At 50.2% G+C, this 140,546-nt stretch overlaps 5 protein-coding genes across 10 annotated transcripts; 3 read left to right on the plus strand and 2 right to left on the minus strand.

Moving 5' to 3' along the window:
- Positions 1 to 28,304: 28,304 nt before the first annotated feature.
- On the plus strand, positions 28,305 to 39,289 carry ATP4A (ATPase H+/K+ transporting subunit alpha). Its single transcript, XM_056136459.1, has 22 exons — positions 28,305 to 28,316; positions 28,409 to 28,531; positions 28,623 to 28,682; positions 28,941 to 29,144; positions 30,083 to 30,196; positions 30,407 to 30,659; positions 30,860 to 31,128; positions 31,905 to 32,103; positions 32,501 to 32,610; positions 32,690 to 32,824; positions 33,403 to 33,595; positions 34,185 to 34,360; positions 35,359 to 35,495; positions 35,579 to 35,729; positions 35,822 to 35,990; positions 36,096 to 36,250; positions 36,550 to 36,673; positions 37,114 to 37,259; positions 38,313 to 38,446; positions 38,770 to 38,871; positions 38,959 to 39,050; positions 39,224 to 39,289. Exons 1-22 carry the CDS (start codon positions 28,305 to 28,307, stop codon positions 39,250 to 39,252), a joined length of 3,087 nt encoding a protein of 1,028 aa, XP_055992434.1. The 3' UTR covers positions 39,253 to 39,289.
- A 2,433-nt stretch (positions 39,290 to 41,722) lies between these two features.
- TMEM147 (transmembrane protein 147) lies at positions 41,723 to 43,637 on the minus strand. Of its 2 annotated transcripts, XM_056136553.1 has the most exons (7): positions 43,418 to 43,637; positions 43,278 to 43,347; positions 42,652 to 42,711; positions 42,432 to 42,568; positions 42,199 to 42,283; positions 41,999 to 42,120; positions 41,723 to 41,908 (listed from the first exon to the last, which is right to left on the minus strand). In XM_056136553.1, the coding sequence occupies exons 1-7, from the start codon at positions 43,492 to 43,494 to the stop codon at positions 41,785 to 41,787; spliced, it is 675 nt and encodes a 224-aa protein (XP_055992528.1). In that variant the 5' UTR covers positions 43,495 to 43,637; the 3' UTR covers positions 41,723 to 41,784. The 2 variants fall into 2 exon arrangements, with proteins under 2 accessions (XP_055992528.1, XP_055992530.1); XM_056136555.1 differs by lacking the exons at positions 43,278 to 43,347; positions 43,418 to 43,637 and adding an exon at positions 43,109 to 43,271.
- A 357-nt stretch (positions 43,638 to 43,994) lies between these two features.
- GAPDHS (glyceraldehyde-3-phosphate dehydrogenase, spermatogenic) lies at positions 43,995 to 56,043 on the minus strand. 2 transcript variants are annotated; one of them, XM_056136530.1, is made up of 11 exons: positions 55,977 to 56,043; positions 52,600 to 52,729; positions 51,222 to 51,318; positions 50,940 to 51,046; positions 46,818 to 46,908; positions 46,598 to 46,716; positions 46,175 to 46,256; positions 45,724 to 45,875; positions 45,408 to 45,570; positions 44,167 to 44,264; positions 43,995 to 44,067 (listed from the first exon to the last, which is right to left on the minus strand). In XM_056136530.1, the coding sequence occupies exons 1-11, from the start codon at positions 56,041 to 56,043 to the stop codon at positions 43,995 to 43,997; spliced, it is 1,179 nt and encodes a 392-aa protein (XP_055992505.1). The 2 variants fall into 2 exon arrangements, with proteins under 2 accessions (XP_055992505.1, XP_055992504.1); XM_056136529.1 differs by having other exon boundaries at positions 52,600 to 52,804.
- A 4,749-nt stretch (positions 56,044 to 60,792) lies between these two features.
- On the plus strand, positions 60,793 to 65,415 carry SBSN (suprabasin). 4 transcript variants are annotated; one of them, XM_056136486.1, is made up of 7 exons: positions 60,793 to 61,222; positions 61,439 to 62,003; positions 62,151 to 62,503; positions 62,654 to 62,953; positions 64,149 to 64,211; positions 64,301 to 64,345; positions 65,324 to 65,415. In XM_056136486.1, exons 1-7 carry the CDS (start codon positions 60,794 to 60,796, stop codon positions 65,345 to 65,347), a joined length of 1,779 nt encoding a protein of 592 aa, XP_055992461.1. In that variant the 5' UTR covers position 60,793; the 3' UTR covers positions 65,348 to 65,415. The 4 variants fall into 4 exon arrangements, with proteins under 4 accessions (XP_055992461.1, XP_055992462.1, XP_055992463.1 ...); XM_056136487.1 differs by lacking the exons at positions 61,439 to 62,003; positions 62,151 to 62,503 and having other exon boundaries at positions 62,708 to 62,953; XM_056136488.1 differs by lacking the exons at positions 61,439 to 62,003; positions 62,151 to 62,503; positions 62,654 to 62,953 and having other exon boundaries at positions 60,793 to 61,168.
- A 15,338-nt stretch (positions 65,416 to 80,753) lies between these two features.
- Positions 80,754 to 98,099, plus strand: DMKN (dermokine). The gene is made up of 13 exons (XM_056136091.1): positions 80,754 to 80,762; positions 81,301 to 81,368; positions 83,109 to 83,159; positions 83,283 to 83,330; positions 83,519 to 83,566; positions 86,131 to 86,187; positions 86,568 to 86,615; positions 87,873 to 87,920; positions 88,121 to 88,207; positions 97,597 to 97,635; positions 97,726 to 97,767; positions 97,943 to 97,987; positions 98,073 to 98,099. Exons 3-13 carry the CDS (start codon positions 83,157 to 83,159, stop codon positions 98,097 to 98,099), a joined length of 492 nt encoding a protein of 163 aa, XP_055992066.1. The 5' UTR covers positions 80,754 to 80,762; positions 81,301 to 81,368; positions 83,109 to 83,156.
- The last annotated feature ends 42,447 nt before the right edge of the window (positions 98,100 to 140,546 follow it).

Genomic DNA, 140,546 nt, shown 5'->3' on the forward strand with positions numbered 1-140,546 from the left:
ATAGCCTGTTCAGTGGCTGGAGAGGTAGTACAGCATGAAGGACACTTGTGATGTATATGGCCAAACCAGATTTGATCCCAGCATCCCTTAAGTTCCCCTGAGCCCCACCAAGAGTGATCCCTGAACACAGAGCCAGGAGTAAGCCCTGGTCACAACTGGGTGTAGCCAAAACAAAACAAAACAAAACAAAGATAAACGACCAGTTTATCCTCTTGTTCAGGCTATGGAGCCTAGCTTGCAGCTGGGACATACCAGAGTCTCTTTCATTCTTTGTACTGACCTTGCTGAACAGAGGCTAAAGGTGCTTATCCTATTAGTTTTAATTGTGATAAATTCTCCCATCATCTAGTAAGCTAGGAGGGTTGAAAAATCTCTTTGCATATAAGGAAACACGCACCAAGTGTTTCCATTAACAATGGCTAACATCAGAGCCTGACCAGTGGTCCCAGCATTACAGGGCCTGAGCAGCACTGTATCCTCAGGCCCTAGCACTAAACTATCAGGCCCAGTAGGGTTTACTGAGCACTTCTTGGGAAAACTCCTAACACATTAATATATGACATTTATGTTAAGTCAAGACAAAATGGAATAAGACATTCTGTCCATTCTGTTTCTTCCCCTAAATGTAGCTACAAAGGATGGATATCATGCTTAGCTTTTAAAACTGTTGAGCTGTTTTTCATAGCAATTGCATCAATCATAGTTCTAGCATTCATTAGTTTTTATTATATAACTACAGAGCATGTAAAGTATTAGGCTGAGTAAAGTATTAGGCCGAGTAGATGCTGAGTAGATGCTGAGCACATGCGAAATATTTTTCCCAATGGAAGCAAAGTCATGTGTTCCGCATATAGAGAGAAAAGGATTTTTTGTTTGTTTTTGGGGCCACTGCTCTGCATGATGCTCAGGAGTTACTCCTTAGGCACTGAGGAGGATCATGCAGTACCAAGGATTAAATTTTGACCTTAAGGCAAAGAAATGTGCTCTAGACCACTGAATCCTCTCTTCGGTCCTAGAACCACCTGTAAAAGCAAATTTTACAGATTACCAATTCTAAAAGATAAAAAGGTAAAGGTAAAGGCCCTCCCGTTGATCATTGATTTGCTCGAGCGGGCCCCGTAACGTCTCCATTGGAGACTTTGTTGTTACTGTGTCTGGCATATCGAATACTCTCGGTAGCTTGCCGGGCTCTCTGAGAGGGGCGGAGGAATCGAACTCGGGTCGGCCATGTTGGCCGCGTGCAAGGCAAACGCCCTACCCACTGTGCTATCGCTCCAGACCAATTCTAAAAGATAAATATGAAAATAACCACCTGACCTAGCAATTCTACTCCAACAAACATAACAACAACAAATTAGAACACTGTATATATTTCTATAGTTGAACAGATCAAAACATGAGATGCACACTTTCACCCATATAAGACATTTACCATATGTAATAGGCGATCACTGAGTAATAAATAGCAGTAAAATTCCGATATATGAGACAACATGGATGAACCTTGAAAATGTACTAAATGAAATAAACCGGATCAAAAAACGGCAAATGTTATGTGATATCATTTCTAGGAAATATCTAAAGCAGGCAAATTCATGGAGACAGGAAGTAGATTGAAAGTTACCAGGGACCCCGGCCAGCAAGAGCTTCCACAAGCAAGGCCCAGGTATGCAGGTTCCAGGACTAAATCTCCCGGTCACATGGGGGCAGAGAAGCTGGGTTGTTCCTCCCAGCCTCCCGTCCGCTCAGTCAGTGGCCAGACTGTCACGCCCACAATCTTAGCGCACCAACAGCCCTGGTCCAGAGACTCCCAATTAAATCCCTAAATGGATTAATGTCCTACAGAGATGTCTCTGGAACCCAACCATTTACAATCTAGAATTTCAGAAGCTTGAAGCTGCTTTTGCGGCTGTGCAAGCTCTCATGATATTCAAAATGAACAATGGAAAATTAATTATCTAGCGTCTGCCCCTAGCAGGTAGGCTTGAATGGTAATGGGAAAATTCGGGCAAAGCATAATGCCCAAAAGTAGAGAGAGAGTATTGGGGAAATTGTCTGCCATAGAGGCAGGCATCAAAAATCAGATGGGCTGGTCATGTAATGAGATTTAGAGACGACTGCTGGACTAGAGTCATTACCAACTGGATTCCACAGGATGTCAAAAGACCACGTGGCCGCCCACCTACCAGATGGTCAGACTTCTTCATCAAGATCATGATTGATCGGTTTGAGGCTCTTCGTGTTCCTAGAACGAACAGACGCCTTTGGGCTACACTAGCAAGCGACAGGGACAAATGGAGACGTTACTGGTGCCCTCTCGAGCGAATCGACGATTAACAGGAAGTCAAGTGATCAAGTGATCAAGAGGCAGAGTGAGGACTGGGATGGGGTGTGGGGGATACTGGGGACATTGGTGGTGGAAATTGTGCACTGGTGGAGGGATGGGTGTTTGATCATTATATGGCTGAATCTCAAACATGAAAGGTTTGTAACTCTGTCTCATGGTGATTCAATAAAAATTTTTTTTAAAAAAGAAAGTTACCAGGGACAAAGGGGAGGGGACAATGGAGAGGTATTGCTTAATGATTGCAGTTTCTGTTTGTGGTGGTGAAAATTTTGCGAATAGTGATGAAGGTTGCACAACAATGTAAATATTATTAATGCTCATAAGCTATACACCTAAAGTTGTTAAAATGCCAATTTTTTGTTATATGTTTATTTACAACTTAATAGTGCAATATACACGGAAACAGATTGTATATTTTATGCGAGTAAATAGATAGTATATGAATTATATAAAGAAAATTATTATAAAATTTTAAAAAATGGATATCAGCTTATCACAGGGGTGCAGAAGAGACACAATGGGACAATAGTGGAGGGAAGTAGACACTGGTTGAGCATATGATGCTGGAATGTTATATGTTTGAAACCCTGCCATTAATAGTTTTATAAATCATGGTACCTAAAAAAACGAAAGCATTGGAGATAAGAAAGTTGGCACTCTTGTAACCATAAAATGACAATTATCCCAGGCAGATCCGTCTCTAGCTGACAACTCTTTGGCCTTCTGGGAAAGAGCAGCAGGCAGATTCCCCTCCCTGCTGAATATGCCTGACAGCCAGCAGCCAAACCAATATCCTCCAGCTTGTAAATGGCCCAGCTTCACAGCTACTGGAGAACCTCCAAGTCCCACAGTATTTACAGCCCAGTAGGAGCACAGCAGATTTGATGGGAAAGTCACATAGAAGCCCACCAATCTCAGTGAGTGAAAAACAATAAGACAGAAGACTCAACCAGTACCAACAAGCTCAGCAAATCATCAATTAATTTAAATCCTCAATTGACTTTAGTAACTCTATTGTGAGATAACAAAGATCACAAATTGACTTTTGTTGATCTGTTTTCTGATAATTCCATTTACCATTTTGCTGTAATAAGCAATGTAAGTAAATTTGTTTGTGCATGCTAAGGGAGCAAACGTGGGGATGGGTGGGAAACTGGGGACATTGGTGGAGGGAAAGTCACACTGATGGTGGGATTGGTCTTGGAACAGTTAATGCCCAAAACTGGTGTATTCTGAACAGTTGTCTAAATCACAGTGTTTAAATTTAAAAAAATAGGAGACTATACTTTGGAAAAAAGAGATCCTGTAATTCTCCAAAGACACAATGTGTTGCATCTTCCTGTTGTCTACATGCAAGACAAACAAACATCTTAACCGTTTACTCTCTCTCTGGACCGGTAATGACAGAGTTTATTCCATTTTTGTGTGCCTAGCTTTCTCCCTCAACATTATAGTTTTAAGACTGCTATGTTATTTTGCATAATCAGAAAATATCATAAATGGACCACAATGTCTAGCATTTGCCAGAGGGTGGACTATGGGAATCACTGTCTATGGAGTGAAATAAGAAATCACGCCCCCTCCCCCCCCGAATGTCTCAGATTTACTTATTAGAAGGACTATCTTTTCCTTCAGTTGTGTACAACTTTACTGTAAATTATATCCAAATATGAACAGAACTGTGTATTTATTTTTTACTACAGCCATAATAAATTGCCACAAACCTGATGGCATGAAGCAGCATGTTATCTCAAAGTTTTTCGGTTTTTTAGAAGTGTCAGGTTTCATCAGACTAAATTCAAGTCACCCACCATGCTGTGCCCTTATTCATAGGAGGTCTCTGTCAGTTTCAGTTTTTAGAGACCATTCACAAACCTTGTCTTATTTTTTCCTTTTTGGGTCACACCTGGCAATGCACTCAGGACTTACTCCTGGCAGTGCTTGGGGGACCATATGGGATGCTGGGAATAGAAACCGGGTTGGCTGAGTGCAAGGCAAACGCCTTACCCTCTGTGCTGTCGCGCCAGCCCCTCATAAACCTTGTCTTGAGGCCTCTTCTTCCTTTGTCAAAGTTAGCAAAAGGGATTTAATGCTTTTCCAGGTAAAAATAACATAGATATATAGGTTCCAAGGATTCAGATGTGGGCATTTTTACAGAGGACTACATTTGCCTACCACCACCGTTTGGCTCTGATTTTCCCAAATGATGAATTTTTTCTGTTTGTTTCTAATTATACACACAAGTGTGTTGTCTCTATTACTATAACTTTAAAAGGTAACTTTATATCTTACAGAGCAACTTCAACTAGCAAATTCAACTAGATTGCCATATAATACACTGTATATATACACACAAACACAAGGAATTTGAGTAGGATGCCATTGATTCTAGATAAAATTAAAGGTAATTGTCGTTTTTGCAGCATCATACCTTCTCTTCTAAAAGTATGACACATCACCCCATTTACTTCGGTTGTCATTTCTCTCTATAGGGTTTTGCTGTTTTCTATGCAATGATTATACATATCTTTTGTTAAATGGTCTATATAGTAGATGTTTTTGATATTGTTATAAATGGCAATGCCTGTTATTAGTATATTGAGTTGTGAATGTCTTAATAACAATTAGTTATCAAACCATTTTACCAAATTATTTCAATTATATTGTTTCTATTGTTTTTATTTTCTATGCATATGATCACTATGTATATAAGCGCTATATTTTCTATAACTTTCATTTTTTCCCTTAATTTCTTTTTTATTTTCTAATTGTACTGACTCTAAAATAAAATGTTTAATAGAAGTACTGATAGTGGCCAAAATTGTTTGCTTTCTGATCTCAGAAATGTTATTCTAAATTCCCATCAATAAGCATAATTATTGTTCTATACGTTATGGTGATATTAAGTTTAGATTAAGAAAATTTTACTTTCAGAGTGTTCTAGTTTTTTTTTAGTCATCTTTTGCTGTTAAATTTTATTAGGTAAATTCTGTGCATTTAATAAAAAGAACTTATTTCTTCTTTGATATCTGTGGGGGGAATTTCTTATCTGATTTTCAAACGTAAAACTAATCTTATATTCCTGGAATAAATCCCAGTTTGGTCATATTTATCATATTTTAAAATTACCACTGGATTAAATGTCTTTGTATTTTAAAAGATTAAAACAATTTTTCCCCCATGATTGGCCTATTTTGTTTCTTTTCTGTAATGTCCTTGTGAGATTTTTTTTTTTTTTGTGGCCATATGCAGCGCTTCTCAGGATTTACTCCTGACTCTGCACTCAGGACTCACTCCTGACAGGCTCAGGAGGAAAATATTGGTGCTATATGGGGATCAAACCTGGGTTGGCCATGTGCAAGGAAAGTGCTTTACCTGCTATACTATCTCTCTGGCACCCCTTGTGAGATTTTAAAATCAAATCTGTGACTCCTAGTTGAGAAATGTTTCCTTTCCTTTTCCTAGGAAGATGTTTGTGTAAATGGGTGAAATTCTTTGTTAGAGAAATTAGAATAAGAAATCAGAGGTTAAGCAGTCTAGATCCAAAGTATTCTTTGGGGTCAAATTATACAGTAGAAATTTAATCTATTTTAATACAACTATTCCAAATTTATCTTCTTGCTGTTTCATTTTTCTAGAAAATTGCCATCACCAAATTGAAAATAATTGGTATAAATTTTCTGGTAATAATAATTTGCATATTTCAATGAAAATTCCACTGGATGATAATTCTCCTTTTAAAATAACTTTTATTGGCAAAACCCTCCATGATATTGAAGCTAATGGTATCTTCAAAGATGTCACGCCACTGGCCAAGCAAGTGAAAACAGAGATAGAAAAAACAGAGATAGACAAATCTTAAACTAAGAAGCTTCTGCACCTCAAAAGAAACAGTGACCAAAATACAAAGACAGTCTACAGAAATGGGAAAGGATATTCGCCGAATACACATTCGACAGGGGTTGATATCAAGGATATACAAGGTACTGGTTGAACTCCACAAGAAGAAAACATCCAACCCCATCAAAAAATGGGGCAAGGAAATTTCTTCTTTCTCAAAGAAGAAATCTGAATGGCTAAAAGGCACATAAGAAAATGCTCCACATCATTAATCATCAGGGAGATGCAGATCAAAACAACAATGAGATATCATTTCACACCACAGAGTCTGGCCCACATCCAAAAGAACAAAAGCAACCGGTGCTGGTGTGGATGTGGTGAGAAAGGGACCCTCCTTCACCGCTGGTGGGAATGCCAACTGGTCCGACCCTTTTGGAAAACAGTATGGACGATTCTCAAAAAATTAGAATAGGAGCTCCCATTTGACCCAGCAATACTGATGTCGGTGGGCCCCACGGGTGACTTATGTGAAGTGGGGAGGAAAAAGACAGCCACTTTCTCCTCCCCCCCCCCCTCTGCCACCCGGAACCCTGGGTAGGCTAGGACCGGTAAAGTCTGCAGTGAGCACCTGCTCGGCACGGGCCTGAGCCCTGCCAGCCCCACGAGGTGGCCGTCAAGCCACACCTGAAGTCCGCTTGATCTTCTCGGCACGGGAGTTAATCCCCGCCACCCGATTGCTCGGGGAGCCACGGACTCAAGCTGGGGCGAGAATTTGCTCTTCGCAGGAAAGGAGAGACCAGTCCCAAGCCGTACCCGAGGTTTCTGGGGTTCTTGTCTCGCTCGCAGAAAAGAATTTCAGGAGTAGACGAGCAGTGAAGTAACAGGTTTTATTTGGAGGCTTTTGGAGAGGGAGAGAAAGGGATAAGCAGAGAGAGAGAGAGAGAGAGAGAGAGAGAGAGAGAGAGAGAGAGAGAGAGAGAGAGAGTAACGCGTCCAGAGGGAACGCGGGCTTCTCCGAGGGTGGAGAGAGCACCAAGTGGGCTCTCGAGCTGGCTCCTATAGATCCTTCTGACTCAGAATGTTCTGGAATCTCCTTGGGGCTGAGTCGCTGGAGTCAACCGGATTGAAAGGGGGTTCGAGAATCATCTGACTTGGAATGTCCTGGAATCTCCTTGGGGCTGGGTCGCTGGAGTCAACCGGATTGAAGGGGGTTCGAGAATCATTTGACTTGGAATGTCCTGGAATCACCTTGGGGCTGGGTCGCTGGAGTCAACTGGATTGAAAGGGGGGTTCTCAGAAAGGAGGAATTTCATGGGGAGGAGGCCCATATCTTCAGGCCCATATCACTTATTGGCTCCCACTGATTTAGTTTTTGATCATTCCATTTGCCAGTTCTTAAAGTTTTGTTGGAAGTCCTTATTCTCTGTCTCCACAGGGTGGGTTGGTCCTAGAATTCTTCTATGAGACTTTGTTTCATTGCAGAGAGCCTTTCCCTATCTACCTGCCTACATCAATACCACTTCTGGGAATATATCCCAGAGAGGCAAAAAAGTATAGTTGAAGTGACGTCTGCACTTGTTTGTTCATTGCAGCACTCTTTACAATAGCCAGAATCTGGAAAAAACCTGAGTGCCCGAGAACAGTTGACTGGTTAAAGAAACTTTGGTACATTTACACAATGGAGTACTATGCAGTTGTTAGAAAAGATGAAGTCATGAAATTTACATACAAGTGGTACTACATGGAAAGTATGTTAAGCGAAATGAGTCAGAAAGGGAGGGATAGACATAGAAAGATTGCATTCATCTGGGGAACATAAAGTAACAAAATAGGAGACTAACACCCAAGAGTGGCCGAGATTAGTACCAGGAGGTTTGCTCCATGGCTTGGAGGCGAGCCACACACGCTAGGGGAAAAGGGAGCTCAGATAGAGAAGGGAGCACCAAATAAAGGGTGTTGGGAGGATCCTCCCAGGATGGGAGAAGCATGCTGAAAGTAGACTATAGATCAAACATGATTGCCACTCAATGCCTCTTTTGCAAACCACAACACCCAAAAGGAGAGAGAAAACAAAAGGGAATGCCCTGCCACAGAGGCAGGGTGGCATGGGGGGGATGGGGAGGAGGAGGGATACTGGGATCCGTAGTGGTGGGAAATGGGCACTGGTGGAGGAATGGGTATTTGATCATTGTATAATTGAAACCCAAGCACAAAAATTTGTGAGTCTACAACTGTACCTCATGGTGTTTCACCTTTTAATAAAAATTAAAAAATAAAAAAAATTTAAAAAAGAAGCTAATACCTAATTACTTAATAGATTATCTAATGCTATTAGCTAATAAAATCAATGATGAACAACTGAAAAAATAAAATAAAATAACTTTAATTAATTTAAACTGGTAAGGCTCTTTAGGCTCTTTACTGGGGCCTGCTCGAGGCAATCAACGAATAACAGGATGATCTGTGATCTGTGTGAAACTGGTAAATTTTTATTTTTTTGAGGTACTACACATAGCAGTTCTTGGCTGGCCTTTCTAGGGGGTCATGTTGTGCCAAGAAGTGAACCCAGATCCCTGCACATATAAGGTCTAGTTTCACTTGAGCCAAATCCCTGGTCTTAGTTTTTATCTTAAAGAAATTAGCTGTTTAAAAATCAGCATCAGGGGCTGGAGTGATAGCACAGCGGGTAGGGTGTTTGCCTTGCACACTGCCGACCCGAGTTCGATTCCCAGCATCCCATATGGTCCCCTGAGCACCGCCATGAGTAATTCCTGAGTGCAGAGTCAACAGTAACCCCTGTGCATTACTGGGTGTGACACAAAAAGAAAAAAAAATTAAAAAATAAAAATCAGCATCAGTAGCAAATTATAGACAGCAAGCAATATAAAATTACTGGGGACCTGCTATGGGGGCAGGCTTAAGGGGTGGTTAGGAAAAATTGGAGATAATGGTGGAGGGAGGGTGTAATGGTGGTGGCACTAATATTGGAATATTGGATTCCTGTAACAAATCATCATGAAAAACTTTGTAAACCATAGAGTTTATATAAAGTATAAGGAGAAAATTTGCATATGTAGGTTTACCTATTCCACGTAAACTCCAAAATACATTAATACAGAATTGCTTTAAAAGTGTTATTAATGACAGGTGAGACATGGTTATTACCATAATGAGACCCAAGCATAAAATAAAATTTAATGTAATATGTTTTAGATTCTAGAGTTGAAAACACCTATATGTAACTGAGAACAGGCATTTTATTATATCATATATGGTTTTGACCTATATAAATAAAAAAATAAATTTTTATTGAATTTTTCTTAAGTTTTTAATTTAAATTTCTTGTTTAAATTTTCTTATTTATGTAGGTCAAAATCATAGAGTAATCACTTATTGGCTCCCACTGATTTAGTTTTTGATCATTCCATTTGCCAGTTCTTAAAGTTTTGTTGGAAAAAAGCAAAATAAAGTACATTTGTTATGTGCTAAATGGGGCAGATTGGGATTGAGAGAGAAACTGGGGATATCGGAGGGAAAGTTACACTGGTGGTATTGGAACTCAAAATGCTTGAAACAATTGCATAAGGAACAACTTTGTAAATCACAGTGTTTTTAATAAAAATTAATTTAAAAAATGAGCATCGGGGCAGGAGTGATACAGTGGGTAGGATGTTGCCTTGCATGAGGCCAGCCCAGATTGGATCTCCAACATTCCATATGTTCCCACATGCCAAGCACCACCAGGAGTGATTCCTGAGTACAGAGCCAGAAATCATCTTGAGCATTGCCAGGTGTGATCCTAAAACAAACAAACAAACAAACAAACAAAAACAAACAAAATAAAAATAAAAAATTAGCCTCATTAAAGAATTATTAAAGGCTTACAGTATTATGTGACTACTTCAAGTTTAAGGTTACAGAAACATTTATAGATATAGTTGTGTTACGATCACCACAGTGGAAAAATACAGAATAGTGAATCTTTGAACAAGACCGGTTTGAAATGCACAGGTCTACGTATCACTGTCATCCTGTTGGTCATCGATCGCCTTGAGCACGCCCCAGTAATGTCTCCTTTGTCCTAGCCCTGAGATTTTTTTTTTTTTTGCTTTTTGGGTCACACCCAGCGATGCTTCCAGCGATGCTCAGGGGTTACTCCTGGCTCATACACTCAGGAATTACTCCTGGCGGTGCTCAGGGGACCATATGGGGTGCTGGGAATCAAACCTGTGTCGGTCATGTTGGCTGCGTGCAAGGCAAACGCCCTACCCGCTGTGCTATCGCTCCAGCCTCCGTAGCCCTGAGATTTTAAAAGTGCCACATTCGAGGCTCTTTCAGGGTCAGGAGAATGAGACTCATCATTGTCACTGGTTTTTGGCATATTGAATACGCCATGGGGAGTTTGCCAGACTCTGCCGTGTGGGCAGGATACTTTTGGTAGCCTGTCAGGTTCTCCAGAGTAAGACCTAGATAATAAGATGTCACGTGGCCTATAGTAGCAAGGAATTTTCCTCCCCAAGAAATGTGGTTGGTCCTCCATAGTTGCAGATTCTACATTCTACATTCATGGATTTGTCAAATGTGGGTGTCAGACATAGATAGCCAAAGAGAAGGAACTTGAACATTCACTGATTTGACATCTGTGGAGTTTCTTAACACAGTCCATCATGGATGTACAGGAGAAGACTGATGTTAAGGATGGGAGGAGTCAAAGTTTTATTGGAATTTTGGAGTAGAGCATGGAAGTTGTCACTCTTAATATCCCTCTGTTGTTCTAGGATCAACTGCATATTCATAATCACTGAAGATTCCCTTGTCCACCTTCCTGATAATTTGCTTTTCTAGTTCACAGTTCAACTAATCACTATCCATCCTGTGGTTGTAGATTAAATTTGGATATTAGCATTTAATATTTTTTCAAGTAACAAGTATTAAAATTTTGTTACACACATAATTCCAATTTTAAGATTTTCAATGAAATAGCTCTAAAATCAAAAACTGTTTGGTCAGTTAATTTTATAATGAAATGAAACAAAATCAAAAAATTTTTGGGCAAAACTCAACAATATTTATTAAATAATTATTTTTTAAAATTCTAGCCTATTTGTCTAATATTAATTTGTTGTAGTCCAGAATAACTTCTAGAATTTTTAACGTAATCAGTTTAGGCCACTGGATTATACTAAAATTAATTGAATATAATACAAAGAAAATTTGTATGTTTCTCTGGCTTTTCCAATGTCTTTGATGTTGAATGGCTAGTAAATGAAACACTAGAACCATGAAATAAAAACCACATGTTTAAGATCTAGGTACTTCAATTGAGGCAGTAGCTTAAACAAAGGAAGTTCTCTGAGGCTTTTCTTCTATGAATAAAGAGGCATGGCTTATCAAATAAAAGGACAGAGTCAAATTAAAACAAAAATCACATTTTAGAGGAGACTACTTTAAAAATGTCACCATTGAAAAGCAGATATTTAACAACCTACTCAATTTTTTCTCCAGAGGAATAAAATGGAATACAGAGACAATAGAATATATAAAATATCTAGATACAGTCCAAAGCTATTTAACAAAGAAGAACTAGGACAATATAGTCATGATTTTAAAAAAAGTCAATAAAGATCAGCCCTGGTTTGAGTCAAATATTGAATTGAACAAATGATGTAATGTTAAATGTGCTGATAATAAATTACTATTGTGAAATAAATAAGTTCTATTTTAAAAGTGCTAAATATAGATTTTACAACTGAAAAATACAATATCTGACACTCTTTAAATTTAACAGAATGGAGATAACAATGAGTCAGTAAACTTGAAGGTGAAGTCCCATTATTATTACGATTATGATTATTCTCTCCCACAGTGACTGTTCTTTAGGTATCTTACTATATCCAGGGCTTTTTTTCCTCTTCTTTTATAAAAGTCTATTGAGTACTTCTTGGAGGGCTTGTTTACTGAATGATGAATTCTTTTTCACTGTTTGAAAAACTCATCATTCCTCCCACAGATATTAGTGATAAGACCAGAGGCTGGCGTTCCCTGTGGACCAACCAATCAAAAGATAGGGGAGGGCCAGGAACTAGCTTTTCTATTCATTGAACCAATCAGAAGTCACGCTCAAAGCCCCTCCCCCATAGGAGAAGAGCCAATCACAATACCCAAGGAAAAGCAGCTTCAGAGGCAGAATGAACAAAGAGAGGCCATGCCTTGGTGAGGTCACTCCCCTAGTAACCCAGAGGAAAGGTTTAAACCCAAATAAGTCGGATGACTACCCAGCGAAAATGGGGGAGGATGACTTAAAAGGGGTGAAAAGAGATTAATAGTAGGATTGGATGATGTTTAGAATAAACACAACTTCATAAAACCAGGGAGAGCTGTGAGGGGTTGGGAGGGGAGTATGGACAGGAAAAGGGTATGGTGGAAAGGATGGGAATGGTAGTGGGCCAAGAGAGACTTAAGGGCATGAGGAGACTGAGGGAATTCTAAGGGTGTGATGGGCAGGCTGAGAAGGCTTAGTAGGCATCCTGGATGAGGCTCTAGGGATGGGGAGGATGTTAGCAGGAAAGGGAGAGATTATGGGAACAGGGAGATGTATTTGAAAAACTAGGATGTGATGGGGAATGCTAGGCAATTTTGTGGATAGGGAGAGGACTGAGGGACAGGGATGGAGACTATGGAGCTCCACAGAGAATGCTACAGAACTGGGAGATGGTGAATAAAAATGACTTGCCAAGGACCTATGAGAAAGTCAGTAAGGCATTCAAGGCGATGAGGCTTTCAGGAGAGCTAAATATTACAAAAAGAGGTGATGGAACTGCAAAGGTTTTGTGGAGACTGTGGCACACCATGGAGTCTCTTTAGCTCACCCTCAGCCATTGGCTGTCACCTCTCTCTGGTTGCTATTCGCAGACCCTGCCTCTGACTGTCTCCGGTGCTGACCTGAAGCCGATAGCTGCAGCTTCCTAGACTCCACTGGTCTCCAGCTGTCCTGTGATGCCTGCTGAATCCCTGGCAGATTCTCCTGTGGAGGACTTCCTGTCTCTGTCCATCATATCCCTCCTCTGCTGTTTCCCCTTTGGGATTCCTGCCCTCATTTTCTCTGTCAGGGTGAGGTACAGTCCCTTGTTCTCTGACCAGGTCCCTTCTCCAGGGTTGGAGTCACCTCAGGGGCACCCCTTTCCCCCCTAGTTATTCCCCCCTTTTCATTTTCTTGGATGAGCTCCAGTTTTCTCCCCAGGGACCACCTTTTCCTTCCCCATTGCTTTCCTAATTTCTCAGGGGAACCTCCCCATTTGTCACCCTTTCCCTTAGACATCATAGCTCTCCTCATGTCCCACCACTCCTCTGCTTCTCTGGGAGCCCATATTTTTAGTTATTTTTCCTTATATTATTTTTATTGATTGAGGCTCTGTGATTTACAATACTGTTATAGTATTTATGTGCAGGTTTGCCATGCACATAATTCCAATACCACATCACACCCACTGTATACCTCCCCTAAAGACCCTAGTGACTGGCCCCCACCTTTCAACCTCCCCCTAACTCAGTTGTGTGGATTAATACTTCCATTGTGTTGCCTTTGGCCCTTTGTTGCTATCTTGCCGAGTATCTTGATGTATGAGAGAGGTCATTCTGTATCTCTTCATTTCTTTATGAATATCTTCACTCAACATGATTACTCATTCCATCCATTTACAACCACTTGCATTTTTTTTTTCTTTCTCAGAGCTGCATAATATTTGATTGTGGATATATATACTACAATTTCTTTTTTGTTGTTTGGGGTTTTTTGGCCACACCTGGTGATGCTTAAATGTTACTACTAGCTCTGGGCTCAGGAATTACTCTTGGCAGTTCTCAGAGAACCACAATAAGGTGTCAGGGATCAAATCCAGGTTGGCTGCATGCAAGACAAGTTCCCTACGGCTGTTACTATTGCTCTCTCTCTCTCTCTCTCTCTCTCTCTCTCTCTCTCTCTTCTCTCTCTCCATATATATATCACTTGATCACTTGATACCCTGTTATTCATCGATTTACTCGAGCGGGTGCCAGTAACGTCTCCATTCATCCCTGTTGCGCGCTAGCGTAGCCCAATGGCATCTGCTCATTCTAGGAACATGCAGAGCCTCAAACCGATCATTCAGGGTCTTGACGAAGAAGTCTGACCATCTTGTAGGTGGGCGTCCACGCGATCTTTTGACGTCCTGTGGAATCCAGTCAGTAATGGCTCTAGTCCAGCGGTTGTCTGTAAACCTCATTACGTGTCCAGCCCATCTGATTTTTGATGCCTTGGCAAATGAGACAGCGTTGAGCGTTGATGGAGATCAGAACTCCGGATTCTATCTCTCATTTGAGTGAAGTGTGATACTCCAAGCATAGCTCTTTCGATTCCTCTTTGAGAGACCCGAATAGCGTTCTCATCCTGTTTTTGTAGGGCCCAGGTCTCTGAGGCATATGTTAATGCAGGAAGAACAGTGGAATTAAAGAGATGTGCTCGGAGCTGGAGTTTCCTTGTCCTCTTAGTTATTTCTTCAACGCTCTTGAAGGCATTCCAAGCCGCTCTCTTCCCCCTGCTTAACTCAGGTGCCAGGTTATTCATCATGTTGATTTCTCAACCTAGGAATATATAACTGTTGCATTCGGAGGTATATATAACTGTTGCATTCGGAGATGGTTTTGTTGAGAGTGAATGGAGCATCAGGAACAAAACTGTTTCTCACGAACATTGTCTTTTCAAGATTCAGTTGTAATCTGACCTTTCCACACTCACGGTGGAAGTCGGTCAGCATTTGTACCGCTTGGCTGATGTTTTGGTGTTATTAGAACGATGTCATCAGCAAAGCGGAGGTGGTGTATTTGCCGACCATCTATCTTCACTCCCATTCCTTCCCATTCCAGTCATCACATGATGTTCTCGAGAGTGGCACCGAAGAGTTTTGGTGAAACCCTGCCAAACCCCTCTCTTGACATGGATGATTACTTCTTTGTAGAATGGTGAGCCTGGTAGTGAATCCGTAATAGAGCTCACAGAGGATCCTGATATATATATATATATATATATACACATACATATATATACATACATATATATAAGGGCTTTGGCTTTTTTGGATCACACCAGTGATGCTCAGGGGTTAGTTACTCCTGGACTTTCACTCAGGAATTACTCCTTATGGTCTCCTTATGGTGGTTGGGAGACCATCTGGGATGCCAGGGATTGAACCCAGGTTGGCTGCATGCAAGGCAAATGCCCTACCCGCTGTAGTATTGCCCTGGTACCAAGTTTTTCCCATATTTGAGTATTATACAAAGTGTGGTAATGAATGCAGGTGTGCTTATTCAAATGAATGTTTTTTCTGTTTGGGGTATTGATGATGCCTAGAAGTAGTATCTCTGGGTCATATGTGACTTCTATTCCTATGGCTTGAAGAGAGCTACATATTTCTTTTTATAGAGGATGAACCAGACGACATTCCCAGGAACTCCTGTTTTTATTACACTGATCCTTTGTCCTCTCCTCCTCTTCCTGATCTCCCTTCCTCTTGATTGGAAGGTCCAACCTTCTGGCCGACCTAGGGCCTAGTTTCTCCTTAAAGGGAACACCCTGGCTTCCCTTTACCCCTTTAAGGACTTTAGCTTCCCTTGATCACCTCCTCCATTTACACCCCTTTCCAGAGGACACTCCCACCAATTTGTCTTCCCACTCCACAGACCCGGGATGCCAACAACTATGGAGACAGAATCAGGGCACAGAGGAATTCCAATATGGCCTTGGCCATGTGCATCACGAGTATCATCCTGGGATTGCTGTTCATGTTATTCACCTTTTCAGTCCACTTGACCTGGTAAAGATGCTTTCTCACCCAGAAGACCTTGAGGATGACGTGGGTCCATTTCCTCTCTCCATCAACTTCCTTTGTCATTCCAGGATGGAGGGGCAATGATGGAGAGCGCTTCTTGCTCCTTGCAGGCCTTTGAACTCCAATTCTATTGCCTAGGCAAAAATCTCTCCTGCTTAGGCACATTGAGGATAATAAATCATATGTGGAGAGTTTTGCCTTCTCTGTGATTATTCTTTTTCTCTCTGTGTGAGTTCCCTTAGTGTTCATCTGTTTATTCAGTCAACATCTCTGGAACACCAGCCGTGGGTCAGGTGCTATGCTCAACCCAGGAACACTGCAGTTGAACAAGACAGAACAGATTCCTTCCTCACATCATTCCTGAGAAAAGAAGAAACTATACAAGTCAAAAGCAAATAAGATAATTCCAGGTAAGCGTGAGGAAGAAAATTGGGGGGCCATAAAAGTCATTGATGGGTACTACTGGAATTGGGGTTTTGCTAAGAGTTGTGAGGATTTCAGCAGATGAAACAGCAAGGCCAAAGGATCTGGAAGGGTAGCAGAAAGAGAGGGGAGGGAGGGAGGGAAAGAGGAAGAAAGGGAGAGAGGAAGAGTGGGAGAGAGATAGGGTGGGAGGGTAGCAGAAAGAGGGGGGAGGGAGACAGAGAGAGAGAGAGGAAAAAGGGAAAAATAAAAAAGAGAAAGGGAAACATAGAGGGACATGAGGCTGGAGTGATAGCACAGTGGGTAAGGCATTTGCCGTGCACGCAGCCGACCTGGGTTCGATTCCCAGAATTCCATATGGTCCCCTGAGCACCGCCAGGAGTAATTCCTGAGTGCAGAGCCAGGAGTGACCCCTGTGCATTGCCAGGTATGACCCAAAGAGCAAAGAGAGAGAGAGAGAGAGAGAGAGAGAGAGAGAGAGAGAGAGAGTCAGGGACAGGGAGGGAGAGAGGGAGAGAGGATGAGTGCTGGGGGGCAGGAGGTCAGGGGGAGAGGACAGTGGCCACCATAGGGAAGTGCTTGGGTTTTCACTTTGAAGGTTTACCCAAGGGGTCCACTGGTGATTCTTAGTCATCTGAGCCAGAGGTTCAATATAAGGATCCTAGGATGAGATGCTCTTTGGATTCTGCAGTGCCAGGGACTACCTGGGCGACCCTAGGGCATTCTAGGGCCTCATAACCACACCCAGAAGTGCTAAGGCGAGCTTTCAGAGCTGCATCCAGAAAGACTGGGAGGAGCATGTGGTTCTGAGACTCAAACTGGGTCAGTTGCATGCGAGGCCTGTGCCCTATCTATTCTCTCCCCTTGCCCCAGGGGTCTGGACTTTTTAGTGTGACAGGAAGGCATAAGAAGATTGAGCCAAAGGAGTGAAATGATGCAATCTGTATCTTTGAAAGTCTCTTGGAGCGGAGGGGAAGTTTGGGAATTGACTGAGCACCTGTGAGAGCTGTTCAGGGATGGCCCACATCTGCAGCATCAGATCCAGCGGAGGAAATATTTTGTTTCTGTTTTGAGGTTTAAAGATCAGGAATGACTTCTCTTTCAACTCTGCAGAGGAACTGATACCATCTTTCTGACTCTACCACATCCCCAGAGATGGAAGCCGATTCAGGCTGACCCAGCTCTATCCTCCTTATGACTTGGTTATTGGGCTGTTGTTTTTTTTAATTTTTATTAGTGAAACACCATGAGGTACAGTTGTAGACTTACAAATTTTTGTGCTTGGGTTTCAATTGTACAATGACCCAGTACCCATCCCTCCACCAGTGCCCATTCTCCATCATTTACTTTTTTTTTTTAATTTTTGTTAGTGAAACACCATGAGGTACAGTTGTAGATTTACAAATTTTTGTGCTTGGGTTTCAATTGTACAATGATCAAACACCCATCCCTCCACCAGTGCCCATTTTCCACCACCATGGGTCCCAGTATCCCTCCCACTTCCCATTCCTCCCATCCCACCCTGCCTCTGTGGCAGGGTATTCCCTTTTGTTCTCTCTCTTCTTTTGGGTCTTGTGGTTTGCAAAAGAGGCATTGAGTGGCAATCATGTTTGGTCTATAGTCTACATTCAGCATGCTTTTCCCATCCTGAGAAAGGATCCTCCCAACACCCTTTATTTGGTGTTCCCTTTTTTATCTGAGCTCCCTTTTCTCCTAGAGTGTGTGGCTGGCCGCCAAGCCATGGAGCAAACCTCGTCCACTCTTGGGTGTTAGTCTCCTATTTTGTTACTTTATGTTCCCCAGATGAATGCAATCTTTCTATGTCTATCCCTCTCTTTTTGACTCATTTCACTTAACATGATACTTTCCATGTAATACCACTTGTATGTAAATTTCATGACTTCGTCTTCTCTAACAGCTACGTAGTACTCCATTGTGTAGATGTCCCAAAGTTTCTTTAACCAGTCATCTGTTCTCGGGCACTCAGGTTTTTTCCAGATTCTGGCTATTGTAAAGAGTGCTGCAATGAACAAACAAGTGCAGATGTCACTTTGACTATACTTTTTTGCCTCTCTGGGATATATTCCCAGGAGTGGTATTGCTGGGTCAAATGGGAGCTCAATTTCTAATTTTTTGAGAATCGTTATTGGGCTGTTTTTTTTTTTTTAGTTTTTTGCTTTTGCTTTTGGGGTCACACCTGGCGATATACAGAGGTTACTCCTGGCTCTATACTCAGAAATTACTCATGGCAGTGCTCCCGGGACCATATGGGATGCTGGGAATTGAACCTGGGTGAGCCATGTGCAAGGCAAATGCCCTACTCACTGTGCTATCGCTCCAGCCCCTGGGCTGGTTTGTTTTGACACCATTTCGTCTCCTCTCTCTGTGCTTTACTCTGCAAAGATAGATTCTCAGTCTGACTTTCCAACTCAGTAGTGTCCATACACTCTTTTCCCCATCATTTTTGTCTGTTTTCCAGCTCCACTTTGCTGCTATGTATTAGAAAGGTTTCTAAGGATCTCTTATTTGATATTTGATGTTGCTAAGATATTCTTTCGTCTCTTTAAGTGCACTAAACACAATTACTTCAAATTCTTGTCCATCCTATCACACTAACTTGTCTTCAGAGAATATACATGTTAAATTCTAAGTTTGGGAAATATTAGTTGGAGTTTCTAGATTTATGGCAGAGAAGGATCAAGGTGAGGTTGAAGTCTGCAAGACCAGGTGAATTTTAGAATCTGGGGGACAAATGAGCATCAACAAGGAGCACAGAACTTTAGTTCTGGCTTTACAAAAGCTGTGACATAGCAACAACACATGTGTCCATTGGTGAATCGGTGAATCCCTCTCTCCCTTTCTCTCTCTTTCTCTCCCCGCTGGAATATGATTCTGGCATTAAAAGTAAAATCATCCTACTTGGGATAACATAGATAGAACTTGAAGGCATTATTTTAAGTGAAATAAGTAAGATAAAGGCATTTATACTGCATGAGCTCACCTATATGTAGAATCTCAAAGCAATAAAAACAAACTCAGAAAAGGGCTGGAGAGCTAGTGGGCAGGATGCTTGCCTTGCATGAAGCAGACCTGATTCTGATCCTGGCACTCCATATGATCCCCAGAGCATCACCAGAAGTAATTTCTGAGTGTAGAGCCAAGAGTGTACTCTGAGCACCTGAAAGTGGGTAAAGGACCAAACATGATGGCCTCTCAGTATCTGTATTGCAAGCCATAATGCCAAAAAGGAGGGGGAGAAAGAGAGAGAAAGAGAGAGAGAGACAGAGAGAGGGAGAGGAAAAGTGTCTGCTATAGAGGCAGGCTGGGGTTGGTGGCAGGAAGGATTGGGGGGATATTGATGGCAGGCAGTGTACACTGGTGGAGGGATGGGTGTTGGAACATTGTATGACTGAAACTTGATTATGTAACTGGGTCTCATGCTGATAAATTTTTAAAAAATCACACAAAAATAAAGAAGAGGCTATGAAGTATTGTTTTAAAATGTCTTTTTTGCAACTTCTTCATGTTACCAATTAAATCAAGCATAAAATTTTAAAAATTTTAGTCTCCTGCCCCTGTGCCTGGCTGTCCTCGCCAGGGCCCCTTGGAAGGGAGCCGGTTGAGCTTTCCTCCCCGCCCCGACCAGGGCTCCAGCAGCTGAAGACCTCCAGGACCAGCCACCATCATGCTGAGACCACTCTCCGAACACCTGAAGGTACCGGCAGAGGAACAAAGGCAAGCGGGTCCCGCCCGGGGCTGAGATCTCCAAGCCTACTCGGATCGGGGCTGAGCATCCTCCACCCAGATCCTCCAAATTCCAGTAGGCGGGGGTCACACCCACCAACTGGCCCCCTGGCGCCGCGTAATCCCATCAACGGCCAAGACTCAGATACTATAAAAACCAGCTCCCGGAACCTCCTATTATGACATCTTATTATCTCATTCCTACTTTGTACAAACTGGAAGGCTACTGAATGTAGCCTGCCCACACGGCAGAGTCTGGCAAACTCCCCGTGGCGTACCCAATATGCCAAATACCAGTAACAATGATGGGTCTCATTCTCCTAAAGAGCCTTGAATATAATCTCAGGGCTAGGATGAAGGAGACGTTACTGGGGCCTGCTCGAGGCAATCGATGATTAACAGGATGATTTGTGATTTGTGAATGTTCCCATTAAATTATCCTCCATTCTAAAAAATTCCACATTTATCATGCCCTATATACATCCCAGTACTTGGAACATATTCAAAAACTTGTTTTTAATTATAAAACATTTGCTTATAATATTATGATTAGAAGCATAAACAGTGAAATCTTCATTTTAAAATTACTTACTACATATATATTTAATCTTCCAGTACTGATACAACTTTCCATCATCTTTCTCTCTTTAAATGGGTTAATTTGGGAACAAAAAACCACAAATAAACAAGAAAAAAACCCCTGAGCACTGACCAGTGTGGCCCCAAAATAAAACAAATAAAGAACAGAAAAACAAACTCAGAAAGAGATTCAGACTTTTTCTGAGTTTAACATAGGAGACCAAAAGGCAGAGGAGGTTGGAATTGGAGGAAGGCAACTAACAGGTACAAACACGCATATATAAAGTAAATCAGAACTCGGATTTAATGCATATCACGATCACGATCACGATCCTCCTGTTGTTCATCGATTGCTTCAAGCAGGCACCAGTATCGTCTCCTTCGTCCTAGCCCTGAGATTTTAAAAAGTGCCATATTCAAGGCTCTTTCAGGGTTAGGAGAATGAGACCCATGATTGTTACTGGTATTTGGCATATTGGGTACGCCACAGGGAATTTGCCAGACTCTGTCGTGTGGGCAGGTTACATCATGAATGGCAATTCTGCGCGAGGGAGGAAATCCCGAGAGTTTTCAACCACTGGAATAGTTTCCCCATTTTTTGGTATTTATTTTTATTGTATCTATATTTGCTCGAGCGGGCCCAGTAACGTCTCCATTGGAGACTTTGTTGTTACTGTGTCTGGCATATCGAATACTCTCGGTAGCTTGCCGGGCTCTCCGAGAGGGGCGGAGGAATCGAACTCGTGTCAGCCATGTTGGCTGCGTGCAAGGCAAATGCCCTACCGCTGTGCTATCGCTCCAGCCAAGATGGATCATAGTTGAACCTATTCTGGTAATCATTTTACAATGTACAAAAACCAAACCTTAGTCATGTGTACCTTACTGGATAAAACAGGGAGGGGGTGGGAGGGAATTTAAGGCAGATTGGGTGGATTTGCTTCATTGTTCTGCTTTTGGGATTTAGAAAAACTTCTCTGCAATTCTGGGGTCCTCTTCAGCCTCAATGACAGGGAACTCTGCTGCTGTTTTCTCTATCCCAGGCAGTAGATTGAAAGAAGAGGCTGCTCTTAGGCATTTAGAATGGGGCCTCAGGACCAGCGGCATGAACACAGGAACCATTGCACACTTAGGAGTTACTTGGCAAAGCAAATTCATTGGCTCTTCCTCAGAGGCACTAATTTTGCTTTTTGGGGGGGGGGGGTGGGTGGGAGAGAGAGACCATATAATTTCTGCAGTGGTAGAGTGTCTGCCTTGTAGACATAAGGCTCCATAATTGATTCCCTGCACCATCCCATATGTAAAATGCAATTCAGAGGAACTTTTTTTTGTTTGGTTTTGGGGCACACTTGGAGATTCTCAGGGATCACTCCTGGTGGGATCCAGGGGACCACATGGGGTGCCTGGGATCAAACCCAGGTGGGCCATGTGCAAGGTCCTTCACCTTTCCTGAGATACAATTGCTCCAGCTGGCAGTGCTTGGGGGACACCATATGGGGTGTTGGCCGAGTACAAGAAAAGCCTAATCCCCTGTACTATCTCTCTGGTGCAAAGCCATTAATTTTTTTTGTAGGAATGTAACTCAAGGAACAAGGCTTCTGGCCAGAGAGAGGGCATACCCTGCGTGCAGCCACCCCAGATCCCATCCCTGGCACCCCATATGGTCCCCTGAGCCCCCTGGGAGTGATTCCTGGACACAGAGCCAGGAGTACACCCTGAGAACCTCCAGTTGTGGTTCCCCCTCAAAAAAAAACAAACCCCAGACCCCAGCACAGGCTGTTAGTGAGAAGGTATGAAAGTGCCCTCTATAGCCTTCCTGACTCCCTTGTAGTGAAAATTTCCCTTGATTTTCGCACCTGGCTTTGTGTCCCTGTGCATCTATCTGGTTCTGTGTGCGTTGTTGGCATCCTATGTTTTTGGTGAGCAAAGAACCTCATTACAGGTTCTGAGAGAGCTCACAGAGCATGCAGCCCTGACACTGCATGTCCCTCCAAGCACCACCAGGTGGAGCCCTGGAGCCCCCTCCTCTAGTACTACTAGGGTGGCTAGTAGTGCCCCATTGACTAACATTAAACTGGCTGGAGAGTCACTGGGAGTGATTCCAGACCCCCTATTAGCACTGCTTCAGTGGCCCCAGTGCCTTTAAATCATTTTTTTGTGTAGGACACTGGTTCATCGCAGTATTTGTGATTATCATGGATGCTGCAGAGTGCCCTGGGTTTAGATTGAGCCATTCAATGAAAGCTGACTGTCTATTTGCACCTCTAAGTATTAAGGATACATCAATTAAAACCAATCAGGAAACAACATCTACACACATGCACACATACACACACACACACACGCAGGGAGAGAGAGACACCAGAGCTCGTGTTCTATCTAAGGGGATTCAGAAAGCACACAAAACCCCCAGTAAATAAGAAAGAACTGTAATACAGTCTATAAGAAGATTGATCATTACTCTGAGAAAAACATGGAGGTTTCAGTGGAGAGGGAGGGGCCGGAGGAGATTCGGGTGCCCCACGCCCCAGGCCAGCTGGAGGAACAGGGACAGGCCAGCTCCCTGCCTACCCAGCTCCTGGCTTCAGTCTTCCCTGGGGTCATTGTGGGGCCAGGGGGTGACCTGCTCAAGAGGCAAAGGACATTGCTGAATCCACTATCTTATCAGAGGGACCTAACACGAAAGTCACGGTTACAAAGAGTTCTTTCACTCAGCAAACACTCCCTGAGGCCAGCCTGGGCCGGACCTGGACTGGGCGCCACAGGGCACACGGTGACAGACAGCCTGGTTCCTGCCCTCGTGGGCTCAGTGGGGGAGAGAGAATGTCCCCAGATAGTGACACCCAGGAGAGGTCGGGCCTGTGATGAAGGGATTATGGTTCAGGGGGTGAGAACTGAGGGTTCAGGGTTGGAGACAGGAAAACATAGGAACTCACAGGAGCCCTGGAGTTCCCTAACCCAGCCAGCTGGTGGTCTGGGAAAGCTTCCTGGAGGAAGGGACATGTGTACTAAAGCAAGAAAGGGGAACAGTTGGAAAATGGAAGAGATAGGGTAAGAGATTGAATCCAAGGCAAGTGCAGGGACACATCAAGCAGAGGAGGCTGAAACATCAGGGGTGACCCCCAAGTTCCTGGTAGGGCATTAGGCATTTTGGGTGTTCAAATTCCCGTCACATCCACTGCCTACCAGCCATCATGGTCAGGGCTGAGCACATTCTTCCAGAAAAGTTGAACTATGGGTGATACTGCAAAATCCCCAGGGATCCTGCCCTCAGAGAAAGCTTGTGTCAAGAGGGAAAGGGGTCATGTGGCATTCTGACATTCGTGTGAGAAGTCTTGGCTCCCAGAAGCTCCAGGTGCATTACTCAGCCTGCAATGCCATTGTCCAGTCCACCAACTCCGTGCCAGGCTGCTGGAGAGGTTGCTTCCTCCAGAGCCTGCCAGGTTCGGGAGTGGGGGTGGGGCTGAGGTCCATGTCCACTCCCCAGAGATGGGGTTAGAATTGCTTGGACGCACCTGACAACACTCCCCCCTAATGAACTAGAACTTGGGGCTGGAGCGATAGCACAGCAGGTAGGATGTTTGCTTTGCATGCGTTCGACCTGGGTTCGATTCCCAGCATCCCACATGGTCTGGTCCCCCGAGCAGTGCCAGAAGTAATTCCTGAGTGCATGAGCCAGGAGTAACCCATGTGCATCGCCAGGTGTGACCCCAAAAGGCCCCCCGCCCCCCACACAAAGAAGAACTAGAACTTGAAAAGATTTAAAGGTTGTTTGTCACTGGGGCAGAGGTTAAAAATATTCACCCATCAATGCATGGGGCACTCTGCAGTCAGCAAGGGCACGGCTGAAGGCTGGGGCAGGAGTGGTGGAGTCAGCCCCGTCAAGTGGTTGCATTTGGGGGTGCTGTTCTGACTCTAATCACTGCACAGGTGAGTGCTGGTCATGGCTGCATCAGCAAAGACATCTCCATGTAGCCCCTGGGTCATCCCTATGCCTCCTGGCAGTTCCCCAATGTCCACTTGTTCCAGTCTGCTTAAAGCCTCAGAAACAAGGCACTTTCCTTTCCCGCCCTGCTCTTCTCTCGACCTCTCTGCTCTGTTTCTGCCCGGAGCCCACCTCTCAAACCTCATCCTGAGGGACCATCGGCAAATCCCAACTGCAGGAAATCTTGCAAAGAAATGGGCCAGGGTGACAATACAGCAGGTGGAGTGCTTGCCTTGCACGTTGCTGACCAGGGTTCAATCCCTGGTAACCCGCATGTTCTCCTGAGCACTGCCAAGAGTAATTCCTGAATGCAGAGCCAGGAGTAACTACTGAGCATTGCCGGGAGTGGCCCAAAACCACAAAAAGAGGAGAGGAAAGGCAGATGGAGGCTCTTCCAAAAGGGTGGGGGGTGTCAAAAAAGACCAGGAATGCATGAGGCAATGCCAAGGGGCCAGGGACACTCAGGAGACAGGACAACTAAATGCAGACTCTGCTCCTGGATTGGATGCTGGGCCAAAGGAAAGGACAGGAGGGGACACTGGGAAATCTAAAACATATCACAATTGGGTTTCTGATTTGGGCCACTGGAAGAGAGTGGCCTTACGTTCGATGGTGGCCTTCTTTGTAGGAGAAATGTGCCGCATGCTCAGAGATCAGGAAGCATCCAGCCTCCCACATCTTCTCAGCAATTGAGGCCAATGTTGAAAACACTTTGTCTAGTTGGGTAGCTCTCCTTGCAAAGGTAGTATAATTGTGAGGTTTAAGTGACAGGGAAGCCAGGGCCCATTTCACCCTTCCTGTGATTTGTAGGGTTGAGATACTGAATATAAACTGTTGAGCATGAACGTGAAGTAATGAAACTGTTGGGCCTGGCTCAGGGGCAGAGCATCTGCTGGGGGAGCAGAGGCCAAGAGTTCGATCCCCAGCACCGTGCTAGTGCTCCAGGCTTGCTGCTGAGTATCCCCAAACTCAGTTTGTCTGAGTTTTCAGTTCCAGAAACAGTTGTGCTCACTGAGCCAGGTCTGAAGTCCTGGGTGCTGTACCCACAGCAGCAAACACAACCTCTATAGCACGGCAAGACTATCTCCAAACAGACAAAAATAGAATGCAAGTCAGGTTGAGGGAAGCAGAATAAAGTCAGGTGAGCAGAGGGAGCCCAAAGAGGGGGGTTAGTAAAAGTGAGGCCTTTAAGGGAGCCAGGGCACTTGTCTTGCCATTGCTGGGTTTGGTCTCCAGCACCCCATATGGACCATAGCCCTCCAGGAGTGATTCATGAGCACCAACTCAGGGGTAAGCTACGAGCACTCTTGGGGGTGGCCCAACCCCACATCCCCCCCCCAAATTGAGATCTTTATGAAGAGCTGCCATTGAAAAATATATTTTTGATTCTAACCCTATGATTTACCAAGTTGTTCATAACACAGTCGTTTCAGGTATTAAGTGTTTCAACACTAATCCCACCACCAGTGGAACCTGCCCTTCACCATTGTTCCCAGTTTCCCACCCACCACCCCAGCCTGCCCCTTTGCAGGCACAGATTTACTTCATATTGTTTGTTACAACACAACAGCAAATGGAATTATCAAAACTTATCAACATGGGTCAGTTGGTGATAGTTGTCATGTCTCACAGTGGTGTTGCTAAAGTCATTGTCTGTGGTTCTTCTGCATTGGTTAGCGCTAGTCGAGCCTCCTGTGTTATGTTCAGCCTCGCGGAGCTTGGTGGGCTTCTGTGCAATGTTCCCATCAGATCTGCTGTGATCCTACTGGGCTGACAGAAGCACTGTAGCACTGTGCTCCCGTTGTTACTGGAGCGGGCACCAGCAACGTCTCCCTTGTGAGACTTGTTACTGTTTTTGGCAGATTGAATACGCCACGAGCAGCTTGCCAGGCTCTGCCGTGTGGGCGGGATACTCTCGGTAACTTACCAGGCTCTTCGAGAGACAGTACTGGGTTGACAGTACATGAAATTTTCAGGCTCTGTAGATGTGGAACAATTTGGTGGCTTACCAGTTTGATGAGGTTCAGCTGTGCAGCTGGGCTGTTTCTCTGTCAGAGGGTTTTGGGATGGGCTACTATGCTTCAGGCAGAAAGAGGAATTGGCCCACCCCCATTCTGAGAAGGCCCTGGAGTTCTCAGCCCAGACCAGTCTACCTGGGAAGATTCAGTGGCGTTGGGTTCTTTTGGAAATGTCGCCGGGCCATTTTTCTGCCAGCAAGATGGCAGGAGTGAGTGGGGGCTGCTGGATTTTCCTAAGAGTTGTCATTTGAACACCTGAAGAAGGGAAGAAAACCTATCTCAAGGAATGAACCAGGAGCTGGCAGCACAAGTGCAAAGGCCCTGGGGCAAGATTTCAGAAGTTGAGAGGTGAGAAGGGTGTCAGCAGCTCTTGCATGCTGGAAAGTGAATTTTATTCTGCTCTGTGGGGGACACCCTTGGAAACAGAAGAGTAATACCAGCTGCTGTGTTACTTTTTGTTTTGGTTGTTACTTTTTGTTACTTTTTTGTTTTGGGTGTGGGAATGGAAGCCAGGACCCCACTCTACTGCTGACTCAGTCCTGACACCAGGTGGAGAAAAGCCCCTGAATGGATCCATTGTAGGCTGGGGGTGGGCAGCAGGGTGGGTGCAGGGAGGAGCTCAGGATTCAACCTTCCCAGGTGACCTGCTCTAAGAAGGACATCGCCATGGCAATGACACATCTGCAGGGGCCACACACGATGCATCTACTCCAGTGGCCCCAGCATGAGAGAGCAGGACCCCCCCTTCCACCACCCACCCTTTCCTACTGTCTGCAGAGGTCTCTGACCAGGGGGCGTGGAAAGGGTCCCCAGACTTCAGACTTGGAATGAATCGCCAAGCTCCAACCACAGACCTTGGACATGGCCTTTCACCAGCTGGCCCGATGTACCCACCTGGGCAGTTCAAGTCGGGACAGAGAGCTTTCTTGAGACCATTGTTCGCTCTAGGTGGACACAGGGTCCACCGGGCCTCAGATGCTCTCTCTATACAATGGGAGTGTCAGGATGTCCTTTCTGGCTGAAAGTTGGGTTTCAAGGACCCAAGAGCTCACACGTGTAGTGACCCCAGCATCCATGTGGCACCCCTGCTGTGAAATGTGGTGTTTCCATAGACGGTTTCCTGAGAGCCTGGCTCCCGGCCTGGCTCCCTGGCCCAGACACTCCCTGACCACACACACACCGCCCTCCTGGGCCCTTGGTGTCCTCTGTCGGGGGAGCCAAGGAGATGTGCAACCACAGCCTTCTGTGAGGAGTCATCTGTCCATGTGTTTGCTCCATCTGTTGGACTTTCCCGTGGTTTCCTGAGCTCAGTGACAGGTAGAGAGGGGGTCTTGGGTAACCCAGAGGGGAATACCTGAGCTACCCAGGCCTGAAGGTCACCCCAAGGAGCCCCATAATCAGTTGTAATCAGGTCAAGCCTGCTCCACCTCCTTCCTCTCTGATATATTAGGGCTGGCCCAGGCCCCAGGCCCTGTCTCGGCCAAGGAGGGGTAGTGGCACCTGGCACCATGGGGAAGGCCGTGAGTGGGGCTGAGAGTCCCGGGGGAGGCGCCTGGGGCTGGAGGTTGGAAGCAGGGGTCCCGGGGCGCTCTAATGCCTCCCCCTTTCCCAGGACAATTACGAGCTGTCCTCAGTGGAGGTGGGTGGTAACAAGACAGGCAAGATGAACAAGAAGAGCGGCGGTGGGGGCAAGAGGAAGGATAAACTGGAGAACATGAAGAAGGAAATGGAAATCGTGAGCACGGCCTGGGGGGGCTCTGGGCAGAGGTGGGGAGCTTGGGCGAGAGCCTGACAGTGACAGCCCGTGTCCTGCCCCTGACATACAGAATGATCACCAGCTGTCAGTGACCGAGCTGGAACAGAAATATAAGACCAGTGCCACCAAGGTGAGCTGGAATGGGAGTTGGGGGCAGAGAGGGGCGGAGGAGAGGCAGGAGGAGGGAGGTGAAAGAGGAAGGGCAAGACACAGAGAAGGAGAGGACGAGATAGAAGCAGAGAGAGAAAGGGGCTGGAAAGACCAAGAGGAGGGGACAGATGAGAGGAAGGAGGGGACGGGGAGGGGCCAGAGGGAAGCATCCTCCCCCACCAGCTGCAGGGTAGGGGAGAGGAGGGCCCTGCAGCTTCCTCTATGACCCCCTCCACAGGGCCTGTCTGCGCGCCTGGCGGCCGAGCTGCTGCTGCGAGATGGACCCAATGCCCTGCGGCCACCCAAGGGCACCCCAGAGTATGTCAAGTTTGCGCGACAGCTGGCTGGTGGCCTGCAGTGCCTCATGTGGGTGGCCGCTGCCATCTGCCTCATTGCCTTTGCCATTCAGGCCAGTGAGGGTGACCTCACGACTGATGACAATGTGAGTGGAATGGGGGGGGGGTGGATGGAGCGGTGGCGGTGGGGGGAGGGCAGACCCATGGGACCCAAGGGACCAAGGACACTGAATGAACTTCAGAACATGGGGGGCAGCAGCAGCATCAGGGGACTGGATCACCAGAGGAGGAAGGGCACTGGGCTCCAGGTCACCAGGGCACAGGGGACAGAAAGGAGGACATAGGCGGGGCTCCAGATAGAGACTAGAGAAACAAGGGCGAGAGGACAAGGGACAGACCAAGGGCACCGGGGACACTGGAACTCAAACATGGGACACAAGGGCATGGAGGGCTATAGAGATGTCACACGAAATGAAAGGACAAGCGAGACGTAGGATGGGAGAACCCTGGTGTCAATACAAGGGTGTGGGGGAAGTAATGGACAGGGGACAGGGGTTTAGAAAGTCTTAGGGCTGGGTGGTGTGAGCTGGAGACTGAAATGTACACTTGGGGGACACTGGGTGTGGGGCCTTGGAATGTGGAACTGGGTCATGAGGGCAGAATCCAAAGCAACAAATCTACAGCACAAATGCACAAGGACATGGGAACTTGAGGGCACAGACACTTCTGGGCATGGGGAGCCAGAGGGTAACACAGACTATGCAACTCGGGATCTGGAATATGAAATTTGGGGGACACACACAAAGGGGATCCAGATGACCACAGTCAAAGGTGACAGGGGGCACGGAACAGAGCATAAGGGGACAAGGAGGATGAAGGATTCAGGGGTCAGGGAGCAGGGGCTCTGGAGACCAGGCACCAGGAAAGTGAGGACACAGGCCACTGGCTGGGGATTGGGGTCCCAGGGAATTGTGCATGAAGTTTCCTAGCTGAGTGGGACAAATGACAGAAGTGACCTCACGACCATGATGGGCACAGGGAGCTGGAGTCCCAGTCCTCAGTGCAGTCCTGCCACTCTCTGTAGCTCTATCTAGCCCTGGCCCTGATCGCTGTGGTTGTGGTCACCGGCTGCTTCGGCTACTACCAGGAGTTCAAGAGCACCAACATCATCGCCAGCTTCAAGAACCTTGTGCCCCAGGTGGGTCCCCCCCAGCCACACCAAGTTCCAGAGACTCCACGGTCCCCAGGCAGGGCCCTGGCAGTTCTTTGGGGATCCTCCCATCACCCATAGTCTCCGTCCCTCCCTGGAGGTCCTCAACTTTCCCCAGCTCCTCCTCCCCAGTCTTCTGCCCCTTTTCACTCACTGACTCCACCCAATCCCACCTTGATTCTACTACCCCACCCACAGCAAGCAACGGTGATCAGAGATGGGGACAAGTTCCAGATCAACGCTGATCAGCTTGTGGTTGGTGACCTGGTGGAGATGAAGGGTGGGGACCGCGTTCCCGCCGACATCCGCATCCTGCAGGCCCAGGGCTGCAAGGTGGACAACTCCTCGCTGACCGGCGAGTCCGAGCCGCAGACCCGCTCCCCTGAATGCACCCACGAGAGCCCCCTGGAGACCCGCAATATCGCCTTCTTCTCCACTATGTGCCTCGAGGGTTGGTGTCCTTCACACGCCCTCCCCACCCCCGCAGCACCCTAGCTGCCTTCCTGCTTTCCTCCTGCCCCTTCCAGAGACACATTCCCCACCCCCACTTCCCAAGTCTGCCACCCCTTGCAGTCCTGCAGGCTCCCCGCCTCCCCTCTGCCTCCTTCCCCTCTGCACCATCCCCCAAGCCACTCTCTTGGTCTACTGCAGGCACAGCACAGGGCCTGGTGGTGAATACGGGGGACCGCACCATCATTGGGCGCATCGCCTCGTTGGCATCTGGGGTGGAAAATGAAAAGACGCCCATTGCCATCGAGATCGAACACTTTGTGGACATCATCGCGGGCCTGGCCATCCTCTTCGGGGCCACGTTTTTTGTGGTGGCCATGTGCATCGGCTATACCTTCCTGCGGGCTATGGTCTTCTTCATGGCCATTGTGGTCGCCTATGTGCCTGAGGGGCTGCTGGCCACTGTCACAGTGAGTGGAGGATGTGGGGGAGGGCTATAAACTGAGGGTCTACCTGGATGTGGGTCCCTCCAGGCCACCTCCGGTCATCTCTTAACTGATCATCTCAGTCCCCTCCCATCTCTCCACCCCCCTTTCCCACCAGCTATTCTCCCCTCTTCTCCCCATCTCCCTGTTTCTCCCACCATTACAAGATGACTCTGGGGCCAGAGCGATAGCACTGTGGGTAAGGTGTTTGCCTTGCATGCGGCAGACCCGGGTTTGATCCCTGGCATCCCATACGGTCCCCCAAGCACCCGACAGGAGTAATTCCTGAGTGCAGAGCCAGGAGTAAACCCTGAGCATTGCTGGGTGTGACCCAAAAAGCAAATAAATAAACAAACGAACAAATAAATAAATAAACAAGGTGACTCTGGATCCTGCCTGGCCACACCCCCAGGATCCAGCGCTGAGTCTAAGTTTGGTGTGGACGGCCTTTAGCTGTCCAACCCAGGACCCGCCCCAGAGGAGGCTCGGAGACTGCATGGCCTCTGAGGGGTCACGCTGATCACAGAACGTCAGCTGGTACTGCTGGGGAAGGGTCTATGTATAGCCGGGCGGTTTGGGGAGACATGGCAGGACAAAAGCTGGGAGGAAGGAACTAGCTGGACTACTGAGTCCACACTGGGGTACCGCTGTGAAGAAGGCCCTGTGCTGGGAGAGGAGGGAAGTGAGGCAGAAGCAAGGACGGACGGGTCTCCACGGCTGTCTCTGTGTCCCTCCCCTCCCCTCCCCCCCCACTTGTCCAGGTCTGCCTGTCCCTGACAGCCAAGCGACTGGCCAGCAAGAACTGTGTGGTCAAAAACCTGGAAGCGGTGGAGACACTGGGCTCCACATCGGTGATCTGCTCTGATAAGACAGGGACCCTCACTCAGAACCGCATGACTGTGTCACATCTGTGGTTCGACAACCACATCCACACAGCCGACACGACAGAGGACCAATCAGGTAGGGAGTCAAGGGAGCTGAACAATCAGGAGGAGAGTGGGCGGAGATAGAGGCGACCTGACCAATCAAGTGCAGAGTGGGCGGAGAAGGGAGCTCCCAGGACACACAAAGGAATTCCCAACCGCTTTTTCCCCTGGGAAAAGTGAGGGGTCCTGGGTCCTGGGGGGGGGGGGGGGGGAGGCTAAGCCCATGGGATCTGTTCTCACAGGGGGCCAGAGGCTGATCCTGGAGAGAAGGTTCCGCCCCCGGGCATGAGGGGGCAGTAGGGTCCCACTCAGCGGAGGGAACCTGTCCCGAGTCTAAGGGGAGGGGTAGGTTCTGCCAATGGGAGAGCCGCTCGGATCTGGGGCCCACGAGGAGGCCCCTCGCGGCCCCAACCTGAACACTTGGTCTCCAGGTCAGACCTTTGACCAGTCCTCGGAGACGTGGCGGGCGCTGTGCCGCGTGCTCACCCTGTGCAACCGCGCTGCCTTCAAGTCGGGTCAGGACTCGGTGCCCGTGCCCAAGGTGAGGGCTGGGGGGCCGCGACGGAGCCTGGGAATCTGGTGCAGCCGTGCGCGCCCCTAACGCCGAGCCCCACCTCCAGCGCATAGTGATCGGGGACGCGTCCGAGACAGCTTTGCTCAAGTTCTCCGAACTGACTCTGGGCAACGCCATGGGCTACCGCGACCGCTTTCCCAAAGTCTGCGAGATCCCCTTCAACTCCACCAACAAGTTTCAGGTCTGCAGCCCCGGAGGGCCCTCCCCAGAGGCCAGCCCCGCCCAATGCAAGCTGGGCTCACAGAGCGGCTCGGCCCGCGCAGGGCTTCGCTGCCCCTCAGTAGCCCAACCCGGTCCCTCATGTCCCATGTGCCTTGATTGTGGTCTCTAGTGCCCGTGCTCTCCGAGAGTCCTTACAGACCAGGCCTTCCTTGGGGGAAGTAATTAGGAATTCAGAGCCCACCGCCAGCTCAACTCCAGACCCTTCCTCCATGGCTTTCCCGGGCCCAGACCCTGACCCCGCCCCAACCCTCAACCTCTACCAAGCGGTCCCTCTCCTCAACGAAGGTCCAGTTTCAAGCCCAGCCCAGCCCGTCAGCCCCGCCCGCCACAGTCCCACCCCTCCCCTAGTGGCCACGCCCACAGAGCGGTGCCCTCCCCGGCAGCCCCGCCCCGCCCCGCCCGTTGGCCACGCCCACTACTCGGTGTCCTGCCCTGTGAGCCCCGCCCCTCCCCTAGTGGCCACGCCCACAGCGCGGTGCCCTGTCCCGCCCCACCCCAAACGCCACGCCCACGGTGCTCTGTCCTCTTGGCCCGCAGCTGTCTATCCACACCCTGGAGGACCCCCGGGACCAGCGGCACCTGCTAGTGATGAAGGGCGCCCCGGAGCGTGTTCTGGAGCGCTGTAGCTCCATCCTCATCAAGGGCCAGGAGCTGCCGCTGGACGAACAATGGCGTGAAGCCTTCCAGACTGCCTACCTCAGCCTGGGGGGCCTGGGCGAACGCGTCCTGGGTGAGACCCCCCAAGACTCCGACACAGCTGTGCCAGGAGGAGCTCGAGCTCTGCCCAGCTTTCCTGGCCCAATCCTGACCCTGATTGGGTCACATTCCTGCTTGGCAGCTGACACGGTCCTGACCCCTGGCTCCTGAATTCCCACAATTACTCTAGCTCCCACCCCCACACACATATTTTCTCCTTCAGACGTCCCCATCTTCACCTGGTGGGTGTACCCTCTACTTTTCCTGGCCCTTGCCCCCACTGATGACTTGTTCTTGCTTTCGTTCCACCTTTCAGCAGTCACCTCTTGACCCTTTTGCTTTCCCTGTCCCTGCTTCAGTATGAGACATCCCAATCCTTGCCTCACCTCTCACCCAACTTTTGTTCTGATAACTCTTGCCTCAATCCTAGAAGCTTCTTTCACTTTATTTGCTGAGGTCCCTTCTCTGGGGAGGCTGGTTCTGAGATGCATTTGACAATGGGACCTAGAGCTCCGCTCAGAGTCAGGCACTCATTGTACTGGGGCCTGGGCATTTCACTAACCTCCTGGCCTTACTTGGGGAGGGTCCCCAGGACCCCTCTCAGACTGTACTGTCCTCTGCAGGCTTCTGTCAGCTCTACCTGAATGAGAAGGACTACCCACCTGGCTTTTCCTTCGATGTGGATGCCATGAACTTTCCAACTAGTGACCTGTGCTTTGCGGGACTCGTATCCATGATTGACCCACCCCGGGCCACCGTCCCTGATGCTGTGCTCAAATGCCGCACAGCAGGCATCCGGGTATGACCCTGGGAGAGGAAACAGGCAGGGACAGGAGCAGGAAGGGCAGTCTTGGGGGTGAAGAATTGGGACAGAAACCCGTCTACCAGTGTCTTGAACTAAAACGAACCATTCTGGTTTGGAGAGTGAAATACATCTGGAGGATGATATAGTTGTTCCTTGTCATCAAGAACTCTCTCTTCTCCATGCCTCAGTTCTGCTTTTCTCCCTGGTGGTTTTATTCTCAGGATGTCCTTTCATTTTGAGGGGCAAAAGTCACCCCCCACACCCCATAGCTTTAACTTACACCCCACCCCTCACTAGCCCCTTTTGCAATTGCAGGAGATTGGATCATGTGTTCTCCCCTGAACGATTACAGTGGCAGGGGAATGGAACACCTTGATTTAGTTGTTCTAGGTTGACTTTTTCAATCTGGGCTAAGGACCTAATGCCAATGTTGGCGGAGGGGTGGGTCTGCAAGCCACAGTGATGGGGAAGCCAATGCTGAGCAAACAACACCAGGACACTAGCACATTCTCTAAGGCCCTAGCAGGATCCAGTCTGGGTCCTGTTACCTTCCTGAGTTCAGTCTTTAGCTTCCTTTTCGCTCCTCTCTGGTCATGCCGGCTGCCCTGCTCTTCTCCCACGTTTCAGGCTCATTTGCAGCTCAGGTCCTTGCAGTGGCTATTCTCTCTGGTGGGAACACTCTTCTCTCAGACTTCCACAGGGCCTGTGCTCTCTGCACACACTTAAAATTGCCTTTTCCCCCAACCGACACTTTCCCTACTAAATCCCTCCTGGAATGATGTAGCGTTCATTTCTTTATTCCATTTATTCGGTTTAGAATGTCAGCTCTACTAAAGAGTCTTATGTTTTTTTTCCTTGCAATGGCCCAGGCCCATAGTTAGCGGGCATGACTGGAGAATAAATGAAAGCGCTTATCAGCTCATAGCGAGGAAGGGAAGAGTGGGCTGATTTGATGAGTCAAGGGTCTGTTGGTCCTCTGACTCCCCCTACAGGTGATTATGGTGACAGGTGACCACCCCATCACCGCCAAGGCCATTGCAGCCAGTGTGGGTATCATCTCTGAAGGCAGCGAGACCGTGGAGGACATTGCTGCTCGCCTCCGTGTGCCCGTGGACCAAGTCAACCGGAAGTAAGCCCCCCTCAGCCAGCCCTACAGTTCTGCCCGCAGCCCAGGCAGACTAAGGCTCCAGCAATGTCCACCTCCTATTTTAGGGATGCTCGCGCCTGTGTAATCAATGGCATGCAGCTGAAGGATATGGACCCATCGGAGCTGGTGGAGGCCCTACGCACGCACCCGGAGATGGTGTTCGCGCGCACCAGTCCCCAGCAGAAGCTGGTGATTGTGGAGAGCTGCCAGCGACTGGTGCGGGCCTGCCCAGGATGGTGGGCAAATGGGCGGGGCAGGCCCTGGCTGGTCTCCAGTTGCCCATCAGTCTCCGCACCCTCTCCCTGCAGGGGGCAATTGTGGCTGTGACGGGGGATGGTGTGAATGACTCCCCAGCCCTGAAGAAGGCAGACATTGGCGTGGCCATGGGCATTGCCGGCTCGGATGCTGCAAAGAACGCAGCTGATATGATCTTGCTGGATGACAACTTCGCTTCCATTGTGACTGGCGTGGAGCAGGGTCCGGGCTAGATCAGCGATGGGCGGGGATGCAGGGGCTGTGCTGGCACAGGGGGAGGAAGGAAGTGGGCTGTGTGGAGGCTGAAGTGCCTGCTGTGTCTTGTAGGCCGACTGATCTTTGACAACCTGAAAAAGTCCATTGCCTACACCCTGACCAAGAACATCCCTGAGCTGACACCCTACCTCATTTACATCACCGTCAGCGTGCCCCTGCCCCTCGGCTGCATCACCATCCTCTTCATTGAGCTTTGCACAGACATTGTGAGTCCACACTCGCGACACTTGCAGGGACAGGGACTCAGAGGGGAGGGAGTGGGCGAGGGAGCCAGCAGGCAGTTGGGGCCCCTCTCTGAGACAGAGGCAGGAAATCTGACAGAGAGGGACACAGTGGCCATGTGGACTGGACTGGACAATACTGTTGGCAGAGGCCAGTCAGACTGACGGGTCCTGGCTGTGGTCACTGCTGGTGTTTCCCCCAATGTTATTCCTGCCCTGCCTATGGACTAGGAGAGGAGGGGACTCAGGTAAATTCAGACTCAGTTCCTCCTATCCCTGGCCAGTTCCCATCCGTGTCCCTGGCATATGAGAGGGCTGAGAGCGACATCATGCACCTGCGTCCACGGAACCCTCGGCGTGACCGACTGGTCAACGAGCCCCTGGCAGCCTACTCATACTTCCAGATCGGTGGGTGTGCGCTGTCGGCTGCTCTCTGCAGGATGCTGATCTGCTGCAAGGGTCTCTTGCATGGGCTGGCTCTGCATTGCTGTGTTTGCGTGTGACCCAGTGGCTCTATCACACCAGGTCCCTGTCTGCACACGATGGTCTCTGTGTCCTTTCTTCTGTCCCTGTTGTCCAGGACCTCCTCTTTCTCTGGGTGACTGTGCCCTTCTTTGTTCTCTCTCTCTCTCTCTCTCTCTCTCTCTCTCTCTCTCTCTCTCTCTCTCTCTCTCTCTCTCTGTGCCTCTTCTGTCCCTGTCTATCTTTTAGATTCTTGTCTTGGTATCTGTCTCTGTGCCCTAGTCTCTTCCCCAGGGCCCTGGCTTTCCTGCAGCATTGTGCCTTTATCTATTCCGTTGTCTGTCTATCAATCATCTATCTTGGTGTCTCCTTGCCTGTACCCCCAGGCGCCATCCAGTCCTTTGCTGGCTTCACCGACTACTTCACGGCCATGGCCCAGGAGGGCTGGTTCCCGTTGCTGTGTGTGGGGCTGCGGCCACAGTGGGAGGATCATCACCTACAAGATCTGCAGGACAGCTATGGCCAGGAGTGGGTGAGTCTGACCTGACGGGTCCCCATCACTCACTCAGTTCCAGGGCCACCTTCCTAGCACGTGGTCCCCACATTCTCCCCCATGGGTGACTCAGCTCTCAGTCAGGGTCTTCCAGGCCTGGAGTCCTGGAGCCTGCAGCCTTTCCCACCAAACTCCTGTACACGGTTCCAACTAGAGAAGGCGCCTCCCAGTCTTTGGGCGGTGACAGCCCGTTCACAGGGACCAGGCTCGCACCTGTTATCTGCCCTGCAGCACCCATCACAGAGTAGAGGCCTTTGTGGGCACTTTGAATGCTTGGAGCACAGAGAGGCTGATTGGCCCACTGGAGTGTTTCATTTGTTCCCTACAGATCAGGATTCCCCCACACCCTGTCCCCTTAAGCATGGACTGTGAGGTTAAGCAAGTTGATCTTAAAGCCAGACTGCCTGGTCTCATGGTCTGCGTTCTTGCCTGGCCAGTGCTCATCACTGAGTGAACCTGGGCATGTTGCTTGGCTTCTCTGCCTCCCCACCTAAAGTGCTCTGAATTAATGTCAGCTTCAGTGGTTTTCAGTGGCCCCAGAATAGTAGCAGCAACACCTGGGAACCTGAGGCCCCGACCCTTCTAATAATCAGTCCTCTGGGGATTCTGATGCCCACCCAAGCTGGGAATTAGCGGATCTTGTGGGATTATGGGGAGGGTTTATGAGATGAGATGGGAGCACAGGGCACCTGGATGGTTATCTCCCCGCTGCCCCCCATTCCTGGCTGTGGTTGAAGACATGGGCTGAATGGGGTCGTACACGAGGACTGCCTGGTGTCCTTCACTGTGTTGACCGTCTGCCCCCATCTCGGAGTTGCTAGACTCGGGCTTCGTTCCTTTGCCCAGACACCCTCCTCCTCCTTTCACTGTGGAATTAACAGGCCTGCCTGGATTGCTCAGCCACTGACACCTCTGAACCCCAGGGTCTGCAGCCCCCCAGACCAATGCAAGGGAAAGCACTGCGGGGCTCATGGGCCCAGTCCGCGCTGGCTGTGCTGGCTGAGGCTGCTTCTGTTCCCTCCTGGCCCTCAGACGTTCGGGCAGCGCCTGTACCAGCAGTACACCTGCTACACCGTGTTCTTCATCAGCATCGAGATGTGCCAGATAGCTGATGTCCTCATCCGCAAGACCCGCCGCCTCTCGGCCTTCCAGCAAGGCTTCTTCAGGTATCCAGGGCCGCCACCCACTGGGCCTTGCTCCCATATCCCATCAGATCCTGACAGCTAACCGGGATGTGCGGGAGCAGGTGCTAACTCTCCTCTTGGTGCCTACAGTAGCTCTCAGCAGGCACCTCAGCTGGGGCCTCCAGAGTCATCTGCTAAGGGCAGAAAACTCCCCATTTCTGTGGGAGAGGGCGTAGACTTTAGAACCTCTTCATGCTGCTCACTCCTAACCTCCTCTGCCCCAGTACCCCGATTTCCATCTGGTCTCCAACTCAGTGGCCTCTCTTGGCTCGAGTGCCAGCCTGTCCATCCTGTCCCACCTGCAGGAACAAGATCCTGGTGATCGCCATCGTGTTCCAGGTCTGCATCGGCTGCTTCCTCTGCTACTGCCCCGGAATGCCCAACATCTTCAACTTCATGCCCATCCGGTGAGAGACAAAGGGTGTGAGCTGGGGGCTGGGCTCGAGGGGCACAGCCTTTGAGGATGGTCTTCATCTTGCCACCTCTGCCCTCAGGTACCAGTGGTGGCTAGTCCCCATGCCCTTCGGTCTCCTCATCTTCGTCTATGATGAAATCCGGAAACTTGGAGTTCGCTGCTGCCCAGGGAGTGAGTGTGGATCCTGGGGTGGGGTGGGGGGCGCGGGCGCGCTGAGATGTTCTCAGGGTGACTGTCCCCACCTTCAAAATTTGACCCTCCTTAACAAACCACCACTAACCTCTGAGGGCCTGGCCCCTACCCTGACTGCACCTCCCTAGCACTGAGCTGCCTCTCTTCCCTAGGCTGGTGGGACCAGGAACTCTACTACTAGAAGGACCGCGGCCGGGCCGGACACCTGGGCCCCTCTGGACAATCTCTGAAACATCTGAATCAAGAGGCCTGTTTGCACCCGTCTGCCCCTGCAGCCCACGCACATCAGCTTCCAGGGTCCCCACCCGCTCCCCTCCCACATGCACAGGGCCCAGACCCTGAGGATCAGTTCCTAGACCCTCCTCTGAGCTGGCCTTAGGGGAGCAAGTGGTGGGGGTGGGGGTGGGGCTGCTGATGCGGGTCTTTCCTTTGGGTGCCTTTAAAGCCAACTGTGTCCTGATGATAGCAATAAAGCAGCTCAAGGCACGGTCTTCAGCTCTTTCCTAGTCGCTTTAATGCCACAAGCTACAGTTTCTTTCAGGGATGTAGCCCCAGATTGTAGAACACTGTCTGGTGCATAATGGGGTCTCTGTAGATGTTGGGGGGGATGGACAGTGAATGTTTTTCCCAGGGCTGCAGCATTTAAAGGCAGGGGGTGCCTTTAGCCAGAATCACCTGTTTTCTTCTTAAGAGGCTGAGACACAGGGTACCAGAACCCCTTTTGCACTGAGCCCCCAGGTACCTTATGGCAGCTTGCTCATGGATTCCCCTTCCTGGGCCCCTGGAACCTCATGACAGTTCTCAGCGTTTCCCTGAACCCCCAGTTACCTCATGACAGCTCACAGGGTGTCTCCCTGAGCCCCCAGGTACTTCATGGCAACTCTCAGGGTGTCCCCAAGCCCTCAGTACCTCACGACAATCCTCACAGGGCGTCCCCCTAGCTCCCAGGTACCTCACAGAAGCTCTTAGGGTGTCCCCACCAAGCCCTCAGGTACCTCATGACAATTCACAGGGCATCCCCCTAGCCCCCAGGTACCGCATGGCAGCTCTCAGGGCACCCACCATCCCAGTTCACTACTTAGTTCCTAGCCAACCTAGAGGCTGCTCACAGGTTCTTCTTCCCTTCAACTGGTTACTCAACTCTCCAGCCTTGGTCCTCCACCAGTGGCCTCTCAGGCCCCAGGCTTTTCCTGGGGTCCCAGCTCCTCGGCCCATACTTTCTGAGATTCATACCTGTCTTGGGTCTCATAGCATGCTTCCCAAAACCTGCTCCCATCCAGGAGCAGTTCATCAGTGTGGTTCCTTCTCCCGAGGAGATGGGCAAGCCCTCTAGACACAAGTCACAAACCTGTCCCCCAGGCCTGGTTTCCTTCCCTGTCACCCCCTACTGGTAAAACAGTCTCTGCCATCCCATGGCCCTGCTGTCCCTGTTTCCACACCCAGTTGCCAAGATCTTCCTAAAGCCCAGTCTGAGACTATTCTCTCCCACCCCAGCCCTCCATGGCACCCCACCTCGCCGATCTTGTCCCCATGACACGCCCTCCAGGTATCAGCTCTTACACTGTTCAGTTCCCCCATACCCCCACCCCCGTTTCCCATCAGACCCCCCAACCCCACTATCCCGAGGGTAGTTGCTCTGCCAGTTCAACTCCAACCCACCACTGGTATTTCTGAAGCTCAGGAAAGCCAAGGTTATTTCCCAGACAGCTGCCTGGCAGCAGGGAGCTGGAATCGGCAAACTGCTTAAGTCACGAGCGCAGACCTCACTGGTCCTGAGTGGTAAGCACTGAGGACCCTCGGGGTGCAGGAGAGCCAAGGCCACTCAAGGGTGCCCCATGTCCTCCTTTCTCACATCCAAGTCAGGGTGACTAGTCAGCCACTCGCTTACCCACTCCACTTCTGCAACAACCCTGTAAGGGCAGCAGGCAGGGCTGGATGGCACCACCCAGGACAGGTTTCTTGTACAGCAGGGCTGTGCTTGGTGCCTTCCTAGAGCACAGGCAATCCTGTGGCAAGACCTTGATAGCACGAAGGGGAGTGGGCTAATGTCCTACCCTCTGGGGCTTCCCCTGTGAATGCCAAAGCTGGGGTGCACCCTCCTGGGGAGCCAGGCTGTGCCTTCAGGGCCCTGCTTCTGACACACATCCACACTGCTGGACACAATTTCTCTGCATTTGGTGCAGGTGACTGTGTGCTCTGCTGCTTTGACTGATCCGAGGGTCACAGACTGAGTCAGGGCACCAAGGAGCTCAGAGTCGCACAAGTCAGAGCCCCAATGCCAGTAGTGACTTCAGCCACTGCTGGGTTGCCGAGATTCTAGATCAGTCCCTTTGGCTGCCACACGAAGGGAAAACTGGAGGGTAAGGCTGAGGTGAGGAAGCTGGAGGTGACCAGTCAGGAAGGGTTTATAAGGATGAGGGTGAGCTTGAGCCTCTGAGCAGAGCCCCAAGAACCCTCTGCTGGATCTCAGTTCTCCATTCCCGGAGTCACCACTACAAAGGCAACACAAGTTCTTGGTAGGCGCCAGGGGAGAAACAAGAAACAGGCACGGCTTCTAGAATGAAGGACAGATGGGTACTGGCTAACTGGCCCGTATGTCTACCAGGCTCCAAAGTCTGAACAAGAGCCGACAGAGAAAGGGAGGCAGAAACAACTTTCCAAATACTGTTTACTTCACAGAAACCTGCAAACGTGACTACCTGGGAGATCACGTCTAGGAGTGCACATTGACGACGGCAACATACAGGGCCAGAGTGCTAAGGGCCAGCAGCCCTGTCACCACTGCGCGGGCGAGAAGAGCCGTCCAGCTGCCCAGGGAAAAGATGTGGACAAAAGTCCTGCGGGGGCGGGAATACCACAGTGAGGGAGGCGAACAGTTAAGCGGCTCCCACTCACACCCTTCCAGCCTCAAACCCCACCCAGCTTACTCCATGACAAAGGCTTTGTAGACACTGAGGAACATAAGGACGACGACTGCCGGCCGGAAAGTGTGGTACAGGTCATAGCGGGTGATCATCCAGACCTGGGCTGATGCCACAATGTAATGAACCTGGAGGGAAGCAAGCCGTCAGGGCCAAGCCCTGGGAGGAGCCCAGACAGGGGAATAAGGCATGCTGGGAGCACGTACCAGACTGATGTTGGAGTCAATGCTCATTTGGATATACTTCCAGTCAAACTCAATGCCCCGGGCGCCAACCCACAGGGGGATGCAGCTGAGGAAGACAAAGGGAGGAACTTTGAGCCTCCCTCCCACCCAACCCCCTGCCCCAGATCCCTGATATTGCGCCCCTGCCCTCCAGCACCCCTCTGGAATCCTGGAGTCCTGGCTCAGGAATCTGGGCTCCAGGTTGCTGCACACACCGGGACATAATGAGCTCAGCAGTGGCCCAGCCCAGGGCAGCAACCATGATCTTGTACTCTCCTTTGCCGGCATTCCGGGACATGACAAGGTTGAGGCCTATCAGGTCTGCCACATCCACACTGGCCTTCATAAACTCCTGTGGGTCAGATTGAAACCTGAGTCAGCCCGGTGCTGGGAGCCCCGCTCCATTCATTCACTTTCCCTGCCTGACACACTCACCCCAATAAAGTCATAAATGCCGCCTTCCCAGGTGGGAAAGAAAGTGGCCAGGAACAGCATCTGTAAGACAGACAGCACAGAGGTCAGCTCAAGGTCAGGGGATCAACCACGTGGGTTTTGTGGGAGTAAGCACCTACTTAAGGAAAAGATCTTGGCGTTCCTGGGCCCCTTGGGGGTGGGGAGCACCAGACAGGGGCTTGGGGAGTTAGAGAGGGTAGGACCCTGGGTCCCAATGACTTGGGGGAGATAAGAGGGTAGGAGCCTGGTACCCGTGGGGGCGTGGGCTGTGGCGATCGCAGGGGTGGGGGGGTTGGGGTCGGGGATCAATCAGGTCTAGGCTGTGGCCGCAGCTCCCGTGCTGGCTCTCGGGAACTCCTGAACCACACCCAAACCCCTCTTAACAGTGTTACGTTTCCTGAATTTCACTAAAAGAGCTATGCAAAAGTGGCTTCAAGACCTCTCCTCCGGAGGTGGCACTCCTTCCAAAGCCGTCTTCTCTGGGCCTTCGGGAGCGTCCCTACGCCGAGTCCCGAGGGCAGGGCGGCCCAGGGGGGATCCGGGCGGGGCCGGAGCCCTGGGTCTGGCGAGCGCGGGGGCCGGTCGCATGGCGTCCGGGCGGCCCTCACCTTGCACAGCTGCACGAAGAGGTAGGTGACCCCGGCCTGGACGCATTTCCAGAAGGCGTTGTACTCGGACCTGCAGGAGCGGGGCGGTGAGGCGACGGCCCGGGCCCCCCTCCCCCGCCCCGCGGCCGCCCCGCACTCACAGGCCGCTGCACTTGTAGGTGATGAAGTAGGGGAAGTAGGCCAGGGCGAAGCAATTCCCGAAGTGGAACAGCGTCATGGCGCCGGCCTCCCGGGCCACCGGCGCGGCGGCGTCTCGGAGCTCGGGTCTCTGCGTCCGCCGGGCTTCGGCGCCCCAGCCCGGGCCTGGAGCCCACCTGCCTCCGCCGCGACGCGCGCGGCCTTCTGGGAGCCGGAGTCCCGGCGCCGAGAGATGACGTCTTGGACCGGGGCGGGGCTCGCCGGCCGCTCGAGGCCCCGCCCCCAGGACCACGTGGGTCCCTAGGTGCCACAGAGGGGCGCGGCTTCGAGTCTCGGCGCAGGTGCTTGCAGGTGCCGGCTATGGATTTAGGTCAAGTGGCCCGTGAGCCTGGATCGGACCCAGTTGTGGCCGGCGCAGAGAGATGGGGGCGCAGGAGTGGTACTCTGGGTTTTTATTTCACCGTTGGCTAGCGGCGCAGACCCCTCACAGTGGGGACCTTATCCTAACCCAGGCGGGCTGTCTGAGAAACTACGGGACATACCGCCTGAGGACATGGGGAAGCGAAAGACGGTCGGGTGTCACTTGTCTTTTCTGAACATGTACTTGATGAGGTCCACCACCCGGTGACTGTAACCATATTCGTTATCGTACCTAGGGGAGTGTAGGAGAGGGAACGATTAGAAATTCCCCTGCCACCACCCTCAGTGTCTCTGCAATTCTTCCTCCCTCTCGCTCCCCTTTCCCCTTTACCAGGAAATGAGCTTTACGAAATTGTCGTTGAGGGCCATGCTAGCCTTAGCATCGAAGATGGAAGAGTGGGTATCGCCGAGGAAGTCCGTGGACACTACCTGGGCATCAGAATGGCAGAGCTCAGTGTAGGGTCAGAGCTAGGAGGACCCTGGGAGCTTGGGCTCTAATTTTTTTAAAATATGATTTTCATTTTATTATTTATTTATTTATTTATTGGCTTTTTGGGTCACACCCGGCGATGCACAGGGGTTACTCTTGGGTCTGCACTCAGGAATTATCCCTGGTGGTGCTCAGGGGACCATATGGGATGCTGGGAATTGAACTCGGGTCGACTGCATGCAAGGCAAATGCCCTACCCGCTGTGCTATCACCCCAGCCCCTTGGGCTCTAATTTTTAGAAACAGTTGACTGTTCGTTTGTCCATGATATAGAGTAGAGCCCTTCTTTGCCCATGCTTAGGGGTCAAGATTTGGAAAAGCCGATGGCAGCTGGGTTCCAAGGACACAGATCACATACACCCTCCTAAAGGTGCACAGATAGCCCTGGGACTATTGTGGGCCCTGGGAGTGGGTTGCCATAGAGGGCCGCTGGGAGGGGGATGAGCTAAATCTCGGGATGGAAGTCTAGGAGGATCTGGTCAAGTCAGGCCCTCACACAGAGTCTAAGGTCCAAGGGACGGCAGACGGAGGCCCCTAGGGTGTGGGAATGAAGGCCATGGGAGGGTTTTCAGAAGTGGAGGCGATTTCACTGAGGCAGAGAGCCTGGTAGCTGTGTGAGGGCCAGCCATAAGGGTATTTAGGGGGCAAGAGAAGGATGACACCCATCTCTCATGCTTTGCCCTGAGTGTTACAGAGCAGCCACCAGCCTTTGACTACTAAGCACGACTGCACAGAGGCTGTGTGCCAGACCTGGAAGGCAGCTGGTGCTCTAGAAGTGAGAAGAGCTTCCAAGTCTAACTATCCTGGAGTACAGCGACTGGCAGGGTCATAGGTAGCTTTGAAGTAAGGGTGTGAGTGAGGAAAGGGGCCCCAAAAACAAAAAACACCCCCCCTCCCATCCCCATCTTGCTGAGGAGGTGGATCTGTAGAGAACTTGGGGAGGAACAGCCCTCCCATCTAGTGAACAGCTTCCTGATGGCAGGACAGGACAGAAACTCTACACTCCCATTTGGGCTATTGCCTGCCATGCCTTGGTTAACAGAAGTCTTGCTCCTTCCCTGGCACTCACTCCTCAGTGCCTACCTCATCCTCTGTATAGTCAAGGATGCCATTCAAGGACCCGTTGGCTGCTGCGCGTATGGTGTCCTTGATGGTGGACAACGAGGCAGGCTGGGCCAGGCGGCAGGTCAGGTCCACAACTGACACATCTGGAGTTGGCACCCGGAATGCCATTCCCGTCAGCTTACTAGAGGACCGTACATGAGGCTGAGTGTCAGAACCAGGAACTTGGTCCACTTGACCCTCCCTCTGCGTTCCCCTCAGTAGACACCCTGAAAAGGACAGGGGGCCAGTCTGGCCCTCCTGTGGCATGCCCATCTTGCAGCTTCTGCGCTCATACCCTTTGAGGTCAGGGATGACTTTGCCCACAGCTTTGGCAGCCCCTGTGGAGGCAGGTATGATGTTCTGGTGGGCACCCCGGCCATCTCGCCAGGCCTTTTTCGATGGCCCATCCACAGTCTTCTGTGTAGCCGTGTAGGAATGAATTGTGGTCTTGGGAAGAAGAGGTCTGAGTGAGGCTTTCCTGTGCTTCATTTTTAAGTCCGGGGGGTGGGGGAGGTGACCCAGGTATGGAAGCTTATAGGGCAGCCATCATGGGCCACCCAACCAGAAGGTACTGGCTAGGGGCCAGCCTTGGCTGTGTCAAACAGTGTCTTAAAAAAGCAGGCCTCCCTCCACCCCCTGAAAACCATCTCTGGTAATGCCACACACTTCACAAGTTCCGGGGAGAAAGTGGGGTTCTGGTCATCCCACTTTTGCCCCAGTTCACCATCAGCCTCCCGGCAACTTACCATCAGGCCTTCCACGATCCCAAATCTGTCATGGATGACCTTGCTGAGGGGAGCCAGGCAGTTGGTGGTACAGGAGGCATTGCTGAAACAGCCCAGGAATGCAAGGGTAGCTGAGGTGAGTCACCCGGGGCCCTGCCACCCTTCTCTCTTGGGGTATGCAACCAGGCTTGATTTGGTAGAAAGTCAAGTTCAAGGGGTTCTGGGGGGATACCTTCTAAGTCAAAGAGGTGCCAGAGATGTTTCTGGGTGAAGTCCTCCCAGTGGGGGCTCTAGAAGTCAAGTATTTCTAAAGGCTAGTTTTGGGGGACACATGCTCCATGGGGGTAAAGCCCAGGGTGGGTTGTGGAGGGATTCCTGAAGCTGACCCCCCACAGACAGGCTGTGAGTTCTCTGGGCACCACCCCCTTCTCCACTGCCCCTTACCTGACAATTCTCATGGATTCTGGGTCATATTCCTCTTCATTCACCCCCATGACAAATGTGGGTGCATCTGGGGAGGGAGCGCTGATGACCACCCTCTGGGCACCTCCGTTGAGGTGTTCCTAGGGAGACGGCACAGATATCAGAGAGTGCTTCCAGTGACCCTGGACCCACCCCCACTAGTTACGGCACTCCCGCCCGCCGCCAACACACACACACTCACGGAAGCGTCTTTTAAGCTCAGGTACACGCCTGTGGACTCCACCACATAGGGGCTTCCCACCGATTTCCAGGGGATGTCGATGGGCTTCATGCTGTGGGTGGGATTGCAGGTCTGTTTCACTGTCGGCCTTGCCTTCAGAGTCCCGTCTTCATAGTATGTGGCCTTCACCCTGTCCATCTTCTCTGAATCCCTAACATTGCCCAGATGGGCTCGGCCCTCCTCTTCCTGCCTCATTTCAGGAACCTGCCCACAGGCTGACTCTCTCAAACACCTTGGCCTTAAGATGCCTTGACATACGCCTCAGTTTTCATGACTGGGGCCTCGGTCCTTTGGGACCATCCCTGGATGTAAAGCCAGGGGGAGCTTTTCTATAGCAGCTGCCTTGAATGGAGGCAGTCCAAGGAGGGTGAGGCCTGCCCAAGGTTTCTGGCCCCGAACCCTGTCACCCTGGCATAGCCCTTCTGCTCCTCTTGTCTCTCTCCCACCCAGTGGTTGGGGCCAGAAAAGTCCCCAAGGGGTCCTTGGAGGGCTGGTCTGAGGCCAGTGTGGCACCAGTGGCTGTTGGTTGTATTTGGAAGAGAAGAGAGGTTATTTCCCATTTGATCGAGATTTCATTTCACTCGGCACTTTTAGCAAATGCATGTATTAGAAAACCATCAGGGGTCAGAGTGAGAGCACTGAGGGTAGGTGCTTGCCTTGCACGTGGCCAACCCAGGTTCTATTCTCATATGATCCCCTGAGCTTGTCAGGAGTGATCCCTGAGTGCAGAGCCAGGAGTAAGTCCTGAGCATGACCAGGTGTGCCTCCCCCAACCAAAAACAACAACAACAAATAACATATTAAATACCAAGTAATGGGGCTGGAGAGTACAATGGGTAAGCCACTGATCTTGTATGTGGCCAATCTGGGTTCAATCCCTGGCATCCCTTATGCTCCACCAAGCCTGCAGGGATGATCCCTGAGTGCAGAGCCAGAAGAATGCCCTGAGACTGCCAGGTGTGCCCCCCCAAACCAAATCAAACAAAAAACCCCAAACAAAAATACCCCTCAAACATCAAGTACTGCTGTTTTCTGCTGGGATTTCAAACAAGCACTGATAAATGGCTGGGCTGTGTTCTAGTCTTTTCTCTCAGAGGTCGAACACAGGTGTAGTATGTGTTTCTGTGATTCATATCTGCTGTGTCTTATAGAGGAGTGTTTCTCAGCGATATTCTGACCTTGGGACCCCTTTCATCCTTGCTTCTTTCTGTAATCCCCCCACCCTATTTATACATTTTTAACCCATTTTTAAAAACTTTTCATCATCAGGCCCTTGGAATATCCTGTGGGTTCAGAGGGGCCCTGCTGTCCTTGGTTGAGAAATTCTATTGTTAGAGCCTGATTTTCTTGTTTATTTTTGGGCCGCACCTGGCAGGGGGAACCATATGGGGTACTGGGGACCGAACCCAGGTTCTCTGTGTGCAAGGCAAACACCTTCCTATCTCTCTTGCCTGAAGTTAACTTCTTAAACTCGGAGTCAAAAAGCCAGATGGGAGAGAAAAATCTGGCAATACTAAAAAGTTTCTGAATGTGAAGTGATCAAAAATTAATACAAAGTAAACCACATCCTGAAGCCGAGGTGTTTCTGGAATCCTCAGGAGGAAAGGTATCCCAAAGTGAAAAAAAGGGTTAAGGGGCGCTATTCTAGAATGTCCCATGGCAAAAGGGCTGGCCCTGCTTCCTTTGCCACTGATCTGCTGTTCCCCAGAGGGGCTCAGCCCATGTGTGTGGGCTATTCTTCCTGCCCCACATTTAGTGAACACAGACCCTGGTCCAGGCTCTAAGTTCTCTGCCTCCATCATTACTGCCCTTTTTCAGAGGAGCCAGTCAGGGCGGAAGTGAAGGCAATAGGGGACAGAGCAGTGGGGATTCCTGCAGGATCTGAGCCTCACTGCCTGCCTGAATGAATAAATGTGCTGGGGAACAGCGAGCACTTGCTGGGGCTTCCCTGACCCTGGGCATCTGCTTGCCGCATCTTACTTCTCATCATCAGGTCCAATAAGCCTTCCTCCGGTGCTTCCCCAGACTGGGGTACTTCAACAATTTCTTTAGTTGACTTGGCATAGAGCTGGAGACCAAGGTCCCTTCCCCTGAGCTGCCATGGGTCCTGCCCTACTGCTCAGAGGACTCTTTTGAGCATCCATTCATTTGTTCATTCATTCATTCATTCTTTAAGGACATATGATTCCACCAAGGGCCAGGGACTGCATCTGGGTGCCATCTGAGCAGGCCTCTAGGCGCCAGGGCCTGCATCTGCGGGTACCACAGCAGTGAAGGCAATGCTAGCTGCCAGGGCCCTTCCTGCAGAGAGGCTGAGAGTCCTCAGAGTGCCCTCAACACCTCTTAACTCCTGCCATGCTCCCCCCACCACTGTGTCATACGTGGTCATCATCCCCATAATGGACCCTCACGGAATTGGAGGCTGGAGAAGGTCAGTTCTGTGTCCAAGATCACCCAACTGGAGTGGGTGAAGCAGCCAAGTATAGCCGCGCCACATACATGCACACGTAGACTGTTGCCTGCACCAACACGGTACTTGTACACTGTCACAAGAAGGACAGGTAGGAGGAGGACGTGCTGCAGGCACCAGACAAGGCAGTGCCTGGTGGGAAGTAACACATATGGGGGCAGGGAAGTGGGGAGGAGAATGTCCTGGATTAGGAACAAGTGTGCCCAAAGCTGAGGCAGGAAGGGACACGGGGATCCAAACACGGTTCAAAAACAGCGTCTCCCGTGATCACTGTCCCCAGTCCCCACCTGCCACTCCCTGTCCCATCACACACAGGGCCTGGGAGGTCAGGGAGCAGCTGTGAGGAGTGTGGAAGGCCCCAGGTCTTGTCTGGGGCTGCAGGAGGCCAGCCAGCTAATGAAAGTAGGGGTAGGTGCTCGGTGGTTGGCAGTGGGCAAAGTGTTCCTTGTGTTCCTTGTAAATATCTTCACTGCTATTTCTGTTTATACATTTGTGACTTTGGGTGGGTGGGGAGTAAGAATATGGGAAGATAAAAGGAGAGAGAGACAGGGAGACAGACAGAGACAGAGAGAAGAAAAGTGCCTGCCATAGAGGTAGGCTGGGGGATGTGGAATGGGGGTGATGGGAGGGAAACTGGGGACACTGGTGGTGAGAAATGTACACTGGTGGAGGGATGGGTTGGAACACTGAATGACTGAAACCTAATCATGAACAGCTTTGTAAGGATCTATCTCACAGTCATTCAATAAAAATAATTTGAAAAATGTGAAGAATGTCACTGTTTTCTCGAAAGATAAAACCTGAATAATAAATCATTATTTGCTCTTATGTTGAAAATATGCCTCAGGCAATCCGCTCCTCAAAGTTATTTCCTGTTCTCTTTTCCTATACAACTTCTTATAGCTGTGCAGACAAGATGGTTGTTTGGGTCTTGAGTTTGCCATTACACAGGATACTAGCCCATGAATAAACATATTTTCCCTCATCAAAAAAATATGGCGAAGTGAATATGGAGTATGTTAAACAGCTGGTGCTACTGCTTGATTTCAAGATTCTGAACTTGTTCAAGTGCAAGAGTGCGGCTCTTGGTTAGATGTTTTCATGGTCCCATGTAAGCAGAGCTGACTCAGGACCCCAAGCTCAGCTGCCTTGTGTGGCCCAACAACTAGCAAGGCCAAGGTGCATGGTGTGTGTGTGTGTGTGTGTGTGTGTGTGTGTGTGTGTGTGCAGAATGCTGAGGGGGTGGACATCAGGTGGAAGCCATCAGGAGACTGAGGAAGGGGAACAACCAAATCCACTTGATGTTTTTAAGGGGCTGCTGGCCTGGAATCTAGTGTCTGTTGCTGTTTTGATGGCAAAGCTATTTCTTGGGAAAGGAGATGAGGTGGTTTAGGGGTGGGAGGGGAATTGAGCTGGGGTTTAGATGTGTTGAGTGTCCGGCCTGTGAGAAGGCGTGCCAGTATGAGTGCAAGGGGCCATCCTTCCACATGCATGCTTCCCCATCCTCAGAGACCCCCTCCAGAGCAGTGAACCCTACCTGGGACTGATGAACCCCAGATGATCAGCCAGGACCCTGTGCTCCACATCTCCCCGGCACATCCAGCTGCCCTTACCTCTGGAAGACGCTGATCTCCATGTCATCCACCATCAGATACCCGTTCTTGTACTGCACATTCCCCTGGTACCGGCGGTGGGTGGAGTCGTACTTGAACATGTACACCTGAGAGACACAGGGGCTTCTGGGCCTTCTGGGGGCCAGGTATGGGGCAACAAGCACTCCGTGCACAATCCCCAGCTTGGTGAAGGCTCCCCCCATCCCTGATGGGACCCTTTCCTAGAGCTCCCCTGAACTCCTCTCTGGTCCCGGCAGATCCTGCCCCTTCTCTGCCACTTACCATGTATTCAGGGTCAATGAAGGGGTCATTCACGGCCACCACCTTCACGCCCTTCTCTATGCAAGCACGCAGGACCAGGCGGCCGATGCGTCCAAATCTGTGTGGGGACAAGGGACCATGAGGTTTGTTTTCACAGTCCTCCCGGCCGTGGGCAAAGGATGGGACAGGAGAGAAGAGGGGGAGCCATGGGGAGATCACTCGAGGGGGAGAAGGCAAGGCCACTACCTGCTGCCACCCACAGCGGCTTCTGCTTCCCAGCCCAGCTGCCCAGCCCCGAGCCTCACCATTAGAACTGGAGGGACCTTGGCAGAATCTCCCGACCCTGCACCAGGTTGTCTTCACGGGGGCACCTCGGAGGGGGGCAGGTTGATTTTCCCTCCCTGCCCCAAGAAGAACCCCAGCAGCCAAAAACCTCCAGAACCCAGCCACAGCCATGCTCAGAGCCACTCTCAACACACTCGGACGAGCCTCACCCATAAAGGAACTGACAGAGGAACCCAGGACTGCTTGGATCAGGATTGGGCCTCCTCCACCCAGGTCCCCAGTTTTCCAGTAGCTTGGCAGTCACACCCACAAACTGCCCTTCCCCCCGCCCCCCTGAGCGTGCCATGTAATCTCATCAATGGCCAAGATCCAGAGACTGTAAAATGCAGCTCCCAGAAGAAAGTGACGCAGTATTTCCTGGAGCGCGCAGCCACATTCATGGCTGTGTGACCTCTTATATTCTAGCCCACTGATGTACATAAATTAGCACACGTGTGTTTGGTTTTAACATACTTGCTTGTATTCTTGTATATACGGGCTTAAATGGCTCCAGAATGAAATACAACAACCTTCACACACTTCCTTCTTATTGTGGTGGGAAGATGCTTGCTGGTTGGGTAGGTGTTTGAATATTATCTGTAATGAACTAATGTAAACTACTTTATGAAAATAAAATGTATAAAAATCATAAAATAAAAGAACTGGAGGAACCTTCAAGAACACAGGTCAGAGGATGTCCTCTGACCTCGACCATCTCTGTTCATCAGGAAAAGCTAATCCAAGCCCCTTTCCATGACCTAACAGGCTCCAAAGCTTCCGTCTCCTTCCAACTGGCTCCACTCCAGACTGGGTGACCACCTGCCTGTCCTCAGAATACTCAACGGCCCCCTCCCGTGCAGTGTTGTAGTAGCTACTCAGGACTTCCCTTCCCAGAAGCCTCCACAACTTCCCTGGCTAACATGGTCCTCTACAGTCTTACCACTCTCCCCAAGTCCCACATTGTTCCTTGGTTTATCTTCCCTTCCAGACTAGCAGCTCTCTGACAGCAGACCCCCTCACTTCCCACCCCACCCCCTGCCTCACCTGGAATATCCTAAGACAACGGTCCACTCACCCATTGATGCCGACAGTGAGTTTCTTGGAAGGAGGTGGTGGAGGAGGGGGAGGTGGTGGTGGGGGCGGCGGTGGTGGTGGTGGAGGAGGAGGAGGAGGTGGCGACTCATCCTCTTTGAAGGGTTCCGGCTCTGACTCCGGGGAAGGTGGAGACTCGATCTTGGGCTCCGGAGGGGGCGGTCGGGGCAGGGGTGGTGATCTGGTTACTGTGGGGAAGGGGAATAATGGGAGGTAAAGAACTGTACCATCCTTGAGACTGAACCCTTGAACCTGCAAGGGCTGCTAGTGGCCAACCACCTTGAGCTCCGGGTTTGCAGAATAAGCAGGGTGTGGGCCCTGCCTCCAGCCAGCATCTCCACCTGCATGTCCAGGGATCAGTTCACAGGCATATAAGGGTCTACCACATTGGTTACTACTGCCCTTCCACAGACCTGCGCTCCAGCAGTGCCCCTCCTTGGCTGTGCAAAGGCTGAAGACCACCTGCTTCCAATCAGCAGCACCTTGTAATCACCCGAACAGAATTTAACACCCTGGCAGCCCGAGTCCTGCCCTTGAGGATTAGTATGATGTCATTGTCAGGGTTGAGGCCTGACCTTCTATCAGGTTATTAGGAGTATTTGACAGACACGAGGAATTGGAGGCACTCTCCAAGGGATTCCAATTAGGAGATCCTGGGAACCTCTGCTTTAAGTTCAGTACCAGCACCCCATCCCCAAGAGCCTATGGCAGTGGGTTTGCATTTTTAGTAATTGCTTGGTGGGGTGATAGCACAGCGGGTAGGGCATTTGCCTTGCATGTGGCCGACCTGGGTTCGATTCCTCCGTCCCTCTCGGAGAGCCCAGCAAGCTACCAAGAGTATCCTGCCCTCATGGCAGAGCCTGGCAAGCTCCCCGTGGAGTACTCGATATATCAAAAACAAAAACAGTAACAAGAAGTCTCACAATGGAGATATTACTGGTGCCCACTCAAGCAAACCGGTGAACAACAGGAGGACAGTGCTACATTGCTACAGTGCTTGGTGGAGGGCACCCTCTCCCCCCTCCTCCTGATGGTAGAGGTGGCACTGCTGCTCTCAGCTGTGAGAATCAAATGAGTAATGCCTAGGTAGCGTTCATCAAGGTAGAAAGAAAAATAGTCCACCCATGTTCATATTTCAAAGACTATTTCCCAAAGATGTCTGGTAATCAATCTAGCTCAGTGGTCCCCAAACTGTTCTGATCAGAATCCCTGGCGGGAGACTCTTCCCCGTAGATCTGGCTCCAGAGGTCTGAACGGAGGCCCAGGGATCTTGTTTTGAACAGCTCTGCAGATGAGTCTTATCTGCCAAGTAGTTTAGGAAGCAGAGGTGGATCACAAGCAGGAAACTCTCAGCAGACTCTGCTGCTCCAACAAAAGCAACTCTGGTTATTTTGGGGTGCTGAGGATTGGAAACCCAGGGGTCTATTCCCGTGCTACCCCAAGCCCGAGGTTCTACCTCTCCAACATCCCACTGGCAGTGTACTTCAGCCTGAATGACATGAGGACAGGGAGAGAGGAGGGGAAATACAGTGGAAACAGTAGTCAGGGGGCTTCGCGTTGGAGTTCAGGTCTGGATGTCAGCCCTGATTTGGCCACCTGCTAGCTGTGTGGTCCCGGCTAAGTTGATGAAATTCTCTGGTCTCTTTTCAGGTATCAAATCTGAGTGACTGAAGGACTCAGGTGAGACGGAAATACAGGCTCACCAGAAGTGGATCGAATGAGGGAAAAGCTGGCTGAATTCTAAGAGTGTGACAGTGGAGAGAGATGGGAGAGACAGGCGTAGGAGAGAGGCAGAAAGACGTGGGAGCTGCTTTTGGTGCCAAAATCACTGGCACTAGGTGTTGAAGAGCTAAATTAACTTGGGTTTTGATGCCAAGGGGAGAGGGGCTAGGGAGCTTTGGCGGAGCTGGGATGATCAGGCTACTGACACCTCGTAGACTCTACCTGCCGGGTCACTTACCTTCCCTCACCCATCCTTCGTACGCCTAGCTTGCCTTTGCATCCTGACTTAGATATTTCGTGTGCAAGAAAACCGTGTTAAACTCTAATTTTATTTCTGTTACCAAGAGCAAGTGGCCAGTGGGTCCATCTCCCCAGCCATTCTTGGCTGCCACAGGACATGTGTCCTGAAGGGGGCAGTGGATATTGTCGGCAACCGCAGATGCTTGGAAAGGTGTTAGCATTTATGAGTGGCAGTCACCCTGTGGTTATCAATAGAACCTTAACAGGGTGGTTCTTGTTCCTGGGGGGGTTCTTTCTGTTATTACTAAAGGGGGAGATCTGTCTGTCTGGGTTGGAAGGGGAGATCTGAGCTAGGTTAGGACCACCTTTCAAAACAAATTGTGTGTGGGAATGGGGTCTGAGTGCTGGAATAAAGTTTTGTCGGGAAGGAACTCGTGATGAAGCAAGAGCAGCTGGGAGGTGAAACAAGGGCATGAGTGCCCTCTCTCCCAATTACAGTGCCACTCCCATTTCCTGAGTGCCACCAAGGACTCGGGGCCTGTTGAGTGCTTCACGTGCACCAGCTCATGGCATCCCCAGGGGCAGGTTCTGTAAATCCTGTGAGGGGCAACTCAGACTTCAGGTCAGCAGAGGATGACCTCAGGCAACGGGTTCGAGTTTCAGCGCCAGGAGCCCCAGTCTGCAGGCTGACCATCTCGCTCCGCCCTCCGCTTCCTGGGAGGCCGCCTTGGCTCTGCCCACCTCCCGGCCCCGCCCACAGACCATAACACGCCCAAGGCCATACCCACCTCCCGACCCCGCCCACAACCCACGCCCAACTCCCCGCCCACGGACCAAACCACGCCCAACTTCCCCGCCCATCACCAACCATGGCCCCGCCCACGGCCCCGCCCTCCCCGCAGCGTTGGGGACCCTGGACTGTTTGGCATTGGGAGACCTAGGGAAATGGTTTGCTTAAAGGGGGAAGAATAAACATACCGTAGCCATGAGTGTACACTCGGGAGGTGATTGGTAGGTGGCAAGTGCCCTCGTTGTGTGCAGTACTGCAGTACAGTGCGGTGCGGGACCAGCGAGGGTCAATTTGACGTGAAACTAAGTTTGTGGAGGTGCATTAACAACTACCAGGTCTACCCAGACAGGCCCCTTCGTACCATGCTCTCCTCGAGACTCCAGCCCGGGAGCCCCTGGCGCCACCCTTTCACCGTGCTCTCAGTCCAGTCCCAAGCTGGGGGCTTTCCTACCCGCTCTCCCTGCCTCCAACTCTAGAATCCAGACAGTGGGGTTGGAGGAAGGGCGAGAGGGGAGCCCTCCCCCGCGCCCGAGAAGGTGCACATGTGCTCGGGCTTCCGAAGGAAGGGTCCTCCCAGCCCGCCCTTTCTCCCCCATCTCCTGCCTCACCCCGGCAAGGCTGGCGGAATAGCTGGACAACAGTGACATTGGTGAGTACGACGTCCCGTTTCGGCATGGTCTCCTAAGTCTTCATCGTCCTGTGATGTTAACTGAGGTGCAGAGCTAACTGCTGGGGTGAGAGAGAGAGGGAGAGAGAGTGAGAGAGAGGGAAGGAGAGAGAAAGAGAGAGCGCCTTGCTGTGATGTCATTGACCCCTGGGATGTCACAGTGCGTCAGTGTCTAAAGTGATGTCACAATGTTAGTTCTCCCACCTGGGGGTGGTGGAAATTGTTACATGATGCCTCCTTGTGCCCTACTCCCAAGGGCACATACTGGCATTTAGTGTGGAATCCACGGGTTTCCTTTGACTTGTCCTTGCTTCTGTCTCCCTTGGCACAGGGGGCTCGGGGCTGGTCCTTGACCTCCCTCTGGACAGTTACCCTAACTCTTCTCTTTTGCCCAGAATGCCTTGCCCTGTCTTTCTGAAATGCCACCTTGCAGGAGAGGCTTTTCTGACTGGCATCTAGGTTCTCTAGTTGCTGGGTCACCTTGTCCTCCCGCCCATCCTTCAGAAGACTTGTCTGCTTTTGTATTCTGCCTTAGATGTTTTGTGTGCAAAAAAAAAAACCCGGGTTAAATTCTATTTTCATTTTTCCCATAGCCCCCTCCCCTCACCCGCCCCACTTCTACTGAAATGTTTTCTTATTTATTTACTTATTTATTTATTGCTGATGGTTTGCCCACTAGACTAAGGCCCCGGGAAGTCCAAGGCCTTTGTCTAACCCCTGGGAAGGCTGAGGCTTTGCCTGCTTTATCACTTTGCCTTCCACTGACCAGAGGAATGTTTGACACAGAGGCGTCCCCTCCATAAATAACGTTGGTTTGCACTAATAAAGGTCATCTTTATTAATTCATAAAGGGTTTCTTCTGATTCCCAACATCCAAGCAGCTGCCAAGTCCCAGCCTCTCACTACCCTCCCTTCTCCCCCTGGCCTTCTGTTGTTGCCGGTCTTCATCTAGTTATTTGTTCACTGCCCACTTCTGAAACTATAAAACACCCCCACTCCCATACACCACCCCCACCTAGCATTCTGGTCAATTTTATTCACAGCAGCCTCCAGCCCCTAGAACTCAGCCTAGTACAGAGCAGAGACCCGGAAGGACAAATGGACACATCCCTACAGCACAGGGATGGGGGTGGGGGCTGTCTTGCCATCTTGACTCACAGGCACCTTTCCCTGCAGGGGCAGGTGACACATGACTATGACCAAGTTTGAAGGGGTGGCGATTTGATCCAAGAAGGAGTCATCCTAGAGAGAGGTGTGGAAGTAAGAAGGAGAGAGGATGGCATAACCTCTTCCTTCCCAGAACCTCCATGGAAACTCAGTTTGTCAATACCTGTGCTGGGTGGCGGGTATTGGGGGATAGGATTTGGTGGGGGTGAGTGCCCAGCTTGTGTTGCTCTGGAGAGGTAGGTTGAAGCATATGACGCTCTTGGTGAATTAAGACCAACTAGTTGCATGAAGGGGCACTATAGTGTTAATGAGGGGAGACCGTGTCGATGAAACCAGGATGAAAAAGGTCCCAGCTTTTGTACAGCTTTGCAATGGTAGATATAAAAAACTAGGTGAGGGCTGGAGTGATAGTTCAGCAGGCAAGGTGTTTGCCTTGTACACGGCCAATCCAGATTCCATCCCTAGCATTCCATATGGTCAGAAGTGATTCCTCAGTACAGTCAGGAGTAACCCCTGAATATACTACCCCAGGTGTAGCCGCAAAACTAAAAAAAGAAAGAAAGGAAGGAAGGAAGGAAGAAATGAAAGTTAGGTGAAATCAGCTGTTTTTCAAAATAGAGGTAAAGGATTAAAACTGGAAGGAAAAAAGGAAACAGCAAATGTGAATAGGGCAGAAACGAGGAAAGAATTAGAGTCAACTAAAGCGTGAACTCTCCTCTCTTGGAGGCAGATTCAGAACCAGGTGGATTTTGGGACGGGCCAAAGCTTTGGGAACTGATCATTGAGTCTCAGGGATAGTCCCTGACTGGATAGGGGCCTGAGCTTTGAGGCCTGGAGCTGGCGAGCTGGAGGAGGGTGAGCATTACCTCTGTCTTTCAAACTTTTCCCCTGATGCCAGTATTGGAACCCCAGGCATCACACATACATGGTAGGTACTTGGGCACTGAGCAACACCCACAACTCTAGAGATCGCCTCCTCCTTGCCTGGGGGTGCTTTGGGGGAGCGGTGGGGTGGTTGGGCTATTGACATCTCCTAGACTTGCAGAGGATGGCAAGGGACAATTCCAGGCCTCCCTTGTGCATGGAGCTAAGCATGGAGAGTTCCAGATCAAATTCAGATGGGAATGGAGCAGCAAGAAGAAGGAATGGTGGGATGGGGCAAGAGGGAGGCCCGAGTCCATTGCTAAAGGAGAAACTCGCCACTGAAGCTGCGCACCACTCCTCCTCCCCACCCAGCAATCCCAGCGCCTGGGAAACACCCTCATTTAGGCGCTGGACACGGGCAAGAATCACCACACCTGAAGTTGCCCAGAGATTTGGCTGCGTTCCTGGAGTGTGAAACTGGGACCAGTCAGTGAGCTAAAGCTTAGAGCCCTGGCACTGTGAGTCACCCCCACCAGCACAGTCTCGACAAGGCAGCAGCAGCTCTGGGCCAGGAGGAGCCAAAGTGTCCGGCACTGGGGTGGAGCTCTGGGTCCTCCGAGGGGAGTGGGCCTTGTTTGAGCAAAAGCTGGAAACACGTGCGGATTCTCACCACACCTGGCACCCACACACATACCTCTGCCACCCCCACTCGCTCACACCCTGTGCATTCCTTTCTGCCTGGCCTTCCCACCAGCAATCCCACCTCCACCCCCTCTCTCCCCTTGGCACCAAAACCCAAATATCTTCGCCCCTCTCCATGGGCTCCCTCCCCCCAGCACCCAGCCGTGTCCACCCACTGCCTCTCTCTCGTTCTTCTGGCCTCGGCCTCGGCCTCCTTCTGAATTCGCTCCCGAGAGAGACTTCTTGCCCTCTGCCCTCCTGAATCCCTTCCTCATGCCCAGCCCCTCTCTCAGCCATCACCCCCTCCCACCCAGGTCACTGGGCTCCCACTTGCCCCCTTAGGGTGGGATGTAGGAGGCCCAGGGGGAGGAGGGCGGGCAGGATGAGCTCCTGGCCCCTATCCCAGGTCTGGCTGACAGTCTCCCGCTGCCCCGGGTCTTCCGCCCCTCCCCATGGCTGCCTCAACCGGCTTTTCAGGAGACACTGCGTCCTGTCCCAGCTCATGGCAATCAGACCCCTGCCCTCGCCCAAGGGCTGGGAGGCAGGAGGCCAGGGTTCATTCTGCGATCCTCCCCGAGGGGCCCAGGCTGCTCTGGAGATGGGACAGGCCCTACTTCCTCACCCTCGACGGCTCAAGGCCCGGACTCTATGCCCTGGATTTCTTCTCATTCATCTGAGCAACCTCTCAGGGTTTACTGTCCTCCCTCACCTAAAGTTCAAGGAGCTGGGGGCCCTGGCAGGGGCCAGCACTGCTCAAGGCCCTGTTCTCTGAAAGCTTCAATCTGGGAGATTGGATAGATGAGAAAACAGCAGCAACAACAAAATTTGGGATCGTTGTTTGGGGTCATGGGAAGAGTTAGAAAAACAAAAGGATGATGATGCTACAGAGTATAACCGGGGGCGGCCAGGGCAGGTTTTGAGGTTTGATTATTTTTTTATTTTATTTTTTCTGTCACACCCAGCAGTGCTCAGGGCTTGCTCCTGTCTCTGAGCTTAGGGATCACTTTTTGGGGGTGGGGGGGGCGGGCTCGACTCAGGAAACCATATGGGATGCTGGGAACTGAACCCACATCAGCTGCATGCAAGGCAAGCGTCCTACCCACTGTACTATCTCTCTGCCCCCAAATTTTGAGTTTTTTCTTTGTGTGTGTATGTGTGTGTGGGGAGGGAGCTTATTTATTTATTTATTTATTGGCCGCACCCGGTAGTGCAGGATTTACTCCTAGCACTGTGCTCAGGGATCACAGTCCTTGATGGGCTCAAACTCATTTATGGAGTGCCAGGGATTGAACCTGGGTTGGAGACAGGCAAGACGCTCATCCTACCTGTCGTATTATCTCTCGGATCCCAAGTTTTGAGTGTTTTGAGAGAGTAACATTGAACCAAGAACAGAATGAGCTACCATGGCGAGGACATGGTCCCTTGCAGAGGAACCAGCAAGGAAAGAGTGAATGGGATGAAGGCCTCGGAAGAAGGTCCAGGTGGCTGGGCCTTGTGTGATACTGGAAGGTTTATGGCTGCATGTGACTATGTTCAAGTGTGAATAGGGCCAAGACCCGTAAGAAGCTGGTCAGACGCCGTCCTCAGTCCCTACTGGGGGCGCCTTCCATCTTTCTAGACTCTCTTTGCTGTGGAAGCTGGCTCCTTAGAGCTCCTGAGAGGGAAGCGCTGCAGAGGCAGGGGCCCAGGGATTGGTGATTGGAGTTGGGCTGGGAGAGAGGCATGAGCACGGTGGGGGAGTGAGTGAGGAATGAGTGAGGAGGTGGTTGGCAGGGCAGAATCTGGGTCCTGGGGTGGAGGTCCGGAGCTGAGATGGAGCCCGATGCCATGTGAGCCTTCTCCGGCTATGACTCACCCGCTCTTCCTCCTCCTCTCCGTTGCTCAACCCCAAATCTCCCTGGGAAACGCCTCCCTGACTGGAGACCCAGTCAGTGCCTCACAGGGGTAATTGAGTCATGCGGGGTGGAGAGAGGGGAGCAGGTAGGGGATAAATAGCAGCCTGGCCTCCCCGGCTGCTCTCTGCAGCTTTCCTACCTTCCCAACGACATGCATCTCAACAGTTGGGTCAGCTCTTGCTCCCTCCTATTGCTCCTGGTCGCCCTGCCTGGATGGGCGGCCAAAGATGACCCCCTGGAGAAGGTCATTGAAGGGATCAACCGAGGGCTAAGCAGTGCAGAGAGAGAAGTGGGCAAAGCCCTGGAAGGCCTCAATAATGGAATCACTCAAGCTGGAAGAGAAGTGGAGAAAGTTTTTAATGGACTTGGCAACATGGGGAGCCAGACTGGCAAGGAGCTGGACAAGGGAGTCCAGGGGCTCAACCACGGCTTGGACAAGGTAGCTCATGGGATCAACAATGGTGCCGGACAAGCAGGAAAGGAAGCAGAGAAGTTTGCCCATGGGGTCAACAACGCCGCTGGACAGGTTGGGAAGGAGACAGACAGAGTGATTCAGGGAGTCAACCATGGGGTCAACCAGGTGGGAAATGAGGCAGGGAGGTTTGGCCAGGGGGTCCACCATGCTTTTGGGCAGGCTGGGAACCAGGCAGATAAGTTAGGTCAGGGCGCCCACCATGCTTTTGGGCAGGTTGGGAATGAGGCAGGGAGGTTAGGTCAGGGCGCCCACCATGCTTTTGGGCAGGCTGGGAATGAGGCAGGGAGGTTAGGTCAGGGGGCCCACCATGCTTTGGGACAGGCTGGGAATGAGGCAGGGAGGTTAGGTCAGGGGGCCCACCATGCTTTGGGACAGGCTGGGAATGAGGCAGGGAGGTTAGGTCAGGGCGCCCACCATGCTTTGGGACAGGCTGGGAATGAGGCAGGGAGGTTAGGTCAGGGCGCCCACCATGCTTTGGGACAGGCTGGGAATGAGGCAGGGAGGTTAGGTCAGGGCGCCCACCATGTTTTTGGGCAGCCTGGGAACCATGCAGATAAGTTAGGTCAGGGGATCCACCATGCTTTTGGGCAGGCCGGGAACCAGGCAGATAAGTTAGGTCAGGGTGCCCACCATGCTTTGGGGCAGGCTGGGAACGAGGCAGGGAGGTTAGGTCAGGGCGCCCACCATGCGTTGGGGCAGGCTGGGAACGAGGCAGGGAGGTTAGGTCAGGGCGCCCACCATGTTTTGGGGCAGGCTGGGAATGAGGCAGGGAGGTTAGGTCAGGGCGCCCACCATGCTTTGGGGCAGGCTGGGAATGAGGCAGGGAGGTTAGGTCAGGGCGCCCACCATGCTTTGGGGCAGGCTGGGAACGAGGCAGGGAGGTTTGGCCAGGGAGGTTCCATCCACCCTGCCAGCTGGCAGGCCGGTCAGGGCGCCCATCATGCTGCTGGCCAGATCGGGAAGGGGGCAGAGAACATAGGTCAGGGGGTCCACCATGCCGTTGGCCAATCCGGGGAGGACGCCGGTAAGTTAGGTCAGGGGATCCACCACTCTGCTGGCCAGATCGGGAAGGGGGCAGAGAACATAGGCCAGGGCGTCCACCATGCCGCGGGGAAGCCCGGGAAGGAGGCTGAGCACGTAGGGCAGGGGATCCACCACGCGGCGGAGCAGGCGGGGAAGGAAGCCGAGCACATAGGGCAGGGGATCCATCACGCTGCTGAGCAGGGCGGGAACGAGGGGGGCAGGGTGATCCAGGGGGTCTACCACGGGATGAACCAGGCTGGGAAGGAGATGGAGTCCTTCAGCTCAGACGTTCATTATGCTGCCGGGCAGGCCGGGAAGGAGGGAGACAAATTAGTCCAAGGGGTCCACCCTGGAGTCAACCAGGCCGGGAAAGAGTGGGAGCACTTTGGCCAGGGCGCCCACCAGGGAGCCAATGAGGCCTGGAAGGAGGCAGAGAGGTTGGGTCAGGGGGTCCACAATGCCGCCGGGCAGGCTGGGAAGGAGGTGCAGGGGTGGTCCCACGGAGCAAGCCAGGCCGGGCAGGAGGGGGAGCGGCTTGGCCAGGGAGTTCACCATGCCATTGAACAGGCCGGAAAGGAAGCAAACAAGGTGGTGCACGGGGCCCAGGATGGGGTCAACCAGGCCGGGAAGGAGGCAGAGAAACTTGGCCAAGGGCTCAACCACGCTGCTGGCCAGGCTGGAAAGGAAGCGGAGAAACTTGGCCAAGGTGTCCACCAGGCTGCTGGCCAGGCCGGGAAGGAGGCGGAAAGGTTGCAGCAGAATTTTCATAATGGGGTCAACCAAGCCGGCAAGGAGGCCAACCAGCTGCTGAATGTAGGTGAACAGGGGTGGGGTACCGGGAGGGGGGTGGGCGGAGGGAGAAGTCCCCCCCCGCTGGGGACATCTGGAGAGGCCGCAGAGCCTTCGTCCCGAACGAAGCTCGAGCACCTCTGACCTCTGACCTGCCTCCTCAGAGAGGACCCGGATGAAGCCTTCTTGCCACGGTGCTCTCCATACAGCCTTGGGGACGGGCCCTGTCTTACCCTTGGTCGGGGGTTGCGGGGCATCTAACGGGAGGACCACGGAGCCTTCTGGGGACAGGAAAGTGTTCCTGACTGCAGGGGCTCTGGGCGCCCTGTCAGAGGGTGGCGAGGCCATGACTCGCGTGGGGAGATAAACCCTGATCAGGGAGTTGATTAAGCTTCATAACAAGCCTCTGAGGTAGTCGGAGTGAGGATGTGCCTCCCGGATCCTCCGATAAGGGAACCCAAGCCCCTGGAGGGTCAGGGGCCCGGCAGCTCTGGCGAAGAGCAGGCCCAGTGTCTTCTTTCTCATCTGCCGCTCACTGCTACATCAGAGAGGGCTGGGAGGGGAGTGGGGGGCAGGTGGGGGAGTAGGGGTTGGGGGGGTCTGGACTCTGCTTATGAGGGGGAGCAGGTCCCCGAGGCAGGAGAACGGGTGCCCAGCAGGGGCTGGGGGAGAGGAGAAGGCTGGCTCCTGCCCACCTCAAGGCTCTGATCTCTGCCCCTGCCACCATCCAAGGGCTGACCCAGGGGGGCCCTGCTCTTAGCCATGCAGGTGCCTGGCAGGGGGCAGAGACTGAGGATGTGGGGGACGGGAAACGATGGAGGGTGGGCAGAGAGGGCCAGGGGCTCCGGGCAGGACCGCAGGATCTCTGAAGAACATGGCTTGCACGCTGTCTGTGGCCGGCAGCAGCCAGAGGCCGGTGGAGGTTGTGTGGAGAGGGCTGAGGGAAGGGACTGGCCCAAGGTAGAGGTGAGCCTGGAGTGTGTGTTGAGGAGTCAGGGCCAAGACCAAGCACTATCCTGGTGCTTACACACATCAAGGCCTGTGTGTGCCTGGCACTGGAGCCAGTGCCAGGGCATGGAGAAGGGGCTCTCATCAGGGGGCCAGCTTCCTTCTGGGCTTTTTCCCTCTTTCTCACAGAACTGAGAGGGGAGCCCTCTCACCCTAGCGTAGAGGCCTGAGGGCCACGGGTCTGTCTTGACGGTATGTGCTTGGTCCACAGGGCGGTCATCACGGCGGGTCCACCGGCCAGCACGGAGGGGCTGGAACTACAGTAACATCTGGAGTAAGTCTCGGGGTTCAGGGTGGACATGGGGACAGGAAGGATGAAGAGGGGACAGACAGGAGTAACAATTTCCTATCGTTGAATTTCAGGCTTCGGTCAACAAGCCCTTCATCAACTTTCCAGCTCTGTGGAGGGTGAGTGCATCTGGGTCCTGTCTGTTCTGTTCTGGTCCACCCTGGTCCCCACCTTTCCCACGACCTGTTCATACACGCTGCCCCCCCACTGGCAATCATCCATCCACGTTCCCAGCCTGCCCTCCCCTGGCTTGTTCCCCCCCACCCCCATCCTTCTCAGTGTGGTCTGTTCCCTTCTCCTGGACGATACTGCAGGAGGGAGACACCACCAGGCCTGCAGCCCCCCCCCCGAGGGCCCAGAGGGGTGCAGCCACCGACTCTCCTGGCCTTGCCCTTCCACTCTCTCCTGTCTCCACCCACTGGGGAACCCCAACTGTCTGGTGGGGGGTGCCTGTCAGACTGACCTCTTCCTAGTTGGCCCCCACTGCCCCTTGAATAAACTCCTGGGGTCTCTGCATCTGCTCACCCTGGGTCCTAGCTCTCTGTGTCAGGCACCTCAGTTTCCCATGGCAGAGGAGGAGGCGGAGGCCTGTGGTCTGTTCCTGGCCCCCAGAGACTCACTCCCTTTCCTTCTTGGATCTCCAGGGGCAGGGAATTCTCAGAGGCAAAACACACAAGGCTTCTTGGTTTCTGCAGAGGCCCCCAGGCACCTCCACATTCTCCTGAGATTAGATATCACTTTCCTTAAGAGAGGGTGCCAGGAAGATTCCACAGGAATCAGGCCTGCCTGTCTTGCAGAAGCAAACACCCCAATTTGATTCCCTGAAACCACATGGCCCCTAGGCATCAATACTCATTTTTGGGTTTAATCATTGGGCCATCTGCCCCAGTCAAGTTGAGATGGGGAGTGGATTCCTATTTGGAAAGCACCCCTAAATTAAAAAAAAATTATGATAGTCCCATGGAACCAAGTATTTCTTGGGCCCAAGTGGTCTGTCTCCCTCTCCTGTGTCCAGGGGGTGTGGGGGCTGTGATTCCGCCTTCTCCCGTCAGTCAACCCTGTGTCACACACACTCTCTCTCTCCCTCTCTCTTCCAGAGCGTCGCCAACATCATTCCCTAAACTGAGCGCCGGCCTTGCTGGACAGACGGACTTGGTTCTCTCAGCTGAAATAACCACAACTGACTGGGATGGGGGTGGGGGTGGGGGTGGGGGCCAAATCCTGGGAATCCTGAAGGGAGCTGTAGTGAGATTTGTGAATAAACGTGACCACTGGACTCTCTCGTCATGGTCCACTCTGCTCCCTCAGGAGGGGTGGGTGTGGGGTGGGCGGGGGGCGCTGGTCTTCTCTCGAAAAGGATCTGGGGTGTCTGGGGCTGAGCTGTGGGGCTGAAGAGGAGGAAGTGGGGTGGGATGAGAAAAGCGGCAATCGGCAGTGAAGACCGTTCTCAGCACCAGGAGGAGCAGGCACACAGGAAAGCCCCTTCAGGCCCGTTATGGGGTCAGAAGAAAGGAAGGAAAGAAGCAGACGGTGGAGCCCAATGGGTAGCATCTCCAGCCGTGGGTGTGGCCCCCAAGGAGCAACAATGGCAGCTTGTAGTGTTGAGCAACGATTGTGTCTGGGCTCCTGTGGGGCGCCTGACATGTCGTCACGCAGTCCGCCCAACCACCCGGTTAGGTGAGTTAGGCCAAGAGGCAGAGGAGGCTCCCGCATGTGAAGAAACGTGAGTTCTGAGAGTCAGTCAGTCAGTCAAGAGAGAAACAGCCTCTGCACCACACAGGATCCGTGTTTAGGGAACAAGAGAGATGCAGGAGGGAAGGTGCCCTGGTGACAGCAGGGACAGTCTCTGTACAATGACACAAAGGTCACACAGAGGCCCAGTGTTCATGCTCAGTGCTGAGGTCTGTGAATGACTTGAAGCCCAGAGGAGCCATGAGAGCAGCTGATGCTTAGCGAATACTTCGTAGGTTCCACGTATGGTGGGAAACGCTTCCCAGGACCAGGGGCCTCCCTCGAGCCAAGGCAGAAGTCCCCTTAGGACAGCCATGGCCTGTATGAGGAAACAGGCTCAGCGGGGCTGGGGAATGTAACCCACGGGACAGCAGCAGGCCTGAGTCCTGACAGGACTCGGCCTTTCATGGTGGCCTCTCATGTCCCTAGCACATGCCAAGCACGGCTGAGGGCGCTGGGAACTCTTGTCTTCGGGCCAGAACTGTGTGCCTGGAGGTGGCTGACTTCTCCAGGTAGGGGAAATTGCTTCCTCACGATTTTCTGCCAGAATATGACAAACATGGCTTCCGGCTTCCAAACCCCAGCTCCCAATGGTGTGACTGCAAATAAGAGGAGGTGTTCCTGCCATTTAGGAATTCATGGGCATGATGGAGAGACAAGGGATAGAAAGAGACTGTAAAATAAATCCAAAGCAAGGCTCCTGAAAAACCAACGCCATGCCAGGGAGGACAGGGACGGGCCTACCGGTGTGTCAGGAAGCTGGTGCTTCTGCCCCTGGAGTCTCTGCCTGATTGTAGGATACTGTCATCCCCGTCACATACATTCCTTCCCTCCTGTTGCAATATCTCGAGAAGATTTCAAGCACACCAGAGATGAAGGAATTTGGGGTGAGAACCACGCACCCTCCATGCCAACGTTACATTCACCTTTTACCCCACTTGCCTTATCACACCTTCATCCGTCTTAACAGATTTCTACTGCATCACCAAGTAAATCGCATTCTAATAAACAGAACCATTCACTCCCCCAAACATGGACTGGTTTATTCTGTGTGAGACCTGCTTTCCTGGGGGCTAGAGGGGGTCCCTTCTGACAAGAAAGTATCTAGATTCTTCCCTCTAGTCCAACTTTCAATGACATTGTTTGTTAACACGTTTTCTTGCTGGGCTTCCTCAGGGATCTTGATGCCAGGGGCCTCCATCCTGGGAGGCTTCTGGGAAAGAAGAACTTAGCCTTGAGGGTAGGTAAGGACCTGCCTGCAGGCCTAGTGTGAAGTCCCTGTCTCCCAGTCTCCAGCCTTCCTGTCCCCCATGTGGACTTCTCCTACCAGGTCCAGGAGACCTGGCCACCTCTGTCCTCCCTCACGATATGCTGGCCTTTCTCTTTGTAGATCTGATGACAACTGGGAGTTTTAGTATATTTGTATGTCACGTATCAACATTCTCCCAAGACTTAGAGGTCAAGGACTATAGGACAAAGCTCAGTTTGTGCACACATCTGGCACTGAGGAAGGGGGTGACTTCAGGCTTTAGAGAAGCGGGAGAGGCCACGGAACTGGTGTGAGCTAGAACTGGGCCCCTGGGTCTTACACAGAACTGGGTTGGGGAGCTTGGGGGGAGGTGATCTGGGGTTAACTGGTGCCGATGTGCAAGAACAGGGAGTGGAGTTTGGGCGGGACCCTCACGGCTGTCATTTATTGGGTGCTTACTAAGTCTGTGCTCTGCACATAAGGATGTGATTCATTTCATTCTCAGAACCACCCCCTTGGGGTGGGTACCATGATTATTCCTCTCCTAGGTGAGCAGAGCGAGACCCAGAGACCAGAGAGATGCCCGCGGCCACCCAGCTCAGTGTGGTGACTGCCAGGCTCTGTGCTAGAGCCTGTCTCTGCTACTGTGGGGGATGGAGGAGGAGGGGGAGGAGGGGAAGGAGGAAAAGGAAGGGAAAGGACAGGAGAGGTAACTTCCAAATAACTCCTTTAGGTTGGGGGATAGCTCAAGTGATGGATCACATGCCTAGAATGTGTGGTGCCCTGAGTTTGTTCTTGCATGCCTCTTTCCACCAGGTAGAGTCAGGAGCACAGCACCCTCAGAGCACAGCACCCCCAAGTTCCACTGGGTAAGAGAACTGAGTCATCAGACCCACACCATGAAACTTGGCCCTGTGAGCACTGCTAGGGGTGACCCATGTGAAAAAATACTAATATGCATTTATTGTTAGTAAGGGACATATTTGTTGTTTGGGGACCACACCCTGACATTACTCAGGGATCTCTCCTGGTGGCCCTCCCATTGATCATCGATTTGCTTGAGCGGGCCCAGTAACGTCTCCATTGGAGACTTTGTTGTTACTGTGTTCGGCATATCGAATACGTCACGGGGAGTTTTGCCAGGCTCTGCCCTGCGGGCGAGATACTCTCGGTAGCTTGCCGGGCTCTCCGAGAGGGGCGGAGGAATCGAACTCGGGTCGGCCATGTTGGCTGTGTGCAAGGCAAATGCCCTACCGCTGTGCTATCGCTCCAGCCCAGAGAATCATATATGGTGCCGGGGATGAAGCTTGGGGTGGATGCTTGTAAGGCTAGCACCTTATCCAGCTAACTTTCTCTCTGTCTGCCCGCAATCAATCTTTATTTTTAAAGCTAAGTGGTAGAGTCCATGCCTCACCCATGTGGCTTTAGCCCTGGTACTGCACCACCAACCTAGCAAGAATGTCTGACTTTTCTCAGTCTGATGCCTGAGTTGCTAAATTCAAGCGATCATTTACAGTGGTCTTTAATGCTTCAGAACATTCAGTATAGAGTCAATTCCATTTCTCAGCTGTATATACAATGAAACTTAAAACCTATACCTATACAATAAGTCCAGAGAGATAGTACAATAGGTAGAGTACTTGCCTTGCACACAGTAGACCCAGGTTTGTAGACCCGGGTTTGATCCCTAGGACCCTGAGTCTACCAGAAATGACACCTGAATGCAGTGCCAGGAGTAAGCCCTGAGCACCACTGGGTGTGGCCCCCAAACAACACAAAACAACAAAAAACTGTCTAGATAACACCTACACACAAATGTTCACGGCAGAATTGTTCACAAGAACCGAGAACTGAAAGAAACTCTGAGCTCTTTTCGTTAGGAGGATCAGCATAGTGGGGTTTATTCAAGGGAAGGGGACGTCATTCCACCACAAATAGGAGTGAACTCAGTGGTCACAGGGTGTAGGGAACGGGGAGGACTGGCCGCTCAGGGGAGGAAGGCTCATGCAGGGCCACAGGTGTCTGATTCCACGTCTCGTCTCGAAGTGCATGAAAGCGTAAAGGGACAGAGAACAACTAATTGCCAGGGATTAGGAGCGGAGGGAGCAGGAGTGAGCGCCTCTGGGGAAAATGATGAAAATGAGAGCGGGGCGGTGACGGCAAACTCTGCTGAAAACCACGGAGTCATTCTCCTTCAGACAGTGACTAGAAGATGTGTGATTTAGATCTTAATAAACTATTTTTTCTGTTTTGCTATATTTTGCTTTTGGGGCCCTACCCAGCAGTGATCAAGGCTTATACCTGGCTTTAAGCAATCACTCACTGCTGGTGGGACTCAGGGTCCATATGGGGTGCAGAAAATTGAACCTGGGCCAGGGGATCAAACCTGGGTTGGCCTTACGCTCTGTACTATCTCTCCAGCCCTTTGTCTTTATTTTGGGAGCCACACTGAGTGGTGCACAGGCTCATCTAGGTACTCCTGGTTCTGTGCTCAGGGATCACTCTGGTAGGGTTCAAAAGGATATATACAGTGTTGGGGATGAAAGCTGGGCTGGCCATAAGGTGAGCATAAGACTTGCTAAACTACATCGCTGCTCCAAACTATTTTTTGTTTGTTTGTTTGTTTTTGGGCCACACTAGGTGCTGCTCAGGGATTACTCCTGGCTCTATGTTCAATCCTGGCAGTGATTGAGGGACCATATGAGATGCTGAGGATCAAAGTCAGGTCGGCCATGTGCAAAGCCATATGGGGTGCCAGGGATCAAACCTGGGTTGGCCCATGTAAAGCAAGTGCCTTACCTGCTGTACTATCTCTCTGGACCCCTATATATATGTATTAAATTTAAATTTATTTTTTTTCTTTTTGCATCAAACCCAGCAGTACTTAGTACTTATTCCTGGCTCTGCATTCAGGGATCATTCCTGGTGGGGCTCAGGGGACCCTGTGGAGTGCTGGGGATAGAACCTGGGTTGGTTGCATGCAAAGCAAACGATTCATGTGCTGTTCTATTGCTTCTGGCTTCTCAAACAATATTTTTAATGAGAAAAACAAGTTTGGTACTTGCAGGAGGTATGTGTATGTGTGTATGTGTGTGTATGTGTGTGTGTGTGTGTGTGTGAACTAAACAACCTGTAACAATGCAATTGTTCCACCTCCAAGACTCTGAGCACCTCTAGGCCCCTATATGCTCCTGTGTGCCACGTGCTGTTCTCTGGTCTTTGCCTCTGGCAATCCTCATGCTCACTGCTGCTAGAGCCCAGGAAAACAGCCCGGGTCCATGTGTACACAGCGCCCTGTGAGGCCTCAAACCCCACGCTGAGAGCAGAGCTGCCAACCAGTCACCTCCTCTCTGTACTTGGAGTCTCCTCCTTGGCCTCTGTATTTTCCCTGCCCAGACCCCGGGTGGTTCCCCAGAACCATCCTGCTAACATCAGAGCCTGACCCTGTCCTTCTTCAGTGCAAACCCTCGGCCCAGACAGAGTTGGTCCAAGACCCCTCAGTCCCACCTGACCCCCTGTCTGACTTTAGCTCCTTTCTCTCCCATCTGCTGACCCTCCGAGTCTTCAGAATAATGGGGGGCTCCCACCTTGGGGTCTTGGCTCTGCTGTTGTCTGCTTTGAGTCCCCAGTCCTTCCATATACTCTTGGCTTTCTCACCCACAAACTCTAGGGCTCTGTACATGGGGCATGACTCATGGAACCCTTTCCCAGTCACCCGTTTAGACCATCCCATCTTCTCTCTTCTCCAGTTCCACTGTCTATGTCTTCACACTGCCCACCATCAACCGATGTGCTTTCTGTCCAGATTCCCTGCGCCAAGTGTGACCTCTCCATGAAGAGTGATTTTGATCTAGCTCCATGCAGTGGCCCAGTGCCTAGGACAGGCGTGGCACCGAACAGGGAGTCAGTAAATATTTGTTGAATGAAAGAAGTGGTGGAAGAGAGGAAAGTTAAAACCAGAGAAGATGCTGTATCCAAGAGGGGGCCTGGTCCTCACCCCAACATAGATGTGTGGGGGCTCCCAGACATCAACAAGCAAGTCTTGGGAACTAGTGGAAACTCAACGAACTTTGTTCAATTCTGTCACTCTCTGCCCAGAGCGAGCATCAGAACCCACAGGCAAAGTGCTTGTCCTCTCAGTTCTCAGTCTTTCCACCTCAGATGTGCAGTCTGATCTTCTGACCTGGCTTACAGAGCGGAGGTTCCCACGACCCCAGGATCATGTCAGAGCCATTTGCCAGAGTATCTCACTATGCAGTTTCAGGAAGCCCGTAGCCTCATCAGATCACTGGTTATGACAAAGGGGACTGTGGTGGTGCATCATAGCCAGGTGAAGGCATGAGAGGGAGGATCCTAACCAAGGAACTTCTAGTTCCTGGGGATTATGCCAGCATGTTGGCATGTGGAAGCATCTGGTTCTCCAACCGGGAAGCTCTCTGGACCTTCCCCCTCTGTTTTTTTTTTTTTTTATTTTTTATGGAGGCTTCATTTCTGGGATGCAGTTGATCAAATACTGAACTCAGACTTCGGCTCCTTGTTTTCCTCTTCCTGCGGGAAGTTTTAGAGGTGAACTTCCAATTCTCTAATCATTTGGTTGGTTCCCCAGTCCCTTTCCTTTCATGCTCACCTCATTCTCATACTTCTTCCTGTCTACTTGGGGGACTGTTGGGGGATTGTGCCCAGGATGTCATGTTTGCAAATCATGTGCTTCACCAATGGACCTACAGCCCTTCTGCTTTCAATGTTTAGGAATGTCTCAAGGATTTCAGGGACTATAACCCAGAAACTGTGGATGAGATTTCAATTTATTTTAAGAATTAAATTTGGGGGCTGGAGGGGGCACTGGAACAATAGCAGGGCATTTACCTTGCATGTGGCCGACCAAGGTTCGATTCCCAGCATCCCATATGGTCCCCTGAGCACTGCCAGGGGTAATTCCTGAGTACAGAGCCAGGAGTAACCCTGAGCATCACCGGGTGTGACCCAAAAAGCAAAAAAAAATTGGGGGGCTGGAGTGGTAGGACAGCAGGTAGGGTATTGCATGCAGCTGATCTGGGTTTGATCCCTGATATCCCACATGGTTCCCTGGTGAGCCTTCCAGGAGTGATTCTGAACACAGAACTATGAGTAATCCCCGAGCACCACTGGATGAGGAGGCTCCAACCCCCCCCCCCCCCAAAAAAAAGAATTAAATTAGGGCCAAAGCGATAGTACAGCAGGTAGGACATTTGCCTTGCATGCAGTCAACCTGGGTTCAATCCCCGGCATTTTACATAGTCCCCCAAGCACAGTCAGAGTAATTCCTGAGTGTAGAGCCAAGAGTAACCCCTGAGCATTGCAGGGTGTGACCCCTTAAAAATTAATTAATTAAAAATATTAAGTGAGACATAGATTTTGGTCATCCAAATGAGCAAAACAGTCATAGTACAAGTACCACATAAATTGTTAGATTTGTGTGTGACATTATGGACCAGAACAAAGTCAGCAAGGCAGGGCAGGATAAAAAGCTCTTTGGGGTCACACAGACCTGGGCCCGAGGCTCACAGCTGTTTCTCCTGACCATTTCACATGGGATGATGTGTATGTATAATGGTTAATCACTCTGGTCTTGGGACCTTCTTTGTCAAATGGAAACATGTACCTCCCCGAGGGCACAGCTAGGATTAAATGAGATCAGGCCTGGCAAAGTAGCCTGCCTTCTATTTGGTTCACAACAGGTATTTCTTTACGTTCCAAGATGGATTTCAGGTGACCATGGCCCAGAGATGTCAGAGAGAAGTTTCCCTGAAAGGCAAAAGGTGAAGGAATCTGGGTGGTTTGAGAATATGGTTTTGCACCACTGAGTCACAGAGGGAGAAACGAGCTCTCTTCTGGCTTTTCCTTGAAACCTTATGATGATGGGAAGAGGAGGAAGATGCAGTCCAGTGTGCCCTGAGCATCCCTCATGCTGCTGCCCCTTCTTAACAGACGAGATCGGGGGCGTTCAGGGTGGTATGGCCGTAGACTGCTGCCCCTTCTTAACAGAGAGGACAGGAAGTGCAGCAGGAAAGATGCGAGAGCCTGGCTAGCTTCTGTGCTTTGTTTTGGTACCTCACCTGTACGAGAAAGTGATGGAGACTTTCCACTTTGAGCAGTGATACATATCATTCTCTGGAACTATACTCGAGAAAGGGAATTGGCTTAAAGAAAACGCTTAGCAAAGAGAGAAGGGAGAGGGCAGATGCCCGCCGTGGTGAAGGTGGTGCCTTGGGGGGCTGGGAGGGAGATGCCTTGAGTTAACTAGATCATCTGTTGCCCTGTACAGGTCCTGCCTGTGCATGTGGGGTCAGTGGGCTCAGGTATCACCAATCCCATAGAGTGGACTCCCGCTTGCCTTCATGTGGTTTCAGGACAAAGTCCAGACGAATCTGTTTTGTCTGTTTTTGTTCTGGGGTCACACCTGGGAGGTGCCCAGGGCTTATTGCTGGCTCTGCACTCAGGGATCACTCCTAATGGGGCTCAGGGGACCATATGGGATTCTGAGGATTGAAGCTGGGTCAGCCGTGAGCAAGGCAAGCGCCCTACCCTCTGTACAGTCTCTCTAACCCCAACCCAAATCACTTCTGTCCACTGACAATGGATGCTTTGAGAGCAGGGGAAGGCGTGGGACACCCAGATGACAGCGTTCAGGCCAGGGCTCAGGAGTGAGGCATGCCTGGACTTGGTGCTCCACTTTCTTGTCATGTCCTCTCTCTGAGCCTTGAGTTCCCAGTCTCAGAGTGGAGGAACAATCAAGTCTCTCTCCCAAGTGGCCTGAGGCCTCTCTGGTGCTTGGTCCAGCGCAACTGGACACATGGAAAGCACTGGCTGCTCTGGAGCGGCTCTTCTCTCATGACTGCCATTATTATGCCATGATTACGGTTGTCATTAAAAGAGTCAGAGACGGAATAACAGGGAGGGAGGAGCTGAGGAAGACAGGCCGGGGCTGTGTTTACGCGGTAAAGGCATTGGATGTTACAAGCCGGGGTGCGGGTGTGGGGAGGTGGAGAGAGACTAACTGAGAGACATTGGGAAAGGCAGACGGAAACTGGCCCCTCCTAACTGGGTGATGAGTCCCAGTGATACAGCCAGGTGCCAAGTGGGAGGACCCGGGACTCAGGGAGCCAGACACAATCCCCTGGCAGGGCAAAGCCGAGATTTGGGGAGAATAGGGAACTCTGCATGGAGAGCGGGAGAAGTGTCTCCCCCAAGGGATGGCCCAGGGCACCTGCCCTGGTGCTGAACCCCTGCCCTGGCCCAGCCTGTGGAGCTGTGGGGCCCCTGGGGAGCGGGGTGGGGGGGTACTGGGTGGGGTGAGCCGGTGCGCTGCTCTGCCGGGTGAACAGGATGGGTACCTGGGTCAGCGCTCCCTCCCTGCCTCTCGCCCTCCCACTCTTTCCCTGGGGGTGCGGGCCCGCCCAGCTCCCTTGCCCCGTACCCCACCCAGTTTTCTCAGCCAAGAGCTGCCCAGGGAGGCTGCTACTTCCTCCCCGATGCCTGAGGTCTGTAGGGACCTGAGGAGTCCCAGGCTCTGTGTGAGCCGGAAGGTGTATTTCAAAGGCTGCCCCCTTTGAGGCGATGGGGGGGGGGGGACAGGGAACAGAGGATGTCAAGGACAAAGGCCATGATGCCCTGAGATGGTGTCATGCCCTAGGGCATGACACTGAGATGGAAAGATCCAGAATGGACACCAGCATCACCATCTGGGGGCTCCCTTGTTCTTCCACCCCCACCAGGCTGGCTGGGGAGGCTCCCCCCTCTCTTCCCTGCTGGGGTTGCCTGTCCAGGGGAGGAGGCATCCCTGGCTGGAGTCTGGTCTGTGAATCTTCTCTCAAAGTCCCTGCACCTCGCCGTTCCCAGGAGACACCAAGGGCTTATCTCCTCAGATGCCCCCACCTCCACCCTGCGCCCCAAATTCCTGTGGTTGGGAAATGGCGACACTTTTGCATCCATTTCGCCCTCCCGCCCCGATGCCGTGCACGCGGGTTCCCTCTCTGTTTCGTCACAGCCTCCTAAACTCTCAATTACAGCTCATTACCCTATCGGAGGGGTGGCTGGCTTGAGTCACTCTGCAGGGAGGGACTCCGGTGGCCCAGCCCTGTCACCTTCTCCCAAGCGACAGTATAAGGAGTAGTGGCAGCAGGACAGCTCTGGGCAGGCCAGGGTGTCTGGGAAAGGAGCAAGAAGGCGGCAGGGCTCGAGGGAGGGAGAAGTCGGGAGAGAGAAAGCAGAGGGCATCACATAGAGGCAGAGAAAGGACAGAGACGCCGGGTCAAGTGGGGAGAGAGAAAGGGACCGAGCCCCGAGATGAAGTTTCAGGGCTCCCTGGCCTGCCTCCTGCTGGCCCTGTGCCTGCGCAGTGGGGGGGCCGGCCCTCTGCCCAGTGGCGGGCAGGGTGCTGGGGCTGCCTTGGGGGAGGCTGCCGGCGAAGGGGCTGAAGTGAGGGGGGCCGTGGACCCTGCCCTTGGCGAGGTGATCAACCGGGGTGTTGAGGAAGCAGTGCATGCCCTGGGGAGTGAGGCTGGCAGAAAGGCTGAGGAGCTTCTTCGGCAGGGAGCAGGCTTTGCCCACAATGCCTGGCAGGGCCTGCCTGGTGGCAACGGCGTTTGGGTGAGTAGGACTTGAGGGTGCGAGTGGGGGGCGGAGAGTGGGTTGCAAAGATGCTTGGGTCTCTTTCTAGGGCGTCTGGGGGCCTTTTGCGTCTCTGCTCTGCATCCCTCCTGACACCTAGCCAGGCTCTCCCTGCCTCTTCCTGTGCCCTCATCTGACCCCCCCTTCCTTTGCGGCTCTGCCTGTCCCGCCCTGCACATACTAAGGACAGTCATTCATCCTTGCAGGGAACTTCTGGGGGACATAACCTGCAAGGAAGCCTCAATGGAATCCACAGCCAGGGCAACCCCAGCCCACCTGGGACTCCCTGGGGCCAGGGCAATCCTGGAGGTCCTGGGGCTCCCTGGGGCCAGGGCTACCCTGGGGGTCCTGGGAACCCTTGGGGTCAGAGCTATCCCGGGGGTCCTGGGGCTCCCTGGGGCCAGGGCTCTCCTGGGGGTCCCGGAGCTCCCTGGGGCCAGGGGTCCTTCGGCGGCCCAAACAGCAACTTTGGAGGTAACCCTCAGGGAGGCGCCTGGGGTCAAGCAGGCAACGCAGGAGGGTCCTACCACTTGGGGCCCAATGCACAGGTAAAGTAGCCCGACCCTGAGGTCTGACCCCCCACACCTGCCATTCATCCGTTCTTCCATCCGATTCTCCAACTGACTCTCGCCTCCCTCTGCAGGGAGCTGTGGCCCAGCCTGGCTATGGCGCTGTGAGGGGCAGCGGCAACTCCAACAACGAGGTGAGAGCCAAGTGTCTGGGTGTGAGCACTGGAAGGGGGGCAGAGGAGGGATGGGGTGCTGAAAAGAGGGATGTGGGGAGGGAGAGCAGGGAGCCTCAGGGCTCTGGCTGAAGCCCCTGGCCATCTTCTCCCCACACAGTGCACCAACCCTCCGCCCTCTGGAGGCTCCAGCGACTCGGGGGTAAGAGGAGGAAGGAGCCCAGCGAGCGAGCCAGCGGGCGGCGGCTCTTTCCCAGAGGATGCGGGGTGCGGTCGGGGTCTCCTCAGCCTTGATCCCGGCATCGCTCTCGTCCTGCCCCTCAGGGCAGCCATGGCAACGGTGGCGGCAGCGGCGGCAACGGTGGCAGCCAAGGCAATGGTGGCGGCAACAACGGTGGCAGTGGCAGCAACAGTGGTCGCGGCAACAACGGTGGTGGCAGCAGCTACGACAGCAGCAGCTACGGGAGCAGCAACAATGGGGGCGGAAACAATGGGGGCGGCAGCGGCAGCGGTAACAGCGGCGGCAGCGACAGCCACAACGGTGGCGGCAATGGTTCTGGCTCCAACTCTGTGAGTCCCCCCACTCCACAGTCCCTACTGAAGGTGGGGGGGGGGTTGGAACTGAGGCCCTTTGGGAAGGAGGCACACTAAAGAGTTGTCCCCCGCTGGGGCAAGGGGGCACCCCTTCACCCCCACCCCACACCATCAGGTGCTTAGAATTTCCCGGGAGATGTGGCCCACCCCGTGCTCACTTTCCTCCTTCCCTTTGCACAGTACTTCCCTCCTCTGTCTCCTGTGTGTGTGTGTGTGTGTGTGTGTGTGTGTGTGTGTGTGTGTGTGTATTATGGGCTGGTGGAGGGTGGGGCAGAGCACAGGGCTCCTAAGGGGTCTCCTGCACCCTGCTGCCTACACGAGGCCCAGGCCAAACCAGGCTGAGAGGGTCAGGCAGCCCGAGAGGTGAAGCTCTGATTAGGGCTGAGAAGGTCAGGCCAGAGGACGGAAGCCACTAGAACAGGCCAAATTATATGAACTCCTTAAAGGCATTGCTCCCTGTTTACCCGAGTCCACCCCGGCACCTAGGAATGACCCTTAGACAATTCTAGAAATTTAGGAGTGGAGGATGGAGAGAGAGTGTAGGGGTTAAAGAGAGTGCACTGTGTTTGTTTGGAGTCTACCATGTTTCGAATCCCCAATACCACATAAGGCTTTCCCTCCCCCCCCGCAACCTCAGCTAAGCACATCCAAGGGGTCACTTCTGAGCACAGAGCCAGGAATAGCTTTCGAGCACTGCTGGGTGTGGCCCCCAGTTCATCCCCCGCTCCGAAAAAGAGAAAATTCTAGAACTGTTTTATCAAAGCAACTATAGAATCCCAAGTAAGGACTTTAGGAAATCCTTCCCCTTTTTGGATTCCCAGGAGAGGGTGAGAGGGCAGGGGTGAGGTGAGAGGAGGCCTTACCCCCTAATCTCCCCCCCCCATGCATGCAGGGGAGGTTAGGGGGCAGCAGCTGGGATTCCAGAATTGTCCCATGTTTTCAAATGCCCTTGGCCCTGCCTGGCCTCCTCCATCAAGCTTGAGGAGCAGGTTAGAGGTTGGGGGGAAGAGGTGCCAAGGTCAGGGCTCCCTTGGGAACAATTTTGTTGGGGGACCAGAGCGATAGCACAGGGATTAAGGCACAGGCCTTGCGTGTCATGTGGCCCACCCATATGGCTTGGTTCCCTGCATGGCGTTGTTCCCTGAGCACCCCGGGGCCCCAGATGGACTCTTGCTCTCCCTCACAGGGCTCCAATTCTGGCTCTTCCTCGGGCAGCAACGGCGGCAACGATGGTGGAAACATACCTGGGGTGAGTGTCTGAGGAATGACCCCTTGCACAGGTCTCCCCCAAACTGTGCCGGGTGATGGGAGAGGGAGAGGGGACGTTGAGGGTGGCAGTGGACAGCTGTCAGGGTGAAAGAGACGAGTCCTATAAAAACGCTCCAATGAGGAGTCAAAGTGACAGTACAGCGAGGAGGGCACTTGCCTTGCACGTGGCCAACCCGTGTCCGTATCCCCGGCACCCCATATGGTCCCCCCAGCACCTCCAGGAATGATCCCTGAGCACTGGGCCGGGAGTAAGCCCTGAGCATCACCGAGGTCTCAAAACAAACAGCAGCAAAAACTTTGTAAAAACAAAAGGCTGTAATGTGGGGGCGGCGGGCGGACGGGGACTGGCATTGGGGCTGGGTGGGAACTGAGGAAGTCTCCCCGCTCTGTCCTGCAGTGTGAGAACCCAGAGAACGAAGTTCGTGTGTTTGGAGGATCTGGGGGTCAGGTGAGTGCCAGACCGGGGGTGTCTCCAGCTGAGCCTGCTCCTCTGACTCGGCAGCTAATGCTAAGCGTGGCCTCCAGCCCAGTGTGGGGGGACATGTACCATCCAGGGCCACAAAACGAAACATACAAACACACACACACACACACACACACACACACACACACACACACACACACCCAGAAATACCGTCTCCACTGTCACAGTTTAATTGCGAAGCCTTCTGTGACGCACCTTGCCTGGGGAGTAAGCCACCGAGCGGGTATGAAAACGCCCATGAAATCCTGTCCTTGAATGAACAGAATCATCTGGAACGTTCCACTCCTGGCCAGGGAGCAGCGTTTAGTGACCTCCTCAAGGGAGTTTTGAAACGGTGTTTGGAAAGGTCTCCGGTTTTTCTGGAAATCTGGGCTTTCCTGCAGCTCAGCCGCATTGATCGAGGCGGGGTGATGCTCTGTTCCAGGAGCCACCAAGAGAGCTTGTGAAAATCCAGGCTCTGATTCAGTGGCCTGGGTGGGGCCGAGGGCCTGGCTCCTAACACGCTCAGTAAAGCCAGTCTTCCCTGATGAGTGGGTGGGGGTGCCCGCCGGGGCCACGGCCAGGGGGAGAGGGACCCGTGCAGCCATGGGGGCTCCTGGAGGGCTCTCTGAGCAGCTTCTGTTTTGTTTTAGTTTTTAGGCCAGTCCAGTGATGCTCAGGGCTTACTCTAGGCTCTGTGCTCAGTAATCACTCCTGGAAGGGAGTGGGGCACCATATGGGATGCCAGGATGCTGGGGATCCAACTTGGGTAGGCTGCGTGCAAGACATGCACTATACTGGCTGTATGATCACACCAGCCCTTCGAAGCAGCTCCTTCCAGACTGGGGCACTGACCTCTCAGGTTTTGAAGCTAATTCTCCCAATTTGCCCCCTTGCGTTAAGTTTTTAACGTACAAAGCTTTGCACAGGGTCGTGAGGTGAATCGGTCCCCTTTATGGATGAGACTCCTGGAAGTGAAGGCCGCTACTTCCCTCGGGGACTTCTAAGACCGCTATAATGTCAGGGTTTTCGTCTCACTCTGTAATCATCTGACTTTTACTTGCTGGTTGTACAATTTTCGTCCCACGCCTCCACTCAATTTACACTACACCCTGAAGCATCTTGGGGTGTTCCCAAGTGGGGAAAGGCCAGATAAAGACAGAAATGGGGGGAGACTGATAAGACCAACTGATAAGACCACCATCCCCACCACCAGTTTTAAAGGTCACCTGAGGTGGCCGGAGAGATAGTACATTGCGTACGATTGCCTTGCATACTACCAAACCTGGGTTTGAATCCCAGCACCACATAGCGTTCCCTAAGCACCCTCCAGGAGTGATGCCTGAGCACTGAACCAGGAGTAAACCCAGAGCATCATCAGTGAGGCCCTAAAACAGACTAAAACACCAAGCCCCGGGGCTGGAGCAATAGCACAGTGGGTAGGGCATTTGCCTTGGATGTGGCCGACCCAGGTTTGATTCTCTCAGCATCCCATATGGTCCCTTGAGCACCGCCAGGGGTAATTCCTGAGTGCAGAGCCAGGAGTAACTCCTGTGCATCACTAGGTGTGACCCAAAAAGCAAAAAACAAACAAAAAACCAAACCCGAACAGGCCCCTGGCAGGCTACTCCCCCACCTGCTGCCAGGGATGCGTTGGGACCGGTGGTTAGTTGCGGTGGCACTTTTCTCCCCGTCTCCATGGTTCCTGGCCCCAGTGGAACTTGAGAATGATTTTGACAAGTCTCAGAGAGCGAGTGAGGATTTTTAGGGGAGTCTTATCAAAGGGCTTACAGAAGTGTGCCCGGCGAGCCTGGCATTTGAGCGCTAATCCTTGTTTCGCTGTCACTTCTCAGGGCGTCAGGGGGATTCAGGGTGGCAGTGGCGGCGGTGGCAACGGTGGTGGCAACGGTGGTGGCAATGGAGCTGGCTACGGCGCTGGCTACGGCAGGGTAAGGAGACTTTGAAGGGGGACTGGGGCAAGGGTCACCCTCCAGGAGCTCGTTTCCCGCATCTGCTCTCTGGGTGTCATGCTCAGCTGTGGGAACGAGGAGGGCTGGGGTTCACCCCGAACTCTGAAGGGGGGTGCTCTGAGCCCTCTCCCACAACCCTCAGGATGGCAGGGACCTCCTGACTGATGCAGAACCCTGGCACGGCCGGCCTCAGGCTGGCTGCTTCCTGCCTTCAAGTGGGGGGAGAAGACAGATGCAGGGGCGTTGCCCCTCAGGGTGGGCTCTGGGCGGCATGCGGGAAAAGTCATTAGTGAACATGGTCACAGTCCCACAGACTGCGGAAGGGAGCAAGGGGCGGGAGGGGGGGTTCTCTCGGGGCCACACCCTTTCGGGACCTTGATTCCCCATTCAGAGCCCCCTCTGCCCTGTCCTGCTGTCCTGCCCTCTTGACCCGCATCCTGCCACTTCCTCTCCGACTCTTATCAGAGTTTTTTCTCCCCAGGAATTCATCCAAGATGGTGGCCGCCTCTTTGCGAACCCCCAAGGCAATTACCAGGTGATTCCCAGAGCTGCTGTAGTGACAAATGTCCAGGGTTTGGAAAGGAAGCAGAAATACCTATTTCTGGCAGGCTGCTCTGTGTCAGGTGGCCATCTGGCAGGGAGGTCAAATGGAGGTGACCACACCCCTCTGTAGTGCACCCCCACCCAGTGACAGTGCTGAGGCATACAGCTGCAAGGGAGGGAATGGCAGAAGCAACTGAAGAAAAATCGGGGCGTTTTACATTTTCTTTTCCTTTTTTGGGGCACACCTAGTGTGCTCAGGGGTTACTCCTGGCTCTGCACACAGGAATCACTCCTGGCAGTGCTCAGGGGACCATAGGGGATGCTGGGCATCAAATCCAGGTTGGCCGCATACAAGGCAAGTGGACCCATGTTTTAAAAATCTACTGCCACCCTGTATCCCCCTGAAGCCCTGAGGGGTGACAGCAAAACAATGATTATCATTCAGATGCTAGGCTCATTCTGGCACTTTTCTGTAAAAATTTATCTCTATCTATCTATCTGTCTGTCTGTCTCTCTGTCTATCTATCTATCTATTTATTTTGTTGTTGCTGTTGTTTTGGCCACACCCAGTTGTTGCTCAGGGCTTAATCCCTGTTCCGCACTCAGGGATCACTTCCAGAGGGGCTTGGAGACCATATGAGGTGCCAGGAATTGAACTCTCGTTGGATGCATGCAAGGCGAATGCTCTGTTTGCTGTACTATCTCTCCAGCAACAAGGGGTGATTTTTGTTTGTTTGATTTTGGGCCACACCCAGCAATGCTCAGGGCTGACTCCTCACTCTGACTCAGGGACTACCCCTGGTGGTGCTCAGAGGACCATATGGGATGCTGGGGATTGAGCCCAGGTCAGCAGTGTGCAGGGCAAACGCCCTACCTGCTGTACTACTGCTTCATATAAGGTTTTTTTTTTCTTTTAAAAATACCATCACACCAGGGTTTGAACTCAGAGCCTTGTACATGTTAGGTGGATGCTCTTCTACACACATGAGCTACCTTCACAGACCTGTGGAAAGCACCCTGAAGTAGGCAGTGATGGACCCGCAGTGCATCTTGAGATAGAAAATGGGGTTGGTTCAGATACCTGGTTTAATGCTCATTGTCTGTTTTTTTTTTCTTTTTGCTTTTTTGGGTTACACCCACTGATGCTCAGGAATTACTCCTGGCTCTACTCAAGAATTAGTCCTGGCAGTGCTTGGGGACCATATGGGATGCCGGGGATCGAACCTGGGCCGACCATGTGCAAGGCAAACGCCCTCCCCGCTGTACTATTGCTCTTGCCCTCATTGTCGGGTCTTGAGATGACTCAGAGGCTCTCTCTGAGCTTGGGCTTCCTCCTTTGAAACGGGACAGTAAGCCGTACAAGTGCCAGGCCTGCCGAGTTTCCCACACACTCATCCTGGAACATTGTGGAGGGCACAGACAGAGCCCGAGGGAGTAGCTGGAGGTGGCAGCTAAGGCAGGGGGCTAGCACTGTGTGGACCATGCACAGCTGCTCTCGGCTTAGCTGTGTTGGTGGATAGGGGACAGAGGTGGCAGCATTTCAATCTGATTCAAGGAACCCAGTAGGGAAGCAAAGAGCAAGGGGTGACGGGAAGGCGTTTGTGGGGCTCTTTTGGGTGCTTCAGTGCTGTGCAGGGGTGGGGGTGGGGGCTGTGGTGATTATATGGGACTTGGGCAGCGGCAGAGAGGGGCCTGGTGACTGGTTTTGAAGGCATCGCTCCTCTCCCCCCAGGGGCAGAACTACTACGGAGGAGGTGTACCTGCCGAGGGCCTCAGTGCCATGGTGAGCCGGGGGTCACTCCTTCCTGGGCCAGGTCTAACCCACACAGCTCTGCCCCGCCCTGCCCTGCCCCACCCTGCCCTGGCACCCAGAGCCAGTTTTGATTCTCCTGCCTGTTTTCCCTAGAACTCTCGGACCTCTTCCGGGATCTTCGACTTTGACACTTTCTGGAAGGTGAGTCCTTAAGGACTGCTCTGCTCCCTCCTTTGGAAAAAAACCAGAACCCCCATCCTAGGTCCATTGGCCTGGGTCCTCTTCCTATCACATGAGTCAGTGTTGACCCTTGACCTCTCATCCTCAGCCCCTGAGTCAACTCACTGCATGTTTTTGTTTCGTTTTGTTTTGTTTTAACCACCTTGCAGAATTTGAAGTCCAAACTGGGTTTCATTAACTGGGATGCCATCAACAAGGTAAGGACTGGAAGGCCATGCATGTCCCTTCTTTGTGGAAGAGGGCGAAGGAGAAGGATGCAAACCTCTGGCTTTGGGAAACAAGGAGCCACTGCCGGGAGCATGTGGCCAGAGATTAGCAGACAGATGAAAAACGAGGAGGCCTTAGAATCTTTCATCAAAAAGAGACCTGGAAAGAGGGAGAAGTTGGTGGCAGCTGGGAGTTAGGTTAGAGGCAGCAAAGGGAATGTACAGACCTGAGCAGGACTGAACCTGTGTCCCCTTGGAGATACGCAAGGCCAAAAGGGGAGTAGGAGGGCTGACTCACAGTCTCATGGAGCCAGAGGGCCCCTGGGGAGCAGTGACACTTCTAGTGCCTGATGTATGCCACACCTCAGGTGCAGCATCTGACCCCGGACCATCACTGCCGGGGCCCAGAACCCCTTTCATTCCTCCCTGCATCCCTCTTGCTTGCAGAAGTTTTGTGATATCAGACTTGCAGATGGGTGTTTGGAGAGAAGGGTTGGATGGGGAGGAGGGATGAAGGTAGACAAACACTCCAAACACGGACAGGCTCGGTTCCACCCTTGTCCTTCCCACAGAGTGAATTAGCTGCCCAAGTTTAATGATTGAGAGATTTGGCAATGTGGAATATTGTGAATTGGGACATCTTTTTTTTTTCCTTTGTGCGTATTTTTTTGGGGGAGCTTTGGGAGGGAGTATTGGGCCATACCTGGTGGTGCTCAGGGCTTACTTCTGCATCTGTGCCCAGGGATCACTCCTGTTGGGTTCAGGGGACCATATGGGATGCTAGGGATCAAACCCTGGTCGGCTGCATGCAAGGCAAGCTCCCTACCCACTGTACTTTGGCTCCAAGCCAAAATTGGGAATTCTTTTGAAAATTGGGCCACCTGGAACCATCTTTTCCAGGGTGGATGAGAATCAACTGCAGCTGAGTGGCAGCTGCTCTGACCTTGGGGGTTAGGGGACCCCCCAACCCACCAGTTGTTCTAGCCATCTCCCTGGGACCGTGAGCGTCTGTTTCAAACCCTTTTCCTGGAGCAGAGGGTTCTACCCAGCAACCATTGAAACTCTTCCATCTTTAAGAAAACAGGAAGTGCCTCCCAATTGTACCCCAGGACACTACCACACCCAGCCCCGCAGGCCACCTGCTCTGGGCCACACTGAACTCAGGAAGGGGTCAGCTCTCAAGACTGAACTCCTTGTGTGAGCTTGGGAGGAGGGTGTGCAGAAAGACCTCTCACGCCTCAGGAAAGGCAAACTCTGCCCTTGGCACCAGAGGGGGCTGTGCGGGGGTGGGACATCCTGAGCTGCAGCTGAGCTCCCTCAAGAGGAGCCACTACCTCAGTTTTCCTTCCAGAGTGCCCAGGGACCAGACATGGGGAGACCCAGGCTCCGAACATGGAGACTTGGGGTCTGATGGGAGAACCTGGGCACAGACAGACACCTCCAAGAGAGCAAGGACAGACAGCCAAACCTTCTGGCACACGGGGGTTGGGGGTGCTAGGCAGTGAGGGTCCCTAGTTAGAAAAGGCTCATTTCAGGGACTTTTTTATTTGCTTTTTTTTGAGGGGGGGGATCACATCCGGCAATGCACAGGGGTTACTTCTGACTCTGCACTCAGGAATTAACCCGGCCGTGCTCAGGGGACCATATGGGATGCTGGGAATCGAACCCGGGTTGGCCTCGTGTAAGGTGTCACATGTGACAGGGGCCAGAATCAAACTCTTCTTCCTCTTGGTTCTGATGCGGGGCAGGGCCGAGGGGCTGGGGTGTAGGAGCTCAGGTATCGGATTCTCCCCTCTTTCTCACTACCCACTCCTTCCTTCCTCTCCTGGAGCCCTGCATGTGTGCCCTACCCATTGTGCTATTGCTCCAGCCCCTCAGGGACTTTTTTTTGGAGAAGCCTAGGAAGAGGGGCCGGGCAGAGAAGGAGCACCCCAACTCCTTCCCCTTGGGGGGCTGAGGCAGCTGAGCACCTCAGTCTGAATGAGGGGTGAGGACCAGTCAGAATGAGGGAGAGGGGCCCAGCAGGTGAGGAGATCCAGATCTGACCTATGACCTCCGGGCTGAAAGTCCCTGGCCTGGCCCACTTGTTCCCCAGCCCCAGACTGTCACCGAGCCCCCGTCCCTTTTGGAGAAAATACTTGCCCTAAAATAACCCTGGGCTGCCCCGTGCTCCTGGCCTTGTCTCTCTGTGTCCTGGAGTCATGGAAGGAGCATCCTCAGCCCCCAGCCTTGAGACATCAGGCGGCATGGCAGGTTTCATCCTGAGGTTTTGTGGCAGCCTTGTTCTGTCAGGGGACAGGGGAGCGAGCAGAGAGGGGCGCTTGCTCACCGAGCATGCCCTGCCAGAGGAAGGTGGGATGATGACCCCAGAGATCTAGCCTCTGCCCCTCTGTTTGAGAACATGGGTTCCGGGCGATCTGGAGGCAGCCAACTTCTGTCCAGACCCCAACACCCAATCCTGGAGCTGAGACACGGTGGGGATTGGAGGAGGGCCTTGCTGGGGGGCAGACGAGTCTCCCTCTAACCTGCTGCTGCACCCCGCCTTTCACCCACAGGGCCAGGGGCCGGCCCCCAGCACCCGAGCGCTCCTCTACTTCAGCCGCCTCTGGGAGGTACGGGAAAGCCTGGTGTGGTGAAGAAGGGAGGTCCTGGGCCCCATCCCTCCCCGCGCCCCCCGCAATGCCAGCTCCCATGCCCCAACACTGGCGAAAATCCCCCCTCGAGGGAAAACGAAGATTCAAATGAAAAGTTGAATATCCTCTCTACGTCTATTGACCACTGACCGGGCCTGGTCATAGAGTTGCTCAAATTCCGTGCTCCCAGCCCCAACAGACCAGGTCCTCGCTCAGCTCCACACTGCCCCCTGGTGCCTCAACCTAGTTCTGCAGGTCCCCCAGGCGGCTCAGCCCTGTTCATCCACCTCTCCCCTGGGGCCCCTACCCTCTGCATTCTTCCCCCAGGGGCCCCCATTCCTCTCTCCTTCTCCCTCCAGGATTTCAAACACAACACGCCTTTCCTGAACTGGAAAGCCATCGTGCAGGTAAGAGCAGCAGCCGCTCTCCCCCCAGAGCCAAGTGAGCCCCTAGATCAAAGCCAAGGGTGGGGGTTTGCAGTCCTCACTCTCTCTGCTCTGTCTCTCTGGCGGGGTGCAGCCTGGCTGGGGAGCCACAGCAGCTGACAGGGACAGCAGAAACCAGGAGGTGGGGACGAGGCAGGGCCTGGGCCTGGGGTTAATGCTCAGGGGAAGGTTGAGGTGCAGCTGGTGCAGGTGTGAACATCTGGGTTCTGGGGGGGATGGGCAGTTTCGACCACCTCGATCCTGTGTGGCCAGGAGCCTTGGGCACAGAGGTTGGGGGGCAGGTTGGAAAGTGGGGGGCAAGGCCCTCGCACTGAGTGTGGCCAGGCACACGGGGTCTGACTCCTCAGAAAGTCTGGAAATGGGATCTTTCATTGCTACTCCAGGAGCAGGGCCAGGGCTGACTGAGTGGGGTCTAGTGGGGGGTGTGGGGCAGGCAGAGAGAGGGAGGGGAGGCGCTAACCTAGCCTTGTCCCTGTGTGTGCATGTGTATATGTATGCATGTGTGTGTGCACGTGTGTGCATGCCTCTGTGTGTGCATGTGTGTGTGCACGTGTGCATGTCTCTGTGTGTGCCTCTGTGTGTATGTATGTGTGCACATATGTGTATGTGTGTGTGCATGCCTTTGTGTGTGCACGTGTGTGTGTGTCTGTGCACACGCGCATGTATCTTCCTGGTCGAGATGTGACAGGGGCCAGAATCAGACTCTCCTTCCTCTTGGTTCTAGTGCGGGGCAGGGCTGAGGGATTGGGGTGTAGGAGCTCAGGCATCGGATTCTCCCCTCTTTCTCGCTACTCGCCCCTTCCTTCCTCTCCTGGAGCCCAGCGCTAACCCTGTACCCCTCACCTAAGCCTGTGGGCCGCCCCGCCAGCGTCCCTGCACTCTGTGGAGGACAGGGGTTGTGAGGGGGCAGGGTTTGGGGTTAGCCCTGTGGGCTAGAGCTGCCCTGATGGCAGGGAGTCCGTGTGTCTGTGCTCTTGCTGTCCTGCCTAGTCTCAGGCCTGCGCTCCCATGACGGGCGGTGGCGCCCGAGCCGGTTCTCTGCCTTGGCTTCCCGCCCCCACTGTCAGAGTGTGGAAATCTGGGCGCTGCTATCTATTGGGGCCATCAGTTTCCTCACCATCTTCTCCGTGGGCAGCACTGACTGAGGAGCACGGGGAGAGCTGGGGTGCGGTGGGCAGGGACCCCATGCCGCCCTGACCTGCTCTCTCTCCCTTCCAGGGCGCAGAGGCCCCATCTGTCCGGAAGAGGGCCAGCAGGGCTGCCCAGGTGAGCCTCTGCCCTCTCCGGGAGGCCCAGGCGGGTCTCAGTGAGGAGGGACTGTGGGTCCTGGGGGCACTGAGGGAGGTGCTGGGGGGATGCCAGCGAGGCAGGGGAGAGGGCGGGGCTCTGAGAAAGGAGCAGCCAGCTCAGGGGTCTCCATCTGAAGCAACACGCTCCCCCTCCTCCCCCTCTGCTCCCCGCAGCAGAACTACAACTACTACCCGCAGCCTTACCCCACTGCCCCGGGGGCGCAGTACCCGTACCCGTACCCGAACAACAACGTCCCTGCCAAGGTACGACATCACCCGTCTTTGCCCCTGGGGTTCCTGCTGGGGGGGGGCATGGGGGTTCCCACCCCTCCAACGGAGGCTTCCTGGGAGACGGTTTGGAGGGAGGGAGGTGAGGAAAGACTCGCCTCCCACCATGGAGAGAACTGGACTCCAAGAGCCTCCCAAGAGGAAAGTCAACCAGCCTTCCTCTCCTTGGGGGCTGCAGGGGGCTCGCTGGCCCTTAGGAGAAAGCTGGCCCGGCGTGGACCGGGCGCTGGGCGTGCTTCCTTCCAGGGGACAGAACTGGGCACAGATACAGACAGGCCGGGAACGCAGCTAGAGGGCTCGCTGCTGACAAGAGGCAGAAAAGGGGACACGGGCCTTTCCTCCATGTCTCAGAGCCGTAAGGGCCCCGGGGAGAGGACTGCTCCTGAGACCGTGCCCATGCACTGAGGAGGCGAAGACCACGTGTGGGTATCCCCCCCGCCAAGCCCACCCTCCTGGCAGGCATGGGCGCCTCCGCCCTTGCCCCAGTGCCCGGCTCTACCCTGGGGCTACTCAGGGCCCAAGGGCAGCATCAGGGAAGTCACAAGGCCTGATGGCTGTTCCAGGAGGAGCCTCGGTCCCCGAGGCGCCCCAGGGCCTTTGGTAGCGGCCAGTTGGGCCCCGCAGGGCTTGGCTGGGCTCAGGCAGCTTATGGGTCATCCTTGGCAGCACCCAATGCTCTAATGGATTTTCTCTTTACAGGGGGGAGCTTCGCCTACTTCCTCAGTAAGTCTGGGGGCCAGGGACGGCATGGTGCCTGAGAGAGGGACTGAAGCGGGAGGCAGTGTAGGGGACAGAGCTGGGGTCACTCAGATCCACTCCCTTGCCCCGCAGGCTTCCCGGGTGCAGCCTGGCCTGCTGGGGTGGCTGAAGTTCTGGTAGGTGAGTATCGGGGGTCCAGGTTGGGCGGGGGGGGGGCTTGCCTGTCCTCTGTATCGGGTAGGCGTGCTAGGGGACTCAAGAAGGGGGCACACCCAGTATGGGCAGAGGAGAAAGGCCCAGAAGGAAGCTTCTCCTCAGGAACACTCTTTGGGCAGGGGAGGTCTGGCAGAGGGGGCCGGGATCCACAGAAAGGGGTGGGACTTTTCAGAGGGTGGCCCCTGGAGGCAGCAAGGGAATCCCCAGGGTCACTGGAGTCCCGAAAGGTGTTTTCCAGAGGAGCCTGGGGTGGGGGGATGGGCAAGTGGAATCCACCATGGACAGGACGGGGTGATGGGGAACACAAGGTCTCTCTGGTGTTGACAGAGGGGCCGGCCGTCTCCTACCTTCTATTCTCTTCTTTTCTCCTAGAAACGTGCTTCCAATCCCAACTGAGGCCCCGAAAATTCCATCACCCCGGAGCCTCACCACGCTGCCCTCCGGCTCCCCCAGGCTTTATCTCCATGGGAGGCCTGGTCGGTGGGTCCCTACGTTCCTCCTCTCTGGCCACCAGCCTCCTGGGACGAAAGGCGCCTTCTTATCCGTCCGCGTTTGTCAACCTGACTGCAACACGGCAATTCCCAGGGCCGGGAGGAACCTCCTTCTTCTGAGTCTGTGGAAATAAAGCACGAATCTTGTTTCCCCGAGTCTTTTGCCATGATTCTTCACTGTCTTAGCATTCAAGCCAGGGAGGAGGGCAGACAGGTTTGGGGGGCAGGTGATGTTGTGTCTGTCTCCCCCCCTACCCCCCGAGGCTAGAGACCCAGGCTAGCTGGCCAACAAGGAGACCCCCACAGTGCCTCAGTTTCTGCCTCGGTAACAAAGACTCTGCCAGGGTCTGTTCACCAGGGACTGTGTGTGTGGGGAAACCAGGCCCAGGCTGCAGGACTGAGGCCAGACTGTGTCCCCGCCTCGCCAGGAGGGGGAGACCTTATCCAGGAAAAGCACTGAGGCTTGGAGGAGGCAGGAGTGGGGGACACACCCCATTCAGGATCCTCTGAGACAGCTGTCCCGGTCAGGGCTCTGCTTGCAATCTTGGCGCCTCCAGGGACCCAGGCCCAGTGCTGGCCACCGGTCAAGCGCTGACCGAGCACTTGGAGAGTGCTGGAGCGCCCATGGCTCAGGCATAGAGGGGGAACTGAGGCACCACTGCGCTTCTGGGGCCCCAGGACCTTCCAGTGCCTCTCCCTGAGCTGAGTCCTGGTGCAGAAGATTCTCTGTGTGAAAAGCACCAAGCACCGGCGTGTAAAGCAGGGTGCCTCCCTCTTTAAAACCTCTCAAGTGTTATTCCCCCCCTGCCCCAAGATGCTTTCTTCCCTCGTAACCAGGGGGAGTCTACAGAATCCCGCCTGTCCCTCACCAGCTCTGGATCTCAGCTAGTTCACTCTCAATAGTGCTGCATATCATCCTGGATCAGCTGGGAGAGGGCCTGGGAGATGGGTTGGGGGGTGGGGGGAGGCTGCCCCTGAACCCCAGGACCCCAAGGCTGGTCCCTTAACGACTGTGCTGCCCTGGGTCTAAATTCCTGAGTATAGTGACAATACAGTGGGTAGGGAGTTTGCTTTACCTGCGGCTGACCCCGGGCCCTACATGTCAGGAAGTGGAGAGAAGAGAGCCACAGAGAGACGCTAGATCCTCAGGTTCGCACTTGCCCATAAGCTGCATAAAATAAAATTATTCTGGAAGATCCAGCAGGAAGGGCCCCAAATGGAAATAAATCACAAGGGTTTGATCCCAGCATCCCATATGGTTCCCCGAGCACTTACAGGACTGATTCCTAAGTGTAGACCCAGAAGTAACCCCTGAGCACTGTTGGGCATGGACCCCAAACAAAAACAAAGTAAATGTCCCAAAGCTCTAAGCCCACCTGACCGAGGGTAGCTGGCTGTTCTCTCCACCTGGCTGATCTCTCCCACCTGGCCCATCTCTCCACCTTTGCTTTGTCTTCTCCCTCTGAGTTTCCTGTGCTCAGGAAGGACCCCGGGCCCTACATGTTAGCTTATGATCTGTCTCCTCTGCTGCTGCAATGTATGCAACCAGGCCCCTGTCCACCCTTGATTCCCAGAGCCAGTTCTCACGGCTTCACTAAGCAGCTGCGAGTTCAAGCATGAAAGGAAGATTCAGAATCTTGTGGGAGCAACCCAGGAAGTCTTCCTGGAGCGGGTGTAGGCAAAGATGCTCAAGGGCAGCTTCGAGGGAGCAGAGGGGGTGGGCACTGCAAGACCACAGGGTGTGACAGGAGCAGGACAGCAGAGGAGAGGGCAAGGCCTGTCCCCAGTCCTGCCTCCCCGAGCCCGGACCCAGCTCTTCCTGTCCCAGGAGTCCAGGCTCTCCACTACCTGTTCACCAGGACCCCCAGGTTCACCCCCTTGGCTCCCAAAAACCCTGGGTGTGTCCGGGATGCAGCAAACAGGGCTGGGCCTCACCTCCTACCCACGCTCATGTGCTCATCTGGATCTTCACATTGGGGGTGGGTGGGGGTGGGCCCCTGAGAAAACAGCTGGAGGGGTTCACTGACTCTTTGGGGAAGCAGCAGAGAGGAAGTCAGCCAGACTCCAGGCCTGCGTTTAACCTTGTGCAATGCAGCCAAAGAAAAGTCTGGCAAGTTCTCAGGCTGCCTGGGTCCCCCCCCCCCCCCAATTAGCCCCCCACCCCTCAGGCTTCCCTCACGGGCCCAACCACTGGCACTGGGGGGAGAAACAGTTGGGAAGGAACAACAGAGGAACCCAGGTATGCGGGACCCGTGGGAGTCAGGAAGGGGAGGGGAGAGAGCCACAGAGAGACGCTAGATCCTCAGGTTCGCACTTGCCCATAAGCTGCGTAAAATAAAATTATTCTGGAAGATCCAGCAGGAAGGGCCCCAAATGGAAATAAATCACAAGGCCATGGGTTTGATCCCAGCATCCCATATGGTTCCCCGAGCACTTACAGGACTGATTCCTAAGTGTAGACCCAAATGGAAATAAATCACAAGGCCAGTGCTAGACAGGTCTTTCTCCAGCATAGAAAGAAATGTTCTTTGGTTGTGCTCATGGAGTAGCTGGCTGCTGTGAAGACCATATGCATCTGTCTTCAAGCACTAGAATAAGACTTTTTAGGATTTGATTTGGTGTATTTCTTTCTTTCTTTTTATTTTTTTCAGGAGGAGTTCACACTTGATGGTGCTCAAACCTTTTTCCTGCCTCTATGCTCAGGGATCACACCTGATGGTGCTCAGATGACCATGTGTGCTGCTAGGGATTTGAACCGGGATCATCTGTATGCAAGCAAGCACTTTACGTGCTGTACTAGCTCTTTGGCCCCAGAATGAGATTCACTCCTTCCTTCCTTCCTTCCTTCCTTCCTTCCTTCCTTCCTTCCTTCCTTCCTTCCTTTCTTCCTCCTTCCTTCCTTTTTTCTTCCTTCTTTCTTTTCTCCCTCCCTCCCTTCCTTCCTTCCTTCCTTCCTTCCTTCCATCCTTCCTTTCCTCCCTCCCTCCTTCCCTCCCTCTCTTCCTTCCTTCCTTCTTTTCTCCCTTCCTTCCTCCCTTCCTTCCTCCCTTCCTTCCTTCCTTCCTTCCTTCCTTCCTTCCTTCCTTCCTTCCTCCCTCCTTCCCTCTCTTCCTCTTTCTTTCTTTCTTTCTTTCTTTCTTTCTTTCTTTCTTTCTTTCTATCCCTCTGCATTTTTTTACAATTTTTATACATTTTATTTTCATAAAGTAGTTCATAATAGTTCATTACAGATAATATTCAAACATCCACTCAACCAGCGAGCATCTTCCCACCAGAATAAGAGGGAAGTGTATGAAGGTTGTTGTATTTCATTCTGGGGCCATTTAAGCCCATATATAAAAGAATACAAGAAATTATGTTAAAGCCAAACACATGTGCTACTTTAGGTACATCAGTGGGCTAGAGTATAAGAGGTTGCATGGGCGAGAATGCATCTGCCAACTCCAGGAAATAGTGTGTTGCTCTCATCCGGGAGCTTTATTTTATAGTCTCTGGATCTTGGCTATTGATGAGATTACATAGCACGGGGGCAGTTTGTGGGTGTGACTGCCAAGCTACTGGAAAACTGGGGACTTGGGTGGAGGAGGCCCTGTCTCGATCCAAGCAGACTTGGAGATCTCAGCCACGGGTCCCGCATACCTGGGTTCCTCTGTCGGTTCCTTCATGGGTGAGGCTTGTCTGAGCGTGTGGAGAGTGGCCTTGAGCATGGCTGCAGCTGGGTTCTGGAGGTTTTCAGCTGCTGTAGCTCTTCTTGGGGTAGGAGGGAAACCCAACCTGTCCCCCTCCGAGATGCCCCGGTGAAGACAGTCTGGCACGGGGTTGGCAGATTCTCTCTTCATTTTTTTAAATTAAAGAACTGTGTTTTATAAAGTTATTGATAGTTGAGTTTTAGGCATATATTTCAACACCAGTTTCCCTCCATCAGCGTTCCCATATTCCCTCCCCGCCCCAACCCCTACCTGTCGTCTTGACAAGATCATCACAGAGTTCTAGTGGTTGCAGCTTAGAGCTCATGTCTTCAGTGTTGTTGAGTCTGTGTTTTGGATGTGTGGCTGGCTGGCTGGCTGGCTGGTTGGATGGATGTCCTCACCTGGATCACCAGCATGACTGAAGCCCTGATGCCTGTTCACCCATTACTTCTCATCAGAATGAGACTCTTTAAACATGTTCAAAATGTTCAGACCATAAAAAGCATCTGGAAATGGAGGCAGCTGTGGGTTCATTCTGGGGCACACACTCATGGAGCACCTTGAGTCTCAGTTCTTGGCTTGCGTTCAGCCAAGAGTGGGTGCTTTAGTTTCTTACAAAGAACACAGTGTGCTGGGAACTGTGTTGGTGCAGGTTGCCTCCCACCAAAGGATCCTGGGGGAAATGTGAAGGGCAGTAGTAGCCACGCACAGCCCCCTAATGATGAGGGCAGTGATCTCAATCACACAGGGTCTATGCCTGGAGTATGGGAAGCACATCATAGGAAGGTTCTGGAATCCTAGGCTTGGCACACAGACCTTGACTGCAACCGGAGTTACTAAACCTCTCTGTGGTGGTTCTCCTGAATGCAGAACGTGCATGACGAGGCTGCCCATCCTCCGGCATCCCTCTGAGATGGCACAGTTTTTGGTGCATGTGCCTGTGTAGAGCACTTGTGTGGGAACCCCACAACTGATGGGCAATGTTACTATTAGTAGCACTGGCATGAGGCAGAGAGGAAAACACCGAGACGTCAAACAGTTGCCAAGAACTCTGGAACCTTGGAGATGAGGGTGTTTGGCACCTCTGTTGCCGGGCATTAGCATGGCTAATTGGAACTGATTATGCACTATCAGTTCTCCTTTGTGGGCTCTTCATTCCTGCCATTCTTGCCCGTGGCCCTGGCTCAGAGAAAGAAGGGTAATGAGCCCCTTCATTCACTTGTTAATTAATTAGTACGAACTAATTGCGCAGAAAAAGTTGTGTCCTCCAGAAAGCCTTTGGGAAGGTTCTTCACCTCCCTCAGGCGTTTCCTCACTCACCGCCTCCAGGGACACGGATGACAGGACACCCACAGACACAGTCACTGGGCTGAACAGGGCACCTACAGATGCAGGGACAATGGGTTGCACCAGTGGCCCTCAAGCAGCTCCCCAAGGGGGGAGAAAATGCATTCTGGAAGCAAGGGGGCTTCCTGAGGTAAAGGGTGTCTTCAGTATGGCAGCCTGGCATTGTGGGGGTAGCAGAGCTAAAGAACCAGTTTCTTTGGCGCATCAAGGCGCATCAAGGTTGAGGAATGGCAGCCCCGGGCTTGCCAGCTGTGTGGCTGACATTGTGTCAGGTCAGATAAGGATGCCCACTCTTCAATAAAACCTGGCTTTGTTCTGGCAGCACTGGCTGATATGATGTGCCAGTACCTCCCTGTGTCACCAAAACTGGTTGGGCCACCCACGGAGACTCTGGTTGATTGGGGTGTTTGTCATTCGGAGGAGGTGATCTGTCAAACTAGGGGTGGGGTGGGATGAACTCAATGAAATGGAGGAGCTCTTGGAATTGCAAACACTCTCCAAGACATGCTGTTGGGGGAGATTATCTCTGGATCCCTTGTCTTCTTAGCTCAAGAGAAGATCATCACAGATTTTCATTCCCCGTGGCCCTGGCTCAGAGAAAGAAGGGTAATGAGCCCCTTCATTCACTTGTTAATTAATTAGTACGAACTAATTGCGCAGAAAAAGTTGTGTCCTTGAAAATCAAGAGTTAAAGATGGACAGTTGACCTATGGGACAGATCCCAAAGGTGGATAGGGTGCACAGCACTGGCGGAAGGTGTGTATATCTTAAGGCACCCAGTGGAATAAATACTGCCACCCCCAGTCCCTCTCAAGTACACCCTCGGGATTCTGCAGTTGCAGTGTGAGGTAAAGATGATTCTGAGATAGTTCCTGACCCCAAGGAGATTAACAAGGCCACACACATTACTTTAGGGGCCATGCCAGAGAGGAACCAAGGAACGGGTCAATATGACCCTTCTGACAAGGGAAAGGTGTGAGGGGGTGCAGGGGGCAGGATGAGGAGGATGGTGGGAGAAACCAGAATAGTTTCATTGGTGACGATGGCTGGGTTCTGAGAGGCAGAGACAGGAGAAGAGCATTTTATGAATAAGAAATCGCATGAGCAGATGCTTGGAGGAGAATAAAAGAAATAAGAATGTATTTGGTTTGACTAAGAAGTGAGGGAGTGGAAGAAGCAAAAACTAGAAAGGCAGGTTGAAGCAGAGCCAGGAAATTCTTCAAAGCCAGGCTAAGGGTTTAGACTGAGGTAAGGAGAGGGAAGAAAAGCCCACAGCCAGAGAGATAATACAAATTAAAAAAAAAAGTAGAAGGAAGACACAAAGCCTGTAGGAGCATGGTGTGGCTGCTGCCCAGACCCTGGCAGGGCAGGTCCAACCAGCCTCCCTGGGCTCCATCGGCAGCTGCTGCCCAGGGCAGAATGCCAGTTGAGAAATCCAAGGCAGAAGGGAACAGTCCACACCTCCTCCGCCCAGAGCCCCGGGGGTGGGCGACAGGATCCCGGGTGAGTAAGTGGGGTGGGTACTCCATTTCTGCTCACATCCACCTCCCCGGGAATATAAGGGCAAGTGGGGCGGCCCCGCCTCAGAGCAACCCAACTTGACACCATGAAGATCCCGGTTCTCCCCGCTGTGGTCCTCCTCTCCCTCCTGGCCCTGCACTCAGCCCGGGGAGCTGCCCTGGGGAGTTCTGAGGTGAGCATGGCCTGGGGTCCCGCTGTCTTCCACCCATCACCCGCTTTCCTCCTCAATCTCCTGTCCTGACCTGTTCTGGATAAAGGCTCTTGATGTGGATCTTCTCAGGGGTTGGGTGAGAAGCTGAGAAAGGAGAGAAAGGAGGAAGGAAGAGAACCATTCCCAGGGACACGCACCTGGTAAAGGGTCTGGGGCAGGCAGCACAGCTGAGCCCAGGGAGAAGACGGGGCTTGGAGTGGGTTGTGGAGGGTTCAGTCTCCCCTTTGCTCCATTTGTACCCTCTGGGAGTGGCTTCTGGGTGACAGGACCCTGCCTCCTCTCTAGGTCACAGCAGGAAACGTTTATGCTGGTCTCCTGGACTTGCTCTATCCTCATCTTCTGGACTGGGGTTGGGGGGTGTCCAGGCTGGAAGCCTGAGGCTTCACAGACACTATTGCTCGGGGGACAAAGACAGGGATGCTCATGAGCAGGAGATCTCGGGGCCCACGGAAACGGGGTGAACTTGCAGGCAGTCTATTCTGCTCAACTGAGACTAAGGGGGATGTAGTGGTATGACTGGACTTGGAAAAAAGTTTAGGAGAAATAGGATGCTTTGATTCCTTGATGAATTCTAAGTAATGAAATATGCTTAACCCCAAAGCGAGAAACAAGTCAGCCCGACTGTTATGGTTCCAGTCTGGGGCTACATTGCCAGTGACCTTTGGGGTAGGGGAGAAGGGTCAAGGGACAGGAAGTTGGGCCACTAAAGCTGGGAGAGAGACAAGTTGGGGTGCAACAGGGTTTGTGGGGGGGCAGGTGGAGATCTGATGGGAGGTGTTGGTAAAGCAACCGAGCCCCATCAGGCAAAGGTGGGTATACCCACCTCAGCAACTCGGCTCCCACCTGTGTTCTAATTCCACTTGAGATCTGGGGTTCAATGTGGGTGTCTCAACAGTACTCTAGGTTGCCATGGAGGTATTTCACAGGAGCAGATGGGGCTGCTTTGTGTTTTCAGGGGGCCTCTGTAGCCTTTCTATGTAGACTTGGTCTTTCCCTCTCTCTCACACAAACCACCCAGCTGGTCCCCTTCTTCGTGGGTATGTCTGTCAGCCCTTGGAATTGCTGGCCCAGGGCAGACTAGTGGAGAAGGGGCTATATTTATGGGGGCTGGCCTGGGGTGGAAGGTGGTGGTGACGGAGGGCAGGGAGAGATGTCTGCCCTTGGTGATTGTGGGATTCCCTCCCTTTACAGGAGGTCAACACGGTCAGCAACTATGCCTCAGGCCCCGAGGTAAGTGTACCATCCCCACACTCCAGCCCTGGGTTTGTCTTCTTTTTCTTCTCCTCAATGATTTCCTTAACCTCCTGCCTCTTTGCCTAGGCCTATAATGCTCAGTTCTTGAACATCGATAAGTTGCGATCTGTAAGTATCTTTTTTCAGCACTGCCCTCAGAAATAGCCATAGTAGCAAGGAGATGGACGCCTTTGAGGGAGAGTTTGAAAAGCTGCCCTGTGATTTCAGCTCTTCCTAAGGCCTAGGCCACGGCTCTGGCCTCCCTGGAACTGACCCTCTTCTGATCTCTCCCCTACCCATACAGGCCTTTAAGACTGACGAGTTCCTGAACTGGCACGCCCTCTTTGAGGTGAGAGCTCTCTCAGCCCTTCCTCCCCTGGGTTCTCAGCGGTCCTTGCAGCCACGTGTTCTAGCCCTTTACGCTCTTTCCCAAGATTCAGAGGAAGAAACAGCCCAGCTAAGTTGCTGTGCAAAGTTCCACCAAGAGAGTTTCTTTGGCAGGTTGTCTTGGCCAAATGGCATTGGGCCAGCAGGGCCACAAAGATGGTTCTGGAAAAGGAAGTACTTAGCTTATTGGAATCTCATCATCCTCAAAACTGAGGTCCCAAGTTGGGGGTTGAGTCAGACTTTGAAGGCGAAGGCCTTCAAAATTGGAATTCAGAATTGGAATGAGCTGTCTGCTTAGCGCACCTCTGCAGTAACGGGCCAGGCCCTTCTATGTTCTCTGTGCCTGTTTCGTCATCTGTGTGGTGGGGATGATGACTATTCCTGCCTCAAAACGTTGCTTTGGTAAAGACCAAATGAAATCATGCCCATGAAGTGGTTAAGGTGATTAGACACAGATTGTGGGCTGTGGAAATCCTGATTCTGACTAAACACAAAACCGGAAATGGCTGGCCGCCACGGAGAGCTCATTGAGCCAGCACTTCTGTTGTTCCGTAACACTTCCCTTTCTTCCTTCCACTCTAGTCTATCAAAAGGAAACTTCCTTTCCTCAACTGGGACGCCTTCCCCAAGGTAAGAGGAGGAGGGCGTTAGGAGAGAAGGGGGTGGGCCGAGGAGAGCAGCGGAGACTCCCGGTGGAGGGAGGAAGGTTGGTCTCACAAAAGCAAAGGACAAACCCCTACTGTTCCCTGAGAGGGAAAGGGACCAAGGGTTGGGCTAACCCCCAGCAGCGCCCATGGAGTGGGGGTTTCCTGTGAAGGACTCCAGTTCCCTGCTCTGAGAACCCCAAATTTACCAGAGCTGCTTTCTCTATAGTTGAAAGGGCTGAGGAGCGCGGAACCTGACTCTCAGTGAACATGCTCCCCTCCGAGATGCATCTCTGCTGACCCGGCTGCAGGAAGTTGCTGTGTGGCTCTGAAGGTCACCCTGAAACCCTCCGCTCCAGAATCAGTAACTCTAATAAAGTGTTTTCCAAGCAAATGGCTTTGTGCCTGTACCTCTGTCCTTGGCCCAGTGGGCTGTGCAAAGGATCTCAGATGAGCTCCAAGGCTCATTGGCCTTGATTTTGAGGCCTAAGCCAGGAGCTAGGGGCAGCCAGGGGAGGATATATCAGATGGCAAGAGACCCTAGGAATGCCAGCTCTTGGAAGAGCGGGCCATGACGAGCAGCTGGTCATATGCCCAGTGAATCAAACCTGCTCCCAAATCTGCTGGTATCTCTCCACACCCAGTCCCACACTTCTAAGACCCTGAAGCTTCCAGTGGTGGCCATTTGGCATCATAGAACTCTCTGGAATCCAAGGTTTAGGCAGACCCAGTTTCAAGAGTATAAGTCTGTCTGAAATTCTGGTCTGGAAATTAGGTGGGTTAGAAATGAAGGATGGTGCTTCAGCTCTGGACTCTCCATTACTTTATCTGTGAAATGCGTGTGGAAAGAATTGAGAATGATAATGACCAGGTTGTGGTGCTGTTACAAAAGTGGAATGAGGGAAGACCTGGGCCAGGCACACAGCAGGTCCCCAGTGGCCTGGTCACTACCCTGTCCCTTCAGGTTCTGGGGTGGGTTCCATTCCAGCCCCAGCAAATGGACATGTGTGGATGGAATCTCTGGGTACTTACACTGCATGCTGAAAATGCTGGAGGAGTTAAGATTATTTCTTCATTCTCTTGAAAAAGAAAAGGGGAGGGGGAATCCAAAAACAACGGCCCTGCAACTGACTGAAATCTAAGATGAGGTGGTCTCCACATTGGGGTGAGGGCTGCCCCTGGGGAGTTCTGTGCACCAGTATAGCAATGGTGCATCATGGTCTAGTTATACAATAGAATTTGCAAATCTGAGGCCTATGTAGGGGAAATGCAGATGAACATGAGGAAAGCAGACAAACTGATTTTATATTTGTTTCACAGCTCTATGAAGTCTCCAGAAGGAAAAATGAAGATTCAGGGAAGCAATTAGATGCCAAAGCTTAAAGAATATCCTACACACACAAAAAGATAAATTGTGAGGCGGTGACTAGGCAAAGGGGTTTGGAGTGGGGGCAATAAATTGTGGGGCTCTGTGCTGGTAGATAAGGGCATTTCAGAGTGTTTGTTTATATAGTCACAGCCTCTCCAGGTTCCAGTGATAAGAACATTCTTTTCCTGGTGAAGGGAGGGCACCTTTCTCAAGGGAAATGTTATGACCTTCTTTAAGGCACAAAGAGGAGGTCAGAGGGCCCTGCCTGCTTTTTCTCAAGAGCCTTCAGCTCAGGATAATCAATATGCCCATGAAGAATATCTGGGGTGGCATGTTATAACCTCTTCAACTTGGTTCCTACTTCCATTACAGCCTAGATGAGTAAGACACACACAAGTTGCTTTATATCCTTCCTCTGGTTAAGTTACAATCACACCCACACACCCATAATAGAGCAACAACTTGTAAACAGTATCATTAACAGAAAAGAAAAAAAGTCAATGTCACAACAGGACACTCTCTGGCAAAGATTGACGAGTCATGGATTGGGCAATAGGAAATGGAGCAGAGAGGTAGAAGGGAGGAAGTCTCCACGGGACCTGTATTGAGAGGCTAGGTTAGAGGGAGGTGAGTTTATAGCCAAGTCAAGAGTATCTTCAGGATAAAATAGTGACTTTCCAAGTGTGACCTGGGGATTATTGGCAGCAGCAGAAATATTTCAGGGAAACTTAGAAGAAGCACATTCTTGGGACCCAGACAGCCAGTGAGGCCAGAAACCTGTGCTTCCATGGGTCCTCCAAGAATTTGGACACAACAAGGCTTGAGACTATGAGAAAGAGAGAGAGAGAGAGAGAGAGAGAGAGAGAGAATGCTCAGTGCTTTGCTGAATGTGGCCCCAGCCAGGAATAGACCCTGAGCACTGAGTGTACCTCCAGATCAGCAACAACAAAGCACCCCAAAGCTGAGAAAAAGAAAGTCAGAGACTGATGAAATGAAAATTCCAGTGTGTTGTACCATTTAGGGACAACCTTCATAAAATAAAGCAGGGATATCCTGTGTGACTGTATGTATGACAGTGACTTCTATTATTATTGTGTGATTTTGCCTTATATCTTTTATAGGGGGAGAAGAAGGACCTTTCCCTTTTATCCTTAGAGCTCCCCAGTGTGTCTCCAAAACAAAACACAGATCAACTAAGAAAAGCATACCAATTTTTAATTTAATTTTTTAAAAGAGTTTGGGCCACACCCAGCAGTGCTTAGACTAACTCCTGGCTCTGTGCTCAGGGCTCACTCCTGGTGGGTCTCAGGGACCTTACACAGTGCTGACAATTGGGCTCAGGTTGACTACTTGCCTTGAACAATCTCTTCAGCCCCCTTGAATTAAATATTTTTTTCAATTGAATCAGTGAGATACACAGTTACAAGGTTGTTCATGATTGTATTTCAGTTATGTAATGTTCCAACACCCATACCCTTCACCAGTGTACATTTCCCACCACCAATGTCCCCAGTTTTCCTCTTGACCCCTTCATCCCTGTCTTTCTCTGTGACAGGCACTTTTGTTCTCTCTCTCTCTCTCTCTCTCTCTCTCTCTCTTGCGCGCGCCCGCACGCTCTCTCTCTGCCCAGATGAATTTATTCATTATGAATTTATTGACATGACATGGACATGCAACCTTCTGAAAGAAATGAGACCTGAGGACATGTTCAAAGCTGTATGTTTGGTGTGGGATCTACCAAAGAGTAGAAAGTCGCAGGGAAACGAATCGGCTGAGAGGCATGAGCCCCATGCAGTGACTGGGAAAAAGTCATCAATGTCTGTCTGCTCAGATTCCTCAGATTCTTCTGGGCACCTGTTTGGGAGATAAGAACAGGAGGTACTTCTCACACAAGGGTCTGGAGATCTGCTTCCAGAGAAGGCCCAAGTCTGCCTGCTCTGCCCTTCTCTCGAATCCCTACAGCTTGAGGTATTTCATACTACAAAACACTGTATTTTGGGTTATGTGTCCTGAATGTATGTCAGTATATACATACATACTTAGGTACAGAAGAGTCCCCATGGCATAGTATTAAAACAGGAAATGGTGAGTAATTTGGAAGTTCTGAGGGAATATAGAATAAAGAAATCACTGGAGTCTGGAGAAATCTGAAGAAGACAGAGAAGACTACACATGCATCAGTAAAGGAGTGGGCAGTGGTGGTTTCAGCCTTTGCACACCCGTGCCAAGGTGAAAATAGGAGATATTTCACGGACCTCTACGGTGGAAATAAAAGTCATGATTTTCAATAAAATTATTTATACAGGGTCGGACCATCAAGCTCATATGTGTTTAGTGATGAGATCAAAACCCCAGAATCCTCCATGCACCAAGGGTGATCCTGGCTTTTCTGCAGTCTGTCATTCTTGGTACCACAAGTGGTTTCTGGTCACACCACAACCAGGTGTGAGAAAGCAACACCAAAAATTGTACCACAGTAGGGGGGAAAAAAGGAGGCAAGTGCCACAGCCGGGAAATGACAGTTCTGGTGTTCCCCATGTGGGTGCACAAGAGAACCACAAGAGCTCCAGGATCACCACAGTCATAGGTATGGGCCTCAGCGTGATGTAGGCAAAATGTATTGTTGGAAGAAACTCTAAATTACATCTGCAAAATTGTTCTAATACCTTTTTGGCAAGATCTATGGAAAAGATATTAGACGGATGATCCAGACTCCTATTACAATGCTCTTAGATAATTAAAAAATGAAGGCTTTTCAACATGGGATTGAATGAATTGAAAATGATGTTAAACTGTATGCTTTATCTCTACAAATCTTAGCTTCTTTTGACTAAAACCCACTGTAAATGGTGTATTGCATCTCATTGTATGTAAAGTGAAAATTATCTGCTTTTCTCTTCTTTGTACCTTAAGTACGTTTTTGATGCTTCATGGCACTATGTTTATTTGCATAAATCCAGACAGAAAGTATTTTCTCTCTGTAATAAGGTTTACCCCTAATGCAGAGAGGAAAACCAACTATGGGACCCCAAAGTCCTCTTCCTGGGAAAGAGTCGAAGGAAATTGGTCTAAATGACAGGAGCAAATATTTAACAGTGCTATTTCAAGTACCCTAAATATCAGGAGGACCTTAGTAGCAGGACAGCTCACGGAAAGACTGGAAATGACCTCTAGTATGGAAAATGAGGTATCTGGAAACCTGCAATAACTGACTCAGCCTAGACCCTGCTCTCAGCGGCAAGAAAAAAACTGGGAACCAGGATCTCTCCCAGTTCTGAAGAAGGAACTGGATGGACTCCTTTCTGCCAGGACACTCCTATGGAAGACCTGAGGCCTGAGGCCACATCCAGTCCAAACTGAAGGCTTGAGGCTACCTCCAGTTCATCATGGTTCCTGATCTTCATATCTTACGGCCAGGCCTAGGTAACTCTGACATGCCAGATAAAAAAATTAATGCCATTATTGGTGTGTCTCCTATCTTTAGTCAACCCCCAGGACTTCTCAGTAAATAGCAGAGTACCCAAAGTGGAGACTTCTCCAATCTTTCTGTGTTTATGCAAAAGAACAAGACAGGTTTTTCTTAAATCATCTGGAAAATTTAGAGTGAAGGTTTAGAGAAACCATGAGAGGGGAAAAAATAGTGAGAGAAAACCATGTTTCTGTAACTTGCTTTTTGTAAGAATCAGATTCTAAGTCTACAGAGGTGACTGGATAAATGTATTCTAATAGGCTTGATTTAAAAGATACCCCCCCTTGGGGAATTCAGATAAAACTTGGTTTACTGACTAAGTAAGCAGTCTAGTCTTTAAAGAAACTCAAAGTTTTATTTATTTATTGAATCACCGTGAGATATAGTTCCAAGCTTTCATTTTTGAGTTACAATCACACAATTATCAAACATCCATCCCTCCATCAGTGCACATTCCCCACCACCACTATCCCCAGTATACCCCCCTTTCCCACCGTCCCACTGCCTCCATCGCAGACGATACTCCCCATACTCTCTATTTTTGGGCATTATGGTTTGCAATGCAGATACTGAAAGGTTATCATGCTTGCTCCTTTATCTACTTTCAGCACACATCTCTCACCCCGACTTAGTGATCCCTTTCTATTCCAGCTGCTTTCTCCTCCAGTTCATGAGGCAGACTTCCAACTATGGAGCAATCTTCCTGGCCCTTGTGTCTACTGTCCTTGGGTGTCAGTCTCATATTATGTTATTTTATCCTCCACACCCACCACCTGGCCCCCTGGCGCCGTGTAATCCCATCAGCGGCCAAGACTCAGAGACTATAAAATCCAGCTCCCGGACGAGACCAGTGCAGTGAGTCTCCTGCCCCTGCGCCTGGCTGTTCCTCGCTGGGGTCCCTTGGAGGGGAGCGGGTTGAGCTTTCCTCCCCGCCCCGACCGGGGCTCTGGCAGCCGAAGACCTCCAGGACCAGCCACCACCATGCTGAGACCACTCTCCGCACACATGAAGGTACTGGCAGAGGGACAAAGCCACGCGGGTTCCGGGGCCGAGTCCTCCAAGCCTACTCGAATTGGAGTCGAGCATCTTCCACCCAGATCCTCCAAATTCCAGTAGGCGGGGGTCACACCCACCACCTGGCCCCCTGGCGCCGTGTAATCCCATCAGCGGCCAAGACTCAGAGACTATAAAATCCAGCTCCCGGAACTGCGCGGCCGCATTTGCGGCCGCGCAACATCTTATCAGAACATCTTTTTATGATATTTTATTATCTCATTCCTACTTTGGACAAACTTGCAGGCTATCGAATATAGCCTGCCCACAGGGCAGAGTCTGGCAAACTCCCCGTGGTGCACCAAATATGCCAAATACCAGTAACAATGATGGGTCTCTTCTCCTAAAGAGCCTTGAATATAATCTCAGGGCTAGGATGAAAGAGACGTTACTGGGGCCTGCTCGAGGCAATCGACGAATAACAGGATGATAACGACGAATAATATCCTCCACAAATGAGTGCAGGGTTCCTTTCCAAAACTCAAAGTTTTACATGCTGTCACTGGTCTAACCAGGATAGTTGAAGCCAGATGTTTACCAAGGAGAATGTCAGCAAAAAAGACAGACCTGCTTGTGAGCTTACTAATAGGCCAAGGGACTTCCAAGTGGACATCTAAACTGATTCTAAGTATTCATCCTTAGTTCTATGAACACACATAGTCATTTGGAGAGAACAAGCTTTTTTTTTTTAAAAATTTTTATTAGTGAAACACCATGAGGTACAGTTGTGGACATTACAAGTTTTTGTGCTTGGGTTTCAGTTATACAATGATCGAGTACCCATCCCTCCACCAGTGCCCATTCTCCACCCCCAATAACCCCAGTATCCCTCCCACTCCCCCAACCCCCCATCCCATCCCACCTCTGTGGCAGGGCATTCCCTTTTGTTCTCTCTCTCCTTTTGGTTGCTGAGGTTTGCAAAAGAGGCATTGAGTGGCAATCATGTTCGGTCTATAGTCTACTTTCAGCATGCATCTCCCATCCTGGGAGGGTCCTCACAACACCCTTTACTTGGTGTTTCCTTCTCTATTTGAGCTGCCCTTTCCTTTAGTATGTGCGGCTGGCCTTCAAGGCATGGAGTGAACCTCCTGGTACTTATCTCGACTATTATTGGATGCTAGTCTCCCATTTTGCTACTTTATATTTCCCCAGATGAATGCAATCTTTCTATGTTTGTCCCTCTCTTTCTGACTCATTTCACTTAGCATGATACTTTCCATTTAGTACCACTTGTATGTAAATTTCATGACTTCATCTTTCCTAATAGCTGCATAGTACTCCATTGTGTAGATATACCAAAGTTTCTTTAACCAGTCATCTGTTCTTGGGCACTCGGGTTTTTTCCAGATTTCGGTTATTGTGAACAATGCAGCAATGAATATAAAAGTGTAGATGTCATTTCGGCTATAGTTTTTTGCCTCTCCAGGATATATTCCCAGGAGTGGTATTGCTGGATCAAGTGGGAGCTCAATTTCTATTTTTTTCTATTATCAAAAAGTTTATTTCTTCTGGGTTTTCATTGTAGAGGTCCTTTACCTCTTTAGCTAGGCTGATTCTGAGTTATTTGATTTTCTGGGGCACAATTGTGAATGGGATTGTTTTTTTCCTGTCACTTTCTTCTGCCTCATTATTTGCATATAAGAAGGCCATGGATTATTGGGCATTAATTTTATAGCCTGCAACTTTACTGTACAAGTTTATTGTTTCTAGGAATTTCTTGGTGGAAGTTTTAGGGTTCTTGAGATATAGTGTCATATCATCTGCTAATAGTGAGAGCTTGATTTCTTACTTTCCTATCTGGATGCCTTTAATGTATTTTTCTTGGCCTAATCGCTATTGCAAGTACTTCCAGTACTATATTGAACAGAAGTGGTGATAGTGGGCATCCTTGTCTTGTCCCTGATCTTAGAGGGAAGGCCCTTAGTTTTTCCCCAATGAGAATAATGCTTGCCATGGGTTTGTCGTAGATGGCTTTGACTATCTTGAGGAAAGTTCCTTCAAAACCCATTTTGGTGAGAGTTTTCATCATAAATGGGTGCTGTATCCTGTCAAAAGCATTCTCTGAGTCTATTGATATGATCATATGGTTTTTATCTTTACTTTTGTTGATATGATGGATTATGTTGATTGATTTCCGAATGTTAAACCATCCTACATCCCCGGGATGAATTCCACTTGGTCATGGTGTATGATCTTTTTGATGAGTTGTTGGATTCTATTTGCTAATATTTTGTTGAGGATCTTTGCATCCGTGTTCATCAGGGATATTGGCCTATAGTTTTCTTTGTTGGTGGTGTCTTTATTTGATTTTGGTATTAGGGAGATATGTGCCTCATAGAAGCTGTTTGGGAGAGTTCCTGTTTTTATCAATTTCCTAGAAAAGCTTGAGGAGAACTGGCAAAATATCTTCTTTAAATGTTTGGAAGAATTCACTAGTGAATATGTCTGGGCCTGGGCTTTTGTATTTGGGAATACTTTTGGTTACTGCGTCAATTTCCTTGATATGAATGGGTCTATTCCAGTATCCCAAGTCTTCTTGGTTCAATCTTGGGCGATTATAGGAATCCAGGAATCAATCCATTTTTTCTAGGTTCTCCTGTTTCGTGGCATACAGACTCTCAAAGTAGTCTCTGATGATCTTTTGAATTTCATTGGTTTCTGTTGTGATGTCCCCCTTTTCATTTCTGATTTGGTTTATTAGGGTTCTCTCTCTCTCTTTCTTTGCAAGTCTTGCAAGTGGTTTATCAATCTTGTTTATTTTGTCAAAGAACCAGCTCTTGGTTTCATTAACCTTTTGGATTGTTTTTTGGGGTTCCATGTTGTTTACGCACCAACATCCAATTATGATTAAGGAGAAATTGAGAAGTTCTACATGGAGCTGGAGAAGTTCTATAAAGAAGACAACACCTTCTACAAGATCATTGTCAGTGATTTTAATGCTGAGATAGGACCAAGAAGATTGGCTGAAGAACTCCACATTGGGACCCATGGCCTAGAATGGAACGAACAGGGTGAGAGACTGTCTGAATTTATCATGTCGACCAAGACCATCCATGGTAACTCAAGGTTCCAAAAGGCCGAATCTAAATGTTGGACATGGAAGTCTCCTGATGGACAGTTCCACAATAAAATTGACCACATCATATTCAATCGACGGTTTTGCCTGACCGATGTCGCTGTTGTTCCAAAATTCCAAATGGGATCTGCCCACCGTTTCCTTCGTGCAAAATTCTACTTCACAGAGTGGGGAGAAAGGGCTGCAAAGTTTAAGAAGAGAACTTCCAGAATGACTGCCAACTGGGAGCTCTTTGGCACTATTGCTACAACATGGGAAGATGCCGTCATTGACAACATTGACAAGGAATACTATCGACTGGTTTAGCACCTCCATGATTGTGCGAGGAATGCCAAGAGAGAGATAGCCACAAAAATACGCCTGTATTCAAAAACTCTTGAGCTTATTCGCCAATGTGGCTTGGCACATGCCTCAGGCAACCGCAAGTGAATGTCCAAGCTCGCAAAACAGTGCAGAGATGCGATAAAGGAAGACCTCAAAGAGAGAAGAGCAGCAGTGCTGGTAGATGTGACAGAAGCCGGGAAAAGCATTTGCAACACCCGCCTGTCCTTCGCCAACTACAAGACCAAGATGACTGCCCTCCAACATCCTGATGGATCTCTCACATCTTCCAGAAGGGCAATGGAAAAGATTATCCATGACTTCTACTAAGATCTCTTTGATAGCCACGTCCACCTGCCCACATACCAAATTCCACAGGATGGATATGTCGTTCCCAATGTTCTTCCTTCCGAAATCTGACAAGCCATTTCATTGGTAAAGAAATGAACAGCACCTGGCCCGGACAAGGTCAGACCCAAACACCTGAAGAATCTGCCATCAGTACTCATCAATACACTGGCTCAGCTCTTCACATGCTACCTGTCTGAATGCAAGGTTTCATCCCAGTGGAAAACCAGCAGGACTGTACTACTGTACAAGTAGGGAGACATCCACGACATTGGCAACTATCGCCCGATCTGCCTATTGTCTGTCATCTACAAGCTGTTCACTTGAGTCATCCTGAATAGGATTGGCAAAACACTTGATGAAGGGTAATCATGCAAGCAATCTGGGTTGCTCAAAGGATTCAGCACGATTGACCATCACTTAATCACTTAACTTCCTGTTAGTCGTCGATTTGCTCGAGCGGGCACCAGTAACGTCTCCATTTGTCTCTGTCGTGTGCTAGTGTAGCCCAATGGCATCTGTTCGCTCCGGGAACATGAAGGTCCTCAAACCGATCGTTCATGATCTTGACGAAGAAGTCTGACCATCTGGTAAGTGGGCGGCCACGCGGTCTTTTGACATCCCGTGGAATCCAATCAGTAACAGCTCTAGTCCAACAGTCATCTTTAAATCTCATTACGTGACCAGCCCATCTGATTTTCGACACCTTGGCAAATGAGACAGCGTCCCTGATCCTTGATCGTTGACGGATGTCAGAACTCCGGATTCGTTCTCTCATTTGAGTGAAACGTGATATTCCAAGCATAGCTCTTTCTATTCTTCTTTGGGAGACCTGAATAGCGTTCTCATCTTGTTTCCGTAGGGCCCAGGTCTCTGAGGCATATGTTAATGCAGGAAGAACAGTGGAATCAAAGAGATGTGCCCGGAGCCGGAGGTTCTTCGTCCTCTTAGCTATTTCTTCGACGTTCTTGAAGGTGTTCCAAGCCGCTCTCTTCCTCCTGCGCAGCTCGGGTGCCAGGTCATTTGTCATGTTGACCTCTCGACCTAGGTACACATAGCTGTTGCATTCGGAGTTGGTCGTTCCATTGAGAGTGAATGGGGCGTCAGGAACAAGGCTGTTTCTCATAAACATTGTCTTCGTAAGATTCAGCTGTAGTCCTACCTTTCCACACTCACGGTCAAAGTCGGCCAGCATTTGTGCCGCTTGGCTGATGTTTGGTGTTATTAAAACAATGTCATCAGCAAAGCGGAGGTGGTGTAGTTGCCGACCATCTATCTTCACTCCCATTCCTTCCCATTCCAGTCGTCGCATGATGTTCTTGAGGGTGGCACTGAAGAGTTTCGGTGAAATGGTATCACCCTGCCGCACCCCTCTCTTGACATCAACGATCACTTCTTTGTAGAATGGTGAGATCCTGGTAGTGAATCCGCAATACAGCTCAGGGAGGATCCTGATGTATTGGGCTTGAATGCCCTGATTGGCTAGGGCTTCAATGACCGCTTCTGTCTCAACAGAATCAAAGGCCTTCTTTAAATCAATGAACGTTAAACAGAGCGGCATCTTGAACTCCCGAGAAACCTCAATGAGCTTGGTTATCGTGTGGATATGGTCGATGGTGCTAAATCCTTTGCGGAACCCTGCTTGCTCGCATGGTTGTCCTTCATCTAGTGTTCTGCCAATCCTATTTAGGATAACTCGAGTGAACAACTTGTAGATGACAGACAATAGGCAGATCGGGCGATAGTTGCCAATGTCATGGATGTCTCCCTTCTTGAACAGTAGTATGGTCCTGCTGGTTTTCCATTGGGACGGAACCTTGCATTCAGACAGCGAGTGAAGAGCCGAGCCAGTGTATTGATGAGTACTGATGGCAGATTCTTCAGGTGTTCAGGTCTGACCTTGTCTGGGCCGGGTGCTGTTTGTTTCTTTACCGACGAAATGGCGTGTCGGATTTCGGAAGGGAGAACGTTGGGAATGACATATCCATCCTGTGGAATTTGGTATGTTGGCAAGTGGACATGGCTATCGAAGAGATTTGAGTAGAAGTCATGGATAATCTTCTCCATTGCCGTTCTGGAGGATGTGATGGATCCATCAGGAGGTCGGAGGGCAGTCATCTTGGTCTTATAGTTGGTGAAGGACAGGCGGGCGTTACGAATATTTTTCCCGGCTTCTGCCACATCTACCAGTACTTCTGCTCTTCTCTCTGAGGTCTTCCTTGATCGCATCTCTGCACTGCTTTGCGAGCTCGGACGTTAGCTTGCGGTTGCCTGAGGCATGCGCCAAACCACGCTGGCGAATTAGCTCAAGAGTTTTCGAAGATAGGCAATTTTTTGTGGCTATCTCTCTCTTGGCGTTCCTCGCACAATCATGGAGGTGCTGAATCAGTCGATTGTATTCCTCGTCAATGTTGTCAACAATGGCATCTTCCCAGGTTGCTGCAATAGTACCAAAGAGTTCCCAGTTGGTGGTCATTCTGGGAGTTCTCTTTTTGAACTTTGCAGCCCTTTCTCCCCTCTCTGTGAAGTAGAATTTTGCACGAAGGAGACGGTGGTCCGATCCCGTTCGAAATTTTGGGACAACAGCGACATCAGTCAGGCAAAACCGTCGATTGAATATGATGTGGTCTATTTCGTTGTGGAATAGTCCACCGGGAGACTCCCATGTCCATCGTTTAGATTCTGCCTTCTGGAACTGTGAGTTACCATGAATGGTCTTGGTCGACATGATGAACTCATACAGTCTCTCCCCCTGTTCGTTCCATTCTAGGCCATGGGTCCCGATGTGAAGTTCTTCAGCTGATCTTCTCGGTCCTATCTTGGCATTAAAATCACCCACAATGATCTTGTAGAAGGTGTGGTCTTCTTTATAGAACTTCTCTAGCTCCATGTAGAACTTCTCTAGCTCCATGTAGAACTTCTCGATTTCTCTTTCATCATAATGAGATGTTGGTGCGTAGACAACGAAGATAGAAACTGCAGGCAGTGAGCCACATCTATTCAAATGTAAACGTCCGATTCGGGTTGTTAGGCATTCGAATGAATCAATGCTCTTGGCCAAGTTTGTGTTGACAAGGACACTGACGCCTCCAACACCTCTTTTATCGCATGTTCCGAGGAACAATTCTTCTCCAGTGTCGAAAACGGCATGGTGAGATTCGTGCCTTCTTGTCTTGGTCAGACCAATGATGTCGTACTTGATCATTCGCGCTTGTACCATCAGGTCCTCGATGGATGCATCTGATGCTAGCGTACGTGCATTGAAAGTACAGACGATCATTTTTGTCTTCCTTTGTTGTGGCAGCCTAGGTCGGCCTTGAGATTTTGTCGACCTCCCCTTTCTCATCCTTCTCAGTGCTGCCATGTCGGTGAAGCCTTCAGGGTCAGGTTAATGAGACCAGTTGTAGTTACTGGTTTTGGCATATCGAATACACAGCGGATAGCTTGCCAGGCTCTTCCATGCGGGCAGAATACTCTCGGTAGCTTGCCAGTCTTTCCGAGAGGGATAGAGGCTTTTGGGGTGACCTCTAATCACCCTTGTAGGTGTTACCATATTTGAACCCTATCAAATATGGTACGACAATTCCAGAAGATGGGTATTTAGTGTCTTATGATGTGTCGCGCTGCCGCTTACGGAAAGCGTCCTGGAGTGTGGCGACGGCTGGGTAGTGGAAGTAGTGTCGAGAGTGGAAGTCTGCCAGTGGGGTATTTATCTGGGTAGGGTGGGTCTTCTGTGCACAATTCGATCCCTGGGTGGTTGATGGAAGCAGACAGGGCAGGGTAGGGTGGGGCTCCTGATTAGAATCCCTTTGTCACCTGTGGTTGTGGGAGCAAGCAGAGAAGCTCTGTCCCTGGGTCCGCCGAGCCTGGAGTCCAAGGTCTCAGAGAGTTCCGCTTATCTTGTTCTGTGGGTCTTCAGTCGTGCGTGGGTCTCGGCCGGAGCTGCCACGCGGGTCCGGAAAGCGTCCTGGAGTGTGGCGACGGCTGGGTAGTGGAAGTAGTGTCGAGAGTGGAAGTCTGCCAGTGGGGTATTTATCAGGGTAGGGTGGGTCTCTCGATTGACCATATTCATACAATAACCAAGCTCATTGAGGTTTCTCGGGAGTTCAAGATGCCGCTCTGTCTAATATTCATTGATTTAAAGAAGGCCTTTGATTTTGTTGAGAGGGAAGTGGTCATCGAAGCCCTAGCCAATCAGGGCATTCAAACTCAATACATCAGGATCCTCCCTGAGCTGTATTGCGGATTCACTACCAGGATCTCACCATTCTACAATGAAGTGATCATCGATGTCAAGAGAGGGGTTCGGCAGGGTGATACCATTTCACCGAAACTCTTCAGTGCCACCCTTGAGAACGTCATGTGACGACTGGAATGGGAAGGAATGGGAGTGAAGATAGATGGTCGGCAACTACACCGACTCCACTTTGCTGATGACATCGTTCTAATAACATCAAACATTAGCCAAGATGCACAAAAGCTGGCCGACTTTGACTATGAGTGTGGAAAGGTTGGACTTCAACTGAATCTCATGAAGACAATGTTTATGAGAAACAGTCTCATTCCTGACATTCCATTCGCTCTCAACGGAACGACCATCTTCGAATGCAACAGTTATGTGTACCTAGGCCGAGAAGTCAACATGATGAATGACCTGACACCTGAGTTGCACAGAAGGAAGAGAGTGGCTTGGAAAGTCTTCAAGAGCATTGTAGAAATGGCTAAGAGGATGAAGAACTTCCGGTTTCGGGATCATCTCTTCGACTCCACTGTTATTCCTGCATTCACATATACCTCAGAGACCTGGGCCCTACGAACACAGGATGAGAACACAATTCAGGTCTCAAAAGAGGAATTAAAAGAGCTATGCTTGGAGTATCATGTTTCACTCAAATGAGAGAAAGAATCTTCGACCTCTGTCGACAGTCAAGATTCAGGGACGCTGTCTCGTTTGCCAAGACATCGAATATCAGATGGGCTGGACACGTAATGAGATTTGGAGACGACCGCTGGACTAGAGCCATTACTGACTGGATTCCACGGGACGTCAAAAGACCACTTGGCCGCCCAGCTAAGAGATGGTCAGACTTCTTTGTCAAGACCCTGAACATTCGGTTTGAGGCTCTTCATGTTTCTAGAATGAACAGACGCCATTGGGCTGCACTAGCACGCAACAGGGACAAATGGAGACGTTACTTGCACCCGCTCGAACAAATCGATGAGTAACGAGAAGTCAAGTGATCAAGTGATCATGTCGTTAATTTTTGCTCTACATTTTATTATTTTTTCCTTCGGCCACATTTGGGTTCCTTTTGTTGGCCTTTTTCTAAGATCTTAGCTATGTGGTTAGGTTATCTATGTAGGCCCTTTCTTCTTTCCGTAGGAATGCTTACAATGCTATAAATTTTTCTCTTAGCACAGCTTTAGCTGCGTCCTATAGGTTCTTGTAGCTAGTGTCTTCATTCTCATTTGTTTCCAGGTATCTTTTGATTTCGTCCTTGACTTCCTTCCTGACCCACTTGTTGTTCAACATTGAGTTGTTTAATTTCCAGGTGTTTGATTTGTTTCTCAGTGCCTTTGTGTGATTCGCTTCTATATTCAGCGCATCGTGGTCTGAAAAGATTGTTCATACTACTTCTATCTTCTTGATTCTATCATGGTATGTTTTGTGGCCTAGCACATGGTCTATTTTGGAAAACGTTCCATGTGCACTGGAGAAGAATGTGTATTCTTTCTTTTTGGGGTGTAAAGCCCTGCATAGGTCTATTAGCCCTCTCTCTTCTATTTTTTTCTGCAAAGCCAATGTTTCCTTGCTGAGTTTTGTTCTTGTTGATCTATCCAGAAGTGATAAGGCAATGTTGAAGTCTCCAACTACTATTATGTTGCTAGCAATGTCCTCCTTAACATCGGTTAGCAGTTGTTTTAAGTATTTAGCTGGTCCCTCATTAGGTGCATATAAATTTAAGAGTGTGATTTCTTCTTTTTTTGTTTATATGTCACATTTTATTTATTTAATTGTCTTTTAAAAATTTTTATTAGTGATACACCATGAGGTACAGTTGTAGACTTACAAATTTTAAGAGTGTGATTTCTTCCTGTTGTACGTATCCCTTGATAATGGCTTGAAAATGGCCTTCGCTGTCCCTTCTAATCTTTTCAACCTGAAATTTATGTTCTCAAATATTAGTATGGCCCTCCCAACTTTTTTGAGGGAGCTATTTGCTTGCAGGATTGTTTTCCATCTTTTAACTTTGAGTCTGTGTTTGCTCTGACTGTTCAGATGAGTTTCTTGTAGACAGCAGAATGTTGGTTTCAGTTTCTATATCCATTTTGCCACTCTGTGTCTCTTGATTGGTGCATTTAGACCGTTGACATTGAGAGAGATTATTGTCATGGGGTTTTGTGCTATCTTTCTGTAGGGGTTGGTTGTGTTTGTAAGTGTTTTCATTCTTATCTTAGAGGAGCCCCTTTAATCCTTCTTTTAGATTTGGTTTTGAGTGTATGAAGTTCCTGAGCTGTTGTTGATCTACTAAATGGTGTATCATTCGATCGAGTTTGAGTGAGAGTTTGGCTGGATAAAGTCTTCTTGGCGAGGTGTTCATTTCATTGAGTTTTTTCACTATATCCCACCATTGTCTTTGGGCTTGGATGGTTTCCTCTGACAGGTCTGCTGCAAATCTAACGGGTGCTCCTTTGTATGTGATTTCCTTCTTTGACCTTGCTGCTTGCAGTATTCTGTCTCTATCCATATTATCCATCATTCTGACTATGATATGCCTTGGAGTGTTTTTATTAGGGACTCTTTTAGCTGGCACCCTTCTGGCTCCTTGGATCTAGATGTCTGCATTCTTTAACTGTGGGAACTTTTCAGCAATGATTTCTTTGACTGTGTCTTTTTCATTGGGGTTGCCTTCCTGTCCTTCTGGTACTCCGATGATTCTAATGTTGCTCCTCTTGGCGTCATCCCCTAGGTCTCTGATTATCCTTAGAGCTATTTTGAGGTCTTTTCCCATTGTTTGTTGTTCCCTATGCAATTTCTGTTGCTCATCTTCAAGCTCACTGATCCTGCCTTCAGCTGTATTCATTCTACTGCTGAGGGCACCTACTGAATTTTTATTTATTTTTTATTTTTAAAATTTATTTATTGAATCACTGTGGGAAAAGTTACAAAGCTTTCAGGTTTAAGTCTCGGTCATGCAATCATCAAACACATTTCCCTTTACCAGTACTTATTTTTCACCACCAAGAACCCCAATATACTCCCCCTCCCACCCCTGCCAATGCCTGTAAGGCAGATGAATTCTAGTTAACACTCTATATACTTTGATTATATTCATTGTTTTGACAAAAGATGCCTAACCAATTGAAGCCTAGCCAATCAGGGCATTCAAGCCTGACTTTCCATTTGCAATGGAACGACCATCTCCGAATGCAACAGCTATGTGTACCTAGGTCGAGAAGTCAACATGACAAATGACCTGGCACCCGAGCTGCGCAGGAGGGAGCGGCTTGGAACGCCTTCAAGAGCGTAGCAGAAATAGCTAAGAGAACGAAGAACCTCGGGCTCCGGGCACATCTCTTTGATTCCACTGTTCTTCCTGCATTAACATACGCCTCAGAGACCTGGGCCCTATGCAAACAGGATGAGAATGCTATTCGGGTCTCCCAAAGAGGAATTGAAAGGGCTATGCTTGGAATATCATGTTTCACTCAAATGAGAGAAAGAATCCGGAGTTCTGACATCCGTCGACGATCAAGAATCAGGGACGCTGTCTCGTTTGCCAAGGTGTCAAAAATCAGATGGGCTGGTCACGTAATGAGATTTAAAGATGACCACTGGACTAGAGCTGTTACTGACTGGATTCCACGGGATGTCAAAAGACGTGTGGCTGCCCACCTACCAGATGGTCAGAATTCTTTATCAAGATCATGAACGATCGGTTTGAGGCTCTTCATGTTCCTAGAGTGAACAGATGCCATTGGGCTACACTAGCACGTGACAGGGACAAATGGAGACGTTACTGGCGCCCGCTGGAGCAAATCGATGACTAACAGGAAGTTAAGTGATATTCATTGTTTCGACAAAAGATGCACCATTATTATTTAGAGTTTACACCCCAAAATCAGAACTGCTGAAAAGGCATTGTGAAATAATTTGTTTTCTACAGCTGGTTACAAGAAACAGATGATGTTGCGCGGCCGCTATTGCGGCCGCACAATTTTTAATTTCTGACATTTCACTTATTAAGCCTGAAGTATTTCTGCCGAGAGTCAGATAATTATGAGATTGGTTTCTGTGACTCTGGAGCCATGGCTGTGCCGGAGAGTCGCTCATGGGGGGCAACCCCTGACCTCGGAAGGGCGTGAAGGACGAGCTGGGAATGCCCCCCTTCCCATGAGGTTTCAGTTGCCCCGTCACCACCTGCTCATACCTGGCTTTGCAAAAAGCTTCGAGGTGGCTGCCATCTTGCTGTCCAGGGGGAAAAGGGCCTGAATTTTTTTTTTTAATTTTTTTTTTTTATTAGTGAAACACCATGAGGTACAGTTGTAGATTTACAATTTTTTGTGCTTGGGTTTGATTATACAATGATCAGATACCCATCCCTCCACCAGTGCCCATTTTCCACCACCATGGATAATATCCCCCCCACCCCCATCCCTCCATCCCCCCATCCCCCCCTGCCTCTGTGGCAGGGCAATCCCCTGTGTTCTCTCTCTCCTTTTGGGTGTTGTGGTCTGCAAAAGAGGCATTGAGTGGCAAACATGTTCAGTCCATAGTCCACTTTCGACATGCATCTCCCCTCCTGGGAGGATCCTCCAAACACCCTTTATTTGGTGTTCCCTTCTCTATCTGAGCTGCCCTTTCCTCTAGAATGCCCGACTGGCCACTAAGCTATGGAGTAATCCTCCTGGTGCTGATCTCAGCTATTCTTGGTTATTAATCTCATATTTTGTTACTTTATATCCCCCAGATGAATGCAATCTTTCTATGTCTATCCCTCTCTTTCTGACTCATTTCGCTTAGCATGATACTTTCCATGTTGTACCACTTGTATGTAAATTTCATGACTTCATCTTTTCTAACAGCTACATAGTACTCCATTGTGTAGATGTACCAAAGTTTCTTTAACCAGTCATCTGTTCTTGGGCATTCAGGTTTCTTCCAGTTTCTGGCTATTGTAAAGAGTGCTGCAATGAACAAACAAGTGCAGATGTCACTTCGACTATACATTTTTGTCTCTCTGGGATATATTCCCAGGAGTGGTATTGCTGGGTCAAATGGGAGCTCAATTTCTAATTTTTTGAGAATCGCCCATACTGTTTTCCAGAAGGGCTGAACCAGTCGACATTCCCACCGACCGTGAAGGAGTGTCCCTTTCTCGCCACATCCGCGCCAGCATTGGTTGCTTTTGTTCTTTTGAATGTGGGCTAGTCTCTGAGGTGTGAGATGGTATCTCATTGTGGTTTTGATCTGCATCTCCCTGATGATTAATGATGTAGAGCATTTTCTCATGTGCTTTTTTGCCATTCGGATTTCTTCTTTGAGAAAGTTTCTGTTCATTTCATTGCCCCATTTTTGGATGGGGTTGGATGTTTTCTTCTTGTGGAGTTTAACGGGCCTGAATTTTTTATTTTGTCTACCGAATCCTTTATTTGTGACACTTCTTTTTGTAGCTTTTTAATTTCTGCTGTCATTTCTTCCTGTATTTTCTTGGCTATCTGTTCTACTGTTTCTTTCATTTCTTCCTTTAATTTTCTGGATTTCTCCTCCATTGATTCTTTGAGTAGGAGAACAAGCATTTTTAACAGCTCTTAATTCTTGTCCTGTCATGGGATTAGTACCCCATCCAGAGAATATTTCCTCTAAGTTACAATACTCTGCAGAAGAGGAACAATAGGGATTGGAACAGGTCTTTTAAAAGGAAATTGATGGTTTAAGGGAATATATGAAGCTTCCCATTTGGGAAGCTTTAATAACATTAGTGAAACCCATCCTCCATAGAGTGGACGGACTGAACAGTACAGTAGAAGTAATTCAGAACAGTGCTCTATGTGCCATTAATGAACCTGGTAGAAATCTTGGGCCTCCTCCCCTAACACCACCTGCTCATCAAGGAACTTATCCAGGGGAGGACTGGCAGGTTGACTTCATGCAAATGATCAAATGCTCAAATGTTCAAGGTATAAATAATCTATTGGTTATTATTGATAACTTCAATGGGCAGGCAGAAGCATTTCCAATCTGTACTGAGAAAGTCAGAGAAGAAGCTTGGTGTTTCTATGTCCATTAGAAAGATCTAGACACAGGGGTTCTTTTTCTATCAACCAAACACCATGGGTGAAGGAGTTATTCCTTTCCATTTTTATGACAGAAATGGGTATGGCATATTGTTACTTCGGTTTCTGTTGCTTTAACTTTTGTGTTTACTAAGACAACAAACCATTCTGTCCTTACTGGGTCAGAAAGGACCTTCTATTCCTCCAGGGTCTAATCATTTCCAAGTGACATCCCTCAGTCTAATTGATCTGATCTTTTTAGGTGTTGTTAATTTCAAGAACCCAATCCATTCAAGTCTGTGGACATTAAAAAATAAGGTAGCATGAGATTTCACCCCTTGTAGCATGCAGGGTCAGCACCCCTTTGTCAGCATGAAGGAGCTCCAGAAGACTTGAACTTCAACCATTTTCCCCTTAAAGATTTAAGGTGGTGAAATCTCTAGGGGGGAAATATATGTAGGCAGGCAGATAGACAGGGAAGGGCCCTAGGGCAATTAAACTTCTAGGGAAGAAGAATTTACAATGAAATTCCTGGGAAGTAAAAGCCCTAAGATTGAACAAGACCTGAGATAATACCTTTAGCAGCAGACCCTGAGGAGATTGGATGGGTCCCCATGGAGGAATTCCTGCTCCCACCCAAAACCCTCAGACCCCTCCCTTAATCCGTTTAACTTCAGCAATGCAGCTTAGAGAAGACTCCAGAACATTCTAGACAGACATTCTTTGAAGAAACCCTATAAAAGCCACCTTGAACAAAGGAAGGGTGCACATATGATGCCCAAGCCCATGTGCTGCTTATATCCATGTGGCAGAGAACACGTGGCACCCGTATCTCCCCTCTTGAGATGTGTGCTTTCATGCTTTCATGTCTAATGCTAGGATATGTATAGGGAATCTCCTGGCCCTTGGAGAAGTAGGGTTCTCGCTTGAGTACCTTATTCTCCACTATCTCCCTCTTTCTCTTTTTCCTTCCCTTCAAAACATCCAAATAAAATCTGTTTTATTCACTGTTTGTCCACTCCTGAAATTATTTTCTGGGAGGTGAGACAAGAATCCAGTAAGCCTGGGGCCCGGGTGACAGAGGCAGATGGGGAGACAGTGATCATCTTTCTCCCTGTTTCATACAAGCCATCGGTGGGACCCACCGACATCAAATGAAGAATGTGACCCCCAGTTAGCACAGAGCTTGATGTGCAGAAGTGGAAGTCTCAGTGAGCTCCACAGCTGATGGGTGAGACTGGGAAGCTGTGGGATGACAGTTCCTGCACCGCACTAAGAATGAGTGAGTGTCACTGCCAGACCTGGAGGCTAGAACATCAGCGACAGCCACAGAAGAGATTATATATGTAGCAATATTTGCCAGTGAAAAAGCATGAGAGATTCCATCCCACCTTCCCACACATATTTCCCCCACTTTATCATTCCCCTTGGTTCTTTTCCTGCCTCCCGACCTGAAGAGAGGCACCAAGTCTTGTGTTTGCGGTGTCAGATGGTGGAGGACAAAAGAGCAAATAACAGGCTCTCTGAAAAGCATCCAAAACTTATCCTGCCCAAGGCCTCCCCTTATGCTGGAGAAAAGCCAGCTCCCGGCTCTCTGAGAAGATTCCTCAGGTTTATCAGACTCTTCCTCCCACTGACCCACTTCCCACCATTTCCTTCAGACTGACATTCCCACCAGTCCTCTACCAACAGCCAGCTGCAGTCTGAAAGAAGATGGCTTGTGGAGGGGGAAGGTGGGGGCAAGTCTGCCATCTCCTCAGGTTGCTAGCACCTGAATAAACCTGTTTTTCTGGCACCACGACTTGTCTCCGAGCAGCCAGCATCTGACCCTGTTCCATTGTGGCTTGGCTTTATGACCCAGGAGCACTGCATGTTAAGTAGCTATTAAGATTTTTTTTTTTTTTTTTTTTTTTTTGTGGACTGGCAGGCAATGCCTGTGACTTGTCACTGATCTGCTCTATATTGAAGAAACTGACAAAATGTGAGTGAGGTAATTCAGAGGACTCAAAGTTCTCTTTGGGAGATGGTGTGTAGGGCAATGAAGAAACCAGGAAGTGTAGTGATGCTTGTTTCCTGCATCTTGCACAAAAATAAAGGTGCATTTGGTATGGCCACAATACCATCCATTATATATATATATATATATATATATATATATATATCACTTCACTTGTATCACTTGTCATCCCATTGCTCAACATTTGCTTGAGTGGGTGCCACTAGCGTCTCCATTCGTCCCTGTCACGTGCTAGTATAGCCCAATGGCCTCTGCTCACTCTAGAAACATGAAGAGCATCAAACCGTTCATTCAGGGTTTTTATTTATTTATTTATTTAAATTTTATTGAATCACCATGAGATAGTTACAAGCTTTCATGTTTGGGTTACAATCACACAATGATCAAACACCCATCCCTCCACAAGTGCACATTCCCCAACACAAATATCCCTGGTATACCTCCCCTTTTCCACCCTCCCTCTGCCTCCATGGCAGAAAATATTCCCCATAATCTCTATCTACTTTTGGTCATTCTGGTTTGCAATACAGACACTGAGAGGTTATCATGTTTGGTCCTTTATCCACTTTCTGTAAAAATCTCCCATCCCCACCCATTCCTCCAGCCATCATTTTCTTAGTGATCCCTTCTCTATTCCAGCTGCCTTCTCCCCTTTGCTCATGAGGCAGGCTTCCAGCTATGGAGCAATCTACCTGTCCCATGTATCTACTATCCTTAGGTGTAGATACCTCATGTTATGTTGTTTTATACTCCACAAATGAGTGCAGTCCTATGTCTGTCCCTCTCTTTCTGACTCATTTCACTTAGCATGATATTCTCCATGTCTATCCATTTATAAGCGAAGTTCATGATTTTATCTCTCCTGACAGCTGCATAGTATTCCATTGTGTAGATGTACCAAAGTTTCTTTAACCAGTCATCTGTCCTAGGGCACTTGGGTTGTTTCCAGATTTTGGCTATTGTGAACAGTGCTGCAATGAACATATAGGTACAGGTATCATTTCTACTGTGCTTTTTTGCATCCTTGGAATATATTCTGAGAAGTGGTATTGCGGGGTCATATGGAAGCTCAATTTCTAGTTTTTGAAGGACTGCGCATATTGTTTTCCAGAAAGACTGGACTAGTGGGCATTCCCACCAACAGTGAAAGAGTGTCCCTTTTCCCTCACATCCACGACAGCACTGGTTGCTTTTGTTCTTTTGAATGTGTGCCAGTCTCTGTGGTGTGAGATGATATCTCATTGTTGTTTTGATTTGCATCGCCTCATTCAGGGTCTTGATGAAGAAGTTCGACCTCTTGTATGTGAGCGGCCAGGCATTCTTTTGACGTCCCGTGAAATTCAGTTGGTAACAGCTTTAGTCCAAATCACATATAGTGTCCAGCCCATCTGATTTTCGACACCTTGGCAAGCGAGACAGCATCCCGTCCCTGATCCTGAGGTCAGAACTCCTGGATTCCTTCTCTCACTTGAGTGAAGTGAGGTATTTTGAGTATAGCTCAAACAACGGAAAGGGCAGAGTCCGCGAATAGTGAAGGAGACAGCCTCAATTTTCCCTGACAGTGAGAGAGAAAGCCACAGTTTTGTTTTGCTAGATGCTTCATCTCTTCCCACATCCACCTAACGCCTACTTCATCCCCAAGGCCTTATTTTTAACATTTTAGGAATTCCCCAGGACCATAAAATTCTGCCCTGGAGCTTTGGCTCCCAGGGAGCCCACAACACCTGAGGCAAATAGCTACAAAGATAAATCAGTAACTTCCTTGCATCAATTAACATTTGTCAATTGATAAGAAATATAAAGATCCCAATTTCCACCTAAAAGGGACTGCAGGAAGAGCCTTTCCCTGTAATTTTCTTGGATCCTCTGTAAAGTTTGTCAATTGATAAGCAATTCAATTGACCAGAGAGTCTTTAAAAGGGGTTACATCTGAGTATCTAAGAACAGAGGAATGGGTAAAGAAACTATGGCACATCTACACAATGGAATACTATGCAGTTGTCAGGAAAAATGTAGTCATGAAATTTGCCTATAAATGGGTGGATATGGAGAGTATCATGCTGAGTGAAATGAGTCAGAAGGAAAGGGACAGATATAGAATGACTGCATTCATTTGTGATATAATATATCTATATCTATATCTATTAGAAGAGTAATATCCATGACCAGGGAAAACAGGCATTAGGAGAACTTGTCAATGGTTGGGACTCACCACAAATATGTGTGGGGCTGAAGGTAGGTAAGATAGAGAAGAGACCAGTATAATAATTGCTGGGAATGATCACACTGGACAAGATCTGAGGGTTAAAAATCACGGTAAACCCATTGTTCATCGATTTGCTCGAGCGGGGCCAGTAACGTCTCCATCATGAGACTTGTTGTTACTGTGTTTGGCATATCGAGTACGTCACGGGGAGCTTGCCAGGCTTTGCCATGCGGGCGAGATACTCTCAGTAGCTTGCCGGGCTCTCTGAGAGGGGCGGGGGATCGAACTCGAGTCGGCCATGTTGGCTGCGTGCAAGGCAAATGCCTTTCCGCTATGCTATCGCTCCAGCTCTTGAGGGTTAAAAATAGGTAAGGGATATTCTTGATAACCTTTCAGTATTAGTATTGCAAACCACAATGCCCAAAAGGAAAGAGAAAGAGAGAGAGAGAGAGAGAGAGAGAGAGAGAGAGAGAGAGAGAGAAAAGAAAAGTGTCTGCCATAGCAGCAGGCAGGACTGGGAGGGTGGGGGTGATGGGAGGGAACCTGGGGACACTGGTGCTGGGAAATATACACTAGTGGAGGGATGGATGTTGAAATACTGTATGATTAAAATCCAATCATGAGCAGCTTTGTAATGGTCTATCTCACAATGATTCAATTAAAAAGTTAAAAAAAAAAGATCACTTGATCACTTGACTTCCCGTTAATCGTTGATTTACTCGAGTGGGCGCCAGTAAGTCTCCATTTGTCCCTGTCGCGTGCTAGTATAGCCCAATGGCGTCTGTTTGCTCCAGGAACATGAAGAGCCTCAAACCGATTGTTCATGATCTTGATGAAGAAGTCTGACCATCTGGTAGGTGAACAGCCACATGGTCTTTTGACGTCCCGTGGAATCCAGTCGGTAACAGCTCTAGTCCAGCGGTCATCTTTAAATCTCATTACGTGACCAGCCCATCTGATTTTTGACACCTTGGCAAAAGAGACAGTGTCCCTGATTCTTGATCATCAATGGATGTCGGAACTCCAGATTCTTTCTCTCATTTGAGTGAAACGTGATATTTCAAGCATAACTCTTTCAATTCCTCTTTGGGAGACCTGAATAGCATTCTCATCCTGTTTACGTAGGGCCCAGGTCTCTGAGACATATGTTAATGCAGGAAGAACAGTGGAATCAAAGAGATGTGCCCGGAGCCGGAAGTCCTTCGTCCTCTTAGCTATTTCTTCTACGCTCTTGAAGGCGTTCCAAGCCACTCTCTTCCTCCTGCGCAGCTCGGGTGCCAGGTCATTTGTCATGTTGACTTCTCAACCTAGGTACACATAGCTGTTGCATTCGGAGATGGTCGTTCCGTTGAGAGCGAATGGGGCGTCAGGAGCAAGGCTGTTTCTCATAAACATTGTCTTCGTAAGATTCAGCTGTAGTCCGACCTTTCCACACTCACGGTCAAAGTCGGCCAGCATTTGTGCCGCTTGGCTGATGTTTGGTGTTATTAAAACAATGCCATCAGCAAAGCGGAGGTGGTGTAGTTGTCGACCATCTATCTTCACTCCCATTCCTCCCCATTCCAATCCTCGCGTGATGTTCTCGAGGGTGGCACTGAAGAGTTTCGGTGAAATGGTATCACCCTGCTGAACCCCTCTCTTGACATCAATGATTACTTCTTTGTAGAATGATGAGATCCTGGTAGTGAATCCATAATACAGCTCACGGAGGATCTTGATGTACTGAGCTTGAATACCCTGATTGACTAGGGCTTCAATGACCACTTCTGCCTCAACAGAATCAAAAGCCTTCTTTAAATCAATGAACGTTAAACAGAGTGGCATCTTGAATTCCCGAGAAACCTCAATGAGCTTGGTTATCGTGTGGATATGGTCGATGGTGCTGAATCCTTTGCAGAACCCAGCTTGCTCGCATGGTTGTCCTTCATCTAGTGTTCTGCCAATCCTATTTAGGATGACTCGAGTGAACAACTTGTAGATGACAGACAATAGGCAGATCGGGCGATAGTTGCCAATGTCATGGATGTCTCCCTTCTTGAACAGTAGTACGGTCCTGCCGGTTTTACATTGGGACGGAACCTTGCATTCAGACAGGTAGCGAGTGAAGAGCCGAGCCAGTGTATTGATGAGTACTGACGGCAGGTTCTTCAGGTGTTCAGGTCTGACCTTGTCTGGGCCGGGTGCTGTTCGTTTCTTTACTGACAAAATGGCATGTCGGATTTCGGAAGGGAGAACGTTGGGAATGACATATCCATCCTGTGGAATTTGGTATGTCGGCAAGTGGACATGGCTATCGAAGAGATTTGAATAGAAGTCATGGATAATCTTCTCCATTGCCATTCTGGAGGATGTGATAGATCCATCAGGAGGTCGGAGGGCAGTCATCTTGGTCTTGTAGTTGGCGAAGGACAGGCGGGCGTTACAAATACTTTTCCCGGCTTCTGCCTCATCTACCAGCACTGCTGCTCTTCTCTCTTTGAGGTCTTCCTTGATCGCATCTCTGCACTGCTTTGCGAGCTCGGATGTTCGCTTGTGGTTTCCTGAGGCATGCATCAAACCATGTTGGTGAATAAGCTCAAGAGTTTTCGAAGACAGGCTTTTTTTGTGGCTATCTCTCTCTTGGCGTTCCTCGCACAATCATGGAGAAAAAAAAAAGAAATACTGGAAAATACCATAGAGCCTGGCAAGCTACCGAGAGTATCTCTCCCACACCGCAAAGCCTGGCAAGCTACCCTAATATAATGTGTTCAATATGCCAAACACGGTAACAACAAGTCTCACAATGGAGACGTTACTGGGCCTGCTCGAGCAAATCGGTGAACAATGGGAGGACCGTGACCATGACCCCTCTTGGCACATAATCATCAAATGATCAATAACATTTTGAAAATTATGTATTTGAAATAATAAAAAAGAAAATATACTTTAACCTTCAATAAATAAATAAATAAAGGGGTTACACAAAACTCCCTTTTAACTTAGTCCTATACCAAGTTCCTACCCACTTGAGGAGCTTCTTTTCTTTTCTCTTCTACTTTCCAATAAACTTTTCTTCTTTCCAACTCTGAGTCTGAGCATCTTTATTATTGAATATTTTCATTCTTGAAAATATTGAAGAACCTGGGAATTGTGAATGAAAACAGAGACCCGCCCTGCTGCTGCCACTTCTGCCTCACCTGCATCATTAAATTAGTATGCTGTCATGCAAAAGCAGTGAGATGGGACACATTTATGCTCTTACATGCATACAGAGTCTGAAGTAATTCAATAAGTAAGTTATCACCTCTGTAGAACCATGTTTTTCATTGTGCATCTTGTGAAATGTTGGTTTTTGTGAAAGATTGTTTTTTTACCATGTGCACTATTATATATTCCAAAGAATTAAAATTTGAAAACACCAAGCCTCTCTAATCAAACAAATACACATGCAAAAAAGAAAAAAAAATCCTTTGTATTTTTTGTTTGTTATTGGGCCACATCCAGCAGAGCTCAGGGTTTACTACTGGCTCTGTGTTCAGAGATCACTCCTGGAGGTTGCTCAGGAAATCATGTAGGATGCTGGGAATTGAGCCTGGGTCAGCTGCGTACAAGGTAAGTATCCTACCTGCTGTACTATTGTAAGGTCCCTAGGGACCCTGAGGGAGATTCCAAAGTTAAAACTCTACTAATTAGTAACTCTCCCTTTCCTGCCCCCTCCCTAGTAGAGTTTTAGAGTGAAACCATTCCTTATTGGGATGTAAATTCTGAAACCATTTGTTGACTCTTCCCTGCTGGGATGGGCCTTCCTTATCTATTACCTCTGTTAGGAACTTTTCCCTTATCCACCTCCACCGGAATGCAGAGCTGAGAATCAAAGGAAGTCAGGTGATAACCAAATGTCCGAATTACCAGATGCCCACTAGCCACAATGCCTATGTATGTAAATGCTGATCTTTGAATCTATAGGCTAAGGAGTGATGTACTTTTAAATGGATTGGTTAAGAAAGTGTATGTTGTTACAAATCTATTGGCTATGAAATGCGCGGGCGTTGCTGTAACGGCCAGTGAAAGCCTATACAAGATCCCCTTTGAAGAAGTTCAGGGTCTTGCCTCACCTATCTGACCTGCGTGTCTGTGTAGGCGGCTTGACCCTGGCTAGCCAGTCTTACAATAAACCTTGCTTGCTGTTTGCAGTCTCTGGAGTCTCTTTGTCGTTGAAGGGAGATCACGATCCGCATCCTAACACTATCTTTCCAGCTTCAAAACCTTTGTGTTTAAACACAGCAGGCCCCATGACCTGGTCCAGAGCATCTAGTTCTTTTTGTTTTGGTTCACACCTGGCGATGCTCAGAGTTTACTCCTGACTCTGCACTTAGCGATCACTCCTGATGGTGCTTGGGTGACCGTATGGGATGCCAGGGCTCTAACCTGGGTTGGCTGCATGCAAGGCAATCATCCTACCCACTGTACTATTGCTCCAGCCAGAGCAGTCAGTTCTTACTGAATGAAAGAAATAGATTTCCCTTTTCCCTTTTGTTACTCAAAGTGTATTCCTTGAATCAATAGTATCAGTTTTACTTGGGTTTGTAAGAAATGCAGAACCTCAGAATGAACCAGAGACAAAGAATCAGAAATACTTTTAACAAGCCCTCCCCCCTCCCCCCCCCCCCCCACTTTCACGGTCAATATCCAGGATAAATTTGAGAAGTAGGGCCTGCGGATGGTGTAGGAACCCTACAGAATGCTTTCAGGGAGCCTGTGATTCAGCTGAAGAGAAAGGAATAAAATAGGTAGAAAGTGCTAGATCCCATTAGAAAGGGTACGGTTTACAGAAACTGGCACACATCAAAAAGAACAAGAACAACCAGTATTGGCACAGATGCAGGGAGAAAGGGACTCCAGTGCATTGTTGGTGGGAATGCCGACTATCCAGCCTTTTGGGAAAACAATATGGGCATTCCTCATCACTTAACTTAATCACTTAACTTCCCGTTAGTCGTCGATTTGCTCGAGCGGGCGCCAGTAACGTCTCCATCTGTCCCTGTCGCGTGCTAGTGTAGCTCAATGGCATCTGTTCGCTCCGGGAACATGAAGGGCCTCAAACCGATCGTTCATGATCTTGACGAAGAAGTCTGACCATCTGGAAGGTGGGCGGCCACGCGGTCTTTTGACATCCCGTGGAATCCAGTTGGTAACAGCTCTAGTCCAGCGGTCGTCTTTAAATCTCATTACGTGACCAACCCATCTGATTTTCGACACCTTGGCATATGAGACAGCGTCCCTGATTCTTGATCGTCGACGGATGTCAGAACTCCGGATTCTCTCTCTCATAAAACTAGAAATTGAGCTTCCATATGACCCAGCAATAACCACTTCTGGGAATATATCCTGGGGTGCAAAAAAGCACTGTAGGAATGATATCTTCACTTGTATGTTCATTGCAGTACTGTTCACAATAGCCAGAATCTGCAAACAACCCAAATGCCTGAGAACAGACGAGTGGTTAAAGAAACTTTGGTACATCTACACAATGGAATACTACACAGTTGTTAGAAAAGATGAAGCCATAACCTTTGCTTATAAGTGGATGGATATGGAGAGTATCATGCCAAGTGAAATGAGTCAGAAAGAGAGGGACAGACATAGAATGACTGCACTCATTTATGTAATAGAAAATAGCATAGTCTGAGACTCACACCCAAGGACGGTAGAGACAAGGGTCAGAAGGATCACTCCACAGATTGTAAGCTGCTTCATGAGTGGCGGGGAGAAGGCTGCTGGGATAAGGGACCACTAAGTCAATGATGGTTGGAGGGATGGCTCAGAATGGTGAGTATGTGCTGAAAATAGACGAAGAATCAAACATGATGACCTCTCAGTATCTGTATTGCAAATCATAATGCCCCAAAGTAGAGAGAGAGGGTTGGGATGAGGGTAGGGAGGATACTGGGGACATTGGTGGTGGAAAATGCACACTGGTGGAGTGATGGGTGTTCGATCGTTTTATGACTGAAACTCAATCATGAAAGCTTTGGTAATTCAATAAAAAAAGAAAAGAAAGGGTATGGTTTAGAGTTTTAAAGACAAGAGAAATTAGTCTTGAATAAGAAAACTAAGAGGGGCCATCTTTACAGCATACAGCCGGAAGAGAAGGGCCACATGGAGGGCGGGACCCACAGCTCCCGGAGAAAAAGAAAAAAACAGGTTCCAAAAAGAGCCTAGATCATCGGGAAGTCCCAGATAGGGTAGGTACCGCCTCCCGCCTCCCCCAGATGGAACCCCGGTGACCAGAAGCCTCTATAAGCACAGGTCGAGTATGCGGGAACTAGGACTTTTCCTCAAATCTGCCCTGACTACAGCTCCCAGGTAACCTCTGATTCTGGAAGTCACGCCCACAGCCCGCCCCCCAGCGCCATCTTTACAGCATACAGCCGGAAGAGAAGGGCCACATGGAGGGCGGGACATCTCTCTATATACAAAGTGATCAATGGGAAGTAAACCACCCAACGTTTCTCCCTGAAAATCAGAGTTAAGTTTGGAGCACGGCCACAGCCCCAGAAACACAAGGACTTAATGCAGAACCCAGCAGCTTGGAGCAGAAAAGTGAACAGACTATGCGTTAATCCAGGCCATCATGTCTGCCCGGAGGGGAAAGGGTGTTGCCCCATTCGCCCTCTCTTCTCTGGAAAGAAGGATGGCGGCCACATGGGAGCCCTGTGGACAGCAGGTATGAGCCGGGGGTGTGGGGGCGACTAAAACCTCATGGGAAGGGGGGCGTTCTGGTCCGTCCTTCATGCCCTACCGAGGTCACCAGTTGCCCCCCGCGAGCGGCTCTCCAGCACGGCCACAGCCCCAGAAGCACAAGGACTTAATGCAGAACCCAGCAGCTTGGAGCAGAAAAGTGAAAGGACTATGCGTTAATCCAGGCCATCATGTCTGCCCGGAGGGGAAAGGGTGTTGCTCCCTTCTGCCCTCCTCCCTCTGGAAAGAAAGATGGCGGCCACATGGGAGCCCTGTGGACAGCAGGTATGAGCCGGGAGTGTGGGGGCGACTAAAACCTCATGGGAAGGGGGGCGTTTCAGTCCGCCCTTCACGCCCTACCGAGGTCACCAGTAGCCCCCCAGGAGCGGCTCTCCAGCACGGCCACAGCCCCAGAAGCACAAGGACTTAATGCAGAACCCAGCAGCTTGGAGCAGAAAAGTGAAAGGACTATGCGTTAATCCAGGCCATCATGCCTGTCCGGAGGGGAAAGGGTGTTGCCCCATTCGCCTTTTCCTCCCTGGAAAGAAAGATGGCGGCCGCATGGGAGCCTTGTGGACAGCAGGTATGAACCGGGGGTGTGGGGGTGACTAAAACCTCATGGGAAGGGGGGCGTTTCGGTCCGCCCTTCACGCCCTACCGAGGCCACCAATTGCCCCCCACGAGCGGCTCTCCAGCACGGCCACGACTCCAGAGCACAGAAACCAATTTCTTAACTATCTGACTTTCAGTAGAAATACTTCCAGGGTCAATAAGTAAAATAGCAGAAATCCAAAACCAACATTTAATTCTTGAACCCAGCTGTAGAAAGCAAATCACTTCACAATGCTTTTTCAGCATGTCTGATTTGGGGGGGGGGTAAACTCTAAATAATAGTGGTGAATCTTTTAATGAAACAATGAATCTAATCAAAGCAGATAGAGTGTTAACTAGAATTCATCTGCCTCACAGGGACTGGGAGGGGTGGGGGGGTGGGGTCTTATTGGGGTTCTTCATGGTAAAAATTAAGTATTGGTAAAGGGAAATGTGTTTGATATTTGCATGACTGAGACCTAAACCTGAAAGCTTTGTAACCTTTCCCACAGTGATTCAATAAATAAATAAATTAAAAAAAAATAACTAGAAAAAAAAAAGAAAACTAAGAGGAAGCATCTTTTGAACTAGGCTTTGAAGAATTCATAATAGAGCTGGAAAAAATTTAAAAAAACCTCATCTATTATTGCCTTTGGAGGTTGCTGGGAACCAATTTGTTATCTTGAAAAATAACAAAAGGATCTGATTAAGCACTAATTCTGTCTCTGCTGTATGAATTATTCCTCAGGGTCAGGTTAAAAAACACTCCCCCCCGACTTGGCATAAGCATTTTTAGCTAACAAACATAGGGAAATACAATTATAATATTACCATTTTGCAAATTTAATAGCAGATCAGGCAAATGTCATTAACTGCAGAAATGGTCGGGTGACCTATGGACTGAAGTAGTCTCAGAATCTGAGTTCATGGCTATATCCAACAGTGAGAGAAAAGGAGGGCTCTGGGGATAGTGCAGTGACAAAGCGTCAGCCTTGCAAGCCTGAGGTCTGGAGTTTGAAACCCGACATCACCCAATGTGCCTAGCACAATCCTGGTGGGATGCTGTTTGGGAACTGTGGCAATTCAGCAAGGTGTGTCATCTCTGGCATACACCACAACCAAGAGTGAGCACAGCCATAAAAACACATAAACACAACTGCAAGGTGTGTGAAGTCTGGTGGGCAGGGGTGGGAGCAGCACAGTCGAGTGGATGACCCTTGGGGAGCACTTCCAAGTCTGGGGGACTCTGGTTATCTCATAGCAAAGGGGAATAAACACTTAAAACAGAGAAGAAAATCTGCCACTGCAGAGAAACAGTGGAGATGCCGCTTGTAGAGCATCCTTGCCAAGGTCAACCTCAAGTCTGATTAAATTTCTGGCACTGAGATATAAAGACCTGTTTTCAGGGGTGGGGTTGGGGAGAAAGGTATAAAGCAGGGTGAAGAAAGTACTTCTGGGAAAAGAAATTAGGGAACCATCCCTGACCCATGAACCATCCCATTTCTATGAAAAAGTACCGGAGTATCGGAGGTCTATAAACCCAGATTCACATTCACAAACACTAACATGATAGGGAGAGAGAGAGAGAGAGAGAGAGAGAGAGAGAGAGAGAGAGAGAGCGCGCACATAAGGTAAAGTGATTGCAGGTTTCATCCCCCAGCACCTCATATGGTCCACTGAACTTTTCTAGGAGTATAGAGCTAGAAATATGCCCTGAGCACTTCCTAGTATGGCCATCAACCAAAGAGAGACAGAATGTGTGTGTGTGTGTGTGTGTGAGAGAGAGAGAGAGAGAGAGAGAGAGAGAGAGAGAGAGAGAGAGAGAGAGCAACAGTGACAGAGATACAGAGACAGAGAGATGGAGAGGAACTTAAAGAAAAAAACCACATTTAAGAGGCATCTAATTTAATGTAGTTTGTAGATCTTATCTGTATTCTAATTTGAACCAAACAACCAAAAAGATATTCCTGAGAGAACAAGGGACATCCGAGGGTAACAAGGGTAAAAATAAGAAATTAAGTCTCAGCTGGAGGAATAGTACAGCAGGTAAGGGCCTCACACACAGTCAACCCTTGTTTGATCCCTGGCACCCCATATGGCCCTCTGTGCCCCGCCAGGAGTGATCCTTGAGCACAGAAACCAGAAGTAAAACCTAAGCACTGCTGGGAGTGACCCAAAGATAAAAACAAACAAATTAAGTCACTTTTTAAGATAGTGAAATGGTAAATTGTAGCTTCATTTTTTTCAAATAATGTCTCTACCTTGGGTAGGGCATTTGCCTTGCACGTGGCTGACCCGGGCCGACCTGGGTTAGATTCCTCCACCCCTCTTGGAGAGTGCAGCAAGCTACTGAGAGTATTGTGCCTGCATTGCAAAGCCTGGCAAGCTACCTGTGACATATTCCATATGCCAAAAACAGTAACAAGTCTCACAATAGAGATGTTACTGGCGCCCTCGTGAACAAATGGATGAGCAACGGGAGGACAGTGCTACAGTGCTACAGTATCTCTACCTTGGGAGATGATGAATTCACAGAAAAAATGCTGGATGGTTTGGGATGCTTCAGAATAATCTAGTGGGACACTGTCCTGTAGAGTGGCATGTTCTTTTGAGCTGTGACCTTGTATGTCCTTGGGTGTTGTGACAAGTACAACATCTGCAGGGGCTGAGCGGTCTCTGTGTGATTAGGAAGGGGATTGCAGACTCCAGGGGTTAGGCAATATGGCTGGGTAAGCCAAGTCAGGTTTGTGAAGGTCTCATTTTGCCTGGTTAAAAGATGCACCACTATACAATGTAGTACTATGTAGCTGTTAGAAAAGATGAAGTCATGAAATTTACATACAAGTGGTACTACATGGAAAGTATCATGCTAAGCGAAATGAGTCAGAAAGCGAGGGATAGACATAGAAAGATTGCATTCATCTGGGGGATATAAAGTAACAAAATAGGATATTAATACCCAAGAAAAGCCGAGATCAGTACCAGGAGGATTACTCCATAGCTTAGAGGCCAGCCGGGCACTCTAGGGGAAAGGGCAGCTCAGATAGAGAAGGGAGCACCAAATAAAGGGTGTTTGGAGGATTCTCCCAGTAGGGGAGATGCATATTGAAGGTAGACTATGGACTGAACATGATTGCCACTCAATGCCTCTTTTGCAGACCGCAACACCCAAAAGGAGAGAGAGAGAACAAAAGGGATTGCCCTGCCACAGAGACAGGGTGGGATGGGGGGGGGATGAGTGTGGGAAGGATACTGGGATCCATGGTGGTGGAAAATGGGCACTGGTGGAAGGATGGGTATTTGATCATTGTATAATCGAAACCCAAGCACAAAAATTTGTAAATCTACAACTGTACCTCATGGTGTTTCACTAATAAAAATTTTTAAAAAAAGATGCACCAAACTGGGCTGGAATGATAATACATTGGGTGGGTGACCTGGGTTCAATCCCTGGCATCCCATATGGTCCGCCAATCACTGCCAGGAGTAATTCCTCAGTGCAGAGCCAGGAGTAACCCCTCAGCATTAATGGGTGTGACTCAAAAAGATTGAAAAAAAAAAAGGCACCAAACCTGATAGAAAAGAATCACAGAAGATCACCAATGCCACAACAATAGGGTTTGCTATCATGGGATTCACTGGCTTTTATTTCCGTTTGTGAAATTGATCCATATCTCAACATCATTGTTGGTTATTCATTCTGGGGATTGGTTAAAAAAAAGAGAGACTTTGAAAAGCTTATGAAGTAATGTTTATCTATATATTTTGCATTTTTTCCCTTTCAAGTGTATTTCCAAACTAAAATTGTTTTTAAAAAAATGGATAAAGCAGGTAGGACACTTGCTGTGTATGCAGCTGATATGCAGGTTTGACCCTAGGCATCCTATATAGTCCCTGAGTGATCCCTGGCCTCTGAACTGGGGAGAGATCCTTAGCATTGGCCTGGTGTAGTTTCAAAACAAAACAACAGGGGCCAGAGCAATAGTACAGTGGGTAAGGCATTCGCCTTGCACACGGCCAACCTGGGTTCGATCCCCAGCATCCCATACGGTCCTCCAAACACCGCCAGGAGTAATTTCTGAGTGCAGAGCCAGGTGTAACTCCTGAGCATTGCTGGGTGTGACCCAAAAAGAAAAAAAAAACAGACAAAATTATCTTTGGAGTTGGATCTATAGTAATGCAGGTAAGGTGCTTGCCATGCATGCATGCAGCTGGCCTGGATTCGATCCTAAGTACTCCATATGATTCCCCAAACTGGCCAGAAGTGATCCTGGAAGGAATCACACCCCATAGTGCTCAGGAGGAAGCCCTGAGCACTATGGGGTGTGCACACACGCCCCGAAATAAAAATCATCTTGCATGATGTGAAGGTTGTTATATTTAGGAGTAAAAGTTTTTAAACTATTCTTTTAAAAGCACGCTTGAATAGTTCTGGAGCAAGGCCAGGAGAGAGCCCCATGGGAGGACATCTACCTGGAACTGGTGGGGCAGGCAGGAGCCGGCTTAGATGGTGACGCAGCTTGGCTGCCCATACGTGCGGAGGGTAGAAATGCAGGTCGGGTGAGATGCTGGAGGGCCCTGGATGCCAAGCTGAGAAATTTCCATTCTGTCCTGTGGTCCGTGGCGAGATTCCAGAAGGTAGTGACAACCCACAGCTGCACAGGCGACAACAACTCCTTTGATTGCTTATCACAGACCAGACCCTGGCTCTGTGCCAAGAGCTTGGCATGCATTCTTGCAGCTGAGCCACATAACAAGACTCCCAGGCTGCCATTACTCACCCCCCCCCCCCCCAATGAAGAAACTGCATCTCAGAAAGATGAAGTAATCAGAGCCGGGATGAGACCTGCAAGCACCGAGGGCATTTTCTTCCTGGGAGCAGTTCTCATCACCTTTGTGTTCTAAACTAGGGTTCAACTCAGATTTTACTAGATTGAATATTTTCATTCCTTTAATAAAAATATAGAGAGTTCAGGATTCATTGCTGGAGACAATTCATTGCTGGACAATTGACAATTGCTGAAGGCAGAGTAGCCTAATGGCTAGAACAGGGGTTTTAATTTTTTTTTAACTCTGTTCCCCACCCACCATCCCCATTACTAGTGAAGGAACCTTAGAGGGGCCCCAGTGTTGGGAGCTCAGTTTCATCGTTTGTGAAATAAGAATAATACCAATACTTCGGGGGAATTGAGCAACCATAAGTGTTCGCCTCATTTGACTCAGACTGGGAAATGGCAGCTGCTATTGTAATGCTACAAACCACAGTCAGAGAATGACCCAGCCAGATACTTGTTGGAGAATATAACATTCATTTGCGTTCATGGATTCTCTTTTAACCACCAAAGAAATGAATGCTCGCATGAGTGAAATGGCTTTCCCAAGGGCATCCACACCGAGAGGAACAGAGCTGGGGTTTGAACCCCAGGTTCTGTTAGAAGTCAAGGCTCATCATATTTTATTGCTTTTGTTTTTTTGGGCTTCACCCAGTGGTGCTCAGGGTTTACTCCTGGATCTGAGCTCAGGCATCACTCCTGGTGGTGTTGGTGGCACCATATGGGATGCCAGGGATGGAACCCACGTCTACCACATGCAAGGCAAGCACCCTCCCCACTGTCCTGTTGCTCTGGTCCCTCTTAGCCATTTTAATTTCTTGTCACAGAAAAAAGTTCGCAGATAACTGAAGGTCTATTGTGTATAAGAGACAGTGTTACATACCTTATACTCATAATCTTGATTCTTAGGACTCTGTGAAGGTGGGTACTATTATTGGGTGTGATTAGAGAAAGTTAAAGAAAACTCAAAGGGACAAAGCGTAGCGGTGTTGAAATTAGTTTCCAAACCATCACTTTTCTGCATGATAACGCTGGGCTCAAGTGCAAAGTTGCTGAATGTGCACTCCAGCCATTTTAGGATTTTTCATTTTAGGAATACACTAGGAATTCTTATATCAGAATGTAAGATGCGGGGAAACACCTGAATATTCATCAATAAGTGAATGGATAAATAAAATATGGTGGAATGGAAGGCAACCATCAGGGAAAATGAGAATCACGTGAATCAAACCGACAGACTAAAGAAAGAACATAGCATTAAGTGTGTGTGTGCGGGGGTGGGGGGGACAAGTTGCAAAATGGTACTTCGCAGCGTGAAACCATTTATTTAAAGTCTAACAACATGCCACAAAACATTATATGTTTGGGGGCAAGTGTAAAAACCTTTGTGGGTAGGAAATAATTTCACTAACTTTGGGGCTGCCTCGTGTGTGTGTGGGGGGGGTGGCAGCGGTATCATCAAGGCATCCACTCTATTCAGAATTGTCTATTTAGTTGTTAGATTGTTGTTGTTTTGAGAGGGAGTTTCCCCACCCACAGAGATATTTAAGTACAAAATAGGCCACCCCTCACTGAAACTGTGTTTCCATTTTTGTTTTGGAGCTACACCCAGCAGTGCTCAAGGTTTACTCTTGTCTCTGCACTCAGGGATTACTCCTAGCAGGCTCCGGGGACCATATGGGATTCAGGGATGGGGGTTGGGTGGGGTGGGGTGGGATGGCTGGGATCCAACCCAGGTTGGCTGCATGCAAGGTAAGCACCCTACCCTTGGCTGTACTGTGGGTCTGACCTAAATGTATCCCAGGCACTTTAGAGACATTCTTTACTTACATATCTTTATGCTTCCCCCAATTTATCTCTCTTCCCCCATCCTGTTATCCTTAAGTATGTTTAGTTCTATTATCAGTGTCACTGTTTTGTCTTTTTATTTTATTTTGTCAGTTTATGCAATAATTTTTTATTCTAATAAAATTTTACATTTAAATCATCCAATTTTTGTCTTTCTCCCTCTTTTTTTCCTTTTTTTTTTGTTCTTGGGCTGTACCCAGCTGTGCTCAGGACTTACTCCTGGACTGGGTCTGTACTCAGGTAATCACTACTGACGGTGCTTGGGGTCATGTGCCAGGATTCTAACTCAGATCAGCTGCATTAAAGGCAAGCACTTTACCTGCTGTACTTCCTCTCTGGCCCTGTCTTTTTCCTTTTGACTGATCTGGTTTTACACAGTCCCCTGAAGATGCTCTCATTTTACTTGCTGAGAATGGCAAGAGCTCATCTTTTTTACCATGATCAGCTAAATAACATTCTATTGGATCAGTGATTTCTGGACCCAGTCACCTATGAGAGGCTCATTCCAACTGCTGCCATTTTTAACTGACTATAAATAATGCTGCAATACACTTGGGTGAGTATAATATTTTGTGTTAATATTTTCATCTCTTTGGATAGATGCCCAGAAGTGGAATTGTGGGTTCAGATGGTAGCTCTCGTTCTCACTTCTGAAAGCAGTCCCAGATTGCTTTCCAGAATGGTTAAACCAATTTACATTCCTATCAACAGTTCTCAAAAGCTCTTTTTTCCACCACATTCTCCAACACTTGTTGCTACTTGGATACCCGCCATTCTCACAGGTGTGAGGTGGGTGGCAGCTCACTACTTCATTCCTTAATTTCCATTCCCCAGTGATCAGTGATGATGAACACCTTTTTTTCCCCATATGCCAAAATCTGCCCATTGCTTTAATTGGATTGTCAATTTTGGGGTTAAACTGTATGGATTCTTTATTTTATTTATTTATTTGGATTTTTGGGCCACACCCATCAGTGTTTAGGCCATACTCCTGGCTCTGCACTCTGGATCATTCCTGGAGATTGCTCAGGAAATCATATGGGGTCCTGGGGATTGAGCCTAGGTCAATCATGTACACGGCAAGTGTCCTACCTCTGTACTATCTCTCTGGCCTGGACTCTTTATTGATTTCCCTTTGGGGTGCCAGGGATAGAATCCAGACCCTAATATGTATGAGGTATGTTCTTTTCCACTGAGCTTCACTTACAACTCTGTGAGTTCTTCCCCCCTCCCTTTTTCCAAAGCTCAGATGCTCAGGGGTTACTCCTGGCTCTGCACTCAGGAATTACTCCTGGCAGTGCTTGGGGGACCATATGGGATGCAGGGAATTGAACCTGGGTTGGCCTCATGCAAGGCAAATGACCTCCTCCCTACTGTACTATTGCTCTGGCCCCATTCTGTGAGTTCTTTATATACCTCATATTTTAACCCATTACTGGGTGTATTACATATATGGACTGGAGCGATAGCACAGTGAGTAGGGCGTTTGTCTTGCGTGTGGCTGACCCGGGTTCGATTCCTCCATCCCTCTCGGAGAGCCCGACAAGCTACCAAGAGTATCCCGCCCGTATGGCAGAGCCTGGCAAGCTCCCTGTGGTGTAACTAATATGCCCAAAACAGTAACAAGTCTCACAATGGAGACGGTACTGATGCCTGCTCGAGCAAATTGATGAACAACGGGAGGACAGGGCTACAGGACAGCGCAGTGCTACTGGGTGTATGATGTGTCAATATCTTCTCCCGCTCAGTAGACTGTCTTTTCATTTTGTTTCTATTTCCTTTGGCTGCCCAAGAACGTTTCCACTTAATGTAGTCCCAATTGTTTACTTTCGCTTGTATTTTCGCTACTATTTTCTGGTAACCTGGGAGATTTTCCATGACTTCCCATGACCTCTCGAATAAAACTCTACAGACTTGACCATGGGCCTTATCTCCTATCCCCACATATCCCTGGCCTCTTGGCTCCTGTCACCCAACCTCTCTGGCAGCTCCTCAAACAAGTCAAGCTTGCTTCCTCTACCTGAATGACTCACTTGCTCCTTCCTTGCTCCCTCTCTTCACTCAGGTCTCTTGAGATGACACCTCTTCTGAGAGGCCTTCCCACACTGACCACCCTCCCTAAGTCCCTTGTCCTTTTGCTCTTCTAACCCTGCTTTCTTTTGGTCACACTGCTAATACCAGAGACATTGGTTGATGTCTGTTATCTTTCTAGCCTACAGGTGGCTGCTGAGCCCTGAAACTAACTCAACCTGACACAGGTTTGGAGCAGGCAAAACACACACACATACATCAAATTTTAAAGATGTGTTCCCGAAAAGGAGAAAAAGACATAAATATCACGCCTGTGGATATCTGTTTACATGATGAAATAACATATGGGCTCTGTTGGGTCAAACAAACTATGTTATCATTCATGTCACCTGTTTCTGTTTACCTTTTCAAAAATTAGGTGATTGGGAACTTTCGCCTCTGGATCCAGTGAATTCTGTTCCCTAGAATACAGCCAGGCCAGTCCTCCAAGGATGGCAGTGGTCTGTGTCTTTGCTGCCTAGATCACAGTGCTTGGCCCAGAGTAGCCGCAGGCTCTTGAGTAAATTGAACTTGAGGCCAGCCTTGGTCCTCACTTCATCTACTCAGGCACAGCCTCCTCCAGACTACGAACAGTGAACCACCTTCACAAATTCTGGGTGCCCCCTCCAAGCACCACTCAGTCAGGCCCTGTGGTAACAGTTCCAATATCTCCTACTGCAAGAAGGCCCCTTCATCAGATCCCTTTCACTCCCTCCCCTTGGAGGACCCTCCACCCCGTTCCTCTCACCTGGGATCCATAGGACAGTGACACAGGGTCACTGTGGCAATCTTTTTTTTTGGGGGGGGGGAGTGTCACACCTGGCGATGCACAGGGGTTACTCCTGGCTCATGCATTCAAGAATTACCCTGGTGGTGCTCAGGGGACCATATGGGATGCTGGGAATCGATCCCGGGTTGGCTGTGTGCAAGGCAAACACCTTACCCGCTGTGCTATTGCTCCAGCCCCACTGTGGCAGTCTTGATCAGAATTATGGTCCACTATGACTAACCTCACTCCGTCCACTGGGTGACCCCTGCCCATGTCATTCATTCCCAATATAGCACCAGAAATAATGTCCCTCCTGCACAGTCATCATTGGAAAGCCCTCAGTGCCTCCAATGATCACAGGACATTTTCAGGATTGCAGCTTTACCCATAGATTGCTAACAGAGTATCTGGGGGCCCTACCCTTTGGGATCTTTTGACTTCTTGTGGTATTGACAAATGAGATTTTCAGAACAGAGGCAAGCTGACTGGATCTACAGGTTAAGGTTTCACTCACAGGATTGCTTCAAGACTGTGTTCCATCTGGGGTCAGAGACAGTACAGTGGGCATCGTGCTAGCCTCATACATGGCTAACCCTGGCTCTATCCCCAGCACCCATAGATGGTCCCCCAACCCCCACCAGGAATGCTCCCGAGCACAAAACCAGGAGTGATCCCTGAGCACAAAGCCAGGAGGAAGCCCCGAGCACCACCATTCCCCAGCAAATTGCTTTTGGGGACCTGGGTCATTGATAGTTGTGGTCATCAGTTGAAGCATGACAAAAAAATTTTGAAACTGTCTCCACCCAGTTCCCAGGCATTTGTTGCATGTAATGAATGAGGTCATCCACAGTGTTAGGTAGAGAATGGTATTAGCAGTATCATCCTTGGGAAAGCAGAGAAAATCAGCCAG

This window comes from Sorex fumeus, unplaced genomic scaffold, assembly GCF_029834395.1.
Source record: "Sorex fumeus unplaced genomic scaffold, SorFum_2.1 ptg000122l, whole genome shotgun sequence".
In the NCBI taxonomy this organism is placed as follows: Eukaryota; Metazoa; Chordata; class Mammalia; order Eulipotyphla; family Soricidae; genus Sorex; species Sorex fumeus.

Bases quoted from the DNA above. Each gene is read 5' to 3' on its own strand.
- SBSN (XM_056136486.1), top strand. From the start codon at position 60,794: ATGCATCTCAACAGTTGGGTCAGCTCTTGCTCCCTCCTATTGCTCCTG. The intron at 62,004-62,150 runs GCCAGGGAGGTT...CCGGTAAGTTAG, and splicing joins GAACGAGGCAGGGAGGTTTG to GTCAGGGGATCCACCACTCT. The intron at 62,954-64,148 runs GTAGGTGAACAG...CTTGGTCCACAG, and splicing joins AGGCCAACCAGCTGCTGAAT to GGCGGTCATCACGGCGGGTC.
- TMEM147 (XM_056136553.1), bottom strand. From the start codon at position 43,494: ATGACGCTGTTCCACTTCGGGAATTGCTTCGCCCTGGCCTACTTCCCC. The intron at 42,121-42,198 runs GTACGTGCTCCC...GCTTCCCTCCAG, and splicing joins TTGACTCCAACATCAGTCTG to GTTCATTACATTGTGGCATC. The intron at 41,909-41,998 runs GTAAGCTGGGTG...CCGCCCCCGCAG, and splicing joins TACAAAGCCTTTGTCATGGA to GACTTTTGTCCACATCTTTT.
- ATP4A (XM_056136459.1), top strand. The intron at 33,596-34,184 runs GTGAGACCCCCC...TGTCCTCTGCAG, and splicing joins CCTGGGCGAACGCGTCCTGG to GCTTCTGTCAGCTCTACCTG. The intron at 36,251-36,549 runs GTGAGTCCACAC...ATCCCTGGCCAG, and splicing joins TTGAGCTTTGCACAGACATT to TTCCCATCCGTGTCCCTGGC.
- DMKN (XM_056136091.1), top strand. The intron at 83,331-83,518 runs GTGAGTCCTTAA...ACCACCTTGCAG, and splicing joins ACTTTGACACTTTCTGGAAG to AATTTGAAGTCCAAACTGGG. The intron at 83,567-86,130 runs GTAAGGACTGGA...TTTCACCCACAG, and splicing joins ACTGGGATGCCATCAACAAG to GGCCAGGGGCCGGCCCCCAG.
- GAPDHS (XM_056136529.1), bottom strand. From the start codon at position 56,043: ATGCCGAAACGGGACGTCGTACTCACCAATGTCACTGTTGTCCAGCTA. The intron at 46,909-50,939 runs GTAAGGGCAGCT...TCCCACCCACAG, and splicing joins GAGATCAGCGTCTTCCAGAG to CATGAAGCCCATCGACATCC. The intron at 46,717-46,817 runs GTGAGTGTGTGT...CCGTCTCCCTAG, and splicing joins TGAGCTTAAAAGACGCTTCC to GAACACCTCAACGGAGGTGC.